Raw genomic sequence first — 113,919 nt, forward strand, 5'->3', positions numbered from 1 at the left:
AAGGTACCCCTGCCCGAACGGGCCAGTCTTGACAGACTGTGGGGTTTGTGCGCCCATCTCACATTTATTAGCCGGGGGCCAGCGCTGTCCGAGGACACTTCCGGGTCACGTGGCCAGCGTGACATTGCTGCTCTGGCGAGCCAGAGCCGCACACGGAACGCCGTTTACCTTCCCGCTGGTAAGCGGTACCTATTTATCTACTTGCACCCGGGGGTGCTTTCGAACTGCTAGGTGGGCAGGCGCTGGGACCGAACAGCGGGAGCGCACCCCGCCGCGGGGATTCGAACCGCCGACCTTTCGATCGGCAAGCCCTAGGCGCTGAGGCTTTAGCCCACAGCTCCACCCGCGTCCCATATATTCCCTGTCTTACCTTTCTTAAAAAAATAATATTTATTACTTTTCCGACAATTTAAACACTACAAAAAAACACACAATACAATACAAAAACAATACCTAACACTAACACATTAAACTAACAAAACAAAACAAAAACAATTTAAAACACATCAGTTTCAATATCTTATCTTTCATTCACTTATTTCAATGACCTCCTCACACCTCCCTTTTTGTATTCCACTTCTATTAATTGTTTCAGCAATTCCTTTCCATCTTCCTCTGCTTTCTATCCTTTAATTATCTTAACACATTCTAACCTTATTTTTCCCTTTAATACTCTTTTAGTCTATTTATACTTAATTCCTTATAACATTTCTACTAAAGCCATATAACTTCATTCCAACATTTTCCTAACATTCATTAATTTTACAGTATTTCTGTAAATAGACTTTAAACTTTTTCCAGTCTTCTTCCACCGACTCTTCTCCCTGGTCTCGGATTCTGCCAGTCATTTCCGCCAATTCCATATAGTCCATCAACTTCATCTGCCATTCTTCCCAGGTGGGTAAATCTTGTGTCTTCCAGTACTTCGCGATGAGTATTCTTGCTGCTGTTGTTGCATACATAAAAAAAATTCTATCCTTCTTTGACACCAATTGGCTGAACATGCCCAGGAGAAAGGCCTCTGGTTTCTTCAGAAAGGTATATTTGAGTACCTTTTTCATTTCGTTATAGATCATCTCCCAGAATGTCTTAATCTTTGGGCATGTCCACCAAAGGTGAAAGAATGTACCTTCAGTCTCATTACATTTCCAACATTTATTGTCGGGCAAATGATAATTTTTTGCAAGCTTGACTGGTGTCATGTACCACCTATAAATCATTTTCATTAAATTTTCTCTTAGGGCATTACATGCCGTAAATTTTATATTCCCTGTCTTACCTTAATAGCACATGTTAATTTCTCATGAATAGCCAAATCCCATACCTCTTTATACCATTCTTCCGTTTTATATTCACTTTCCACTTCCTAGCTATAATAAGTCGCGCAGCTGTCAATAAATTTGTGAGCAAGTCCTTTCTAGACTGCGAGCCTTCCCCTCTATTGTAAATTGATAATAATGCTACTTCTGGACTTTTGGTCAGCTTTAACCAAGTGCATCTGGCCCACTTTTATGTGTTTTATGAGAGCCAGTGTGGTGTAGTGGTTAAGAGCGGTAGTCTCGTAATCTGGTGAACTGGGTTCGCTTCCCTGCTCCTCCACATGCAGCTGCTGGGTGACCTTGGGCTAGTCACACTTTTCTGAAGTCTCTCAGCACCACTCACCTCACAGAGTGTTTGTTGTGGGGGAGGAAGGGAAAGGAGAATGTTAGCCGCTTTGAGACTCCTTAAAGGGAGTGAAAGGTGGGATATCAAACCCAAACTCTGTTTCAAGCGCTCTATTTCTCCAAATATCTGGCACAGTGGAACGAGGAAATTTATGCAGTACCAGACTCCGTCCATCATCAAACTCACCCTGAAATTGGGCTATTTGCAGTAAGGAACGTGGTGAGGAAATACAGCGGGAAATGTGGGGCAACCATTGCTTGGCTCAACGCTGTATTGCCTTCTCACAAAGAAGTGAACGCTCAATAAACAGGTAGTACGGAAACAGCTCTCCTCTTAAGGTGTTCAGTGACTCTTTTGTAAGGGCCTTTTCACCCTCTTCCAGGATTGACAGGTGGGGCTGTTCACTGAAGCAAGGAAGCGGAAGCATCAGAGTTTAGAAATATCTAAAAAAAAAAAATATCTGCATGGTGCCTAGGGAACAACTTGCACCTTAATATCAGCAAGACAAAGGAGATGGTGTTGGACTTTCGGAGGAAGAGAGGAGAACTAGCCCCACTGTACATCGGGGAGGGCTGTGTGGAGAGAGTCTCTTCCTTTAAATTCCTAGGAGTTTACCTCAGTGAAGACCGTACTTGGAAAATAAATACAACCCAGGTGGTTAAGAAAGCCCAACAGAGAATCCATCTCCTCAGAGTATTGTGGAAGAAGGATGTCAATCAACATCTGATGATCTCCTTCTACAGGTCAACAATAGAAAGTGTCCTTTCATACTGCATCATGGTGTGGTACGCTGGTTTGACATCATCTGATAGGAAGTGCCTACAGAGGGTGGTGAATACAGCACAAGATATTATGGGCTGTCCCGTGAATCCGCTGGATGAAATAGCGGAAGAACGTTGCTTCAAGAGAGTTAGGAAAATTCTCAGGGATTATTCACACCCTGGCCGGCACTTTCTTGATCCCATGCCCTCAGGCAGAAGATATAGAAGCATGATTAGTTGCACCTACAGGGTAAAGAACGGCAGATGCCCCACGCTCCTGAGCAGCTCTGGGGTAGCCCGCGAAGCCTCCGCAGGGCAGCGGAATGAAGGCTCTCCACTGCCCTGCGGAGGCTTTGCGGTCTACCCCAGAATCCAGAACAGCTAGAGAAAGCACTGCGCAGGGTAGACCGCGAAGCCTCCGCAGGGCAGCGGGGAGACTTTTGCGGGAGGTGGAGGAAGGGACAGAGCGCGGCTTTCTCACTCCCCCCACCTCCTGCAAAAGCCCCCAAGAGTCACACTCCCTTTAAAGAGCCGTGCGGAGTGTGTGTGTGGCCTTGGGGGCTTTTCCCCAAGGAGGGAGAAGGGCAGCTCGTCAGTGACGGGCTGCCCTTCTCCCTCCTCGAGAAAAGCCTGCAAGCGCTGCAAACACGCTCCATGCGGCTAGTGAAAGGGAGCGCTGAGCAGAGCGTGGGATGCATACAGCCTCTGTTCAGCGCTCCCTTTAAATAATATTTTTTTTCCTTGCATTCCCCCTCTAAAAACTAGGTGCGCCTTATGGTCAGGTTCGTCTTATGGAGCGAAAAATACGGCAATAAGTTGTTTATTTTAAAGTTATTGCGACTTTTTATATTGGATCAGATTGCTGCTATTAGTGTCTGATGCTTTATCATTTTTATATGTGTTGGAAGCTGCGTAGATTGGCTGGAGCAAGCCAGCCAGATGTGCAGGGTATAAACAAACAAACAAACAAACAAACAAGCAAGCAAGCAAGCCGTGGTGGCTCTCTTTGCCTGCACGGTCATAAACGCTCCTGCATACCAGTCGCCGCGTGGACCAGATCCAGCAAGGCTCTTCCTATGTATTTCCTTCTTTCACAACTCTCTTTTTTAAAATATTATTTTATTAATATTACACAATACATATTCAAACATAGAAAAACACAATAGAGTTGACTTCCCCCATTCCCTTCCCTGTTTCCATTGTTTATCATCATATCACATGTCCATTTTAAATTATAAAATTATTAAAATTACTTATTGTCCAGTCATAATATCTCTACCAGCATTTTAAAAATCCTGCTAATGTATTAACCTGTGTACATTGCGTCTGTATATATGCAATAAAGTCCTTCCAATCTTCTTTAAATTCTCTGTCGTCTCTTCCTCTTAGTTTCATTGTCATTTTTGCCATTTCAGCATATTCCATTAATTTCACTTGCCAATCTTCTCTAGATGGGACACCTTTTTCTTTCCAATATTGTGCTAATAGTATTCATGCGGCTGTCGTTGCATACTTGAAAAAGTCTTTTTGCAGTCTTGGTATATCCACTACTGTAATACCTAGTAGGAAAGCTTCTGGTTTTTTAACAAAAGTGGTTTTAAACATCTTCTTCAATTCATTATAAATCATTTCCCAGTACTTCTTAACAATTTTGCAATCCCACCACATATGAGAAAATGTCACTTCTGCTGATTTACATTTCCAACACTTCCTTTCTTTATTTTTATACATTTTTGCTAATTTTACTGGAGTTAGGTATCTGTACATCATTTTCATATAATTTCCTTTAATCGCCACACATGCAGTGAATTTTATTTCAGTCTTCCACAATTTTTCCCAATATTCCACCTGTATATTGTGTCCCACATCTTGTGTCCTTTGTTCACAATTCTCAATGATGTGCAGGTGGATTCCCACGAGGCAAGACACAGTGATAGCAGCAAGAACCTTTATTGAACTACGTAACTGGGAAACAGGGGCAAAGCAACTGCTTATACACAATCCTGAAAGCCTGGGCCACTCCCACTCCCAACATGATTGGCTGTCTAAACTTCAAAGGTGCAAATCACAACTCAGAGTTCAAGGGCCAATGGCAGAGGCCCAAATCCTGAAATGTTCTGTGATTGGACACCATGTGTCGAATCAGAACACAGGAGCTCAGATTCCTTAGTCCAGGCTTGAGCTCAGGCAAACACAGACCACTGAGTACATAACGCTCAACACCTTCCCTCTCCTTATCAAATAGAGAAAAGCCTGCAGAGATTGCCCGAGCTGCTGCGATTCCTACACTGCAGGGGGCTGGACTGGATAACCATTTAGGTCCCTTCCAGCTGAACAATTTTACGATTCCGCGGTGCCGTTTCTCAGTCAAGCAGGGCCTGCGCTTCACGCGAGGGCAGTGGCGATGGTCACAGAGGCCGGTGGGGAGCAATGCAGCGGCAAAAAGGGCTGAGTAATGTTTGCCAATGGAAGGAGGTATAATAATAATAATAATTTATTATTTATACCCCGCCCATCTGGCTGGGTTTCTCCAGCCACTCTGGGCAGCTTCCAACGGAATATTAAAATACAATAACCTACTAAACATTGAAAGCTTCTCTAAACAGGGCTGCCTTCAGATGTCTTCTAAAAATCTGGTAGTTGTTTTTCTCTTTCACATCTGGGGGGAGGGTGTTCCACAGGGCAGGTGCCACTACCGAGAAGGCCCTCTGCTTAGTTCCCTGTAACTTGGCTTCTCACAGTGAGGAAACTGCCAGAAGGCCCTTGGCGCTGGATCTCAGTGTCCGGGCAGAACGATGAGGGAAGAGACGCTCCTTCAGGTATACTGGACCGAGGCTGTTTAGGGCTTTAAAGGTCAGCACCAACACTTTGAATTGTGCTTGGAAACGTACTGGAAGCCAATGTAGGTCTTCCAGGACTGGTGTTATGTGGTCTTGGTAGCCGCTCCCAGTTACCAGTCTAGCTGCCACATTCTGGATTAGTTGTAGTTTCGGGTCACCTTCAAAGGTAGCCCCACATAGAGCGCATTGCAGTAGTCCAAGCGAGAGATAACTAGATCATGCACCAGTCTGGCGAGACAGTATATGGGCAGGTAGGGTCTCAGCCTGCGTACCAGATGAAACTGATACTGCAACAACATGTTAATGGATCATTAGTGCCTTAGCCCAAAGTTAGTAATTGCAAAAAGTCAAAAGGCAACACCCCCCCTTCTTTTTTGTTTTTGTTTCTGTTTAGATTCTGTTTGTTTCTTTCAAATGTGTTGGAAGAGATGGAACAATGAAACAAAAGGCAAGAAACGTACGATCTAGGTAAACTTTCTCCGGCATCAACATCTCTAACCCCAGTTTGAAGTGGCATGCAGTTCCGGGGGGCAAAGAGCAGGCAGGGGCGGGCTCCCAGCGCAGGGGGTGCAGCCGCGATGGCACCCTACTGGGATCATGCTGCCGGGGGCAGTGCGCTCCCCCCGCACTCCTCTTCCTCCGCCAGTGGTGGCATGGTTTTTTTATTTTAAAAAATGTATAAAACGCCCACAGATAAACATGCCCTCTGTCCAACTTCCAGGGGCTGAGGAGCAGTTGGCAAGCCTCCCTTCAAAGACAAGACAGTTGGCATAGACCATGAGTAGGCAAACTAAGGCCTGGGGGCTGGATCTGTCCCAATCGCCTTCTAAATCCGGCCCACAGACGGTCCGGGAATCAGCGTGTTTTTACATGAGTAGAATGTGTGCTTTTATTTAAAATGCACCTCTGGGTTATTTGTGGGGCGTAGGACTTTGTTCATTCCCCCCCACCTCAAATATAGTCCGGCCCCCCACAAGGTCTGAGGGAAAGTGGACCAACCCCCTGCTGAAAAGGTTTGCTGACCCCTGGCATAGACCTACCTGCTTCCACTAAAAAAGCAGGCAAATAAAAAGAATTGTTTGCGCAATTTCCTCCGGGAGGTAGCTCAGCCTTCACCCGCTGTCTGGATACATCCCAAGGAACAAAAGGGTAAGCAAATATGAATGGGGCACTTTTTGATTCGGGTTCTTGTGAGGAAAGAGTGTAATCATTTACCCAGCCTGCCTTCCCTCTCTTTGCAAGGGCTTGTAGCTTTGTGTCTCACTGTGCTCAGTCACAGTGAGAATAGGGAAGTGGACTGTATATTATCCACCCTTCACCCTATGGGTGTAGCTGGGGGGGGGCAGCTGCTCCCCCCCCAAAAAAAAATCAAGTCAATAAATAAAAATACTTAACTAAAAGTAGAAATAATCAGAATATTTGAAATTGAAATGCTCACTGAGATACCACGATCTCCCTCCCTGGTGAGAATTTCCCTAGAAAAAGGCAGTGCTTGCTTTTATTAGACATATAAAAGACGCCTGCTTCTTGGGAGAAAAGCAATGACAAACCTAGACAGCATCTAGGTTATAAAAAGTAGAGACATCACCTTGCCAACAAAGGTCCGTATAGTTAAAGCTATGGTTTTCCCAGTAGTGATGTATGGAAGTGAGAGCTGGACAATAAAGAAGGCCGATAGCTGAAGAATTGATGCTTTTGAACTATGGTGCTGGAGGAGACTCTTGAGAGTCCCATGGACTGCAAGAAGATCAAACGTATCCATTCTTAAGGAAATCAGCCCTGAGTGCTCACTGGAAGGACAGATTGTGAAGCTGAGGGTCCAGTACTTTGGCCACCTCATGAGAAGAGAAGACTCCCTGGAAAAGACCCTGATGTTGGGAAAGATGGAGAAGGGGATGACAGAGGACGAGATGGCTGGATAGTGTTCTCGAAGCCACAAACATGAGTCTGACCAAACTGCGGGAGGCAATGGAAGACAGGAGTGCCTGGCGTCCATGGGGTCACGAAGAGTCGGACATGACTAAACAACTAAACAAATAATAATATAATTTATTATTTATACCCTGCCCATCTGGCTGAGTTTCCCCAGCCACTTTGGGCGGCTCCCAATCGAGTGTTAAAAACAATACAGCATTAAAGATTTAAAGCTTCCCTAAACAGGGAATGCAAGTAGCATATCATCCTTCGTTGAAATGTGTGGGGCGTTCTCTGCAGAACGCCAGAATTTAGGATACTACAGCAGTGGGTCTAACTGGCCATGTGCCAATTGTACCGCAGAGCAGTCATTCAGGACCTAGCAGAGTGTAAAGACCCGGCTAAGGTCAATGATGACATGGGCTTTGCTTACTGAGCATGCACAGAAAAACTGCATTGGAAATTGAGAAGGAAGTGTTGAAAAAGTTTCTCTCTTTTAAATTTAACTTCTTAGGTTTCAAATGACTGAAAATTTTGACAGGATTTTTTGTCTGAGCACTTGGGGTCAAAAGAAAGTACCGCATTTTTCCATGTATAAGACGCCCCCTATTTTGGGGGGACTCCAAATTAAGAAAGGATGCTGGTGGCGCTGTGGTCTAAACCACTGAGCCTCTTGGGCTTGCCAATCAGGAGGTCGGTGGTTCAAATCCCCACGATGGAGTGAGCTCCTGTTGCTCAGTCCCTACTCCTGCCAACCTAGCAGTTCGAAAGCACCGCAAAAAGTGCAAGTAGATAAATAGGTCCCGCTCCGGTGGGAAGGTAAACAGCGTTTCCGTGCGCTGCTCTGGTTCGCCAGAAGTGGCTTAGTCCTGCTGGCCACATGACCCAGAAGCTGTACTTCGGCTCCCTCGGCCAATAAAACGAGATGAGCGCCGCAACCCCAGAGTCGGTCATGACCGGACCTAATGGTCAGGGGTCCCTTTACCTTTATCTAAATTAAGAAAACACCCCTCAGCACTACCTGTGTATAAGACGAGCTGTAGCACCCTGCTTGTGGTTAACGCTTAGCTGGAATGAAATATTCAACGCAGCAAGAGAGAAATTAAAATAATAATTTATTTGTCAGACAAATAAATGAGAGACACAGTGGTATATGGTTACCAATGCTCTGGCCTTCCAGCCCTGATGGCCAGTGCTTATATTCCCTCAGCCCAGACCCCTTGCTCCTCCTTTGGCTGCCTCTGTCCAATCAGCCTGGTTGAAATTCTTATTGGCTGTTTGCTAGAACCAATCATAAAAGATACACCCATTTTCTATTGCCTTTTATGGGAGACAGAGAGCTATATTTTCTTCTATTTATAAATGGCAAACAAGTAGCCATTAACCTCGACAACGCACCTTAATTACCAGATAACCTTTGCCCTCTTGCCCTATTCACTGCAAAGCAGATGGCTAATGGTTCTAATTTTATCTGAACAGATCTTTTGTTCACCTTTTCACACACCATCTATGAAAGAGCTCCTTCTTTGGAGGTATTTAAACAGAGGCTTGACAACCATATGTCAGGAGTGCTCTGATGGTGTTTCCTGCCTGCAGGGGGCTGGACTCAATGGCCCTTGTGGTCTCTTCCAACTCTATGATTCTATGATTCTATGATTCTATGAAATAAGAATCTAACATGAATCTAACATTTCTAATTTCTAATTTCTAAATCATTTGCATAATTACATTTAAGCCAATATATTTATACATTAATATATATAGATTTTTAGAAGAAAGGGAACTTAGTAAAAAAACAGTTTCCAAAAGCAACTTCAGAGAGAAGCCTCTTAGTTTACAGCCCCCCTTTTCCTGCTGAAACAGCTGCTGTTCTAAAAGCAACTTCTTCAATTTACCCTTTGGCTTAAGTCTCTAATGGGAGGCATAATAATTGTGTTTTTATAGCTTAATTGTATTCTGTAATTTTGTATGGTCAGTGTGACCTTTTGCTCTCAGGCTTTTTATGACCGCAATAAACCAGAGGGGCCCTCTGCCTAAGAGCTTGCCAGCTGCCTGCTGGTTTCTGCCTGGCATGAGAGAATGAGAGATACAAACATTTACAAATATATTTTTAAGCTCATTTTAAAAATGCTGATCTTCATCAGATGCCTCATTAGTATGTACTAGAAAATGTTTATTCCTGATGGTTACATGGTCCCAAAGTACAGTGGACATATTCAGTAGGAATGGATCTAGTAACAAATAGTGTCAAGCGTTTTAATATAAATAGTACAGGACCAGCTTCCAGCAGATTGTGAAAATCTTCTAGTTTATAACCTGACCTAAAATTTCCAGGGACCACAGGGCTGTAGCTGGCAACACAGTGTGCCACATGCAAGAGGGAGTCTTGTCACTGGGCCCAAACCAGCTGACCATTCTTAACTGAGAACCATGAAACTATAGACAAAGTCTCTAAATATGTGACACATGACACACTTAATGTAGCTTTGAGGTCCTGTGACAGAAAAGAGGAAATTGAAATATAGGTAACTCACAATGCTTATTTTACCTACGTGGTTGCTGATTTGGGCTGGGGGGGTGGGGATGGAGCAGAACAAACAAACAAACAAACAATCCTGGCAACTTCTGTTTCAGTGTATCTGAAGAAGTGTGCATGCACACGAAAGCTCATACCAAGAACTAACTTAGTTGGTCTTTAAGGTGCTACTGGAAGGAATTTTTTTATTTTGACTATGGCAGACCAACACGGCTACCTATCTGTAACTGAAACAAATGGAGAGTGGAGGAAACACTGCCGAGAACCAGGTAAGCGAGACACCTGCTTCTGAGGGTTCCTGGCTTTATGTGATTTTGCTTTTATGTGCAATGGCCAGGAATGTAACCACTGCATAAGATGCGAGTTAGCTGTAATTATATCTTCTGTTAGTACAGGCATAGGCAAACTCGGCCCTCCAGATGTTTTGGGATGACAGCTCCTATCATTCCTAGCTAACAGGACCAGTGGTCAGGGATGATGGGAGTTGTAGTCCCAAAACATCTGGAGAGCTGAGTTTGCCTATGCCTGTGTTAGTATGTCTGTGAATATTCACTTGGATGAGAAAACAAACTTTTTCTAGACCAACATACTGGTAGCATGCCGGCTACCAGTTTCTTATCACAGATCTGTTCCAGGAGTGACGTCCTTAGCATTTTAGAAATCTTTGCATGATGGTTCCAAAGTAACTATTTCTGAGAATCATGTGGTAATATAGATAAATTATTTCATAACAGCATGTTCTCCTTTTAAAATAGGCTATTTCTTCTCTTCTCTTCTCTTCTCTTCTCTTCAACTTCCCCTTTACTTTTACTTTTCTTTTCTTTTTTGAAAATGGCCTTTGCTGGCTAAATGCCACTAATATCAGTCTACAGACCTACCTGGCATTTTGCTTACATGGAGAACCTGACTCTGTTTAGCTTGAACTAAAAATTAACTATTTTATACGTAACACACCCTGAGACCTTATGGGGAAAGGGTGGGTAGGAAATATTTAAGCCCCTGATGCTGAACTTTTGCTGTTCTTTATTTATACAGATGGTACAATCTTCACTTCAAACCAGGAAAGAAGGAAAAAAAGAGAGGTGAGATTGAGGTGGATATCCAATTCATGAGGAGCAACATGACAGCCAGCATGTTTGATCTGTCCATGAAAGATAAGTCATGGACCCCATTTGGCAAGCCGAAAGACAAGCTAAAGGGGAAATGAGGCAATGGATTGCCAGACACAGCTTCAGCTATTGTTCCTGGCATTAGTCACTCTCCGGCTGACAGTGAGGAAGAGTCAAATGAGAAAGAAAAGAAAAAAAATCAAAGTTTAAGACCTTATTCTCCAAACCTGGGTTACAGAAAAGCAACCTCTCTCAGTCCGTGTCTGTGTTACCTTCTCTCCAACCGGTTACAGAGAGAGTTTGACTTAATCCCAGTGACCTTTCATCGCGATGGAGTGATAGTGATGATGACACTTTAACTCCTGTTTCAGAGAGTAAGTATTGTCTATTGAAAAGAGAACAAATTTCTCAAATGTTTAAACAGTTCTGTGATTTACAAAGTGTGCTAAGTAGTAAAATGTGCCATTTCTTTGTAATGGTTAAAGCTGGACTTCTTGTATTATTTAAAGGCAGTGCTTGGAAGCTGTGAAGATATAGAAGTGTCTTCATGACTGTGTCTCTAATAGCTGAAAATGAGTGGGATGCAGGTGGGTCTCAGTGGTCCCCAACCTCAGTGTACTGCTGTTGTTAAGAGCCATCAGTTGATCTAGGGCTGGATTAGGTATTAGTATTTTCAGTAGTATTGGGACTTGTGCTTTCACTATTCTGATGCTGATTTCTTTCTTTTCAGAACCCTCCACAAATAGAACTGAAGATAACCTGTTTTATCCACCTTCCACCAAGTCTCATAAGAGAACAGGTAGTGCAGATAACAAGCAACTAAGCCAAATCTCCTCCAGTAACACCAAGAAGGATGTACATTCTTTATTTGGTGGACTGAAGTCCAAAAGTGACCCCACTTCCCGGTCCAATGTGTGTATCAATGGCAGTCATGTTTACATGGAGGAGCGTGGACCCAAAAGTGATACTCTTCCAAAAGACAGCACTCTATCTTCCCCTCAGATATCCCAGCGAAAACGGCTCTTTTTGTCCCAGGAGAACTTGTCTTCTGAACCCAGTAAGAAACCTGAAATGACAGGAAGACTACCATCTGACAAAGGACCACCAAGGTCTTCTTCACTGGAGTCCTTTAAAGCCATGACTCTACCATCATACAAGTTGCTGAGTGCTGGGGATATGCCAGAAAGCAACACTCCAGTTATTTCAGACACTCCAAAAGAAACCAAAGAGAACAAAAAGCAGGAGAACAAGAAATCTGGCTTGCTGTCTCTTATGGCAGGAAAAGAAGAAGCTAAAGTTAGTGAGGAAGTAGAGAGCAATGCAGACACCACCCCGAAGGTGAAGGAAGTAAAACGTAACGAAACAGAGTTGGCCAAGAAAGAAGCAAATCCTTTTGAAGTCCCTGTGGATAACAGAAGAGGTCATAGCTCAGGTAAGAGCAGCACTGCGGATCTCTGAATCACAAAGGCATCCTTGAACCCTTTTGATGAAAACATCTCAGCCGAAGAGAAGCCAGAAAAGAACTCAGCTTCTGTGAAACCATCTCAGACCGAACCCGTCAAGCCCAGATTAGTCTTGAGAAATGATCTTCTCAGTGGAATTTTGAGATCTTGAGATGCTTGAAGGCTATTGCCACCCAGTGGTTTTCATTGTATGTCATAGAAAATATCTACTTTACAGGGCGAGTAAGAATTTTCCTCCTGATAAGGCAGGCATGCCCTGTGTAGGTTTCAGTTGACTAGTAACTCTGCAGGTAATTTGTAGGGTTTTTGTCTCTAGCCTTCTTGAAAGAAGAGAAATGACAATGCATGCTGCCTCCAGAACAAAGGTGATCCACTTTCTTGCAAGGGGAGAGCAAAGAGAGCGAGCCAGTCCCTCTTCTGCCTCCAGGACGGAATGCTGTCTAGCAGAGAATGTATTGCAGCTGGCTGAACTCGATCCTTTCTATCTCTCCTCCCCACTGCCCAACTTACAGGGAGAGGAATCCCAGACTTAAAGTATTAGTTCTAAATCAGGAAGGAGAAAGAGAACAGCTGTCTTTCATGAAGAAACAGCCAGTGCTACTGGCAGTTGTCCTTCGTGGTTCCTTCTTGCTTGAGTTGGGGAGGGGTGTGATATTATCTCTCTTCTGTCGTCTGAAAGTAGAGGTGGGAGGAATACTGAGATGGAGCAGGAAAGACTCAGAAAAGTGAATCAAAATGGGTTACCTCCTAAGCCCCTGAATATTTAAGGCTGCCACATATTAGCTGATTACGTGATCTTGTGGTGCATTTGTTCATTAGTTGATATTTAAATATTCAGACATGTATATAAGTGCTGTGAACACCATTAGTGACTTGGCTTTGTTTTTATGTTATTGACACTGGTGCATGTGGGAGAATTGCTCCCTATAGCTCTAACTTTAAACTTATATCTCTTTCTTTACAGCTGTAACTAGTGAAACAACATTCTTTTAACATTGTTGGGTGACCTTGTTTCTGTTCAGCTCCTGCAAAATGATTAAAATTTGCACCTTTCAGCAATCTAAAATGCAATTTTTATGGCTTGGTGGAATGCAAGCTTTGGATAAAACGTTGCTTTTGCATGGAAGCTGTGTGTCACAGAGGCCCCACTCTTTTTTCCTGCCTGACTCCCGTATGCTTGGTGCTTTGTATATTTCACTGTACTACTAATACTATGATAATACTATAATGTAATTGGGATTAAAAAGGTGTTCCATTGAAAAGAGATGTTACTGATAGATTTTTTTAAATGTACAAAATACTTTCATTCAGGCAACGTGTTGTTTTCTTTTATAAGCATTTGCTGCTGTTAAAAGGTAAATTATAATATGAAGGGGGTGGTTTGCTGTTACGGAAAAATCTAGGAGTGAGGCTCCTCAGTCACCCAGCTCGTCGGGCAGAGCCCGTGGGTCCCTGCAGAATAAAGGAAGGAGTCCAGCCAACCAGAGCAAATAGCTGTAGACCAAAGTTTATTGCACAATAGGTTCAAAGAGCAAATTTGAACCCCGAGGATGGGGTGACAAAGACTTTTAAAACTTTCCCACCACATCCCAGAATACAGTTTGTACAGCATCATTGCTACATCACTGACATGTCACAAAAGGGGAGGGGTAGACAGGGGTTACACTAGTTCAACCTTGGCAAACATGTCCAGACAAGTCCTTGGTACAAGATTAGCATAAGCAGACATGGCAGGGCAAGACTTAAGATTAGCATAGACAAATATGTCTTAAGTACCCACCACCCAAAAGTAGAATAGAAGTTCCTTTGCATGTCTGGAGCCTGAGGCGAGTCAGGTGATGAGATTTGGCTTCCTTTGGCTAACAATGAGCCCAGCAATTGTCACCTCTGAGAACTTCCTGGAGTCCTTTTTCAAGGGGAAAATAGCTTTGGAATGGAGGAAACTGGGAAAGGAGATGATTTTATATTATTTTTAAAGCTAGGTGACTTCCCTGAGCTGTCCAGTTGAAAGGATACATTCAGGCATAATATTTGTAATATTTAACTTTAAAGATGTGCCCCCCCCCCGTAATTTCCGTAACATTTGCTAAAACCCTACACCTTTCCTATTCACTTAACATGCAGCAGCCTTGTTAAACTTGTCTTCAAAATGTTTCTGCCTGTCTTACGTTGCATCTGCAACTGACTTTTAGGTTTTATTTTGTCCCTTTTTACAGACTGGGCGCGTCTTCAGGGGATGAAACCAAAGCCACTTCTGCTATTTCTGCACCTCCTTCTGCTTCTCTTTTCTCTACTCCCTATCACTCTAATAAAAACAACCCTTTTGTCTCTAAATTTGATCCAGAAGAGCAACCTCGGGACACTGATAGGTTTGCTAGTGACAACAATCCGTTCACTACAAAATGGGGCAGAAATCCAAGCAAGATACTGAATGCTTTATAACTGCTGCTACCTCTTCTGCTTCTGGGAATGAAAATAAAACATTTGCTCCTAAAAGGGAACAAGAATCCCAGATAGAGGATTCTTCAAACTCTGCTAAGTCTCCCCTGCCTGTTCCTGCAACGTCTATTCTTCAGTTGGAACCTTCTGCTTTTCAGCTTTCTGATATTGATAATCCTCCCGTGTCTAAAGTGGGAGAGGACTCTGAAAGTTTTAACAGTCCTCCTGTAGCACCCTGCTTGTGGTTAACGCTTAGCTGGAATGAAATATTCAACGCAGCAATAGAGAAATTAAAATAATTATTTATTTGTCAGACAAATAAATGAGAGGCACAGTGGTATATGGTTACCAAGCTCTGGCCTGGCCTCCTGCCATTATGGCCAGCACTTATATTCCCTCAATCCAGCCCCCTTTGCTCCTCCTGTGGCTGCCTCTGTCCAATCAGCCTGGTTGAATTTCCTATTGGCTGATTGCTAGAACCAATCCTAGAAGATACACCCATATCCTCCTGTCCTTATATGGAACACAAAGAGCTATATATTGTTACATCTATAAATGACAAATAAGTAGTAATATATCTTACATGTGTCTCAACAAGGCATCTTAATTACCAGCTCACCTCTTGCCCTCCTTGCCCTATTGCCTTCTAAAACAAATGGTTAATCTTAAATTTTTATCTTAAACATATGTCAAGGATCTTGAGTTTCACATCAACATTGAAAGATCTCCCTCATTTGAAGGTTTCTAAACAAATGTTTGACAACTAATAAATCAGGACTGCTCGGATGGCGTCTTCTTGTCTGGCAGGGCTAGGCTGGTGGCTGACTTAATTTAACTCTTACAACTATATGAAATCTAGCATTTCTCAAATCCTTTGCATAATTACATTTAAGACAATATATTTAATACATAACATAGGTAGCCTTTTAAAAGGAATAAGGCCTTTTGTAAAGTAGAAAAGGAACTCAGTAAAAAGGAACACAGTAAAAAACCGCTTTAAAAGAAGCCTCTTCCCCTGTTTACAATTCCCCCCCCTTCTCCAGCCAGCTGCTTTTTCCATTAGCTCTTCCCAACATTTATTGCCCTTTAACTCTCTTCAGTTTAAGAAAGAAACAGTTTTAAAAAAAGACTTGCCAGCTAGATGCTTCTCCATTTGGTCTTTAACCTTGGAAAGAAGATCTGGCTCATTTTACTGGGAGGCACATTGGCATTATTTTACTATTTACTCATTCCTAATTATTTATTTCTGCCTTTTTTATCTTCTGTAACATATAGGGTCAGTGTCCTCACTCAGTCTGTAATTCCAGCTTTTACGACTTTGAGAATTGTTTTCTGCTATCAATCAAAGGGGCCCTTGTCTAGAAGAATAAACATTACCAAGGTTGTAAACTGCTGGTCTTCTGGCTTGAAACTTTTGAAAATTTAAGCTCTCTCTTTAATATACAAGTCCTGATCAAACATTAATAAAATGCAGGCTTATGCCTGATGCCTCATTCCCCCCTTTCAAGCTCAAGGACCTTCATCCCAAGTGTCCTTGATAGCTTGACCTTCATCATGTTCCTGAGGTAAAGCTCTGTATAGGGCCATGATATGAGGTAGAGTTTCATTTGAAACCATCTTGCTAATTGTACTTCTAAAACATGAAATGATACATGGCATCATACATAAAACCATTACCACTACTGTCAAGAAAAACAAGCAAGACAATAGTATCCCTTTGAGTCCTGTGACATTAGGTAACCAATTGGTGAGCCATCCCATATCCCATCCTTCCCATGTTTGTACTGGGACATGTGCTATATTCTCCATCTTTGTGGCCAACACACGGATTGCCTCACCATTATCTGAAATGTTAAAGCAACAGGCATTCCCTGTCAAGTTCAAGACTCCACATAGGCCTCCCTGCTTGGCAAGTACATAATCCATTCCCATTTTCAGCTGCAAAATGGCGGCTCTACTTTCATCCAACTGTTGTGCAATAAGTCTCAAACTCTGGGCCGTTGCATTGGTTACAAGTTCCACTACTGCTTGCAATCGAATTATTCTGTTTAGATTATAAATAGGATCCCGTGCCCCTTGTATGAGCTCACCAGGATTCCAGGAGGCAGGATCATAATAGGCTATAATGCGCTCTGGTGGCCAATCATCAGTACCGCTCCAACTTTGGGTACTTCCTCCTGCTATATGAGAAATATCAGCGTTTCTTCGTGTACGCTTGGCCAAATTAGTGGGCATAATCCACATTGGTGGTAATACCCATCCCAGGAAACAAGTCCCACTCCATTTGGAGGGGAGTTTCTTGTATGCCCATTCTCCACATATCCACCACAACCATCGGGTCTGAGGTTTTTGGTACGTGGAGTACAGAAGGCGAAATAGCAAAAGAGGTAGAGAGTTCACAGTGCAGTATGTTAGATTGCCTTTTTCTGTCACAGTTATGTTCCATACCACTTTCCATGCATGAATAAAAGGAGGTGCACAGGGCAAGGCATTCCGAGTTCGATAGGTAGTACCGTGTGCCCAGGTATTCTTAATATTATCCCAAGTATAGCGACAATGAGAAGAGCCTATCATGATAGAATCAGCTGCATCTGATGATTTATGTACACAGAATTCCCCTTGTACAGGTATAACTCGTATTGGTTTAGTTGAGTTCCATCCGGGGAAATTCTGTATTTCTGTTTGGTGTGGTATTTCGCTTACCATACCAATGGCATCTAATGGTATCGGTAATAAGGGCATACCTCCCTCTGAATCATCTGGCCCAAGAGAGCAAACAAGGCAATTGGTCCTATTTGTAACATTGGCTACCATCTCAGCTAAACCTACCCACATATTGTGGTCATGGCGGAATCCATATTTAGTCAATTTGGTCAGATTCAAGGACCCTTCCCCTTTCCAAGGGATCAGGATTAATAATAAAATCATGTTGATGTCTAGCATATGCATTCCTTCCACAAAAGATTACCTTATTGTGATAGCAGATAAATATTAGTCCCAATATAATTCCCCCAGTGACAGAAATGGGGAACCACCAAGACCAAAACATATATCCCGAGGATCCCCAATGAGTAATATCTCTGATAATTGTTCCACAAGGGGGGGGGCAGTCAATTAATTGTATAAGAGAATCTTTCCTTTCACAATCGCTGGTTCAGATGCTCCTCAAGCTTCAGGCGTGCGCAGGTCAGCCAGCTTCCAGGTTGTGGCTGCAGCAGGCCGGTCGTCTAATGTTGCCCGTGACCTAGCCCGTTCCCGGTAGGGCTAGATACAGGGGTTTTTGGAGAGAGTCAGTTTAAGAGGATTAGAGGGGTCACCTTTGCACGTCCAACTGCCTTCGGACTTCTTCAAACGGGAGTGATGAATCCAGGGGGTCACCTCAGCTACCTTCACCGCTGTTGGAGTAGAGAGCAAGACGGTGTAAGGTCCACGCCACTTAGGTGCAAGTGGATCACGTTTCCACTCTTTCACCCATACGCTATCGCCAGCCTGGAACTGATGAATCGGCTCGGCAATGCTGCACGGCGTGCGCTCGAGGGCCCACCTGTTAAGAGAAACAAAAACACGGGAGAGAGATTGCACTTGTCCCTGTGTCACATGGTCTCCTATTTGTTTAAGGTCAACTGAAATATCCTGAACAAAGGAGGGCGGTCTCCCATACAGGAGCTCAAAAGGTGACAACTTAAGTCTTTTTGTGGGTGCACACCAAACACGAAACAGTGTTATGGGTAACACATCTACCCATCCCAATCCCGTTTCCTGGGTTAATTTTGCCAATTGGGTTTTCAGAGTCCGATTCATTCTTTCAGTTTTCCCTGAACTCTGAGGCCTATAGGCTGCATGCAGTCTCCATTTCACTTGTAGGACTCGACATACTTCTTGTACTACTTGATCAATGAACGCCGGCCCATTGTCACTTCCAATGCATCTAGGTAACCCAAATCTCGGGATCAATTCAGTGAGGAGTCTCTTAGTTACCTCTCGTGCCTTTTCAGTTCGGGTGGGAAAAGCTTCAACCCATCCGGTAAGAGTATCCACAAACACAAGGAGATACTTGAATCCCTTAGAAGGGACCAGCTCTGTGAAGTCCACAATTAGGCTTTCCATGGGGACATATCCCACATGTTGGATTCCAGGAGGTTGTACCGGTCCCTGCCTGGGATTGTTTTTAGCACAAAGAACACATTTCTGTGAAATGCAAGTTGCTAATTGTGATAGATTAATAATATACAACTTCCGACTGAGACTCTCTCTGGTTGCAGTACCGCCAAGGTGAGTAGATTCATGATAATTTCTTACAATTGTGCCTGCTAGATGATGAGGTACATAAATCCTATTGTCTGGCAGGATCATCCAACCGTCCTTCACAACCGCTCCTTCCTGTTCAGCCCACTTCCTCTCTTCTGGGGTATAGTGAGGTTTAACTTCTTCTGGAACTACCTCTGGTATGAGGGCTGCTATAAATCCTCCCACAGGCTTTTGGGCTGCCTCTCGGGCTGCTTTGTCAGCAGCATGATTTCCTCTGGTTATTGGATCCCTTCCTCGTCCATGACCTTTGCAGTGCATTACAGCAATCTGTTCTGGAGCCCATACTGCTTCTAACAGGATTTCTACTTCAGGTCCATATTTCAAGGCCTTCCCGTGGGCTCCTATTAGACCTCTTTCTTTCCATAGAGCACCATGTGCATGCAGGGTTAAGAAGGCATATTTAGAATCAGTATAGATGTTTGCCTTACATCCGGCTGCCAATTGCAGAGCTCTAGTTAAACCTATAAGTTCAGCTTTTTGTGCTGAGGTGCCAGCAGGCAAAGCTTCAGCTTCCACAACTTCCTCATTGGTGACCACAGCATATCCTGCTCGTCTGGCACCTTCATGCAGGTAACTGCTACCATCAGTATAATATACAACATCTGGATTTTTCAATGGTTCATCTTTCAGATCAGGTCTACTGGAATAAACTTCATCCATTATTTGGAGACAATCATGTGATTCTTCATCATCTACCTCTGGTAGGGGCAGCAAAGTCGCTGGATTGAGCATATTCACTACTCGTAGATGAATCCTGGGATTTTCACACAATAGGCCTTGGTACCTAGCCATCCTTGGGTTCGTTAGCCAATAACTACCCTTATATTCCATGAGTGTCAGAACAGCATGAGGTACATTCACGTACATCGTCTGGCCGAAGGTAAATTTATCAGCTTCTTTGACAAGGCTTGCAGTGGCCGCTACTGCCCTTAGGCATGGAGGCCATCCTTTTGCCACTGGGTCCAATTGTTTTGACAAATAAGCTACTGGACGGTTCCAACTTCCTAATCTCTGGGTCAGGACTGCCGCTGCAATCCCATTCTGTTCATGTACATACAGCTGAAAGGGTTTTTCTGAATTAGGCAGTCCAAGGGCTGGGGCCTCCATAAGTCGTTGTTTGATAACTAAAAAGGCTTGTTGCTGCTCAGGTCCCCATACGAATGGGTCCTTTTCTGCACCTCGAGTGCTTTCATGTAAGGGCTTGGCCAGACTGCTGAAATCAGGTATCCATAGTCTACAAAACCCTGCTGTTCCCAAGAATCCTCTGAGTTGTTTCCTTGTGGTAGGTTCCTTGATAAGGCAAATAGCTTCTTTCCTCTCTGGTCTCAATGCTCGTTGTTGGTGTGAGATGTCAAAGCCCAAATATTTGACCTTTTCTAAACATAACTGTGCCTTTTTCTGGGAAACTCGATAGCCAGCTTGCCAGAGCAAGTGGAGCAGTTCCTCTGTACCTTCTTTACAGGTATCAAAATCCTTTGCTGCTAGTATAAGGTCATCTACATATTGCAGAACCACCTTTTCTCCAGGTATTGAGGGGTAACTTGTTAGATCCTTCGCCAAGGCAGTGCCAAATAAAGTTTGGGAATTTTTGAATCCCTGGGGCAATCTTGTCCAGGTTAGCTGGCCTTTTGTTCCTGTCAAAGGGTCTTCCCACTGGAAGGCAAATATAGGTTGGCTCTGTGGTGCCAGCCGGCAACAGAAGAATGCATCTTTCAAGTCCAATACAGTAAAAAATGTTGCTTCTGGTGGGATCAAACTCAGCAAGGTATATGGGTTTGGTACATTTGGGTGCAAGGTCTCGATAGCCTGGTTTACGAGCCTCAAGTCCTGCACTGGCCTGTATTCATCTGTCCCAGGTTTTCGAACAGGCAAAAGGGGTGTGTTCCATTCTGATTGGCAGGGTTTAAGCAGACCATATTTTAATAGGCGGTCCAAATGTTTCTGGATGCCCTCTGCTGCTCGCCGGGGAAAGGATATTGCTTTACAGATACAGGGGTAGCCATAGGTTTTAAGGTTACTACAATTGGAGCTATATTCTTGGCCATTCCTGGTGGGCTATTTTCGGCCCATACTCCTGGTGGCACCTGTAGGGTTCGGAGGAGCTTGTTTAACTCTGTATCCAATGTGGGTTGGACTTGCAGGGCTGACATTAGGCGCCATGATTGTTCCTTAGGTACTGAGAGGGAAATTATTCCTGCTGCCTTTGATGGCAGTTTCATTTCTGGACCTCGAGGAGTGAAGGTGATTTGGGCCTGCAATTTGGACAGCATATCTCTACCTAAGAGAGGTATTGGACACTCAGGTATATACAAAAACTGATGGGTTAAACGATGTCCCCCAATCTGGCATTCCAAAGGTTGGAGGAAAGACCTCTTAGCTGACTGACCAGTGGCACTTTTAATGACTACACTTTTGGATGCCTTTTTCTGCAATAGTTCTGGGAGTACTGAGTATTCAGCCCCAGTATCAATCATAAAGTCTATTAAATGGCTTCCTAATTGAATCGTGACCGTGGGCTCCTGGAAGCCTAACTTTATGGAGTCCGGTCTTTCCTAGTCTTGGGTAAAATCCTCCTCTGCCAGTCCAATGAAATTGTCTCTACTCTGTCCTTGTCCAGGTCTCTGATATCTTCCATTTCGGATCATTCCCCGTCCCCGTCCCTGGTTTCTTGGGCCTGGGCCTGGGCCTGGGCGTACTTCTTCCAACCTCAGAGGTTCAGGACATTCCCGCTTCCAATGACCCTCCTTCTTGCAATTCGCACATTGATTCCTTCCCAGTGGTGGATTCCTTCCCCGCCCTCTTCCTCCATTTAAGGGGCGGTAGTCTTGCTTCACTGCTGTGGCCAGCATTACCATCTTTTCCTTCTGCCACTTCTTCTTCTCTTGCTTCTCAGCCTCATCCCTATTCCGATAAACTCGGCGTGCAATGGCCATAATTTGGCTCATCAGCATCCCTTCCCATCCTTCTGATTTCTGAATTTTCTTACGAATGTCGGAAGCACACTGGGCCACAAATGTAGCAGTAATCATTCTACTGTTTTCAGGGGCTTCAGGGTCAAAAGGAGTCCATATACGATAGGCTTCTTGCAGCCTCTCTAAAAAGTCTCCTGGACTCTCATTTGATTTCTGTTCTACTTCTGAGACTTTAGACATATTAGTGGGCTTCTGGCATGCCCTGCGGATACCTTGCACAAGCGTCTGGCGATAGGTGGTAAGTCTGGCCAGGTGAATTACATTGTTTGGATCCCAATTAGGATCTTCCAAGGGAAAGTGGTCTTGGAGATGACGGTCAATATTATAAATATTTCCCACTCTGGCCTGCTCATGCAAATATATCTGTGCCTTTTCAATTATGTCTCTCCTTTCCTCAGTGGTGAACAGAGTATTCAGGAGCTGGCGGCAATCTGTCCAAGTAGGACTATGAGTGTTTATTATTGAAGTCACCAAGTCCATCATAGCCTGAGGTTTTTCTGCAAAAGATGGGGTGTGTGTTTTCCAGTTCATCAGATCCGTAGTTGTGAATGGAATGTACTGGAGGGTCGAAGTTCGAGGTGGCCGTGGTCCGGGTTGCCCGTTAACCAGCACAGGCTCCTCAAGTGCATCAAATACTCTTCTGAGAGGGGCTAGTACGTGATCTTTCTCTTCGCTTTGCTCTAGGGGCCTCAAATCATAGGGGATGGTATTTGTCCCAAGGCGTTCTTTTAGCAGCCTTATACGCCTGGCTGTATTGCTTGCTGACCGATTAAGGTCTCCCTGTAACTTCTGTAATAATTCTCTAGGACTTGGATGTACAGGAGTTTGGGGTAGGCAATCAGTTATTCCACTAAAAGAGACTGTAGATGGAGTTCTACTGGGACTCACAGGTGGAATAACCACTTCTGCTTGGGCTTTATTATAGGCCTCCAATGCCTCCTGAAGATATTTATCATAATCTATCAAGGAATCAAGTTCTGTGACTCCAGCCCCATTATTCATTCCACTTTCTTGCCTTGGGGTTACAACTGGTGGAGTGTTTGGATTAGGCTCCCTTCGATGTGGAGCATAGGGTGGAGGTGGAAGCAGCTCTTCCTCTGGTCCCTCAAAAATGGGTTTGAGTTTATTTGGCAAGATTCCTTTCCTAGCTTCGGCTTTTACAGCCAATAATTTGCATCGTTGGACTTTGCATTCCCTTATCCATGGAGGATTTTTATTTAATGTGCTCAGCCAATAATCTATATATGAAAATTGTTCTGGGCACCCTCCAGTTTCTTTGGCGATGTTAGACCAAAGTTTGCTTACTAAATTTATATCAAAGGTTCCTTGAGATGGCCATTCAGTATTTTGCTTCGGCCACTCTAATTCACATAACGTTCTCAGGCGCTCTGGCGTCATTTTGACTCCATACGCCCCTGAGAAGGCTTTCTTAAAATTATTTAACATACATTCAAGAGGTGTATTTCCCCCCTTTGAACCCCCAACTCCCATTGTATGGCCCTGTGAAGTATCCACTCAGTCACTCACACACACGCTTCGTGGGTTTCCTTGCCTGGTGAAGTCGCCTTACCAGGAACCGAAGTACTGCCCACTCCACACTCAGGTCAGCTACAGATTGCTCTGTACTTTCTCACACATACAATGCGCTAGATACTTCACCACACACTACCTCCCATTCTTCCCTTTTCCCCCACCAGACCACCATCTGATATACCCAACCACCTAGCGTACTCAGTTCCCACTTACTGAGACGCAGAAGTTTGATCAAGACTTCTCTTCCTCCCAGTTAATTGGAGGGCCAAAAATCCCTTTGTGCACTTACCCTTGGTTGGTTCCGTTTCCCCCCGGTCCGTCGCCGCCAGTGAGCAGGGTATCAGACAGATGAGACTTCTGCGTTCCCCTGGAAAAAAACTTTCCAGTGCACGCTGGGTAGGCAGTGAGTGGTCCTCTCTCTTGTACCCTGCCCAGTAGGGCGAAGGGGCTGCGTTCCAGCAGACCACTTATCCGAGTCGCAGGCACCATAAAATGTAGCACCCTGCTTGTGGTTAACGCTTAGCTGGAATGAAATATTCAACGCAGCAATAGAGAAATTAAAATAATTATTTATTTGTCAGACAAATAAATGAGAGGCACAGTGGTATATGGTTACCAAGCTCTGGCCTGGCCTCCTGCCATTATGGCCAGCACTTATATTCCCTCAATCCAGCCCCCTTTGCTCCTCCTGTGGCTACCTCTGTCCAATCAGCCTGGTTGAATTTCCTATTGGCTGATTGCTAGAACCAATCCTAGAAGATACACCCATATCCTCCTGTCTTTATATGGAACACAAAGAGCTATATATTGTTACATCTATAAATGACAAATAAGTAGTAATATATCTTACATGTGTCTCAACAAGGCATCTTAATTACCAGCTCACCTCTTGCCCTCCTTGCCCTATTGCCTTCTAAAACAAATGGTTAATCTTAAATTTTTATCTTAAACATATGTCAAGGATCTTGAGTTTCACATCAACATTGAAAGATCTCCCTCATTTGAAGGTTTCTAAACAAATGTTTGACAACTAATAAATCAGGACTGCTCGGATGGCGTCTTCTTGTCTGGCAGGGCTAGGCTGGTGGCTGACTTAATTTAACTCTTACAACTATATGAAATCTAGCATTTCTCAAATCCTTTGCATAATTACATTTAAGACAATATATTTAATACATAACATAGGTAGCCTTTTAAAAGGAATAAGGCCTTTTGTAAAGTAGAAAAGGAACTCAGTAAAAAGGAACACAGTAAAAAACCGCTTTAAAAGAAGCCTCTTCCCCTGTTTACAATTCCCCCCCCTTCTCCAGCCAGCTGCTTTTTCCATTAGCTCTTCCCAACATTTATTGCCCTTTAACTCTCTTCAGTTTAAGAAAGAAACAGTTTTAAAAAAAGACTTGCCAGCTAGATGCTTCTCCATTTGGTCTTTAACCTTGGAAAGAAGATCTGGCTCATTTTACTGGGAGGCACATTGGCATTATTTTACTATTTACTCATTCCTAATTATTAATTTCTGCCTTTTTTATCTTCTGTAACATATAGGGTCAGTGTCCTCACTCAGTCTGTAATTCCAGCTTTTACGACTTTGAGAATTGTTTTCTGCTATCAATCAAAGGGGCCCTTGTCTAGAAGAATAAACATTACCAAGGTTGTAAACTGCTGGTCTTCTGGCTTGAAACTTTTGAAAATTTAAGCTCTCTCTTTAATATACAAGTCCTGATCAAACATTAATAAAATGCAGGCTTATGCCTGATGCCTCACTCCAGCATCTTTCTCTACTTCCTCCTTAGCAGGGAACCGTGATGATTCCAAGCACGTTCATGTTGTGCCTTCAGAGAAGCCCCAAAAGGAAGGTTTAACTAATCAGATAGATCCTGGCAATTTGTGTTTTTTTTAATAAAATATTTATTAAAGGTTTTAAACAATACAACAAACTTCACATTCACAACCAAAAAAAGAAAAACACCATCACAATCAATCAAAAAACACCAAAAAAGAGAAGAAAAACATACGAAGCATACAAAACAAGGTTCGATTTCTTAAATATTATTTCCATAACCCTCTTTCTTGACTCCCTCACATCTCCCTTTTCTGTGTTCCCATTTACGAAATCTTATTCAGCAATACTTCACCTTCTTTCAAATCTTATTTTATATTATACATTTCAACTATTATGTCTCCAATTTTCCCCCCCTTTATTATCAGTTATTTGAGCTTGACATAATATTGTTCAAATTTCACCTTTGTTCTTACAAACCAATTTTGCATACTCCTTTCAAATATGTCACTAATGCCACATTATCTTTATATCCTGCATCATTCTAACATTCATACAGTTTACAATACTTTTGTAATAGATCCTGGCAATTTGACCCCTGGAGATCTGAATGTAAAAACCCACCACCCTTTCTGTTATTCCAGAAGTGGGATTGGATGATGAGCAGCTGAGTGATTATCCCCAGGGTACTGAAAAGAAGCTACAAACATGAGTTTGACCAAACTGCGGGAGGCAGTGGAAGACAGGAGTGCCTGGCGTTCTCTGGTCCATGGGGTCACGAAGAGTCGGACACGACTAAATGACTAAACAACAACAACAACAAACAACAACAACCGAAAAGATTGCAGTATCTGGAGATTTGTCCAGGAGTGGAGATGGTTCCTCAGAGTTACGGTCCTCAATTGAGGGGGGGAGAGCTGACAGCAAATAAAAAGGCGACTGGTGGGAGGCAGACTGTATCGCTTCTCATGAAGACAAGGGCTCCTGCTGATGGATTTGAACTAAACAAACCATTGGTTGCACCTTCAGCACTAGCCCTTGAAAATGCAAGCCATGAGGTAAAGGGATTGAAGCAGAAGAACGCTGACAGCTTAAAAGAAAATAGACAGGGTGATAGTCCTGAGTTCTCTGTTAAGCCTGTTCATCTTTCCCCTCTGCCCAGTTCTTCTCACTCTATTAGTTCTTTCCAATCTGATGCTTCTGGCTGTAATAGAGCAGAGCCTACGAAAAAAGCTACAGCAGAGGGCTTGGGTACCAAAGTGGATCCCTCTGGCAAGAAGAGGCTGCTCCAGGCATGGGTTTCACCCTCTGAAACACATCCCAATCAGAATCTGCAGAGTGACGGAACTTATCCTGCTAAGCTCAGTGAGAGGAATTGCGGGGGTGGGGTGGGGATTAAAGATAAAGGCTCAAGTGCTATACTGTGCATGGCTTTGATTCTTCCCTCCCCTTTTTAACGCAGTAAGGGATTTTGTGTCCTATGGACAGGTGAAAATCTTTCCCTGTAGATCTGTATCTATTTCTTGTAGCAATGTCAATGAAGGAATAAAATTGAGCAAAGGTTTGTTTTGCTTAGGCAGTAATCAGACTCTATTTTCACATTGTTGTGACATGACAATAAAGGTATCATAAACTGGAACCAGCACTTCATATTTTACCTCTAATTTTACTTTATTTTTTAAACCCACTGTCCTGTTAAAATACTAAATATATTTTTCATGTTCTGCCAAAATAAGTGAAAGCAGCAGTTGGATAAATGCTTAACTTTTTAAAAAAGCGGTGTTAGTTGTGATCATAAGTGCAGTGCAGTTTACTGCAGCACAGGTTTTGTGTTACCTAGATTTCTGAACTGTTCCACGGGTGTAATTTAACTAAAAAAGAAATCAAGGCAAACTTTTGCAATAAACTTTGTTGAAAACTCTATTTTTTACACTTGCTAAACATCTGGGTAACTACACAAATATCCAAGCAACCAACCCTATTTTATGGTGGGGGGAGGAACAGATGTTTTGAACCATCAAGAGTGTCACACTAGGATTCCACTCAGTGATGGGCCAGTCTCTTATCTCTATGTCTAACCTACTTCACAGGGTGGGAGTGAGGAAAATGGGGGGGGGGTGTATTCAGGGTCCTTGAAGGGATATAAATAAATAGGTAAGTAAAACTTTTCATTTGAGAGCTTCTAAATCAGTCTTGAAGTGTAGAGAGGAGGGCAGAATAAATCTTCTGTTTTAACAGTAAATATAAAATCTAAACTTGCACTAGTAGAGGTACATAGAAGCGGAAAATGTACTTTATTCTTTTTAGAAGCCAAAGCAGAAACGTGTGCATGCGGTGCTTCATGCAAGACCAAAAGTAAAGCTAAAGGTAAAGGGACCCCGGCTGTTAGGTCCAGTAGTGGCCGACTCTAGGGTTGCTGCGCTCATCTCACTTTATTGGCCAAGGGAGCTGGCGTACAGCTTCCAGGTCATGTGGCCAGCATGACTTAAGCCACTTCTGGCGAAACCAGAGATGCACACGGAAATGCCGTTTACTTTCCCGCTGGAGTGGTACCTATTTATCTACTTACACTGTGTGCTTTCAAACTGCTAGGTTGGCAGGAGCAGGGACTGAGCAATGGGAGCTCACCCCGTCGCGGGGATTCGAATTGCCGACCTTCTGATCGGCAAGTCCTAGGTTCTGTGGTTTAACCCACAGCGCCACCCACGTCCCTTCAGACCAAAAAGAGAACTGCACAAAATTGTTCAGGTACAAAGTACTATAGGATTGCCTGAACTAATTGTGTGTGCTTCTTTCAGACTTCATCCTGTGAAACCAATGCATACTACAACAAGCAAATTATCTGCAAAAAACCAGAGCATAACATCAAAGATCTTGGATAACCAAAATGAAGCCGACATAAAGGTAATTTAAGACATACTATGTTTTAAAACCTAATTGGGTGGTCTGTGCCTTGAGTTAGGAAGCTTGTAAATTTATTGGCGGGATTAGACAAACTGCAAAGGGGTATAGTCGTTTGGAGACAGAAATGTGTTCAAGTTTTCTAGGTGTACGATTCCCCCTGCCCCTGCTATCCTACCCATCTGGGCAATTTTCTGAGCCTTTTACTGACACAAGTTTAGATCTGTGAGAGGGTATGAATTCCCCAGGCTCAAAATTTGCTATCTTCACCAAAGGACTTTGGCCTGAAAGGGATTTTTGTTTTCAGATAAGCAAGGTTTAGTGATTTAATGCCTCCAACTAATATTGCAAATGATCTGTTTGGTCAAAATAAAAAAAATCCTTCCAGTAGCACCTTAGAGACCAACTAAGTTAGTTCTTGGTATGAGCTTTCGTGTGCATGCACACTTCTTCAGATCTGAAGTATCTGAAGAAGTGTGCAGTATTCTTCAGTATCTGAAGAAGTGTGCATGCACATGAAAGCTCATACCAAGAACTAACTTAGTTGGTCTCTAAGGTGCTACTGGAAGGAATTTTTTTATTTTGACTATGGCAGACCAACACGGCTACCTATCTGGATCTGTTTGGTGTTTGAGCACAGAACCTGAATTATTATCACTTAACTGAAACAACCACTACTGCTGCTGCTTTGTATTTATTTAGTCCTTTTCGCATGTTATGAGGAGGGTCTTATCTTCACTTTTCCATGTTTATTACTGGGAAGAAATAGTTGAAGGCAGGTGTACAGAAACCTTGTGTGCACATTTGTCTGCATGCCATAAAAGTACTTACTGGCAAGTCCTGAAATTCTAGTTTTTTGTGAATCTTCAGTAGCTTTTAAGATGCTTTGCTCTGACATCATTCCTGGGATTCCCCAGTAATCCCTGAAACCAAAGGTTTCTATGTCTCCATTATCTGATAATAATGAAGCCAGTCTCTCACTTTGTTTTTTAATTTCTCAAAACTCTGCAATTGCAATCTATCTCCGTCTTGTTCCAAAATTTCCAAATATGTCGGCCATTTAGCCTCCATATTGAGCTTTTTCAAAGCTTTTGCTTCCATTGGTGACAGCCACCTTGGGGTTTTATATTCTAACAAATCCTTATATCTTATCCAAACATTAAACAAAGCTTTCCTGACAATATGATTTTTAAATGCTTTATGAGCTTTGACCTTATCATACCATAAATATGCATGCCAACCAAATACATTGTTAAAAATATAATTTGGATAAGAAAATTAGCTTCCAGGTGGAAAAGTCAAAATTAGAAACAGAACTGTTAGAACACAAAACTAAGAATTTGTCAAGAATGTATAATTTGCTGTTGAAATGGAATACTCAGTATGAAACAGTGAAATCTGTTATGATTAAATGGGCACAGGATGTTGGACATAATATTATGTTTGCTGACTGGGAACAGTTATGGACCACAGGTATGAAGTTTAGTAATGCCTTAAGAGAGAATATTATGAAAATGATATACAGGTGGTACATGACCCCAGTCAAGCTCGCAAAAATCTATCATTTGCCCGATAACAAATGTTGGAAATGTAAAGAAACGGAAGGTACATTCTTTCACCTTTGGTGGACGTGCCCAAAGATTAAGGCTTTCTGGGAAATGATATATAATGAACTGAAAAAGGTATTTAAATATACCTTCCTGAAGAAACCAGAGGCCTTTCTCCTGGGCATTGTCGGCCAATTGGTGCCAAAGAAGGATAGAACTTTTTTTATGTATGCAACAACAGCAGCAAGAATACTTATTGCAAAGTATTGGAAGACACAAGATCTACCCACCCTGGAAGAATGGCAGATGAAGGTGACTGACTACATGGAATTGGCAGAAATGACTGGCAGAATTCGAGATCAGGGAGAAGAGTCGGTGAAAGAAGACTGGAAGAAATTCAAAGACTACTTACAGAAACATTGTAAAATTAATGAATGTTAGAAGGATGTTGGATAGAAACTAAGCGGTTTCCAGCTGTAATGCTTTAAGAGATGTGGAGAGAGAGAGAAAGAGGTTTTACAAATGGGTAAAAGTTTAATGGTAAGGATTTGCTGAACTAACAAATTGAACTGGAATACAAAGAAGGGAGGTATGAGGAGGTCCGAGGAAATAAGTGTATGGAAGTTATGTTATTGAAAATTAATGTGTGTTTTTAACTGTTTTTTATTTTGTATGTTTATTTTTCTTTTTTCTTGTCATATCTTAAAAACTTTTAATAAATATCTTTTTAAAAAAAAGAAACCAAAGGTTTCTATACCTTCCTTCTGATCCTTGCATCAGTGCTTGATATCAAAATGACTTTAACCTGTTCATTCTTCCTTCCTAAAGAAATATGATCCTTCAGATCCCGCCTATGCTTATGGTCAGCTGACACACAGCGAGCTGATCCAGCTGGTCTTGAAGCAGAAAGATGTGATTGCAAAGCGAGATCAGCAGGTGCGCGAGATGGAAGACTACATTGATAACTTGCTTGTCAGAGTTATGGAGGAAACCCCTAACATTCTTCGAGCTCAAGCTCATGTGAATAAGAAAGCTGGAAAGATGTGAAGGAACCAATTTAACCTAATCAGTGGCTTCCTTACTCAAACTTTGGAAGTAGTGAATGTGGAAAAGCTGCTTGTACCGAAAGAGATTTTTACTTGTCTTAGGATAGAGCATGGAAGCGAGAGCTGGACCATAAAGAAGGCTGATCGCCAAAGAATTGATGCTTTTGAATTATGGTGCTGGAGGAGACTCTTGAGAGTCCCATGGACTGCAAGAAGATCAAACACATCCATTCTTAAGGAAATTAGCCCTGAATGCTCACTGGAAGGACAGATCCTGAAGCTGAGGCTCCAATACTTTGGCCACCTCATGAGAAGAGAAGACGCCCTGGAAAAGACCCTGATGTTGGGAAAGATGGAGGGCACAAGGAGAAGGGGACGGCAGAGAACGAGGTGGTGGGACAGTGTTCTCAAAGCTACTAACGTGAGTTTGACCAAACTGTGGGAGGCAGTGGAAGACAGGAGTGCCTGGCCTGCTCTGGTCCATGGGGTCACGAAGAGTCGGACTAAACGACTAAACAACAACAAAGGATAGAGTTGACTTACCTTGGAGACTGCCTTATATAATCTACAAAGTCAATAGTGTTAAAAAACACACCTTTTACCTTTTAGTACATTATACATGTTTTGCTGCTCCGCGGGTGAAAAGCCTGAAATTATGGGACTGTGGTAGGAGTGAACCAGATATTATTTGTGAATAAGCTCCAAGGGGCACATTTTTAAGGGTTTAGTCAAAAAATGAACACTTCTCTGTAGTTTTTCAACTCCTGATTTCTTTACTCTTTTAGGATATTAAGTTTTAGTGCAATATAAGCAATCATATTTACATTAGCTATACTGGATGAATACATATTTATGAAGTACCTTGTTTGGATTTGAGTTCCTGGGAAATAAGCACTTCCACCTGAAAGCTGGTTGCTTACAAGCAGCCCAGTCCATTAGGAATTTCTGTTGTTCTAGCTCCACTGAATCAGTAATTATTAAGAAAACAGCTCATTCACTTGGGTGGGGCTTAAGCTGTGCAGGTTTCCTGCCAATTGTGCAAAATTGCCTGCATTTGCCCTTGGGAAGTGAGGAAGATCCATAGTTAAGAAAGTGATGGTGGTTGTTCGAGCAAACCCTGCTGGAGTTCCGTGATAGCACTATCAAAATGAAATGTCATTTGAGAAAGAGGAGGTTAGCTTCTAAGCACTAAACTGACTTCTGTGTCTTATGGTGGTCAGTACAGGACGTATTAAACTTTTGAAATCAATACTGATTTAAACTAACTCTCCCGTCACCTCCTATCCTCTCTTGACTCATATGTTGGGCATCATCACTCCACAGCTTTTTGACATTTGAATATTTCATTTTATACCTGCAAGTAGCTGCGTTTTATTATTGCCATTCTGCTCAGATCCCTACAATGGAAAAGAATGTACAAAGATTCAGATGGCATCTTTGCTTTTTGTCGTCAGATGCTCCTTTGTATTCAGACCAGGCCTGAGTAAAATAATGTAGCACTTGGGAAGGAAGATGCAGCCCAGAAGCCCAGCACTGGAGGCCAACATAGAGAAGATCTGCACGGCTACCATGTATTTCCCCTTGGTGCTCTGGTAGGTGGGCACAAAGGACACCCAAACACTGCAGAAGACCAGCATGCTGAAGGTGATCAGCTTGGCTTCATTGAAGGCCCCAGGCAGCTTTCTGGCTAGGAAAGCCACCATGAAGCAGGTGGCAGCCAGGAAGCCCATGTAGCCAAGGACAGTGTAAAACATGGCAACAGATCCTTCGTTACATTGCAGGATGATCTCCCCAGGCTGGGAGTGCTTATCAGAATCAGGGAAAGGAGGAGAGATCCCTCGCCAGGTGATACAGATTTGGACCCTTGGACAGTGGAACATGAAAGGACAACAGTGTTGGCCAGACTCTTCCCCAGCCATTTCTTCACCCTGTTCCCTGGCTTTGTGGCCAGAAAAGCCAGCACAACAGTAATGGTTTTGGCCAACAAAGAAGAGACAACAACTGAGAAGATGAGGACAAATGCAATTTGTTGGAGAAGACAGGTGGCTTTTCTTGGCTGGCCAATGAAGAGCAAGGAGGACAAAAAGGAGAGCAAGAGGGATACAAGGAGGGTGTAGGAAAGGTCCCTGTTGTTGGCTTTGACTACGGGAGTTTCTGAGTATTTAATGAAAATTCCTAACACCAAGCATGTGATTAAGGAGAATAACAAGGTAAAGAAAGACAAGAGAATCCCCAAATAGTCTTCATAGGACAGGAAAGTGATAATCTTGGGAACACATTGATCTCGGTCCTTGTTTGAGTGCTGATCTTCTGGACATTCGGTGCAATGGTTTGCATCTGAAAGTAAGATGAGTGATTTCAGTACCCAGGGTCTCAAGCAAGGGACATTCCCAGCCCTGACCCGCAGCTACTATGACTTGAATTGGCAATCTTTTGCTTGCAAATCAAATTCTGTGCTACTGAATTACAGCCTTTCAACCAGCAGACACATCTGAAGTTTTCCAGGAAAGCCTCTGGCAAGGCTGGTGGAACGGGGTGGGCACCAAGACATACTGTTTCCTAGGAGGAAAGCATGGGTCCCACATGGGGCGCCAGAAGAGAACTTTCAGAGAAACCAGATGTCCTAATGTCCTATTTCTAATGATTCTAAGAGAAAACCCAATTCAAAATCAAACCACAGGGAGTCTGTCATCACTACACATGATGATGATGATGATGATGATGATTTATTTATACCCTACCCATCAGATATGCCAACCTTGGGTAGAGGTCATTTTTTATGGGGGGGGCAGGGATAAAATGAAGAAATAGCATTGTGTTGGACAGGATCACAAAAGTTGTCCCTCGCTTCCTGTTTCCGGCGGTGAGACATGGCTGACTCCCTAGGGTGGGGGAGGACTGTCTTGTAGACCCGCAGATTGTCCGAGATTGTCAGTTTGCATCCAGGTGCAAGCGGCAGGACACTGGGTCCCAGAGCACGACACGGCTGGAATTCTCCGATGTCACTCTCATAGCCGGAAATATCTGTTTGATAAAATAATTGGATTTGGACAATAAACAGACATAGTCTGGACCGAAGAAGATTAAGAAAAAACCTGCAGAACTGTACAGTCCCTGGTGTTTAAGCTCGGGCTTCAAAGAGATTCTCATCATGGCGTTTGGATTACAGAGGTATTTGGTATGTCTTTTTTCTCTTCTTAACATCTACAATTGGTTTTCTATGCCTCATTAAGAAACCTATTTTTTAAAAAAAAGAGTACAGATGGGCTTCTATTTATAATTAAGTATTCAACTGTGCAGCTTTACTCAGACATGAAAGACTTGATAAACATAAAAGAAGAAACAAGATGGCGTTTGTTAATAGGATGCAGCACGGAAAGATGAGAATTCCCCCCTTTTTCGAGGGGAGTAGGAAATATTTGCTGGCTGACTGTAATATCTTGAAATAACCATTTGGGATAACATATAGTGCAGCTGTTTGCAGAAGTTTTTCACTCTGAGAGAGAGAGAAGGCTGAATGGATGTCTAGCAGCCCTCCCCTCTAGGGCCCAGAGTGGGGAGATTGTGTGGTCTCTGAGAAGGCTGATCGATCACCAAATGACTTATATCTGTGGAACACAATTCATTTACATTGCAATATTGCAAACAGTCTCCCCAACAATCTATAGTAACAACTCAACAACGTGGAAGACACTGCGTCACTAAATCTCAAAAGAAAGGTTTGGACAACAGCCTGGATTGGAAGATTGGAATGAAGTCAGGAAAAGCTGCGCTGGTAAATAGACAGTTGGAAAAAATATATTTTTACAAATAAAGCTGTATTTGATGAATGAAAGGACATATGACTTCTGATATGACTGAGAATCGCATAGCCAGGGGCGGAGAACTTTAAAGTGTTAAAAGCAGAAGGCAGAAATATGAAAACAATGAGAAGAGGCAGGACTGAAGATTTGGAGATATGCTTCAGAGGTCCAGACTATGGGGAACCTGGTAAAATTAATAATTACAATTTGGACTATAATTTGGTCTTTTTTATTTTTGTTTCTTGTTTTTAATTGGATTATGATGCGGATATGTTGATTGGCTGCTTTTATTGGAAAATAAATAAAAATGATTTTTAGAACACACCCACTGAAGTTTCCCTATTCCTTCAAAGCCGTACTTCTCTCACTTGCCTTCCACAGTGGAGACTGTCCCATTTACACAGGGAGCACAATCATAGCAGCAAAGTGGCTCTACTTCCCGGATGACCTTGACATCCCCAACATGACAGCTCTCAGAACATCTGGAATGAGGAACGGTCTGCCCATAAAGAAAGATGGTCAGGAGTTAACGGTCTTTCTATCCATGCAATAATAGTGGAGCCAATAGTCCCAGCTCCTGCCAACCTTGCAGGTCTAAAGCTTACTTGTGCAAGTAGATAAATAGGTGTAGGAAGGTAAACAGCTTTTCCATGCATTCTGGCACTCGTCACAGTGTCCACTTGCACCAGAAGCAGTTTGGTCATTCTGGCCACATGACCCGAAAAAAGCTGTCTACAGACAAATACGGGCTCCCTCAGCTTGAAAGCAGAGATGATCACCACACCCCATAGTTGGATTTGACTGGATTAAACTGGCTTTAACCTTACCTTTACTAAATTGTTCAGGGAATTTTAAACAAAAATAGATTGTGAAGACCTCCAGCAGAACCTCTCCAAACCTCAATGACTGAGCAGTAAATTGGGAAATGTAATTCAATAGAAACAAGAATGAAGTGATGCAAGTTGAGGCAAAAAATATTACCTTCATAAATATGCTCATGGGAGTTGAAGTAGGGATGACTCTTCCTACAAAACTAAAAGCCCCTTTCAATCCAATATCCTCTGTTTTCTTTTTCTTTTTGCATCATAGTCATCCGAATGATTTAACCCACCTTATTAAACCAAAGGGGCCACACGATGGCATCCTGATCAATGGTGACTTTTACGTCTGCGGATCCCTCTCTCTCCATACTCCCAACTTTCCCTACGTGAAGGGAGTCATTGGCAAGCATCACAATGTTCACCACATCAAATTCAGCTATCAGGTCCCCATTCTCATCTAAATATGCTCCACCCATAGAAGCATTGTAGAACTGAAAATCACTCAGGAAACGGTGAGACTAGAATGACAGAGATGATTGCAGCATTTAAGAAAGGTGGCTATTTCCGCCCAGTTGGTTCACATATAATCTAGGCACCTAGTGGCCATGGAGTATTTTTCTATTTAATGTTCTCCATATACTTGAGGTCTTTCAAAATGAGCTCTTCCTTCAGCTGAGTAGCCTAAGAAATAGGTTCCATCCAAGATCCTGTGAGTTGGGGTTGGAGAGAGTATGGCAGCTCCTCTCAGAGTCCTGCTCCAAGCGGTGGCTGCAGCTGTGGGTCTGGCTGCAGTTGTGGCAGCTACCAGTCAGGCTTTAGACTCGCAGACCAGGCATTTCAAGAGGCAGGCTTGTGACCCTTAACCAGAGTGAGAGGCTGGTTGAAAGGGAACTTGGTTTGGTGGAGTTCCCTCTCTGAATGAGAGGCAGTGGGGGGAAAGTAGCTAGGTGGGTAGGGGAGAGCATGGTTGGAGTGGAGGGTGGGCTGGCCACCATCGGGAGTGGAGACCTAGGTGTTTGGTTCCTGTTCCTTGTTCCAGCCCTCTCACACCACCAGAGGTACTAGTAGCAGATCTACTGAGCCCCCTGGTCTGGCGCTGCTACTACTGAATGTCAGATCAGTCCATATTAAAAACATGCTGTTCCATGATTTGATTGCCTATGAGTGGGCTGATTTGGCTTGCGTTACCAAGAGTTTTTTGAAGCTAATAGTTGCTTGACGGTGGATCTGCAGAACAGTCTCCCTCGGTAGGTTGTGAACGCTCCTTCATTGGAGGTTTTCCAAGAGAGGTTGGATGGACATCTGCAAAGGATGATTTACTTGAGATTCCTGCATTGCAGTATGTGGGACTAGATGACTTTCAGGGTCCCTTCCAACTCTCCAGTTCCATGATTCTATGATTTGGGTGAGGGAGCTGGGTGGGCCTGACCTTACTTACCTCTGCCCACCTGAATTTTTGATACTGCCCGAGACTAGACTAGGGGGTCAAGGCAGGGGAGTTGCTGTTAGGATATTTCCGTTCCACCTTAAAAGGGAGCGGGCTTTGTGAGTCAGAGTCTGCGCATGTCCTGTTCACAGGATGTTTATGTTTGCTATTGTTTTCGTTTCTCTCTGTGCTGGAGACACTGACACAGGCAGTCATGTCTTTCTTTGTTCTGATCAACGCAGAATAAAATTTGTAAATAATGCTCTCCTGAGTGCAACTTTCGGCTGTGCATTATCTGCTGATAAAGAGTGTGCATCGGCTCTAGAATGTTCTGGAGCTCATGTCGCTAATTGCTGATACTGCGTGTCTACAGGAGGTCGATGGATCGTCCGGCAGCCGGCTTGAGGGCCTTGATGGACTTTATCTCCCTGGCAGTATCCCAACAGTTGCTATTGTCTACAGGGACACCATCTCCTTGACCAGGGAGCCGCTTGACCTTGGAAAGGGTTTGTGGAGAAACTTTGGAAATAAAAGTCATTGAACTTCTTACATGCAGTAGAATTCTATCTTGCTTTAACTTTGGAATGCTTTGTTTGTCTTTGATAATTAGGAAAGAGTGAGATGATTATTTTGATGAAAATAATTATGATGGTATACCTAGGAAAGTATATGAATGGAGATTTAAAATGAATGTGATACAGAAGGGTCCATCAGTTCTATATGAATCAATTTTCACCTACAGTATTTTATAACCTTATTTATCTCCTTTTTAAATTCTTGCTTTGTTGTTGTTTAGTCATTTAGTCATTTAGAACTCTTCGAGACCCCATGGACCAGAGCACACCAGGCACTCCTGTCTTCCACTGCCTCCTGCAGTTTGGTCAGACTCATGTTTGTAGCTTCAAGAACACTGTCCAACCATCTCGTCCTCTGTCATCCCCTTCTCCTTGTGCCCTCCATCTTTCCCAACATCAGGGTCTTTTCCAGGGAGTCTTCTCTTCTCATGAGGTGGCCAAAGTATTGGAGCCTCAGCTTCATGATCTGTCCTTCCAGTGAGCACTCAGGGCTGATTTCCTTCAGAATGGATAGGTTTGGTCTTCTTGCAGTCCATGGGACTCTCAAGAGTCTCCTCCAGCACCAGAATTCAAAAGCATCAATTCTTCGACGATCAGCCTCCTTTATGGTCCAGCTTAATTCTTGCTTAATTTCTGTTAATTAAAGGAAATGGACCTACAAATCTGTCATTGAACAAATCTTTATTTAAAATGGAACAATATCCATCCAGAGCATTATAGAAGAAACATGAATACCTGTGGTGCTTGGACTTTTTCATCTGTTCTGACCCATCATCACCACCCTCTTGGATCTAGAGGAGTACGCAGTATTTAAGGCATGGGCCAGAGCTCAGACCATGTTGTAAATGCTGTAGGTGTCCTGAAACAGGCTCCTTTCAAGGACTTCTTGAGGGAAACCTGAAAGGTTCTCCTTCCCTCTGCATCGCCTCTGGCCTTTCACAGAAAACACATGCTTTGAATATGAGCAATTATAGCCTTCAGGCCAACATGGATGGAAATTACTATATGGGAAAGAAACTGGCAGATTACCATCATGTTTTGATCTTTTTTTGGTCTGGAAAAATAAAGATAAATATCCATGAATGTGTTTGTTCTCAAGTATTTCCGGAGACATGCAGCAGCTGACATATGAGAAAGCTATTGTTATCCAAACTTTCCCAGTAATGGGTTTCAGGGTTTCACCCACTATTTCTAGCGTACGTGCGGTTTCTGAGGGGGACTGAAAGTCCCCATAGTAGAGAAACACATTGATTCGCCTGTCCATGGAAAGTGAAATCTTCTGCCGGAGCTTTTTGTATGCATCGCCTATAAAAAAGAAGCCTCGTAAAATGGTTTGTGAGAATACAACACAGACACCGCCCTTAGCAAGCACAGGTGCGAAGGTGCTCAGAAACCTTTTTCCATTGTCAGAGTCAGGAGCTATGAGCCCGATCCAAGTCCACCTGAAATGCAGGAGTAGTCTGATAATCCCTAAGCTTGGGGGTGCTTCATCTGGGGTCATTCGGTAGAGCAAAGGAGATTGTGTTTTGTCAAGCGCATGATGAACAGAAGCATAACTGACCTAGGAAGAAAAGGGAGATATAGACAGTTTTATTGGTCAACTGGAAATTGTGGTCAGGGAGAGCAATATTCTCCAGTGCTACTCTGGAAAGGAGATGTAGGACACTTATAGGAAACAATACACTCTGGTCAGTGACTGAAATAAATCAATTCATTCATTATAGGCAACAATATAACATGTCTTCAACATCATTTCAACCCAGAATGCCCCCCCACGATGTTTGAAGCTATGTAGAGTTAAGATGTGTTGCATTTTCTACTTTTAACATTTGGTTCAGAGGAAGAGGTCAATTTTTAGCTCAATTGAGTGTTAGTTTCACATGAGTTTCGTTCCTTAGATTTGTTTTTCTGCCCAGTATTTATTATTCCTCCATCTTAAAGTCCCAGGGCAACTTACCAAAATAGGCTTGTGTGAAGCCATCCCTGAGGTGTCTTCTGGAGGCTGCATTTCTGTCCCTCCAAAGTATGATTCATGCCCTGTGTAAATTGCTATTTTCCTAGAAAAAGAGGTGCCAAAACTCACCATGAACCCTTGTCCTCTTATAAAGTGCCGGCGGAAAAAAAGAGTCTGTTTCCCCCTTGTAAGTATAAAGTGCTTAGCAGCTCACAGTACACATTTTGTGAGCTTCATATTGTAGCTTCTGAGAGGCATCTCTCTTTCCAAAAGGCATGTTCCCCCCCCCCTTAGTCAGCTCTGATGGTGATTCTCTTTCGAAAGCATTCTTCACCCAGCAGGACAAATCCTTCAACATAAGGAGAGCCTCCTGGATCAGGCCAATGGCCCATCTAGTCCTGTTCTCACAGTGGCCAACAAGATGCTTGTAAGAAACCAGCAACCGGCACCCAGAAGCAGTGGTGCCTCCAACTAGGGAGGTAGATCACAGTCCTCATGCCTAGCAGCCATTGATAGCCCTTGCCTTCATGAGTTGGTTTAATCCTCTCTTAGAAGCTTCACTGCCTCCTCTGGGAGTGAGTTTCATAATTTGCTTCCTATTCAAAGAAATGGCTGTTCTCTGCATGTAGCCCATGCTAGTGTATTCATACCTGGGGGATTTTGTAGGTTCCTAGCATAGTTGAAATCTGGAGTGAGGTGTCATAGTTCAGTGTTTCCCAACCGGTGTTCCGCGGCACACTAGCGTTGCCTGGTGTGCCGTGGGAGGGAGGCGGGCGAGTCGGGCGGCGAGAGGCGGGGCGGCGGCGGCGAGGAGAAGCCGCCCAGCGCGGGGCTCTCGCCGTCTGCCTGCCTGGCTGCCTGCGTGGCGCTGACGTCACGGGGCTGTAACGTGCCCCACATAGGCACATGCGGGGCGGCGAGCGAGCTCCCTCCCACATCCCATCGCCGCTCGCTTCGGCCGGCCTACTGGGCTGTCGCAGGCGGAAGGCCTGCGCATGCACGAGGTTTTCGCGCCTTCGGGATTCCCTTCACGCCTTCCTCCTCCCGGGTCCTTGAGAGCGCGGGAAGCGGCAGCGAGAGACCGGCGTTGAGCCTGGTAGGTATTGCGCTTGCCAAGGCAGTCATTTGGGAAATGAAAACTTGCAAAGCAAGCAACCAGTTCAATCTGAAGTACGTGTATGCTTAATATCCTGTATCTGAAACCTGTTCTGCCCCCTCCCCCACACTTGGTGCCATTTTCATCTACACATGCAGCAGAGTAAGTTGACCCAGAATAGTACCAATTCAGATGGCAGATGGGAGAATGACAGTGCTGAATGCTTTCCCATGTAGAACAGTCCCTGCAAATAAAAACCTAGCATTTTTGGAAGAGGGATGCTAGCCTAACCATTACCTTCTATGCTGTTACTATTTTTTTTTTTTTTTTAACATAAGTAAAAAGTGACCTTTCCCCATCTGGCATGGTGGTGTGCCTCGAGATTTTTTTCATGAAACAAGTGTGTCTTTGCCCAAAAAAGGTTGGGAAACACTGTCATAGTTGACCCCTTCAATGAAAACCAAGGGCTTCTTCTGTTTTCCGCAGTGGTAGTTTGGGACATTGGCCCTCCCAGGAGAGAGCAGATCTAGTGTGGCATCATAGGTCATCCTTGCATTGAAATGATTCTCATGGATGTCATAGCCCAGGGTGATGTTGGGTAAAATCCCGGGGTCCTGATTAATCTCATGGATGGCAATCATGAAGGACAGGAGATTCCACTATGCTCTTGTCCCTCTTTCCCTGTAATAAACATGAAGCCTAATGTCAGTCTCCGTTCAGTGAAAAGTGTCAAGTCCCTGCTTTCTAAGTCCTGGAAGAAATTGCAGCCACAAAAATGAAGCAAAACAGAACATCCACATCACATAATCAGCCATCTGTGAGTTTGTTGGAAGGAGAACGGCTGCTTGCCAGTTAAGGAGAGATAGAAGCATATTTGAACACTTAAGTGCTGGAAGCAGGGAGTGAATACCACCCTCAAATATACTGAGCAAAAGTTTGTAAAAGGACAGGGCACTAGTTCAAGGGGAGTGGTAGGTTCTAAGAGTTTGCTTCCTTATTTTTAAAAAAGGTAGAGGAGATGTAAAATAGACACCTTTACAAGTCATATAATTCCTGCTTCTGATTGTTATTGCTGTTCCTATCCTATTTAGTACCAAACTTTCACCCTAAGGTCCCAGGGCAGGTGAACTGTACTGGCTGCCAGTTGATATCTAGACTCAATTCAACGTGATTATATGTTAACTTTATAAATACATTGTGACAGTTTAATAGCTATAGCCCTGCTCCTTTCATAGGAGTGCACATAAGGCCATCTTCACATTTCCCAAGTGAAGAACTTGGGATGCAGATGATCTCTGGCTCTTCATGATTCACCATCAATTTGGTTTTTTCCCAGTGGAAAAAAAGTAAGGAGCGAAGCAATGCCTATGCATTTTGTGTCTTCAATGGGCAAACTCTAGAAAGCAGGACTTGTCCCTGGCATATAAGCATTAGAGGCTTGGGCAGTCACAGCTAAGCACAACAGTATCAAAGAATATGCTATGTATATATGCCTACCCATCGCAATTTTGTCTGCTGTGCAGAAATTGCATGGGGGAAATGCAGCGTACCTTATACTGTAAATGAAAGGGGTGGCGAGGAAATGGTGTCCAATATGAACAATTTGTAATGTAGATATGACCCCGCTTATGAGGTGGTCTCCTGAATCGTAATAATTCATTGCATCTGGATGGTCCCTTCTCAAGTTCAATGGGCAAATTTTGCTTTCGCCATCCTAGAAGCTGCACAGGGAAGCAGCAGCAACAACAACAACAGCATGAATAAGAGCCTCACTCTGGGTCTGACTCCTGTCATTACATCTGTTGTCCCTGCTCTCAACTTAGCAAGAAGCAAATTAGATGAAGCCCAAAGTCTCCAACAAGACCGAAGCCCCAGAGAAAATGTGAGGAAAGGGAGGATACGAAGCTTTCACACTGGCAGAATCCCTGCCTGCCTGGAAGATAAGTCAAAGCCCTCGATGGCACATGAGGCCTTTAAATATGCAGCAAGCATTTCAAGGTCTCATTTCTGAAATATCTGTTCTTTGTGTCAAAAGTGGGTACATTGCTTGAGTTGTGCCAAGGAATAAATCACTATGATTATGATAGGTATTTGGGGAATAACCCTCTCTGGAATCACTGTGGAGCTTGAGGAGCAGCTGCAGAGCTGGAAGAAAATATCACAATCTGATTTCTCTTTGCTCTAGAGGGTAGGACTCGAACCAATGGCTTCAAGTTAAAGTAATGAAGACTGCAACTAAAAATCAGGAAAACCTTCTGACAGTAAGAGCTGTTTGAAAGTGGAATGGTCCCCCTTGGGAGGTTGTGGGCTTTCCTTCCTTGGAGGTTTTTAAGCAGAGTTTGTATGGCCATCTGTCATGAATGCGTTAGTTGATATTCCTGCATTGCACGGGGTTGGACTGGATGCCCCTTGGGGTCCCTGCCAACTCTGTGCTTCCATAATGCTATGATTATGTGTTCAAAATATCTAACTGATGTGGTGAAATGTGATCCTAGAATGACAATCATTTAAAATACATCACCAGATAAGCCGGGCTGAAACTATTCTTTCAGGACATGTTGGGGAACTTCTGTTGCCTGGTTGACAACATATGAAAAAACAACCATAGAAGCCCCCTGTGCCAGTCAAATATTTTATTTCAAAGTATTTGTAACTCTCCCCATCACCTCAAATCCTCTCCTGACGCATATGTTGGGCCTAGTCAATCCACAGCTTTTTGACATTTGAATATTTCATTTTATATCTGCAAGTTGCTGGGGGGTTTTTTTATTGCCTTTCTGTTCACAGATCCCTACAATGGAAAAGAATGTACAAAGAATCAAATGCCATCTTTACTTTTTGTCGTCAGGTGCTCCTTTGTGTTCAGATCAGGCCTCAGTAGAATAATGTAGCACTTGGGAATGAAGATGCAGCCCAGAAGCCCAGCACTGGAGGCCAACATAGAGAAGACCTGCACGGCTACCATGTATTTCCCCTTGGTGCTTAGGTAGGTGGGCACAAAGGACACCCAAACACTGCAGAAGACCAGCATGCTGAAGGTGATGAGCTTAGCTTCATTGAAGGCCCCAGGCAGATTCCTGGCTAGGAAAGCCACCGTGAAGCAGATGGCAGCCAGGAAGCCCATGTAGCCAAGGGCACCATAAAACATGGCAGCAGACCCTACATTACATTGCAGGATAATCTCTGCAGGTTGGGAGTGCATGTCGGAGTCTGGGAATGGGGGAGAGATACTCAGCCAGGTGGTGCAGATGAGAACTTGGACACTGGAACAGGAAAGGACAACAGCATTGGCCAGAGTATTGCCCAGCCATTTCTTCACCCTGTTCCCTGGCTTTGTGGCCAGGAAAGCCAGCACAACGGTAATGGTTTTGGCCAACAAAGAAGAGATAGCAACTGAGAAGATGAGGACAAATGCAATTTGTTGGAGAAGACAGGTGGCTTTTCTTGGCTGGCCAATGAAGAGCAAGGAGGACAAAAAGGAGAGCAAGAGGGAGACAAGGAGGGTGTAGGAAAGGTCCCTGTTGTTGGCTTTGACTATGGGAGTTCTTGAGTATTTGATGAAAATTCCTAACACCAAGCATGTGATTAAGGAGAATAATAAGGTAAAGGAAGACAAGAGAATCCCCAAATAGTCTTCATAGGACAGGAAAGTGATAATCTTGGGAACACATTGATCTCGGTCCTTGTTTGAGTACTGATCTGCTGGACATTTGGTGCAGTGGTCTGCATCTGAAAGTAAGATGAGTGACTTCAGTACCCAGGGTCTCAACCAAGGGACATTCCCAGCCCCAGCGGGAGATACTATGACTTGAATTGGCAATCTGTTCCATGCAAAGCAGATATCCCAACCTTGGGTAAAGGTTTTATTGGGGCTGGGGAGAAATAAAATGATACTGTTTTGGACAAGATTACAAAAGTTGCCCTATTCCTTCTCTCACTTGCCTTCCACAGTGGAGATGGTCCCTTTTACACAGGGAGCACAATGAAAGCAGCAAAGTAGCTCTCTTTCCCGGATGACCTTGACATCCCCAATATGACAGCTCTCAGCACATCTGGATTGAGGGACAGTCTGCCCATAAAGAAAGATGGTCAGGAGTTAGTAGTATCGTGGGATGTAATGGTGCAGTCAAGTGCAACATTCCGACAGAGGACTAACGGCCTCCAGGTTCTCACCGGTTGCTGTGACAACCAGTTTGTCGGTTGCTGGTAGTTTTGCAAATAATTTTTATTAAGTTTCCATTTACCAAGCCAATCATACAAGATGTGATTGCGCTAAGATATGCGCTAAGATACAAGATGTAACTGAACGACTGCAAGGAATCATAAAACCCACTGACAAATACCCCTTCCTCTTGGTTCATGTGGGAACCAATGACACTGCAAGCAATAGCCTCCAGAAGATCAAAAGAGACTACGAGGCTCTCGGCAGGAAATTGAAGCAACTAAATGCACAAATTGTCATCTCGTCTGTCCTCCCAGTTGAACGACGTGGCCCAGGGAGAGAGGGGGAAATAGTGGAAGTGAACAGCTGGCTTCGCAAATGGTGTAAACAGGAACGGTTTGGATTCTTAGATCACGGACTGCAGTTTCTTGAAGATGGACTTCTGGCAAGTGATGGGCTGCACCTCACAACGGTTGGGAGAAATGTTTTTGCCAAAAATCTCAGAAACCTCATCAGGAGGGCTTTAAACTGACTAATGTGGGGGAGGGAGACAGTGCTCCTGAAGGTAGGAGTCTATCAATTGATGAAGATGATCATCCAAATGTCATAGACCAAATGGAGCAAACAGCACGCGGACCTAGTGCTGGGAGGAAAAAATCCTTAAATAAGAGACACGGGGGAATGGTTAATGGACTTCAATGTCTGTACACTAATGCGCAAAGCATGGGAAATAAACAAGATGAGCTTGAGCTCTTAGTACAGCAAACTAAATATGACATAATAGGCATCACTGAAACCTGGTGGGATAAGTCCCACGATTGGAATGTAATAATGGGGGGATACAATCTATTTCAGAGAAACAGACCAGACAAGAAAGGAGGAGGAGTGGCGTTATATGTCAAGGATGTGTATACCTGCGAAGAGATCCAAGATTTAGATCCTCAAAGCCAAAGTGAGAGCATTTGGGTCAAAATTAAGGGAGAGAAGAATAACAGAGACCTCATTGTGGGAGTTTACTATAGATCCCCAAGCCAAACGGAGGACATAGATGATGCCTTCCTGGAACAGATGGCCAAGCATGCAAAAGGAAGGGAGATAGTAGTAATGGGGGACTTCAATTACCCGGATATTTGTTGGACGTCAAACTCAGCCAAGAGCTTAAAGTCAAACAGATTCCTCACTGGCCTTGCAGACAACTTCATTGTCCAGAAAGTGGGAGAAGCAACAAGAGGAACAGCCATTTTAGATCTGGTCCTAACCAATGTTGATGACCTGGTTAGTGGGGTAGAAGTGGAAGGATCATTAGGCGCGAGTGATCATGCTCTTCTGAAGTTTACTATACAGCGGAAAGGAGCAGCCAAGCATACTAGGACTCAATTTCTTGACTTTAAGAAAGCCGACTTCATAAAACTTAGGGAAGTGCTGGGTGAGATCCCATGGACAACAATACTAAAAGGAAAGGGAGTTCATGATGGCTGGGAGTTTGTTAAGAGGGAGATAGTAAAAGCACAACGTCAGGCAATACCAATGAGACGGAAACATGGAAGGTGCCTAAAGAAGCCAGGGTGGCTATCTAAAGAACTTTTAACTGAATTAAGATTAAAAAAGGATGTGTACAAAAAATGGAAAAGGGGGGAAACCACCAAAGATGAATTCAAACAAATAGCCAGCACGTGTAGACACAAAGTCAGAAAAGCTAAAGCACAGAATGAGCTCAGGCTTGCTAGAGAGGTTAAAAGCAACAAAAAAGGCTTTTATGGGTATGTTCGTAGCAAAAGGAAGAACAAAGAAACAGTGGGGTCACTCAGAGGAGAAGATGGTGAAATGCAAACAGGGGACACAGAAAGGGCTGAACTCCTCAATGCCTTCTTTGCCTCAGTCTTCTCCGATAAAGAAAACAATGCCCGACCTGAAGAATTTGGAGCAAATGATTCAGCAAAGGAAACACAGCCCAGAATAACTAAGGAGATAGTACAAGAATATTTGGCTAGTTTAGATGTATTCAAGTCTCCAGGGCCAGATGAACTGCATCCAAGAGTATTAAAAGAACTGGCAGATGTGATCTCAGAACCACTGGCAGTCATCTTTGAGAATTCCTGGAGAACAGGCGAAGTCCCGGCAGACTGGAGAAGGGCAAATGTTGTCCCCATTTTCAAAAAGGGGGAAAGAGAGGACCCAAATAATTACCGCCCAGTCAGTCTGACATCAATACCAGGGAAGATTCTGGAGCAGATCATTAAGCAAACAGTCTGTGAGCACCTAGAAAGGAATGCTGTGATCACCAATAGTCAGCATGGATTTCTGAAAAATAAGTCATGTCAGACTAACCTGATCTCGTTTTTTGACAGAATTACAAGCCTGGTAGATGAAGGGAACGCAGTGGATGTAGCCTACCTTGATTTCAGCAAGGCATTTGACAAGGTGCCCCATGATATTCTTGTAAAGAAGCTGGTAAAATGTGGTCTTGACTATGCTACCACTCAGTGGATTTGTAACTGGCTGACTGACCGAACCCAAAGGGTGCTCATCAATGGTTCCTCTTCATCCTGGAGAAGAGTGACTAGTGGGGTGCCACAGGGTTCTGTCTTGGGCCCGGTCTTATTCAACATCTTTATCAACGACTTGGATGATGGACTCAAGGGCATCCTGATCAAATTTGCAGATGACACCAAACTGGGAGGGGTGGCTAACACCCCAGAGGACAGGATCACACTTCAAAACGACCTTGACAGATTAGAGAACTGGGCAAAAACAAACAAGATGAATTTTAACAGGGAGAAATGTAAAGTATTGCACTTGGGCAAAAAAAATGAGAGGCACAAATACAAGATGGGTGACACCTGGCTTGAGAGCAGTACATGTGAAAAGGATCTAGGAGTGTTGGTTGACCACAAACTTGACATGAGCCAAGAGTGTGACGCGGCAGCTAAAAAAGCCAATGCAATTCTGGGCTGCATCAATAGGAGTATAGCATCTAGATCAAGGGAAGTAATAGTGCCACTGTATTCTGCTCTGGTCAGACCACACCTGGAGTACTGTGTCCAGTTCTGGGCACCACAATTCAAGAAGGACACTGACAAACTGGAACGTGTCCAGAGGAGGGCAACCAAAATGGTCAAAGGCCTGGAAACGATGCCTTATGAGGAACGGTTAAGGGAGCTGGGCATGTTTAGCCTGGAGAAGAGGAGGTTAAGGGGTGATATGATAGCCATGTTCAAATATATAAAAGGATGTCACACAGAGGAGGGAGAAAGGTTGTTTTCTGCTGCTCCGGAGAAGCGGACACGGAGCAATGGATCCAAACTACAAGAAAGAAGATTCCACCTAAACATTAGGAAGAACTTCCTGACAGTAAGAGCTGTTTGACAGTGGAATTTGCTGCCAAGGAGTGTGGTGGAGTCTCCTACTTTGGAGGTCTTTAAGCAGAGGCTTGACAACCATATGTCAGGAGTGCTCTGATGGTGTTTCCTGCTTGGCAGGGGGTTGGACTCGATGGCCCTTGTGGTCTCTTCCAACTCTATGATTCTATGATTCTATGATTCATATCATATCATATTAATTATTCCAAATTATATCAATACATATCACAAAGTCCAAATATTAAACCAAATTTAAAATTTTTGTGAGGGGTACCCATGCTTTGAGTTCGGTAGGAGTCCAATCATCTTTGTATTTCTGCTACTTTGGTGTTCACATTCCTATCTTCTCATCTCCTTGTCATTATCCTTTTTCTTCTTAATAACCTCCGAGTTGTCTCCACAAGTGAGTTGAAAGAAACAGCCATGTTTATATTCCTGTGTGAACTTTGTAATGCTCTCCCGTAATTCATCTCACATAGATCCAAGATTCCAAGAGTCCTGTTCAAGCGGCAGTCGCCATTTTAGCCAGTTCCGATGAAATACAGTCTCGGCGTCCTCTCTTTAATTTTCCCAGACCCTTTGCACCTTATATCAGTCTTTCCAGAAGGGTTATTGCCCTTTCAGATTTACGATCCAAATCTAAGAGCAGAACAGTGGCTCACCCCCCCCCCCCAAAACTGAAAGTCTTGCAACTGGGTCTGCCTCTTAATGGCGGATCGCATTTATAACTATGCAACAAGGAAGCCTCCCTTCTTTCCAGATCTTTCACAGAGTAACACTTTTTATTAACATTTTTTTGTTTACACACAGTTTGTTTTTCAATCTCACTTGCTATCAGACATTGTGACGGTTCTTCAGGGGGGGGGCGTTGTTAGGTAAATCATATTGAAAAAGAAGAAAGTTCCGCTCCATTCAACATACCGTCATGGCTGTGCTTCCTTGATGTAATCCTTTGTTCATTCCATCCCATCGCTCAATCTTCTCAGTGGTAGATTTATTTAGCAGATAATACACTCCTGACCTTGCTCGAAGCATGTGCATTTACTTCAACAATTTTTCTCTATCTTAAACAACGCAACTAGTTTCGCTCCTGAAAGTAGCGTCCGGGAGTTCCAGAGCTTGCACAAGGGCTTTCCGCCCAGTGTCCCCACCCCCTCCATCTTTCGAACTCGGGGGTGATTTATGGACAACCGCGGGCGAGTACAGCATCTTCCCACCCCCTGGGAAGACGAGGGAGACTGATATACTCCCCATAATCAGCCTCTAATTACCTCGTGCGAACCAGATAGATGGTATTCTCAGCCATCTTCCAAGGCGCCCCTAGTGCCCCCCCGGTTGCTGGTAGTTTTCAAAGATAACTGCTGAGTTGCAGTCACCTTAGGACCAACTTCCCTCTGGTATAGTTCATTTGCCTGTTATGTAACCTAAACCTGCCTTCAGGTACGCTTCTGTAAACCTGAATGAATCTGAGAGTAAAATAGTTTTATATTACATGAATCAGATTTGTGTGTGTGTTCCTATAGAGGGATTCTAAGGGATTTTTAACTCTGCTAAAGTAAACCTTCCCACAGGTATGTCTATCTATGCAATAATACTGGAGCCAATACTCCCAGCTCCTGCCACCTAGCAGTTTGAAAGCATACTAGTTCAAGTAGATAAATAGATACTGCTGCTGTGGGAAAGTAAACGGCATTTCCGTACGCTCTGGTGTCCTGTTGCGCCAGAAGCGGTTTAGTCAGTCTGCCCAAATGAGCCAGAAAATCTGTCTACAGACAAATGCCAGCTCCCTTGGCCTGAAAGCAGAGATGAGTGCCACATCCCATAGTTGGATTTGACTGGATTGCACTGGATTGAACTTTACATTTACTAAATTGTTCAGGGAATTTTAAACAAAAATAGATTGTGAAGACCTCCAACAGAACCTCTCCAAACTTGAGTGATTAATAATAATAATAATAATAATAATAATAATAATAATAATAATTCATTATTTATACCCCACCCATCTGGCTGTGTTTCCCCAGCCACACTGGGTGGCTGCCAATAAAATATTAAATAACAATAGTCAATCTGTAGATGGATTAAGCAATAAATTGGGAAATGTAATTCAAAGCAAACAAGTGTGAAGTGATGCAGGTTGAGGCAAAAAATATTAATTTCATAAATATGCTCCTGGGAGTTGAAGTGGGAGTGACTCTTCCTACAAAACTAAAAGCCCCTTTCAATCCAATATACTCTGTTTCCTTTTTCTTTTTGCATCATAGTCAAATGTATCTGAATGATTTAACCCACCTTATTAAACCAAAGGGGCCACACAATGGTATCCTGATCAATGGTGAATTTTACGTCTGCGGATCCCTCTCTCTCCACACTCCCAACTTTCCCTACGTGAAGGGAGTCATTGGCAAGCATCACAATGTTCACCACGTCAAATTCAGCTGTCAGGTCCCCATTCTCATCTAAATATGCTCCACCCATAGAAGCATTGTAGAACTGAAAATCACTCAGGAAACGGTGGAACTGGAATGACAGAGAAGATCACAGCATTTAAGAAAGTTGGCTGTTTCAGCCCAGGTGGTTCACATATTATCTAGGCACCTAGTGGCCATGGAGGGTTTTTCTATTTAATGTTCCCAATATACCGTATTTTTTGCCCCATAGGACGCACTTTTTCCCCTCCAAAAATGAAGGGGAAAGGTGGACTTCCGGGTTAGCGCCAGCGATGAATAGTGGAGTTCCTCTGACCGGAGGAACGGGCTCCGCGGAAACTGGGTCTCCTGCCACGGCGAAGGCAGGGACCCGATAGAAATTCCAGGCGGTGGAAGCCTGGGAACGTGGGGGTTCGGCAGGGCACCAGGAGCGCCTCCCCTGCTTGCGGGGAACCCCTCTGGGGGCTCCGGAGTAAAGCGGGGTGAGCGGCGCGGTGCTGCGAACTGACTGCTACTTTCGTGGAGTGAAGCCACATAGCCATCGTCGGAGAGCGCTGACTTTTTCCTGCTGACAATTGGACTTCTAAAATAAGGACCCGTGAGTAAAGAGAAGAAATTAGACCTTTAAAAACCGAATTGGATTACAAACAGGGAAGGTGCCAAACAGGAATTCAGCCTTCCTTTCTTTGTAAATAGTTGGAAGCAATTGGGCTTAATCTAAAGCCTGAAGGACTGTTTTTTAACACTTTAAACTTTAAGTTGAAATAGTGAACCCCCTTTCGGAGGGAGAAGAAAAAGGGGGAGGACTTTTGGTTGTTATTCATCTGTGAAAAAAGAGTTGAGACGTTAATTTTCCACCACTCGGATCCTGGGGACTAGCAGCCATTAAAATAGATGTACTTTGGACTGCTGTTTACAAGTGGAAAAGTGAAACTAGAGTGACACACTGTCTCAACTACTTTTCCTTCTGGTTTAAAAATTACAACTACCTTTATTTGAACTAAAGCTAAGCCTGGATACAAATAATATTGGTGTACTTTGCAATTACATTTGGCAACTGTATTTGGCAATTGCAATGTGGAAAAATAAAAGAAGATAAAGAGTAGCCATCTCCCCTAGAGGAGGACTTTGAAATTGCTATAAGGGGTGGAATTTTCCAACTTTGAAAAATAAAGCCAGGGGATTGAATTTGACCTTGGGGCTTTGAGTGTTATGGCTGATGAGAAAGAGAAACAGGGAATAACAAGGTCTGGGAAAGTTCTTCGGAGAACATCTGTTTCTGGCCGTCCAGCCTCCTCTGCCTCCTCTGCAACTGCCTCAATGCACACTAAACCAAAGGGAGGAATGACTTCGGAAGATGCTTTGGCACTTGCCTTGACTAAAATAAATGACTCCTTGGAACAAATGAACAAAAAATTGGACCAGAACACACAATCGATAAAAAGTTCAGAACAAACTATAAAAAGTTTGGAGCAAAAAGTTAATTCTAATAAAAAAGCTATTGAGACACTAGTCAAGGAATCTAATTTAACTAGACAGACTGCAGAGGAGGTTAAGGAAAAGATCGTCACTGTTGAAGCCAAGGTGGCACAACTAGAAACAGAGGTCCCTGAGGTGTGAAAACAAGTAGAAGATCACAAGGTGTTGTTATCTATGATTGAGCTTAAAGAGAAACAGACAAACCTGAGGATTCGAGCAATACCTGAACTAGAAAAGGACTCTTTGACTGACTATCTAACGAATGAATTTGTAGCTCACTGGGACCTAGATTTGCAAGAAGACTAGTTTAAAATTGTGAGAGCCTTCAGCCTTGGAAGAGGAGGGGAAAAGGAGAAGAACAGAATAAGGGACTGCCTGATCACAAGAAGAAAGGGATAAAATCCTAAATTGGCACTACGAGAACGCCTTGGTAATTCACCAATCAAAGGTGGAAATTTTTTAAGATATCCCAAAACATCTTTTGGACCTGAGATTTGATTATAAGGACCTGGTTGATCTCCTGAGAAGGAACCAAGTTAATTTCAGGTGGGAGTTCCTTCGAGGCCTTTCCTTCAACTTCAAGGGAAGGAAAATAAAAATAAGATCTCTGGAAGATAAAATAAAGTTTTTGTACAAATACGAAGAAGACCTACAGAAGGGAACTGGAATAGATTCAACTACATTGGAAAGGAGATAATCAGACAGAGGGTTGGAGCAAATAACACGGAAAAGAACGTCACCAGGTAAAGGCCTCCTGGACATTTCGGCATTGTCTTTTGGATTGGATTCTCCTGTTAAAGAACCAACGGTACCACCCTCAGAAGAGGAGCAAACTCTGGGAGCGGTTGGGGGAATATCAAAGTAACCACAGGATGGCGTTGCAGGTTCTGAGCTGGAATTGTAATGGTCTAAATATTCCGGAGAAAAGGCGTAGAGTGTTTCATTTATTGAAAAAAGAGCAATTGGACTTGATTTGTCTACAAGAAACTCATGTGACAAGGTTACACAGGAAGCTATTGGGCAATAAAAAACTAGGCCAAGAATTTATTTCATCGGACAAAGTTTAAAAAAGAGGTGTAGTCATCTATGCAAAGGAGAGCCTTCAACCTAAATTTATCTTTAAAGATGAACAAGGAAGATTTATAGCAATCGAAATTCAAACACAAGGAGAAATTTTTTTTGATAATAGGCATTTATGCACCTAATGAAGGGAAATCGGAATTCTTCAAGAAGCTGCATGAAATTTTGATGGACTATATGGACTATAACATGATTTTGATGGGGGACATGAATGGTGTAGTATCTACAAATATGGATAAGGCGCAAAGACAAACAATTACCAAAGATGGAAGACTACCAAAAACCTTTTTCGACATGACTGAAAACATGGACTTAATCGATATCTGGAGGGTGAAGAACCCTCTGGGAAGAGAGGGAACCTTCTTTTCTGAGGCTAAAATGACATGGACAAGAATTGATCAAATCTGGGTAACTAGAGGGTTGGCCCCAAAGACTAGCAAAGTGGAAATATGCCCCAAGACCTGTTCTGACCATAATGCGATAAAGATGGAAATGAAATTGATGCCAACTGGTTCCTTTAGATGTAGGATGAATGATTATTTGTTTAGGAATGATGAATTTACTAAAAAGGCTCAGAAAACTTTGAAAGACTATTTTGAGATAAATATGAATATGACCGTGGAAAAAAGAGTAATTTGGGATGCAAGTAAAGTCGTTATGAGAGGATTCCTGATACAACAGAATGCAATTAGGAAGAGAATGCAAAATGAGAAAAAAGAAAGAATTTGGGGGAAAATAAAGGAAGGAGAGAAGAAACTGAGGGAAAAACCAAAGTCTCAGGAGATCTTGAAAGAAATAAAGCTTTATCAAGTACAATATATGAAATTGATGAACCAGGAAATTGAATGGAAGATTAAACAGATGAGACAAAAGACATTTGATTCAGCAAATAAGTGTGGGAAATTGCTGGCCTGGCAGCTGAAAAAAAGACAAAAATTAAATACTATTACGAATTTGGAAGTGGAAGGAAAGAATGTACAGAATCCTGTGGAAATCAGAAAATGCTTTCAGAGGTATTTTAAACAACTATACACACAAGAAAAGCAGAATGAAGTGGACATTGATAAATTCCTGAAAATAAATGGACTACAGAAAATTTCCCAAGAAAATAAATTAATGCTGGACCATAAAATAACAGACCAGGAAGTAGAAGGGGCTATCCAGAGTATGCAGCTGGGCAAATCTCCAGGGCCAGATGGACTGACTTCAAGATACTATAGATCTTTGAAAGAATGGTTAATACAACCTCTAAAGGAAGTCTGTAACGAAATTTTGGAAGGGAAAAGGGCGCCAGAGTCATGGAAGGAAGCCTACATTACACTAATACCAAAAATAGAGGCCAAAAAGACACAGCTTAAGAATTACCGCCCCATATCACTGCTTAATGTGGATTACAAAATTTTTGCAGATATTTTGGCTAAAAGATTAAAAAGGGTGTTAGCAGAAGTAATTCATAAAGACCAAGCGGGCTTTCTCCCGGGCAGACACCTGTCTGATAATACGAGGAACATAATTAATATTTTAGAAAAGTTACAAGTGAAGACTAACACTAAAGCTGTACTGATCGAGACTTCTGGGTTAGCGCCATCGATTAATGGCGGATTCCCTCCGAGCTCCGGAGGGAATCGGCTCTGCAGGATCGGGTCTTGCCGCTGCGGTGAGGCGGGGACCCTTAAAAATCACAGGCGGGGAAGCCTGTGAGCGTGGTGACTCGGCGGGCACCATTTGCGCCCCCCCAATCTGCGAAGGAGCCTTTTTAAAGGCTTCGGAACGGGGACGGGGTGCGGCGCGGTGCTGAGAGTACTGCTTCTTCTGCGGAGTGAAGCCGCAAGCCATTGTCGGAGAGCGCTGACTTTTTCCTTTGAACAATTGGACTCTAAAGCAACAACCCGTGAGTAGTACGGAAATTTGGACTTTAAAAGAAAAATTTGTTGAATTAGGAACGAGCGGGGAAGGGTTAAAAAGGAAGTCCGCCTCCCCCCCTCTTTGTAAACAACTTAAAGCAAAGGACCTGCTAGCTAAGGTCGAGAGAATTTTTTTCTTTTTTTCTTTTTTTGTAAAAGACCTTAACTTCACGGTTTGACATTACAAGAATTCTTACTGGAGGATAAAAGACTAATTTTGGGAGCTGAGGTTTCACCCCCCCCCCGGACCCGGGAGCGTCCCGTGAGAGAGCCTGTTGATGAAATACTGAAGAGTTTGACAGCTGTCAAGTAAGCTGTCAAGACAGAAAAAGAGAACCCTGCTTTTGTTACTTCTGCTGGTTACATTTGCTACAATTTGTTGAAAATAAGGAAGGGCTGATACAAAATAACGTGATTTTTGGACTTGAGCTGAAAGGAATATTAAGGAACTAAAATCCCCCTAGAGGGGCTTAGTGACATTACAGGAATGGCTGGAAGAGGGAAAATCCAGGCTGAATTGGACAGAGCATTTGTTCTCTTGGGAAAGTTACAAGGCCAAACTGATGTTTTGGCTACAAATGTTACAACTCTGGACATAGCAGTAAAGAACATTGGTGAAACTGATAAGGATGCGAAACAGGAAGCCTATTCAACTGGACAAATAGAGAAACTTGAGAGTTTTGAGAATATGGAGAAGGAGACATACATTGCCCCTGAAGAAAAGGAAGGAGGAGCTGCAATTTTGCAGATGTTAAAGGAGAATTGTACTTTGAGGCCTGACATGATGGCAACAGAGGAAAATAAAAGTCTGATGTGGAAAGTCTGGCCTGAATTGGAGAGTGGAGAACTGAGAGATCTCCGTATGTGGAGATCTGAAGACCGAAGGATTATAAATTTGATTAAGGTGGAAGTTGGAGCTTTGGGGACATTTGGACTTGAAAGGAGTATGAAACAAGATTTGGAGTACCCCATAGGCTTTATTCTAAAATATGGAGGTCTGGCTGGAAGAAACATGGATCCTGTTGGGCCGGAGCCTCTCCGAGATTTGGGATTTAACACTAAGGACAATCAAAAAGACTGGCAGAGAGGAATTGAGAGAGAATTAAGAGTCTCGGACGTGAGATCTCCAGGCTAAACAGAATATTGAGACTGATGGTTATTTGCTGGGGACTGAAACCGGGGTAAGGGTGGGTGGAGTCTGGGAATCCAAAGGGTATATAATTATAATTTGTTCTGTTTTTTATTTGGTTTTGCTATCTGTATGGAAATTGGGAAAGTCTGTTAGGATATTTCCGTTCCACCTTAAAAGAGAGCAGGTTTTGTGAGTCACAGAGTCTGCGTATTTCCTGTTGCACAGGATGTTTATGTTTTCAGTTGCTTTCGTTTCTCTCTTCGTGCCTGAACGCTGTAGCAGGCGGTCATGTCTTTTCTTTGTTCTGACCAACGTTGAATAAACTGTAAATATGCTCTCCTGCTGTGCATCTTTTGCTGTGTGAATTCTGCTGAAAGAGTGTGCACCAGCCTAAGAATGTGGCAATCTATTTCTAAGGCTTCGTGTCGCTAATTGCTGATACTGCGTGTTTACGGGAGGTCGATGGATCGTCCGGCAGCCGGCTTGGGGGATCAGATGGACGTTATCTCCCTGGCAGTATCCCAACAAAGTCGTGGAAGGGAAATTTTGGTTGACTTTAGGAAAAATATTTAAGAATGAATAATGAGGTGTAAGTATTGATGTTGAAGTTTGGATAAGTTAAAACTGTTTTTTAAAATGGGCTAAATTAAATGAAAATAAGGCTTGTAAAATAAATGGAGGAAATGGAAGAAAGAAGAAAAGTAAAATAACAATTTGTTAGAATAAATTATTAAGTTAAAGTGGAGAAATAAGTTAAGGATTTGCTGAATTGACAATTTAAATTGGAATACAAGAAGGGGAGGTGTGAGGAGGTCTGAGAAACAAGTTATAAGAAAATAAGTAATTGAAATTTTATGTGTGTTTAATTGTTTTTAAGTTTTGGATTTTTGGATTTTTGTTATTTTTTGTCTATTTTTGTTTTGTGTGGTTTATGAAAATGCCAATAAATATTCATTAAAAAAATAAAATAAAGCTGTACTGATCTTTGTGGACGTGGAGAAGGCCTTTGACAATATTTCTTGGAAGTTTATGAAAAAGAATTTACTGGGGATGGGGGTTGGTCAAAGTTTTGGAAATGGTATAGGTGCAATTTACTCGGAGCAAAAGGCTAAACTAATTGTGAACAACGTAGTGACGGAAGAGTTTAAGATTGAGAAAGGAACACGACAAGGTTGCCCAATCTCTTCATTGCTTTTTATATCGGTCCTGGAGGTTTTGCTAAACATGATTAGAAAGGACCAACTGGTAGAAGGTATCCAAGTGGGAACTAAACAGTACAAGTTAAAAGCTTTTGCAGATGACTTGGTATTGACTTTACAGGAGCCAGAATCAAGCACTAAAAGAGTATTAGAACTGATCCAAGAATTTGGCAATATAGCAGGGTTTAAGTTGAATAAAATGAAAACTAAAGTTTTAGAGAAAAATTTAAATGAGGATGAGAGGGAAAGGTTTCAGAAGGAGACAGGTTTAACATTGGTTTAAAAAGTGAAATATCTTGGGGTTAATATGACAGCTAAGAATGTGAATCTATTTAAAGACAACTATGAAAAATGCTGGATGGAAGTGAAAAAGGACTTAGAAATATGGTCAAATTTGAAGCTTTCCTTGTTGGGTCGAATTGCAGCTATAAAGATGAATGTATTGCCAAGAATGTTATTCTTGTTTCAATCATTGCAAATTTTGGACAAAATGGACTGTTTCAAGAAGTGGCAGAGAGATATTTCTAGATTCGTCTGGCAGGGCAAGAAGCCCAGAATAAAATTTAAAATATTAACTGACGCAAAGGAAAGAGGCGGATTTGCCCTGCCAGACCTTAAACTTTATTATGAATCAGCAGCATTCTGCTGGTTGAAAGATTGGCTGCTTCTTGAGAACACAGACATTTTGGATTTAGAAGGTTTTAATAATGTTTTTGGGTGGCATGCATACTTGTGGTACGACAAGGTTAAAGCACATAAAGCATTTAAAAACCATATTGTCAGGAAAGCATTGTTTAATGTCTGGATAAGATATAAAGATTTACTGGAAAATAAAACCCCAAGGTGGTTGTCACCGATGGAAGCGAAGGCCCTGAAAAAGCTCAATATGGAGGCCAAATGGCCGGAATATTGGGAAATTCTGGAACAAGAAGGAGATAAATTGAAATTGCAGTGTTTTGAGAAATTAAAAGATAAAGTGCGAGACTGGCTTCATTACTATCAAATAAGAGAAGCCTACAATTTGGACCAAAAAATTGGCTTCCAGGTGGAAAAATCAAAATTGGAAACAGAGCTGTTAGATCCTAAAACTAAGATACTTTCAAGAATGTATAACTTGCTGTTAAAATGGAATACTCAGGATGAAACGGTTAAATCTGCTATGATTAAATGGGCACAAGATGTTGGACATAACTGTCAGGGAACTGACATCAGAGGAAAGGGAGGTGGTAGGGCTCCCAGAGACTGGGAGAGAGTCAGCAGCTAAAGCAGGGACAAGGAGGGGGAGCGAGGGGTCTCTGGAGGAGGATCTCAGTAATGCTGAGAGCGACGCAGCAGCCCAGGCAGGAAACAGCAGGGGAGAGAAAGGGGTGAGAGACACTTCCAGCGAAAATAGCGGGGAGGTGTCAGAAGCAACTGCAGGGAGACCCATGCTTCGCCGGAAGCTGCCACGTCGTGAGTCCAGGAGACGCGTTTCCGTTAAGGAACTTCTTTGCTGGAAGCGCTTCCGCAGGCAGCCACTGTCAGACTCTACTAGTGACTAGAGCAGACATGTCTGAGGAGCTCTGTCACACACAGAGGTTTGTGGGGCCGCACAAACTCTGAAGGGGCACAATTTTAAGCACAAGCAGCTAATCATCCCCTGATAGCAGTCTGACAGTCTTTGTACGCTGCCTGTGCAGGAGAAAGCATCATGAGCAACCCAGCCGGAACCGGAGAGGCAGGGGTTGGAGCTGGTCCAAGCTTGGAAGAAAGGTATCAAGCTCTGGAGGTCCAACTTGCGCTGCAGACGGCGAGGCTCGAGGAGAGAAGGGCTCAGGATGCTGACAAAAAGGGGAGAACCACTCAGTTCCCCAGAAAGGTACCAGGATTGGTGCAGAAGTTTGGGGGGGACCCCAAGGATTACCATGCCTTTAGGACCGAGATGCAATATGCCCTGAATGTGCAGTTTGATGAGTTCCCTGATGAGGAATCGCGAGTTGCTTTCGTAATTGGGCATCTTGAGAAGGGGGCGCGGGACTGGGTTCGACCCCTGATGGCAACGCACAACGATATCCTAAAGGACACTATGAAATTCTTTCGTGCAATGGATATCATGTTTTCCAGCGATATTGAGGAAGGGGTGGTGCGCAGACAGCTAATGGCTTGCAAGCAGGGAAGCAGATCTGTCCGTGAGTACTGGACTGAATTTACCATGCTGATTCACAGATTGGGGTGGGATTTATCGGCAGCACCCATTCAGATGCTATTTGAAGAAGGTCTTTCTTCAGCTGTGAAAGACGAGCTGGCCAGGCGCCCCAAGGCGGTGTCTATGGATCAGCTGACCAAATCTGCGCTGACCATTGGAGCGCGCCAGGAGGCAAGAGCCTTGGAGAGGCGGGAAGGGAGAGGGGAACGTTGGAAGGAGTTACGCATTCCAGACATTCCTGAGCCAGCTTTCCCGCCGGCAGAGCCGATGGAAATCGGAACAGCCCGCGCGCGCGCAGTTTCAAAGCCCAGTGAGGGGGCGAAGAAGGAGGGAAAGGGAGCCCGGAAATGCTATCTCTGCCAACAGCCAGGCCACTTTGCCAGAGTCTGCCCCCAGAGGAAGGAATGGCAAGGGATGGTGGGAGCAGTTGAGGGGGAAGAGCAGGGAGAAACGGAGCAGGTAAAAGCCAACGCCTGGTTGCCAACGTCAGGGCACTGCAGCCAGGCCAAAGAGCAGTGAAAGTGCCCGTGCCAGAAGCTCCTCGACCTGCTCTAGTGATTGAAGTGTCGCTAGAGCTGCAAAATGGACACCCCCTAAAAATAAAGGCGCTGTTGGACTCAGGCAGCTCCTGCAATTTTATGAGCAAGGAGTTTGCTGCTGAACATCAGATACAGACTATCCCTTTAAGCAACCCCCTGCAGGTGACCACGATCGATGGCAGGGAACTGTTGGGAGGAGGAGTTAGCTTGCAGACCGTCCCAATGATAATGAGGGTGGCAAGGCACACAGAACTGATAGCGTTTAATGTGGCCACCTTGGGAGGCGCTCCCATTATTTTGGGAATGAGCTGGCTAGCCTTACATGATCCGCTGGTGGGCTGGCATCAAAGAGTGGTTTCCTTCGGTTCAGCACATTGCTTAGAACACTGCAGGGGGGAAAAGGGGTCAGCAGGGGCCCAAGCCACCCTAGCAGGGACTGAAGTAATGGGGAAAGGGAAGGTGCCACCACAGTATGCTGATCTCAGCGACGTGTTCAGCGAGAAGGAAGCTGACCAACTACCCCCGCATAGGCCCTTTGATTGCCAGATCAATTTACTCCCTGGAGCACAGCTTCCTGTAGGCAAGTTGTATGCCATGTCAGACAGGGAAATGCAGGAGTTGCGAGCGTTCATTGACAAGAACCTGAAGAGAGGCTTCATCAGAGAGTCCAAGGCAGCGGGGGGTAGCCCAGTGTTTTTTGTGGATAAAAAAAACACGGACAAGCCGAGGCTGGTATGTGACTTTCGGCGCCTAAATGCAGTGACAGAGCCGGCGGCTTTTCCTATGCCCAGGATTGATGATATTTTGACCAGGGTGCGAAAAGGAAAGATTTTTACAAAGCTGGACCTAAGGGGGGCGTACAACCTGATACGTATAAGGAAAGGGGATGAATGGAAGACCACCATGTTCACCCCTTTGGGGGCATTTGAATACCTCGTTATGCCTTTTGGATTACAAACAGGCTCCGCGTGTTTTCAAGCCTTCATGAACCACGTACTGGGGCCTTTGCTCTACAAGAATTGCGTGGCCTTCTTAGATGACGTGTTGGTGTATTCGGAGAATGAGGAGCAACATGTGAGAGACGTCAGAGAAGTGTTGAGCAGGCTGCAAGCCAACAGACTGTGGGTGAAACTGGAGAAGTGTCAGTTTCATACCAAGGAGGTGGAATTCCTGGGGTACCGCTTGTCAGACAAGGGGTTGGCCATGGACCCCGGCAAGGTTCAAGCGGTGCTGGAATGGAAAACACCCAAGACCAAGAAGGATGTGCAGAGGTTCCTAGGGTTTGGAAACTTTTATCGTAAGTTCATCCGAAACTTCGCCCACCTGACGGCGCCCATCACGGACTGTCTCAGCAGTAAAAAGAAGTTTGTTTGGACGGGGGAGGCGGAGCGAGCGTTTGAGGAACTGAAAAGGGCCTTCGCCTCTGATGAACAACTTCTACATGTGGATTTACAAAAAAAGCTGAGGGTCGAAACAGACGCTTCTGACAGAGCCATAGGGGCGGTGCTTCTTCTGCAGCCGGGGAAGGAGGGGTCAGAGTGGCGACCGTGTGCCTTCTTTTCGCGAAAGCTGAACAAATCTGAGAGGAACTACACGGTGTACGACCGGGAACTTCTTGCGATTCATGAGGCCTTCCGGAGATGGAGGCACCTGCTAATTGGTGCACAACAGAAGGTGCAAGTGTGCATGGACCATAAGAATCTAGAGTATTGGAGAACTGCGCGAGTGCTCAACCAACGGCAGTTGAGATGGGCCCAGGAGTTCTCCAAATTTAACTTTGAGATTTGTTACGTACCAGGCCCGGAGAACGTTAGGGCGGACGCTCTCTCACGCAAACCTGAATATTTGGAGGGAGAGGGTGCACCCGAAGAGACCCATGTCATTCCCGAGGACCGCTGGGTGTGTGGGGCGGCATTGGTGGGGCAAAGGGAACTGGTAGAGGGAACGGGGCAGGATGAATACGCCCAGGACAAACTCAGGGGTCTCAGGAGGGAGGGAGACAAACCCGGGGGTTTTGAGGAGAGAGATGGGGCGTTGTACTACAAGGGAGCGTTATACATACCTGAAGGGGAATTGAGGGAAAAGGTACTCAAGCAACTGCACGATAGCCCCACAGCAGGGCATTTTGGGCAACACAAAACCATGTGGCTGGTTACCAGGGAATTCTGGTGGCCCAAGGTCAGGGAAGATGTGCGGGAATATGTGAGAGGGTGTGACCGATGCCAACGAGCCAAGGGGGAGAGGCGGGCACCGGCAGGTTTATTAGAACCACTACCCACGCCGGAAAGGCCATGGGAGGCAGTGGCAATAGATTTCATGACTGATCTGCCCAGGTCCAAAGGGAAAACAGCCATCATGGTTGTGGTAGACCTGTTAACCAAGATGGCCCACTTTATAGCCTGCTCACATGCGGTCACAGCGGAAGAAACCGCTAAATTGTTTGTGGAAAATGTGTTTAGGCTGCATGGCGCCCCCTTGAGGGTGGTTTCTGACCGAGGGAAACAATTTACTTCCAGGTTCTGGAGGAAGCTCATGAGCTTATTGCATGTAGAGGTGAATTTCTCTACTGCCCGTCATCCAGAAACCAACGGGCAGGCGGAAAGAGCTAATGGTGTCCTCCAGCAATATTTGAGGTGTTATGTGAATGACAGAGAGAATGATTGGGTGGAGAAGCTGGCGTTGGCAGAATTTGCCTACAACAATGCAGAGAACGTGTCCACGGGGATGAGCCCTTTTTTGGCTAATCACGGGTGTCATCCCCGAGCCTTCCCAGGGGGGGAAGGGGAGAACTGGAGCGTTCCAGCCGCAGAACAGTTCGTTGAAGAAATGGAAGCGATCCATCGCCAGCTCCAACTTAATTTAAACAGGGCGAAGGAGGAATATAAGAGGCAGGCAGACAAAACCAGAAGGGAAGGGGAAAGCATTAGGGTGGGGGACCAGGTGTGGCTGTCCACCCAAGGGTTACCATTTAAAGGAGGTTGTAAGAAGTTAAGACCCAAAAGACTGGGCCCATTTGAAGTCACGCAACAGGTCAACCCAGTGGCTTTCAGACTCCGGTTACCGAACCACATGAAGTTGCACCCAGTGTTCCACAGGTCGTTGCTGTCACCGTATATAGGGGACAGAGAGGGGAGGGTCAATAGGGGACCAGCTATGGAGGAAAAAGAACACAGCTACCATGTAGCGGAGATCCTCGATTCCAGGTGGAAGGGAGAGCAAGTAGAGTATTTGGTAATGTGGGAAGGGGAGCCGGAGTCGGAAAACACCTGGGTCAGGGCAGAGGATGTAGATGACGAGGTTTTGATTGAAACTTTTCATCAGAGATTCCCTCGTAAACCCCAGCCAGTGGCGAGGTTCCGGAGGGAATACTTCGCCACCACCGACGAAGAAGAAGAGTTGGAGGGGTTCTCTGATTCCGAGGTGGAGGAGGATTCAGCGAGTCGGAACGAAGACCGATGGAGGGAAATGTTCGAGACGTCTGAAGATGAAGAGGATTCTTTTCGGGGTTTCAGCTCCTCACCGCCCAGAGGAGAGAGTAGGGGCGGGGGAGAAGGGGGCCCTGGAGGGGAGGTGGATGTCAGGGAACTGACATCAGAGGAAAGGGAGGTGGTAGGGCTCCCAGAGACTGGGAGAGAGTCAGCAGCTAAAGCAGGGACAAGGAGGGGGAGCGAGGGGTCTCTGGAGGAGGATCTCAGTAATGCTGAGAGAGACGCAGCAGCCCAGGCAGGAAACAGCAGGGGAGAGAAAGGGGTGAGAGACACTTCCAGCGAAAATAGCGGGGAGGTGTCAGAAGCAACTGCAGGGAGACCCATGCTTCGCCGGAAGCTGCCACGTCGTGAGTCCAGGAGACGCGTTTCCGTTAAGGAACTTCTTTGCTGGAAGCGCTTCCGCAGGCAGCCACTGTCAGACTCTACTAGTGACTAGAGCAGACATGTCTGAGGAGCTCTGTCACACACAGAGGTTTGTGGGGCCGCACAAACTCTGAAGGGGCACAATTTTAAGCACAAGCAGCTAATCATCCCCTGATAATAACATTATGTTTGCTGACTGGGAACAGATGTGGACCACTGGTATGAAATTTACGGCATGTAATGCCTTAAGAGAGAATATTATGAAAATGATATACAGATGGTACATGACACCAGTCAAGCTTGCAAAGATTTATCATTTGCCCGATAATAAGTGTTGGAAATGTAAAGAAACTGAAGGTACATTCTTTCATCTTTGGTGGACGTGCCCAAGGATTAAGGCTTTTTGGGAGATGATATATAATGAAATGAAAAAGGTATTTAAATATACCTTTCTGAAGAAACCAGAGGCCTTTCTCCTGGGCATGGTCGGCCAATTGGTGTTAAAGAAGGACAGAACTTTTTTTATGTATGCTACAACAGCAGCGAGAATACTTATTGCAAAGTACTGGAAGACACAAGATCTACCTACCCGGGAAGAATGGCAGATGAAGTTGATAGACTATATGGAGTTGGCGGAAATGACCGGCAGAATTCGAGACCAGGGAGAAGAGTCGGTGGAAGAAGATTGGAAAAAAATTTAAAGTATATTTACAGAAATATTGTAAAATTAATGAATGTTAGGAGGTTGTTGGAAAGAAGGTATTGGGCTTTAGTAGAAATGTTATTAAGAATTAAGTAAGAATAGATTGACAATGGTTAAAGTGTAAAATTTAAGGCTAAATTGTGTTAAAGAAAGTTTGGATTTAAATTGAAGAAAAAGGGAAAGGACTTGCTGAAATAATTAATTGAACTGGAATGAAAGAGGGAGGTTTGAGGAAGTCAAGGAAATAAGCAAATGTAAAATAAGGATATGAAAATATGGATTTTTTTCTTTTTCTTTTTTAAATGTTTGTGTTTTTAAAATGCCTTTGGTTTTTTTGCTGTTTTTGCTTTTCTTTTTCTATATTTTTTCTTTCTTTTTTATTGTCATTTTTATTGTTTGTTTTTTGTATCTGTTAAATTTTAATAAATATTTTTAAAAGGGGGGGGGACAAAAAACAAAAATGAAGGGGAAAGGTATGTGCGTCCTATGGGGCGAATGCAAACTTTTGCTGAAGCCTGGAGAGTGAGAGTCGTCGGTGTGCACCGACCCCTCTGCTCTCCAGGTTTCGCGCAGCTCTCCGCAAGGCGCGGGAGGCCGGCGCCGGGTTCCCACGGCTTGCGGAGAGTTGCCTGTTCTGGGGGCTGGGGTCAGGGGAAGCTCGGTGGGGAAATAATTTTTTTTCTTTTATTCCCCCCCCCAAAAAAAAAACTAGGTGTGCCTTATGGGACGGTGCGTCCTATAGGGCGGAAAATACGGTACTTCTTTTTTTAAAAAAAAAAGTTACAACAAAAATTACAAACATAAATTCCAAAAAAAAGAACAAACCAACAAAAACAAATCAAAACAAACAGAAACCAAAAAGGGAAAAAATCACACCTACCAAAAAAATCCCCTGCCATCATACTAAGCTTTACATACATATACTCATATTGACTTCCTTCCTCTGTTTTGAGACCTCAAACATTTTAATCTTTCTGAATTGTTGTGTCTAATGTAAATTACCCCCATCTTTACACCTTTCGCACCGCTTTTAACCCTGCAAAGCTTCATTCGTTACATACCGATATACTTACTCCAGAACAATGTTTTTTTCATATCTTCTTTAACACAATCCCATTCCTTTGCTAATTTTTGGTCCCATTGTCCCCTTAGGAATGCTGTGAATCTTGCCAAATTCATATAAGCACAATGTTTAATTTGCTATTCTTTTATTGATGGGATTCCACCCCCCTTTCCAGTTTTTTGCTATGACCATCCTGGGAGCTGTTGCTGCATAAAGGAATACTTCCCTTGGATTGCCAGGAATATCTTTTGTAATTATACCTAAAAGGAATGCCTCCCGTTTTTTACTAAAAGATATTCTAAACATCTTTTTGATTTCTTCATATATTTCATTCCAAAATTGTTGAATAGGTCGGCATTCCCACCACATGTGAAACATTTTGCCTGTTTCTTTCTTGCATCTCCAACAGGTATTTGATTTTGATTTGTAAATTTTTGCCAATTTTACTGGAGTTAATTACCATTGGTATATCATTTCCCCAATATACTTGAGGTCTTTCAGAATGGGCTCTTCCATCAGCTGAGCAGACTAAGAAATAGGTTCCGTCCAAGAGCCTCTGTGTTGGGGTTGGGGAGGGAATGGCACCTCCTCTCTGAGTCTTGCTCCAAGCTATGGCTGTGGCTGCGGTTGTGGCAGCTACCAGACAGGCTGCAGACTTGCAGGCCTGGAACTGCATGAGGCAGGCTTGTGACCCTCAACCAGGGTGAGAGGCTGGTTGAAAGGGAAATTAGGTTTGGTGGACTTCCCCGTTTGAGTGAGAGGCAGTGGTAGGAAAGTAGCTGGGGATCTAACATTTTCTTCTGACAGTGTGGGGCATGTCTAATAATGTGCCTTAGCTTAGTTTTCTGTGGCCTAATCCCCCAACTGTAAACGGGGTGAATGGAAATGCTTTAATGATTCTAGGTGGGCAGGTAGCAGGGTGTGGTCAAGATGCTGCCCCTATTCTTGTGGTGATAGGCAGGGGAAAGCATCACTGGAGAGGGGAGGGGGCTGGCCACCATCAGGGGTGGAGACCTAGGTGTTTGGTCTCTGTTCCTTGTTCCAGCCCTCTCACACCACCAGAGGTTACTAGTAGCAGATCTACTGAGCCCTCTGGTCTGGTGCTGCTACTGCTGAATGTCAGATCAGTCCATATTAAAACCATGCTCTTTCAAGATTTGATCGTACATGAGATGACTGATCTGACTTGCGCTACTAAGAACTTTCTGGCCCTAAGAGCTGTTCAACAGTGGAACAGTCTCCACCATCTCCTTGACCAGGGAGCCTCTTCGCCTTGTAATGGATTTGTGAAGAAAGTTTGGAACTTCTTACATGCAGTAGAATTCTATCTTGCTTTAACTTTGGAATGCTTTGCTTGTCTTTGATATTAGGAAAGTGAGATATGATGATTATGATTGAAATAATCATGATGGTATACGTAGGAATAGGAATGTATATGAATGGAGACTTAATATGAATGTCATTTCTTTTTGAGGAATCTTTAGTCTTCTCTTTGAAAGGGTGACATGAATATTGCTAACAGTCCATAGCCCTGCAGATCAAGTTAACTATTGAAGGGCCTATCAATTCTGTATCAATCATTTTGACCTACAGTATTTTATAACGTTATTTATCTCCTCTTTTTTAATGCTTGGTAAATTTCTGTTAATTAAAGGAAATGGATCTATGAATCCGTCATTAAATCAATTTTCATTTAAAATGGAACAATATCTATCCAGATCATTAGAGAATAAAAATGAATACCTGTGATGCTTGGACTTTTCCATCTTCCAACCTTTTTTGACGCATCATCACCACCCTCTTGGATCTAGAGGAGTACGCAGCATTTAAGGCATGGGCCAGAGCTCGGACAGTGTTGTAAATGCTGTAGGTGTCCTGAAACAGGCTCCTTTCAAGGACATCTTGAGAGAACCCCCAAAGGGTCTCCTTCACTCTGCATCGCCTCTGGCCTTTCACAGACAACACATGCTTTGAATATAAGCAATGATAGCCTTCAGGCAAACATGGATGGAAATTCTTATAGTGCAAAGTAACTGGCAGATTACCATCGTGTTTTGCTCTTTCTTTGGTCTGGATAAACAAAGATAAATATCCATGAATGTGCTTGTTCTCAAGTAATTCCGGAGACATGTTGGAGCCGACATATGAGAGAGTTATTGTGATCCAAACTTTCCCAGTAATCGGTTTCAGGGTTCCACCCACGATTGGAAGTAAAACTGCAGTTTCAATGAGGGACTGAGATTCCCCATAGTAAAGAAACACGTTGATTCGCCTGTCCATGGAAAGTGAAATCTTCTGCTGGAGCTTTATCACCCATTGTGATGTAAAGAGATTGCATCGTGAAAAGGTTTGTGAGAAAGCAAGGCAGACACCACCCTTAGCAAGCGCAGGTGCCAGGGTGCTTAGAAACCTTTCTCCATCGTCAGAGTCAGTAGCTATGAGCCCGATCCAAGTCCACCTGAAATGCAGGAGTAGCCTGACAATCCCTGAGATTGGGGGTTCTTCATTTGGGGTCATTCGGTAGAGCAAAGGAGATTGCGTTTTGTCAAGGGCATGATGAACAGAAGCATAACTGACCTAGGAAGAAAAGGAAGATATAGAGGGTTTTCTTGGTCAACTGGAAATTGTGGTCAGGGAGAGCCATATTTTCCAGTGCTTCTCTGGAAAGGAGATGTAGGACACCTTTGGCAACAATACACTCTGGTCAGTGAACGAAATAAATCAATTCATTCATTATAGGCAACAATTTAATATGTCTTCCACATTATTCTCTCCCTGAATGCCCCAACCCCCCCCCCGATATTTAACACTATGTTGAGTTAAGATATGTTGTTGTTGAGTGTAGTGGTGGAGGAAGCGGGCGGGGGGTGTCCTTCCCTGGGGGCCATCATTGAGGGAAGATTACAAGAAGACACCCCGTGGGAGGGCAATTCGCATCCCCACCCCCAAGAGTGGCGTCACAAGCCTCCGCCATTGCAGCCGCGTGTGGAGGATCCTTCCCTCAGGGTTGCACCCTCCGCCCCTGTCTGCACGGCGCTGTTTCACACACCTGCCAATATAAGGATGTGCTCAGCTGTGATTCCTGCATTGCAGTGGGTTTTGATGGATTGGTTATTTAATTTTTATACTGCATAATATATTTAAAATATCTGTAAGCATTGCACAGAAAAGTGAAGCAACAACAGACACCTTAAATAAAATAATCCAAAGATGCACCGTTACTTTAAAAAATATTACACGCACCCAACACATTTAGAGCATGTCAAAGGCTCTTGGTCTCCCACAAAGAATCCTGACAGCTGTAGTTTGTTGGGAATTATAGCTCTTTGAAGGGTAAACTACAGTTGCCAGTATGCTTGTATTGAGTGCTTTACATTTATGGTGTACACAACAGCATCAGCAAAGGCACAATATGGAAATGAAAAGGCCCTAGACCTACTCAAGAAGCTCAGCTTTTTGAGGAAATGGGACTTGGACAATAATTCATGCATAACCACACAATTGTTTGCTAGAACATTGCTAGATTTAGACCCTAGATCTTATCTGCTGTCCTTTTAAAGTTGCACAGATAGAACAGCAACAACCCACATTCATAAGGACAAGTAATGAAAAACAGCAGAATTTGTTTTAAGAGAGATGGCTTCTGTTGGGGATGTTCTGGGATTAAGAGGTTTTAGGGCAGTACTCAACCAGTGACTAGTGGTGTGGGAATCTGTCCCATTTTTCCTAGACTGTTTTCCAGATGGAGAATTCCCATCCATTTCACAAAGCTGTTTGCTCTTTGAGAGGAAACATTCATTTACCATATAGGCCAGGTTCCCAAAGTGATGCCCTCCAGATGATAGCCAACTCCAACTCCCCTGAGCCAATGTTCACCCCTTAGACTGCTCTGATGGTGACCCTTTTTGTGAAACCCTTCTGCACCCAGCAGGACAAATCCTTCAACATAAGGAGAACCTCCTGGATCAGGCCAACGACTCATCTAGCCCAGCATCCTGTTCACTCAGTGGCCAGCCAGGTGATTGTAGGAAACCAGCAAGCACAGCATGAGCACAAATGCACTCTGCCCTCATGTGACTCCCAGCAACTCAGCACCCAGAAGCATTGGTGCCTCCAACTAGGGAGGTAGATCACAGTCCTCATGCCTAGCAGCCATTGATAGCCCTTGCCTTCATGAGTTGGTTTAATCCTCTCTTAAAACCTTCACTGCCTCCTCTGGGAGTGAGTTTCCTAGTTTGCTTCCTATTCAGAGAGGTTGCTGTACTCTATATGTTGTCTAGGCTAGTGTATTCATACCTGGGGGATTTTGTAGGTTCCCAGCATAGTTGAAATCTGGAGTGAGGTGTCAGAGTTGACCCCTTCAATGAAAACCAAGGGCTTCTTCTCTCTTCCACAGTGGTAGTTTGGGACATTGGCCCTCCCAGGAGAGAGCAGATCTAGCGTGGCGTCATAGGTCATCCTTGCATCAAAATAATTGTCATAGATGTCATAGCCCAGGGTGATGTTGGGTAAGATCCTGGGATCCTGATTAATCTCATGGATGGCAATCATGAAGGACAGGCGATACCAGTATGGTACCATATCTCCTACCCTGCAACAAAGCATGAAGCCTAATGTCAGTCTCCGTTCCATGAAAAGTGTCAAGTCCCTGCTTTCTTAACCCTATAAGAAATTGCAGCCACAAGAATGAAGCAAAATAGAACTTCCACATCACATAATCAGTCATCTGTGAGTTTGCTGGAAGGTGAACGGCTGCTTGCCAGTTAAAGGGAGATAGAGGCATATTTGAGCACTTGAGTGCTGGAAGCAGGGAGTGAATACAACCCTCAAATATATTAAGCAAAAGTTTGTAAAAGGACAGGGCACTAGTTCAAGGGGAGTGGTAGGTTTTAAAGAGTTTGTTTCTTTATTTTTTAAAAAAGAAGAGGAGATGTAAAATAGAGATCTTTACCAGTCATATAATTCCTGCATCTAATTGTTATTGCTGTTCTTATCCTATTTAGTACCTACCTTGCACCCTAATGTCCCAGGGCAGGTGAACTGTACTGGCTGCCAGTTGATTTCTAGACTCAATTCAACGTGGTTGTATGTTAACTTGATAGATAGATTGTGACAATAGTCCTGCTCCTTTCAGAGGAGTACAGATCAGGCCATCTTCACATTTCCCAAGTCAAGAAGTTGGGACACAGATGATCTCTGGATCTTCATGATTCACCATCAATTTGGTTTTTTTTCCAGTGGAAAAAAGTAAGGAGGGAAGCAATGCACATGCATTTTGTGTCTTCACTGGAAAAGTTCTAGAAAGCAGGACCTGTCCCCGGCATATAAGCATTACAGGCTTGGGCAGTCACAGCTAAGCACAACCATATTAAAGAATATGCTATGTATATATGCCTACCCATCAATCACAGTTTTGTCTGCTGTGCAGAAATTGCATGGGGAAATGCAGCGTACCTTATATTGTAAATGTAAGGTGGGGCAAGGAAATGGTGTCCAACATGCAGAATTCGTAATGTAGATATGACCCCGCTTATGAGGTGGTCTCCTGGCTCGTAATAATTCATTGCATCTGGATGGTCCCTTCTCAGGTTCAATGGGCATTTTGCTTTCCGCATCCTAGAAGCTGCACAGGGAAGCGGCAGCAGCAGCAGCAGCAGCAACAACATCAATAAGAGCCACACTCTGTGTCTGCCTCCTGTCATTACGTCTGTTGTCACTGCTCTCAACTTAGCAAGAAGCGAATTAGATGAAGCCCAAAGTCTCCAACAAGACCGAAGCCCCAGAGAAAATGTGAGGAAAGGGAGGATACGAAGCTTTCACACTGGCAGAATCCCTGCCTGCCTGGAAGATAAGTCAAAGCCCTCGATGGCACAAGACGTCTTTAAAAATGCAGCAGGCATTTCAAGCTTTCATTTCTGAAATATCTGTTCTTTGTGTCAAAAGTGGGTACATTTGTGAGTTTTGCCAAGGAATAAATCACTATGATTATGATAATTATGCAGGGAATATACATCTCTGGAATCACTGTGGAGCTTGAGCAGCAGCTGCAGAGCTAGAAGAAAACATCACAATCTGTTTTCTGATGCTCTAGAGGGTAGGACTTGAATCAATGGCTTCAAGTTAAAAGAAAGGAGACTAAACTTCAGGAAAAGGTTTCTGACAACAAGAGCTGTTTGAATAGCCCCCCCTTGGGAGATTGTGGGCTTTCCTTCCTTGGAGGTTTTTAATCAGAGTTGGGATGACCATCTGTCATGAATGCTTGGTTGAGATTCCTGCATTGCAGAGGGTTGAAATATATGCCCCTTGGGATCCCTCTTCAAACTCTACACTTCCATAATTCTATGATTCTATGTTCACCAGATAAGCCAGAATCAAACTATTTTTTCAGGACATTTAGGGGCCTGATATGATGGATCTCTGCTGCCTGATGGACTCTTTTTATGCACTTGAAGCCTCCTGTGCCAGTCGAATATTTTATTTCAGAGTATTTGTATCTCTCCCCATCACCTCATACCCTCTCCTGACAAAGTTTTTTGACATTTGAATATTTCATTTTAGAACAGCAAGTGGCTGGATTTTGTTATTGCCTTTCTGTTCACAGATCCCTACAATGGAAAAGAATGCACAAAGAATCAGATGGCATCTTTACTTTTTGTTGTCAGATGCTCCTTTGTATTCAGTTCAGGCCTGAGTAAAATAATGTAGCACTTGGGCATGAAGATGCAGCCCAGAAGCCCAGCACTGGAGGCCAAGATAGAGAAGATCTGCACAGCCACCATGTATTTCCCCTTGGTGCTCAGGTAGGTGGGAACAAAGGACACCCAAACACTGCAGAAGACCAGCATGCTGAAGGTGATCAGCTTGGCTTCATTGAAGGCCCCAGGCAGATTCCTGGCTAGGAAAGCCACCACGAAGCAGATGGCAGCCAGGAAACCCATGTAGCCAAGGGCACCATAAAACATGGCAGCAGACCCTACATTACATTGCAGGATAATCTCTGCAGGTTGGGAGTGCATGTCGGAGTCTGGGAATGGGGGAGAAGTCCCCAGCCAGGTGGTGCAGATGACAACTTGGACACTGGAACAGGAAAGGACAACAGCATTGGCCAGAGTCTTCCCCAGCCATTTCTTCACCCTGTTCCCTGGCTTTGTGGCCAGGAAAGCCAGCACAACGGTAATGGTTTTGGCCAACAAAGAAGAGATAGCAACTGAGAAGATGAAGACAAATGCAATTTGTTGGAGAAGACAGGTGGCTTTTCTTGGCTGGCCAATGAAGAGCAAGGAGGACAAAAAGGAGAGCAAGAGGGAGACAAGGAGGGTGTAGGAAAGGTCCCTGTTGTTGGCTTTGACTATGGGAGTTCTTGAGTATTTGATGAATATTCCTAACACCAAGCATGTGATTAAGGAGAATAATAAGGTAAAGGAAGACAAGAGAATCCCCAAATAGTCTTCATAGGACAGGAAAGTGATAATCTTGGGAACACATTGATCTTGGTCCTTGTTTGAGTACTGATCTGCTGGACATTTGGTGCAGTGGTCTGCATCTGAAAGTAAGATGAGTGACTTCAGTACCCAGGGTCTCAACCAAGGGACATTCCCAGCCCCAGCAGGAGATACTATGACTTGAATCGGCAATCTGTTGCATGCAAAGCCGATATCCCAACCTTGGGTAAAGGTTTTATTGGGGGGGGGGGATAAAATGATACTGTTTTGGACAAGATTACAAAAGTTGCCCTATTCCTTCTCTCACTTGCCTTCCACAGTGGAGATGGTCCCTTTTTCACAGGGAGCACAATCATAGCAGCAAAGTGGCTCTCCTTCCCAGATGACCTTGACATCCCCAATATGACAGCTCTCAGCACATCTGGATTGAGGGATAGTCTGCCCATAATGAAAGATGGTCAGGAGTTAGTGGTTTTGTGGGATGTAAAGGTGCAGTCAAGTGCAACCTTCCGACAGAGGACTAACGGCCTCCAGGTTCTAACCGGTTGCTTTGACAACCAGTTTGTCGGTTGCTGGTAGTTTTGAAAGATGACTGTTGAGTTGCAGTCACCTTAGGACCAACTTCCCTCTCATGTAGTTCATTTGCTTGTTATGTAACCTAAGCCTGCCTTCAGGTACACTTCTGTAAACCTGAATGAATCTGAGAGTAAAATGGTTTTATATTACATGAATCAGATTCGTGTGTGTATTCCTTTATTAGTAGAACTCAGACAAGTCAGCAACAAGCTGATCGCTGCATAAACTTATAATGGGCATTGTTTAACTCTGCTAAAGTAATCCTTCCCACAGGTATGTCTATCTCTGCAATAATACTGGAGCCAATACTCCCAGCTCCTGTCACCTAACAGTTTGAAAGCATACTAGTTCAAGTAGATAAATAGATACTGCTGCTGTGCGAAGGTAAACGGCATTTCCGTATGCTCTGGTGTCCTATTGCGCCAGAAGTGGTTTAGTCAGTCTGGCCAAATGAGCCAGAAAATCTGTCTACAGACAAATGCCAGCTCCCTTGGCCTGAAAGCAGAGATGAGTGCCACATCCCATAGTTGGATTTGACTGGATTGCACTGGATTGAACTTTACATTTACTAAATTGTTCAGGGAATTATAAACAAAAATAGATTGTGAATACCTCCAACAGAACCTCTCCAAACTTGAGTGATTAGTAGTAGTAGTAGTAGTAGTAGTAGTAGTAGTAGTATTTTTTTATTTATACCCTGCCCACCCCAGCCAAGGCCGGGCTCAGAGCAGCTTACAAGCAATAATAAAAACAAGTTGAATGATTACAACTTAAAAACAAAATTAAAATACAACATTAAAATATTACAACATTAAAATAAAATGTAGCCTTAATGCAGGAGGAGAAGGAAAGAAAAAAAGAAAGAGAGGGAGGGAATCAAATTGGCTCCAAGCCAAAGGCCAGGCAGAACAACTCTGCCTTACAGGCCCTGCGGAAAGAAATCAGGGCCCTGGTCTCATGAGGCAGAGCGTTCCACCAAGTTGGGGCCAGAGTTGAAAAGGCCCTGGCTCTGGTTGAAGCCAATCTAACTTCCTTAGGGCCCAGGACCACTAGGGTGTTGCTATTTATGGACCTTGAGGCTCTCCGTGGGGCATACCGGGAGAGGCGGTCCCGTAGGTACGAGGGTCCTAGGCCGTGAAGGGCTTTAAAGGTCAAAAGCAGCAACTTAAATCTGACCCTGTACTCTACCGGGAGCCAGTGCAGTGAATTATAAATAATTCATTATTTATACCCCACCCATCTGGCTGTGTTTCCCCAGCCACGCTGGGTGGCTGCCAATAAAATATTAAAAAACAATAGTCAAACTGTAGATGGATTAAGCAATAAACTGGGAAATGTAATTCAAAGCAAACAAGTGTGAAGTGATGCAGGTTGAGGCAAAAAATATTACTTTCATAAATATGCTCCTGGGAGTAAAGCCCCTTTCAATCCAATATCCTCTGTTTTCTTTTTCTTTTTTGGATCATACTCAAATGTATCTGAATGATTTAACCCACCTCATTAAACCAAAGGGGCCACACGATGGCATCCTGATCAATGGTGACTTTTACGCCTGCGGATCCCTCTCTCTCCACACTCCCAACTTTCCCCACGTGAAGGGAGTCATTGGCAAGCATCACAATGTTCACCACGTCAAATTCAGCTGTCAGGTCCCCATTGTCATCTAAATATATTCCACCCATAGAAGCATTGTAGAACTGAAAATCACTCAGGAAACGGTGGAACTGGAATGACAGAGAAGATTTAAGAAAGTTGGCTGTTTCCACCCAGGTTGTTCACATATTATCTAGGCACGTAGTGGCCCTGGAGGGTTTTTCTATTTAATGTTCCCAATATAGTTCTTTTTAAAAAAAAATATTTTCAATGCAAAGTTACAAAAAAAATTTACAAAGATAAAATCCTAAAAAAGAACAAACCAACAAAAACGAATCAAAGCAAACAGAAACCAAAAAAGAAAAAACCCACACCTAAAAAAACCATACCCTGCCATCATACTAATCTTTACGTACATATACACATATTGACTTCCTTCCTCTGTTTTGAGACCTCAAAATTTTTAATCTTTTTGAATTGTTGTGTCTAATGTAAATTACCTCTGTCTTTACACATTTCGCACTGCTTTTCGATTTCTTTAACCCTGCAATGCTTCATTCGCTACATACCGATATACTTACTCCAGAACAATATTTTTTCATATATACTTTAACACAATCCCATTCCTTTGCTAATTTTTGGTCCGATTGTCCCCTTAAGAATGCTGTGAATCTTGCCAAATTTATAAAATCACAAAGTTTAATTTCCCATTGTTTTATTGATGGGATTTTTTCCCCTTTCCAGTTTTTTGCTATGATAATCCTGGCAGCTGTTGCTGCATAAAGGAATACTTTCCTTTGATTGCCAGGAATGTCTTTGGTAATTATACCTAAAAGGAATGCCTCCCGTTTATTACCAAAAGATATTTTAAACATCTTTTTGATTTCTTCATATATTTCATTCCAAAATTGTTGAATAGGTCGGCATTCCCACCACATGTGAAACATTGTTCCTATTTCTTTCTTGCATCTCCAACAGGTATTTGATTTTGATTTATAAATTTTTGTCAATTTTAATGTAGTTAAGTACCATTGGTATATCATTTTCCCAATAAACTTGAGATCTTTCAGGATGGGTTCTTCCATCAGTTGAGCAGCCTAAGAAATAGGTTCCTTTCAAGATTTGACTGAACATGAGTGGACTGATTTGGCTTGCATTACCAAGAACTTTCTGATGCTAAGAGCTGTTTACAGAGGAACAGTCTCCCTCAGGAGGTTGTGGACTCTCCTTCATTGGAGGTTTGTCAACAGAGGTTGGATGGCCATCTGTCAAGAATGATTTACTCAAGATTCCTGCATTGCAGTATGTGGGACTAGATGACTTTCAGGGTTCCTTCCAATTCTACAATTCCTTGATTCCATAATTTGGGTGAACAAACTGGGTGTGTCTGACCTTACCTAGCTCTGCCCACCTGAGTTTATGATACTGCTCCAGGCTAGACTAGGGGGTCAAGGCAGGTGTGTTGCTCCTGTCTTTAGAGACACCATCTCCTAGACCAGGGAACCATTTGGCCTTGGAATGGGTTTGTGGAGAAACTTTGGAAATACACTTTATTGAACTTCTTACATGCAGTAGAACGCTATCTTGCTGTTATGATGACATACCTAGGAATGTATATGAATGGAGATGTAATATGAATGTCATTTCCTTTTAAGGAATCTTTGGTCTTCTCTTTGAAAGGGACACATGATCATTGCTAGCAGTCCATAGTCTTGCAGATCAAGGTAACTATTGAAGGGTCTATTAATTCTGTATCAATCATTTTTACTCAGGTAGGTTGCTGTGTTGGTCTGGCGTAGTAGATACACACACACACACACACACACACACACACACACACACAATTTTTAATATTCTCTAGTAGCACCTTAGAGACCAACTAAGTTTGTTCTTGGTAGGTATGAGCTTTGTGTGCATGCACACTTCTTCAGATACTATGTGCATGCACACAAAGCTCATACCAAGAACAAACCTAGTTGGTCTCTAAGGTGCTACTGGAAAATTCTTTTATTTTTTTAATCATTTTGATGTACAGTATTTTATAACCTCATTTATCTCCTTTTTAAAATGCTTGGTTAATTTCTGTCAATTAAAGGTAATGGACCTACAAATCTGTCATTGAACCGGCCGTTATTTAAAATGGAACAAAATCCATCCAGATCATTAGAGAAGGAAAATGAATACCTGTGATGCTTGGACTTTTTCATCTTCCAACCTGTTCTGACCCATCATCACCACCCTCTTGGGTCTAGAAGAGTACGCAGCATTTAAGGCATGGGCCAGAGCTCGGACCGTGTTGTAAATGCTGTAGGTGTCCTGAAACAGGCTCCTTTCAAGGACATCCTGAGGGAACCCTGAAAGGTTCTCCTTTACTTTGCATCGCTTCTGGCCTTTCACAGAAAACACATGCTTTGCATATGAGCAATTATAGCCCCGAGGCCAAAATGGATGGTAATTAACGTAGGCGGAGGAAACTGGCAGATTACCATCATGTTTTGATCTTTTTTGGGTCTGGATAAATAAAGATAGATATCCATGAATGTGCTTGTTCTCAAGTCTTTTGGGAGACATGTTGGAGCTGACATATGAGAAAGCTATTGTGATCCAAACTTTCCCAGTAATGGGTTCCAGGGTTTCACTCACTATTTCTATTGTATTTGCAGCTTCTGAGGGGGACTGAGAGTCCCCATAGTAAAGAAACACACTGATTCTCCTGTCCATGGAAAGTGAAATCTTCTTCATCAGCTTTGTGTACTCATCTCCTTTATACAGAATGTCTCGAGGAATGGTTTGTGAGAAAGCAAGGCAGACACCGCCCTTAGCAAGCACAGGTGCCAGGGTGCTCAGAAACCGTTCTCCATTGTCAGAGTCAGGACCTATGAGCCCAATCCAAGTCCACCTGAAATGCAGGAGTAGCCTGACAATCCCTGAGGCTGGGGGTTCTTCATTTGGGGTCATTCGGTGGAGCAAAGGAGATTGTGTTTTGTCAAGGGCATGATGAACAGGAGCATAACTGACCTAGGAAGAAAAGGAACATATAGAGGGTTTTCTTGGTCAACTGGAAATTGTGGTGTGATGTCCTGCTTCCTCCACAACTCTTTAAGAAAACATGGAGCAACATTGCTAGATTTAGACCCTAGATCTTATCTGCTGTCCTTTTAAAGTTGCACAATTAGAACAGCAACAACCCACATTCATAAGAACAAGTAATGAAAAACAGCAGAATCTGTTTTAAGAGAGATGGCTTCTGTTGGTGTCAGGGAAGTGCCATCGGAAGAGGGGTGGGAAACAGAGGGGCAGTTGTGTTACAGGGAGCCTCTGAAAATATTGCGAAGCAGTTCCTCTTCCGGTGATGAGGAAAACCCCACCTCCCGTGGGGAAGAGGTGAAAGGACCAGAGGGTGCTGGTGGGAGCCTCAGCACCACTCCTGGCAAAGCCAGCCAGGAGGGAAGCACGCACCCTCTGTTGCCCACCCTGCGCAGAAGTCTAAGGCGCAAAGAGGGGAGGAAGAGGCTGGGCGTAATGAGGCTTTTATGCTGGAGAAGGTCCAGGAAACAGGCACTCCCGGATTCTGCTAGCGATTGAAGCAGACATGAACTTTGGGGTTCTGCACTGTAAAAAGTTTGCATCTAAAGAAAACCTGTAAAAGACAGGTCTGAGTCCTGCCTGGTTACTCGTGAGCAGTCACCCTTGCCATCTGACAGTTGGGGCTGTTCTGGGATTAAGAAGTTTTAGGGCAATACTCAACCAGTGACTAGTAGTGTGGGAAGCTGTCCCATTTTTCCTAGACTGTTTTCCAGATTTAAAATCCCCACCCATCTCACAAAGCTGTTTGCTCTTTGAGAGGAAACATTCCTTTACCATATAGGCCAGGGGTTCCCAAAGGGATGCCTTCCAGATGATATTCAACTCCAACTCCCATGAGCCAATGGGAGCACATGGGTCAGGGAGTTGTAGGGCACCACATGGGCTACTGCTGATATAGGTAGGGAAGCTACTTAAACCAGTGGTTTTCAGAGAATGAGTCAGAGATTTGGGTGATTGGGTCAGAGCAGAGGGACCTCATATGTCCAGAAAGTTGTTCAACAGTGGAACAGACATCTTTGGGAGGTGATGGACTCTCTTTCCTTGGATGTTTTTAAGCAGGGGTTGGATGGTCATCTGTCATGGATGCTTTAGTTGAGATTCCTGCATTGCGGGGGGTTGGACTAGATGACCCCCTGGGTCCCTTCCACACTGGCAGAGAAAGGGGGGCAGTGGGGGTGGACTGCCTCCCCCACCCGGGAGCGTGGGGCAACGGGACTACCAAAGTTCACCCAACCATATTTACAGCACCTAAGAGACTCTGCTGCTGCCGCCGCCGCTGCTCTTGCAGCGACCAGCAATTCCTGGGGGGAGAAGGCGGCTCTCCAAGCCAGATGTTTCCTAGCTTATGCTTGCCCACCCACTGCCACCCACACACCTTCAAGGACCAATGAGGAGTCCGACGCTGCCCTACCTGGACGCCCCTGGATGCAAATATGGCATCCACTGAGCAAGGGGAGGGACAGAAGGTGCCTAGATAGAGGCCCCTAGGAAAGTTAGGAAAATAAAGATTTAAGTACTTATGCTCACAAGGTAAATAAACCAGAAAACAACATTTGCAAGTGTATCTTATTTTTGCTTCTTTTAATAATTTCAATGGGGGGGGACAAAAACATGTCCGCACCGGGTACCATCTGACCTTGCTACGCCACTGATTGAGTGTTAGCTCACTTGAGTGTTAGTTTCACATGAGTTTTGTTTTCCTGCCCAATATTTATTTATCCTCCATCTTAAAAGTCCCAGAGCAGGTTACAAAAATAGGCTCGTGTAAAGCCACCCCTGAGATGGCTTCTAGAGGCTGCATTTCCGAACCACCAAGATACGATTCCTGCCCCGTGTAAATTGCTGTTTTCCTATTCATTTATTTTTTAAAAAAAAGAGGTGCTGGAACTCAGCATGAACACCTTTCTTTTCCTCTTAGAAGGTGCCGGCTGGAAAAAAAGCCTGTTTCCCCTTTGTAAGTGTAAAGTACTTAGCAGCTCCTGTGAACCTCCTGTTGTAGCTTCTGAGATGCGTTTGTATTTCCGAAAGGTTTGTTCCCCCCTTAGACTGCTCTAATGGTGACTCTCTTTCTGGAATAAATCTTCACCCAGCAGGACAAATCCTTCAACCTAAGAGGCGGCTCCTGGATCAGGCCAACGCCTCATCTAGCCCAGCATCCCGTTCACACAGTGGCCGGCCAGATGATTGTAGGAAACCAGCAAGCACAGCATGAGCACGAAAGCACTCCTGCCCCATCATAGCTGTCAACTTTACCCTTTTATTGTGAGGAATCCTGTTCGGAATAAGGGAATTTCCCTTAAAAAGGGGGGAAAGTTGACAGCTATGTGCCTCATATGATTCCCAGCAAGTGTATTCACACCTGGGGGATTTTGTAGCTTTCCAGCATATTTGAAATCTGGAGTGAGGTGTCAGAGTTGACCCCTTCAATGAAAACCAAGGGCTTCTCTCTTCCGCAGTGGTAGTTTGGGACATTGGCCCTCCCAGGAGAGAGCAGATCTAGAGTGGCGTCATAGGTCATCCTTGCATTGAAATAATTCTCATAGATGTCATAGCCCAGGGTGATGTTGGGTAAGATCCCGGGGTCCTGATTAATCTCATGGATGGCGATCATGAAGGACAGGAGATACCAGTATGCTACCATATCTGCTGCCCTGCGACAAAGCATGAAGCCTAATGTCAGTCTCCGTTCAGTGAAAAGTGTCAAGTCCCTGCTTTCTTAACCCTATAAGAAATTGCAGCCACAAGAATGAAGCAAAATAGAACATCCACATCACATAATCAGTCATTTGTGAGTTTGTTGGAAGGTGAACCGCTGCTTGCCAGTTAAAGGGAGATAGAGGCATATTTGAGCACTTGCGTGCTGGAAGCAGAGAGTGAATACAACTCTCAAATATATTGAGCAAAAGTTTGTAAAAGGACGGAGCACTAGTTCAAGGGGAGTGGTAGGTTATAAGAGTTTGTTTCCTTATTTTTAAAAAAGGAAGAGGAGATGTAAAATAGAGATCTTTATAAGTCATATGATTCCTGCTTCTAATTGTTATTGCTGTTCTTATCCTATTTAGTACCCACCTTTCACGCTAAGGTCCCAGGGCAGGTGAACTGTACTGGCTGCCAGTTGATTTCTAGACTCAATTCAATGTGATTATATGTTAACTTTATAAATACATTGCGACAATTTAATAGTTTTACTCCTGTTCCTTTCAGAGGAGTGCAGATCAGGCCATCTTTACATGTCCCAAGTTAAGAAGTTGGGATGCAGATGATCTCTGGCTCTTCATGATTCACCATCAATTTGTTTCTTTCCGATGGAAAAAGCAGGAAGGGAATCAATGCACATGCATTTTGTGTCTTCAATGGGCAAGATCTAGAAAGCACAACTTATCCCTGGCATAAAAGCATTACAGGCTTGGACAATCACAGCTGAGCATCATAGTATTAAACAAGGTTCAATGTAGATGCCTACCCATTAATCACAATTTTGTCTGCTGTGCAGAAATTGCATGGGGGAAATGCAGCGTACCTTATAATGTAAATGTAAGGTGGGGCAAGGAAATGGTGTCCAATATGAACAATTTGTAATGTAGATATGACCCCGCTTATGAGGTGGTCTCCTGGTTCATAATAATTCATTGCATCTGGATGGTCCCTTCTCAAGTTCAATGGGCATTTTGCTTTCCGCATCCTAGAAGCTGCACAGGGAAGCAGCAGCAACAACAACAACAGCATGAATAAGAGCCTCACTCTGGGTCTGCCTCCTGTCATTACATCTGTTGTCACTACTCTCAACTTAGCAAGAAACTGAGAGTCTCCAGCAAGACTGAAGCCCCAGTGACATTGAGAGGAAAGGGACGATACGAAGCTTTCATACTGGCAAAAACCCTGCCTGCCTGGAAGATAAGTCAAAGCCCTCGATGGCACATGAGGCCTTTAAATATGCAGCAAGCATTTCAAGGTCTCATTTCTGAAATATCTGTTCTTTGTGTCAAAAGTGGGTACATTGCTTGAGTTTTGCCAAGGAATAAATCACTATGGTTATGATAGGTATGTGGGGAATAATCCTCTCTGGAATCACTGTGGAGCTTGAGGAGCAGCTGCAGAGCTGGAAGAAAACATTCCAATCTGTTTTCTGATGCTCTGGAGGGTAGGACTCGAACCAGTGGCTTCAAGTTAAAGGAAAGGAGACTCCAACTAAAAATCAGGAAAAACTTTCTGACAGTAAGAGCTGTTTGAGAGTGGAATGGTCCCCCTTTGGAGGTTGTGGACTTTCCTTCCTTGGAGGTTCTTAAGCAGAGTTTGGATGGGCATCTGTCTTGGGTGCGTTAGTTGAAATTTCTGCATTGCAAGGGGTTGGACTAGATGACCCTTGGAGTCCCTTCCAACTCTGCACTTCCATAATGCTATGATTCTATGTTCACAATATCTCACTGCTGTGGCAAAATGTGATCCTAGAATGACAATTATTTAAGATACATCACCACATAAGCCAGGATGGATCCAAACTTGAAGCTTTCACTGCTAGGCCGCATTGCTGCGATAAAAATGAATGTATTGCCTAGAATGTTGTTTTTGTTTCAAATACTGCAAATTTTTGGATAAAATGGATTGTTTCAAGAAGTGGCAGAGAGACATTTCTAGATTTGTCTGGCAGGGCAAGAAGCCTAGAATAAAATTCAAAATACTAACGGACGCAGAGGAAAGAGGTGGATTTGCCCTGCCAGACCTTAAACTTTATTATGAATCAGCAGCTTTTTGCTGGCTAAAAGAATGGCTGCTTCTTGGAAACACAGACATTTTGTACTTAGAAGGTTTTAATAATGTATTTGGATGGCATGCATACTTGTGGTATGATAAGGTCAAAGCATATAAAGCATTTAAAAATGATATTGTCAGGAAAGCATTGTTTAATGTCTGGATGAGATATAAGGACCTACTTGAAAATAAAACCCCAAGGTGGCTGTCACCGATGGAAGCAAAGGCTCAGAAAAAGCTCAATATGGAGGCCAAATGGCCGAAATATTGGGAAATTCTGGAACAAGAGGGAGATAGATTGAAACTGCAAAGTTTTGAAAAAATAAAAAAATAAAGTGCAAGATTGGCTTCATTACTATCAGATAATGGAGGCATACAATTTGGACAAGAAAATTGGCTTCCAGGTGGAAAAATCAAAATTAGAAACAGAACTGTTAGAACCCAAAACCAAGATTTTGTCAAAGATGTATAACTTGCTGTTGAAATGGAATACTCAGGATGAAACGGTGAAATCTGCTATGATTAAATGGGCACAAGATGTTGGACATAACATAATGATGGCTGACTTGGAACTGTTATGGACCACAGGTATAAAGTTTATGACATGTAATGCCTTAAGAGAGAATATTATGAAAATGATATACAGGTGGTAGATGACACCAGTCAAGCTTGCAAAAATCTATCAGGCTTTCTGGGAGATGATCTATAACGAAATGAAAAAGGTATATAAATATACCTTCCTGAAGAAACCAGAGGCCTTTCTCCTGGGCATGGTCGGCCAATTGGTGCCAAAGAAGGACAGAACTTTCTTTATGAGCAAGAATACTTATTGCAAAGTATTGGAAGACACAAGATCTACCCACTCTGGAAGAATGGCAGATGAAGGTGATGGACTACATGGAACTGGCGGAAATGACTGGCAGAATCCGAGACCAGGGAGAAGAGTCGGTGGTAGAAGATTGGAAGAAATTTAAAGACTATTTACAGAAATACTGCAAAATTAATGAATGTTAGAATAATGTCAGAATGAAGTTAAGTGGTTTTAGCAGCAATGTTATAAAGGTGTATGTAAAAATGGATTGTTAACAGGTGAGAATCCAAAGTTATAATATATTAAGTTAAAGGATTAAGATAAAAACAAAGAGGGAAAGAAATTGCTGAATTAACTAACTGAACTGGAATATAAAAAAGGGAGGTGGGAGGAGGTCAGGGAAACAAGGAAATGAAATGTAAGGCATGGAAAGATTGATTTGTTTTTAAATGTCCCTTTTTGTATTTTGTATTTTTTATTTTCTCTAATATATTTTTTTCTTGTTTATGTAACCTTTTTTTTTGAAACCTTAATAAATATCATTTTTTTAAAAAAGCCAGGATGGATCACCACATAAGCCAAGTGGCTGGATTTTGTAATTGCCTTTCTGTTCACAGATCCCTACAATGGAAAAGAATGTACAAAGAATCAGATGGCATCTTTGCTTTTTGTCGTCAGATGCTCCTTTGTATTCAGACCAGGCCTGAGTAATATAATGTAGCACTTGGGCATGAAGATGCAGCCCAGAAGCCCAGCACTGGAGGCCAACATAGAGAAGACCTGCACGGCTACCATGTATTTCCCCTTGGTGCTCAGGTAGGTGGGCACAAAGGACACCCAAACACTGCAGAAGACCAGCATGCTGAAGGTGATCAGCTTGGCTTCATTGAAGGCCCCAGGCAGATTCCTGGCTAGGAAAGCCACCGTGAAGCAGATGGCAGCCAGGAAGCCCATGTAGCCAAGGGCACCATAAAACATGGCCACAGACCCTACATTACATTGCAGGATAATCTCTGTAGGCTGGGAGTGCATGTCTGAGTCTGGGAATGGGGGAGAGGTACTCAGCCAGGTGGTGCAGATGAGAACTTGGACACTGGAACATGAAAGGACAACAGCATTGGCCAGAGTCTTCCCCAGCCATTTCTTCACCCGGTTCCCTGGCTTTGTGGCCAGGAAAGCCAGCACAACGGTAATGGTTTTGGCCAACAAAGAAGAGACAGCAACTGAGAAGATGAAGACAAATGCAATTTGTTGGAGAAGACAGGTGGCTTTTCTTGGCTGGCCAATGAAGAGCAAGGAGGACAAAAAGGAGAGCAAGAGAGATACAAGGAGGGTGTAGGAAAGGTCCCTGTTGTTGGCTTTGACTATGGGAGTTTCTGAGTATTTAATGAAAATTCCTAACACCAAGCATGTGATTAAGGAGAATAAAAAGGTAACGAAAGATAAGAGAATCCCCAAATAGTCTTCATAGGACAGGAAAATGACAATCTTGGGAACACATTGCTCTCGGTCCTTGTTTGAGTGCTGATCTTCTGGACATTTGGTGCAGAGTCTTGCATCTGAAATGAAGATGAGTGATTTCAGTACCCAGGGTCTCAAGCAGGGGATATTCCCAGCACGACCTTGGCATATTATGGCTTAAATCAGCAAACTTTTGCAAGCAAAGCAGATCCTGTACCACTGAACTACAGCCTTTCAACCAGCAGAAGAAGACACACCTGGAGTTTTCCAGGAAATCCTCTGGTAAGGCTGGTCGAAAGGGGTGGGCATCCAGCTGGTGAAAACATACAGTATTCTGTTTCCTAGGTGGAAACCCTATACATGATGGGTTACAGAATCCCCAACCTTGGGTAAAGGTTTGGGGGGGGCGAAGGGGGAATAATATTAAGAAATAATATTGTGTTGGACAAGATTACAAAAGTTGCCCTATTCCTTCTCTCACTTGCCTTCCACAGCAGAGATTGTCCCTTTCACACAGGGAGCACAATCATAGCAGCAAAGTGGCTCTCCTTCCCGGATGACCTTGACATCCCCAATATGACAGCTCTCAGCACATCTGGATTGAGGGACGGTCTGCCCATAAAGAAAGATGGCCAGGAATTAGTGGCATGCCTATCTATGCAATAACACTGGAGCCAATAGGAATCTTTTTCCCGTGGCAAGCAGTAGGTCTGGTGGAGTGGTTTTTGGTGGAGTGGACAGTTCTCCAAAGGCAGGGAAGTAGAAAGTGGATTTCCATGCCAATACAAGTAGAGAATAGGTACTGCTGTGGTGGGATGGTAAACAGCATTTCTGTGTTCTCTAGCACTCTTCACGGTGTCCTGTTGCTCCAGAAGCATTTTAGTCATGCTGGCCAAATGACCCGGAAAAGCTGTCTACAGACAAATGCCGGCTCCCTCAGCCTGAAAGCAGAGATAAGCGCCACACCCCATAGTTGGAATTGACTGGATTGAACTGGAGTTACCTTTACATTTACTAAATTGTTCATTTACTAAATTTACTAAATTCTAAACAAATATAGATTTGGAAAACCTCCAACAGAACCTCTCCTATCCTGAGTGACTGAGCAGTAAATTGGCAAATGTAATTCTAAGCAAACTAGTGTGAAGTGATGCAAGTTGAGGCAAAAAATCGTATTTTCATAAATATGCTCATGGGAATTGAAGTGGGGGTGGCTACAAAACTAAAATCCCTTTCAATCCAATATCCTCTTTTTTCCTCTTTTCTTTTGGGCTGGTAGGCAAATTAACCTGGATGGTTTAACCCACCTTATTAAACCAAAGGGGCCACACAATGGCATCCTGATCAATGGTGACTTTTACGCCTGCGGATCCCTCTCTCTCCATACTCCCAACTTTCCCTACGTGAAGGGAGCCATTGGCAAGCATCACAATGTTCACCACCTCAAATTCAGCTGTCAGGTCCCCATTCTCATCTAAATATATTCCACCCATAGAAGCATTGTAGAACTGAAAATCACCCAGGAAACGGTGAAACTGGAATGACAGAGAAAATTTCAGCATTTATATATATGATTTTTATTAAATGTTCTGTTTTACCATTTAAAATACCCATTTAAACATCTTTTTTTAAAACATCAACTACTTTTTCTTCTTCTTTATTTTATTTTTATTTAATTTTTTTCATTTTTCCATAAATTGTAGTGTCATGTGTATTGTGAGGTATACAAAGTATCTTTGCTTGAGTTGCCATCATTTTCTTTTTTGTTACAAACGAAAACAGAGAGTGTTGTATAAATGTATGTTTTTTAAAAGAATAATAAAGATTGAATTTGGGGGAAAGCATCCTTAAGATATCAATGACTTCCCTTCTTCCCTTTCCATGGTTCATTTTGCATATCATAAATCCCTGTATATATTACAGAAACAGTGGTGCCTAGCAAGATGAAATTAATTCGTTCTGCGAGTTTTTTCGTCTAGCGAATTTTTCGTCTTGCGAAGCACGGTGTCGGAAAAGTTTTGGAAAAGCTTCAAAAATCACCCAAAACCTCAAAAAAGGCTACCACACCGTGTTCTATGCGTTGCTCCTCGAAGTCAAGTTGCAACTGTATTAACGGTGTTAAGAAAAAGAAAACAAACTTGCAAAAAAAGCAAGACGTTTTCGTCTTGCAAAGCAAGCCCATAGGGAAATTTGTCTTGCGAAGCAGCTCAAAAACCGCAAAACCCTTACGTCTAAGCGAGTTTTTCGTCTTGCAAGGCATTCATCTTGCGGGGCACTACTGAACTAAATCATTCAGTATTCCATTAAAAGCTGTTTGACAGTGGAACAGTCTCCCTCGGGAGATTGTGGACGCTCCTTCCTTGGAGGTTTTTTAGCAGAAGTTGGATGGCCATCCCACCGGTTTGAAATTTACGGCATGTAATGCCTTAAAGGAAAATATTATGAAAATGATTTATAGGTGGTACATGACCCCAGTCAAGCTAGCAAAAATTTATCATTTGCTTGATAATAAGTGTTGGAAATGTAAAGAAACTGAAGGTACCTTTTACCACCTCTGGTGGACGTGCCCGAAGATTAAGGCTTTCTGGGAAATGATATATAATGAAATGAAAAAGGTTCTTAAATGTACTTTCCCTAAGAAACCAGAGGCCCTTCTCTTGGGTATAGTCTGCCAATTGGTGCCAAAGAAGGACAGAATTTTTTTTATGTATGCCACCACAGCAGCAAGAGTACTCATCGCAAAGCTCTGGAAGACTCAAGATCTACCCACTCTGGAAGAATGGCAGATGAAGGTGATAGACTATATGGGACTGGCTGAAATGACTGGCAGAATCCGTGATCAGGGGAAAGAGACGGCGGACGAAGATTGGAAGAAATTCAAAATTTATCTTAAGAAACATTGTAAAATTAATGAATGTTAAAATGTCAAGGTTCTAGGAAAAATGGGGGTTACAGCTGTAAAAGATTAAGTGAAAGAAAACAATAAGGGAAAAATTTGATAAAATTATGTTTTGTTAGGATTTGCTGAAACAATTTTTGAAATTGGGATGTAGAAAGGGGAGGTATGGGGAAGTCGATGGAGTACGGTTTAAGGGAAAAAAAGAATATGAAATTATACATGTTTTTTATGTGTTTGTTTGTTTGCTTATGTCTATAAAAAACTTTGTAAAACCAATAAAAATTTCATTAAAAAAAGAAGTTGGATGGCCATCTGTCATGGATGATTTACTTGAGATTCCTGCATTGCAGTATGTGGGATTGGATGACATTTTGAGTCCCTTTCAACTCTACAATTTCATGATTCTATGAATCGGGTGAGGGAAACTGACCTTACCTAGTTGTGCCCTCCTGAGATTTTGATACTGCACCAGGCTAGACTAGGGGGTCAAGGGAGGGGTGTTGCTACTGTCTATAGAGACACCATCTCCTAGACCAGGGAGCCTCTTTGAAGTGAAGGACATGAGACAGGAGTTGATAATGCAGGTGAGCTGTGCATAAGCAAGCTGCCAGCTAGCTCTGCAGAGGCTCTTTTTATTAACACAATATGCAAAACCAGTCAGATACATTTTGGACTGTGCCCTTTATACATCTTCCAGTCAATAGATCATGGGGTGGTACAAAGTTATTTTGGCACCTGTTTCCACTGCGTCACTTTCCCCTTGAACAATGTATAATGAAGGAGACAAAGGTCATAGACAGGGCATGGCAGACCACTAAGAGAGCAAAAGGTTAGATAGAGGGCATGATGTTGAGACAGCTGTGGCCCATCTGTGGGCGGAATCATGCTCCACACCCGGCGATCATTCCTTCACACTTGACCTTAGAAAGGGTTTGTGGAGAAACTTTGGAAATAAAAATTTTTTGAACTTATTACATGCAGTGGAAGGCTATCTTGAAATAACTTTGGATTGCTTTCTTTGTCTTCGATAATTAGGAAGGTGAAGTAGGATGATTGTGCTGAAAATAATTATGATGGAATACCTAGGGATGTATATGAATGGAGATTTAATATGAATGTGATATTGAAGGGTCTATCAGTTTTGTATGAATCATTTTCACCTACAGTATTTTATAACCTTATCTATCTCTTGCTTAATTTCTGTTACTTAAAGGAAATGGATCTACAAATCTGTCATTGAACAAATCATTATTTAAAATGGAACAATATCCATCCAGATCATTAGAGAAGGAAAATGAATACCTGTGATGCTTGGACTTTTTCATCTTCCAACCTGTTCTGACCCATCATCACCACCCTCTTGGGTCTAGAAGAGTACGCAGCATTTAAGACATGGGCCAGAGCTCGGACCGTGTTGTAAATGCTGTAGGTGTCCTGAAACAGGCTCCTTTCAAGGACGTCCTGAGGGAAACCTGAAAGGTTCTTCTTCCCTCTGCATCGCTTCTGGCCTTTCACAGAAAACACATGCTTTGAATATAAGCAATTAAAGCCTTCAGGCAAAAATGGATGGACATTACTATAGGAGTAGAAAACTGGCAGATTTCCATCCTGATTTGCTCTTTTTTGGGTCTGGATAAATAAAGATAGATATCCATGAATGTGCTTGTTCTCAAGTAGTTTGGGAGACATGTTGGAGCTGACATATGAGAGAGCTATTGTGATCCAAACTTTCCCAGTAATGGGCTTCAGGGTTTCACCCACTATTTGTAGAGTAAGTGCGGCATCGAAGGTGGACTGAGAGTCCCCATAGTAAAGAAACACATTGATTCTCCTGTCCATGGAAAGTGAAATCTTATTCTTGAGTTTTGTGTACTCATCTACTTTAAACAGAATCTTTCGTGGAATAGTTTGTGAAAAGCCAACACAAACACTGCTCTTAGCGAGTGAGAGCTTTAAGGTGTTCAGAAACCTTTCTCCATTGTCAGAGTCAGGAGCTATGAGCCCAGTCCAAGTCCATTTGAAATGCAGGAGTAGTCTGGTAATCCCTGAGCCTGGGGGTTCATCATTTGGGGTCAATCTGTAGAGCAGAGGAGATCGTGTTTTGTCAATGGAATGATGATCAGAAGCATAACTGACCTAGGAAGAAAAGGCAGATATAGAGGGTTTTATTGGTCAACTGGAAATTGTGGTCAGGGAGAGCCATATTCTGCATTGCTTCTCTGGAATGGAGATGTAGGACACTTATAGGCAACAATACACTCTGGTCAGTGACCGAAATAAATCAATTCATTCGTTATAGGCAACAATTTAATATTTCTTCAACATCTCTCCCCCCCCCCGAATGTTGTCCCATTTCCACCTCCCCCATATTTCAGACTATGTAGAGTAAAGATGTTGCATTTTCTACTTTTACCATTTGGTTCAGGGGAGGGGTCAATTTTTAGCTCACTTGAGTGTTAGTTTCACATGAGTTTTGTTCCTTAGATTTTTCTCCTTGCCCAATATTTATTTATCCCCCATGTTAAAGTCCCAGGGCAAGTTACCAAAATAGGCTTGTGTGAAGCTATCCCTGAGGTGTCTTCTGGAGGCTGCATTTCTGTCCCACCAAAGTATGATTCATGCTCCATGTAAATTGCTATTTTCCTAGAAAAAGAGGTGCCATAACTCACCATGAACCCTTGTCCTCTTATTAGGTGCCGGCTGAACAAAGAGTCTGTTTCCCCCTTGTAAGTATAAAGTGCTTAGCAGCTCACAGTACACATCTTGTGAACTTCATGTTGTAGCTTCTGAGAGGCATCTCTCCTTCCAAAAGGCTCCTCCCCCCCCCAGTCGGCTCTGATGGTGATTCTCTTTTGAAACCCTTTTTCACCCAGCAGGACAAATCCTTCAACATAAGGAGAAACTCCTGGATCAGGCCAACGACTCATCTAGCCCAGCATCCTGTTCACTCAGTGGCCAGCCAGGTGATTGTAGGAAACCAGCAAGCACAGCATGAGCACAAATGCACTCTGCCCTCATGTGATTCCCAGCAACCAGCACCCAGAAGCATTGGTGCCTCCAACTAGGGAGGTAGATCACAGTCCTCATGCCTAGCAGCCATTGATAGCCCTTGCCTTCATGAGTTGGTTTAATCCTCTCTTAAAACCTTCACTGCCTCCTCTGGGAGTGAGTTTCCTAGTTTGCTTCCTATTCAGAGAGGTTGCTGTACTCTATATGTTGTCTAGGCTAGTGTATTCATACCTGGGGGATTTTGTAGGTTCCCAGCATAGTTGAAATCTGGAGTGAGGTGTCAGAGTTGACCCCTTCAATGAAAACAAAGGGCTTCTTCTCTCTTCCGCAGTGGTAGTTTGGGACATTGGCCCTTCCAGGAGAGAGCAGATCTAGCATGGCGTCATAGGTAATCCTTGCATTGAAATAATTCTCGTAGATGTCATAGCCCAGGGTGATGTTGGGTAAGATCCTGGGATCCTGATTAATCTCATGGATGGCGATCATGAAGGACAAGAGATTCCAGTATGATATCAGCCATACTACCCTGCAACAAAGCATGAAGCCTAATGTCAGTCTCCATTCAGTGAAAAGTCCCTGCTTTCTAAGTCCTGGAAGAAATTGCAGCCACAAGAATGAAGCAAAATAGAACTTCCACATCACATAATCAGCCATCTGTGAGTTTGTTGGAAGGTGAACAGCTGCTTGCCAGTTAAAGGGAGAGAGAAGCATATTTGAGCACTTGAGTGCTGGAAGCAGGGAGTGAATACAACCCTCAAATATATTGAGCAAAAGTTGGTAAAAGGACAGGGCACTAGTTCAAGGGGAGTGGTAGGTTTTAAAGAGTTTGTTTCCTTATTTTTAAAAAAAGGAAGAGGAGATGTAAAATAGAGATCTTTACCAGTCATATTGTAGCACCCTGCTTGTGGTTAATGCTTAGCTGGAAGGAATTATTCAACGCAGCAATAGAGAAATTAAAATAATAATTTATTTGTCAGACAAATAAATGAGAGACACAGTGGTATATGGTTACCAAAGCTCTGCCCACTCTAGCCCTGATGGCCAGCACCTTTGCTTCTCCTTTGGCTGCCTCTGTCCAATCAGCCTGGTTGAGATTCCTATTGGCTGTTTGCTAGAACCAATCATAAAAGATACACCCATTTCCTATTACCTTTTATGGGGGACAAAGAGCTATATTTCCTTCTATCCATAAATGGCAGACAAGTAGCCATATATCTTACATTTGCCTCGACAAGGCACCTTAATTATCAGATCATCTTTGCCCTATTGCCCTATTGCCCTATTCACTCCAAAACAGATGGCTAAAACAGATGGCTCATGGTTTTAAATTTTATCTTAAACAGAGATCTTGGGTTCATATTCTCACACACCATCAATGAAATAAGAATCTAACATTTCTTACTTTCTAAATCCTTTGCATAATTACATTTAAGCCAATATATTTCATACATTAACATAGATAGATTTTTAGACGGAAAGGCCTTTTCAAAGTAAAAAAGGAAACAGCTTCAGAGAGAAGCCTCTTCAGTTTACAACCCCCCTTTCCCCAGCCAGCTGTTGCCCTTTAACCTTATGAAAATATGGCTCGAGTCTTCTGTTAAACAATAAATCTTACTATTTACCAACTCTTAATTAGTGTTTTTGCAGCTTGATTGTATTCTGTAATTTGTATGGTCAATATGACCTCTGCTCCCAGCCTGTAATTTCCTTTTACAACTTTGAGGTACTGCTATAAATCAAGAAGATAAACAACTGCCAGAGTACTTAGCCAGCTGCTTTATGTCTGGCATGAAACATACAAACATTTGCAAATATATTTTTAAAGCTCATTTTAAAATACAGGCCTTGATCAGATGCCTCAATATAATTCCTGCTTCTCATTGTTATTGATATCCTATTTAGTACCTACCATTCACCCTAAGGTCCCAGGGCAGGAGAGTTGTGCTGGCTGCCAGTTGATTTCTAGACTCAATTCAACATGATTGTATGTTGTGGTTCGAGGACCCGACCCCCGTGTAGAGAAATAAAGACACTAAGACACGCGATATATGGTTAATGGGCAAGAAAAGGCCACAACTTTTATTGGTTACAGCAATGGAAAAAGGTATTGGCTTAGGCATTGGATGTGGGTTATTCACCAGTAGATGGAGCCTGTCGATGCTAATCCGACTATAGGCTCACCCCTGTTGTCACCGAGGGTCGTGCCAAGGCCTCCCGCCAAGCAGGCATCAGACGGAATACACGACCCCCAGATTCCTTTAACGGAATACCCCTAAAAAATTGAAGGCATAGGCGATGGCCACACCTAGCACTTCGACACACCACAACACATTATTCCAATGCCTAACCTACCCACCAATACCACAAAAGTTGTGACGATTGCTACGAGGTAGGCGAAAAAACCAAATAGCCTAGTGCCAAGTGGAAAAACTCCTACCAGGCCCCCCAGGCAACCGGGGCGACCAACCTAAGGTCCATAGCAAGGCCAAGAACCTAAGCCCTAACTAAAAGGGAGTGGAGGGTGGGTGACTTCCCAAAGAGGCGACGACGAAGGAATGAGGCTGGGGAAAGGCTGGCGCTGCAGCAAAAGGCTGCTGAACACGCCCCCTCAGCGGCACCTGGTTGGGTGGCCACCGAGGGGGCGTGAGCGCCAGCCAGGTGAGCTGGAGGCAGGGGGCTACGCCCCCTGCCAGGCGGAGCTCGGGCTCCCGACCACAACCCCTCCCCTCTCTTTCAGGGAGGAGAGTCTTTAACTTGATAGATTGTGACAGTTTAATAGCTATAGTCCTGCTCCTTTCAGAGGAGTGCAGATCAGGCCATCTTCACATTTCCCAAGTCAAGAGGTTGGGATGCAGATGATCTCTGGCTTTTCATGATTCACCATCAATTTGGTTTATTTCCAGTGGAAAAAAGTAAGGAGGGAAGCAATGCACATATATTTTGTGTCTTCAATGGGCAAATTCTAGAAAGCAGGAATTGTCCCTGGCAGATAAGCATTAGAGACCTGGGCAATCACAGCTAAGCACAACAGTATTAAAGACAATGCTATGTATATGCCTACCCATTAATCACAATCTTATCTGCTATGCTGAAATTGCAAAGAGAAAGTACAGCTTACCCTTTAATGTAATTGCAAGGGGGGATAAGGAAATCGTGTTCAGGATGAACTGTCTGTAATGTAGATATGACCCCACTTATGAGGTGGTCTCCTGGCTCATAATAATTCATTGCATCTGGACGATCCCTTTCCAAGTTCAGTGGGCATTTTGCTTTCCGCATCCTAGAAGCTGCACAGGGAAGCGGCAGCAGCAACAACAACATCAATAAGAGCATCCCTCTGGGTCTGCCTCCTGTCATTTTGCCTGTTGTCACTGCTCTCAACTTAGCAAGAAACTAACTAGATGAAGCTCAGAGTCTCCAGCAAGACTGAAGCCCCAGTGACATTGAGAGGAGAGGAAAGGGATGATATGACGCTTTCACACTGGCAGAATCCCTACCTGCCTGGAAGGTAAGTCAAAGCCCTCGATGGCACATGAGGTCTTTAAATGCGCAGCAGGCATTTCAAGCTTTCATTTCTGAAATATCTGTTCTGTGTGTCAAAAGTGGGTACATTGCTTCAGTTTTGCCAAGAAGAAAAGGAATCAATCACTATGTTTATGATAATTATGCAGGGAATAATTGTCTCTGGAATCACTGTGGAGCTTCAGGAGCAGCTGCAGAGCTGGAAGAAAACATCACAATTTGTTTTCTGATGCTCTGGAGGGTAGGACTCAAACCAGTGGCTTCAGGTTAAGGGAAAGGAGACTACAACTAAAAATCAGGAAAAACTTTCTGACAGGAAGACTGTTTGAGAGTGGAATGGTCCCCCTTTGGAGGTTGTGGACTTTCCTTCCTTGGAGGTTCTTAAGCAGAGTTTGGATGGGCATCTCTCTTGGGTGCATTAGCTGAGATTCCTGCATTGCAGGCAGTTGAACTAGATGACCCTTAGGGTCCCTTCCAACTCTATGATTCACAAGCTGTCACTGATGAGGCAATACGTTGTGAAAAAGGTCATAGAGGGAAAAGGTGACCCTAGAATGACCTTTATTTAAGATACATCACCAGATAAGCCAGGATCAAGCTATTTTTTTCAGGACATTTTTGCGCCTATGTGCACATTTGAAAACCCAAGAGGCAGTCCCATTGCTCACAGCTATTCTACTAGCTACAACATAATGCTTCTTTCACAAATAATGTCAAGGATGGGAGAACGGATCCCTGTTGGCATCAGGGATGTGGTTTGGGGGCACATGGGCCTATGAACTGCTTTGATGGGATGATAATGGACTTCTGTTGTTTTCTGGTAGCTAACATGTGAGTGTTTAACCTTAGATTCAGTGACAAAGGTATTGAAATGCAAATCACCATTTTGAAAGAGAGTTGCCTTTGGTCTTTTTTCCCAAGCTGTGAGAATATGGATGTAAATGAAGTTCTCCAGGTGAGCAACCTCAGGCTAATTGGAGGCTGTAAGAAAAGGAGATATTTTCTTATAGGTCTGTTTGGAATTTTCTTTCCTTTCTAAGAAAATGGACTTGCACAATATACCGTATTGCAGGGAATTATTTGGATGTATCTTTGATGTTTTTGTTCTGTTTTGAAGAAAGTTCTGCAAGTAAAGTTTTGAACAATGGGTCTAGACAATGCCTTATTTCAACAGGAGTCAGTTTTTTATGCAACCAGTCACTGCAGCTGGCCCCTGCCCACCGGGCTATGCCCATGATGGGGGGATTAGTTCAGTGGAGTGGTAGCTTTGCTGGAGTTTCCTTCTTTAAAAGCAAATAAGGTGGAGGAAGAGATGTGATTCCACACAAAAGAGTGAATCTGATCTTTGGATGTATATGATTTTTGTTAGAAAACCCTCTTCCAGGCTGGCACCCCCCCCAAAAAAAAATTGCTGGAAGCCGATTGAAGTCTGCACACTGTCCTTTCAGACAATGAAGGAAAGAACGGCTTGAAAGCTACAACTAGTGTTTATTGTAGTAACAGTAATAAACACATAGATTACTATATACAGATACAGAGCGTTAACAGCATATACACTCTCTCAGCAAACTGCCATTGACCAATCCCTCATACTATAACCACCACAGGCAGACAGACTCACAGAACGCAGACATATCGATATAGCTGCTCTGTTACGGTATAACACTGATTGGCTGAGCTCAACCAATCCTTATCTTACACCTACTGTTAACCAATCAACAGGCTGTCTCTGGGCAGACTACTGTCTCTGAGGCAGACTTACGTTTCTGGGCAGGCTGCCAAGAATATCTCACAGTTACATCATGAACTCATCTACTACAATATAGTTCTTCTGGTCTTAGAAGTAATCCTTGTAAAGATAGAAGTATGCAGAGGGTGGCTGGGGCAACCCAACCAGATGGGTGGGCTATAAATAATAAAATTATTAAAATTACTATTATTATTATCCACTAGCACTTCCCCATGCTAGTTCACTATGCTGCACTGAAACACACAGTAAATAACCTTCAGCTTCTCTGCTGACACCTTGCACTCCTGCCAATAATAATAATAATAATAATAATAATAATAATAATTTATTTGTACCCCACCCATCTGGCTGGATTTCCCCAGCCACTCTGGGCGGCTTCCAACAAAGATGAAAAATACATTAAAATGCCACATATTAAAAGCTTCCCTGAACAGGGCTGCCTTCAGATGTCTTCTAAATGTTAGGTCGTTGTTTATCTCTTTGACATCTGGTGGGAGGGCGCTCCAAAGGGCGGGTGCCACTACCGAGAAGGCCCTCTGCCTGCTTCCCTGTAGCTGTGGAATTGCTGTGGAATCCAACCTTGGCTTTATACCTGTCACTGCACATGCACACATTCCCTAGAGAAAGGGGGGGGCAAATGAGTCAAGCTCCAGGCATCCAGCTAACTCTAATCATCATCCAGATGTGGATGGAGGGCTGCTCAAGACATGGACCAAGAACTTTGTGCCATTTCACCCATTTCTCCAAATCACAACAATCGTAACACTCAGGAGTATCTGTAGGGATGAAGATGACCTATCAAGATATTGGGGGGGGGGCAAGTTATTTAAGGGTTTTAAGCACTAACGTGGGCAGTGAAATCTGAGCTTCCAGTGACAATGTTGCTGGACCCCAAAGCTGTGGACCTTGTCCACCCAGAGGAGTGCAGCCCCTTTTAGCTCAGGCCATCTTCCCACTCAAGAACATGGAAGATAGAACAACTCTAAGTTTTCAGAATTCGTCTTCAATTTCCTTTAGGAGCAGATTATTTTGCCGACCTACAAGAAATGGTTGGAAGCAATACACTGGGCATTTGTGTCAAGTTTAAGGTTTAAAATGGTGAATTGCAAAACCTTCTGTGCAACTTCCCTATATATCAGGAGTCCGGGTTCTCACCTTGATAACGCAGTACGTGAAGATAATTAAAAAGAGGATTTATTGCAAAAACAACAACAGATAACGCCGGTGGCTATAACGAACGTCCGTCATTAATCATGATAACCCTTCCTGAACTCTCCTTTCTTTTTCTACAGAATATACTGAACTGGCACTGTCTGCGCCCTTTGTTTTTCTTCCTGTCTAACAGACCTCCCATACAGTGATGGCGCAAACTAATTAGCTCAGCTTCGACTTCCTCTTTTCCTGTCTATTTCCCCGCCTCTTCACTCTTTCGAAGAGTGTTGGCTCTGTTCCCCCTCTCTCGCGCTATCAGTCGTCCCCTTGGCAACCTGCATTCCTAGGGCTGGAGGAGATGAAGCAAGCTGATGGTCTGCCTGATTAACCCCTAAGCTTCTCTGCTCCTGGCTGCTTTGTGCAGCCTGTGGCTGATCTTCACTGAGAGCTGTCTCATTCCTGACATTATATATCAGGGAAGAGAATCCCTATGTTTCACACAGAGGCAGAAGTAAGTGGTCACAAAAACAAAGTGAAATACTTTGAAACATATCCAGCTTTCCACTGGATATTCCAGTTGTGCAGCCTTGTGCCAAATCTACTTCCTTCTGCACAAAAGGAATAGAATGTCAGACTCTGTGTGTGGCACATAAGTTACATATACAAATTTATTTGTGGAAAATAAGATCATGCAACACCGGTCAGGGTGACACAGATATAAAGATCACTCGGCCATATTAAGAGGATTTATTTGAATCAGGTTCTGAAAAGGGTTCCCTTTTAGTGAGACATTAAATCAAAAGAGCCTCGGATCATCCTGGGATGACTGTGCATTCACTTTGGAAATGACATGTTAGGTTTTGGATATATTAAAAAATAGTTACAAGAGCAGCTCATAATAAACACCTGAGAGGGAAATAGCTTCTTTTCATAAATATTGTGCTGCATGCAGATTCCCTTGGTGGGAAAAGTGCATTAAGAATCAAATTCCATCTTTTGCTTTTGTTGTCAGATGCTCCTTTGTGTTCAAATCAGGCCTCAGTACAATAATGTAGCACTTGGGAAGGAAGATGCAGCCCAAAAGCCCAGCACTGGAGGCCAAGATAGAGAAGACCTGCACGGCTACCATGTACTTCCCCTTGGTGCTCAGGTAGGTGGGAACAAAGGACACCCAAACACTGCAGAAGACCAGCATGCTGAAGGTGATCAGCTTGGCTTCATTGAAGGACCCAGGCAGCTTCCTGGCTAGGAAAGCCACAGTGAAGCAGATGGCAGCCAGGAAGCCCATGTAGCTGAGGGCAACATAAAACATGGCAGCAGACCCTACATTACATTGCAGGATAATCTCTGTAGGCTGCGAGTGCATGTTGGTTTCTGGGAATGGGGGAGAAGTCCCCAGCCAGGTGGTGCAGATTACAACTTGGACACTGGAACAGGAAAGGACAACAGCATTGGCCAGAGTCCTCCCCAGCCATTTCTTCACCCTGTTCCCTGGCTTTGTGGCCAGGAAAGCCAGCACAACGGTAATGGTTTTGGCCAACAAAGAAGAGACAGCAACTGAGAAGATGAGGACAAATGCAATTTGTTGGAGAAGACAGGTGGCTTTTCTTGGCTGGTCAATGAAGAGCAAGGAGGACAAAAAGGAGAGCAAGAGGGATACAAGGAGGATGTAGGAAAGGTCTCTGTTGTTGGCTTTGACTATGGGAGTTCCTGAGTATTTAATGAAAATTCCTAACACCAAGCATGTGATTAAGGAGAATAACAAGGTAAAGGAAGACAAGAGAATTCCCAAATAGTCTTCATAGGACAGGAAAGTGATAATCTTGGGAACACATTGATCTCGGTCCTTGTTTGAGTGCTGATCTTCTAGACATTTGGTGCAATGGTTTGCATCTGAAAGGAAGATGAGTCATTTCAGTACCCAGGGTTTCAAGCAAGGGACATTCCCAGCCCCAGCGGGAGATACTATGACTTGAATCGGCAATCTGTTGCATGCAAAGCCGATGCCACAACCTGTGGTAAAGGTTTTATGGGGGGGGGGATAAATGATACTGTTTTGGACAAGATTACAAAAGTTGCCCTACTCCTTCTCTCACTTGCCTTCCACAGCGGAGACTGTCCCTTTTACACAGGGAGCACAATCATAGCAGCAAAGTGGCTCTCCTTCCCGGATGACCTTGACATCCCCAATATGACAGGTCTCAGAACACCTGGAATGAGGGATGGTCTGCCCGTAAAGAAAGATGGTCAGGAATTAGTGGTATGTCTATCTATACAAAAATACTGGAGCCAATAGGAATTTTTCGCCCGTGGCAAGCAGTAGGTCTGGTGGAGTGGTTTTTGGTGGAGTGGACAGTTCTCCAAATGCAGAGAAGTAGAAAATGGATTCCCATTACCCAAGGATTGGTCCTTGGACCTGTGGTTTTTACCTTCTTCATAGTTGTCTACAGATAGGGGTGAGCATTCAGGCAGCCATATTTGATGACGATTATAAACTGTAGGTGGCACTGTGGTCTAAACCACTGAGCCTCTTGGGATTGCCAATGGGAAGGTGAGCAGTCTGAATCCACACCATGGGGTGAGCTCTAGCTGCTCTGTCCCAGTTCCTGCCAACCTAGCAGTTCAAAAGCACACCTCTGCAGTAGATAAATAGGTACCGTTGCTATGGGAAGGTAAATAGCATTTTTCTGCGCTCTGGCACGTGTCTCTCCAGGAGAATGAGGAGGAGAAAAGAGAGGGCCAGATGGATCCAAGTTCTGGAAAATGATCTTCTGTGGGTATGAGCCAGCAGCGCGTGCATGGAGGTTTGCGTTCCCATCAGGTGATCAGAGTAAGGTGCTGATCAGCAAACACGCTGAGTTCCACGAACAGGATGAAAGGTCAAAGACTCCTGTCAAGCGTGATGTTCTATCAGAATGTCTTTCTGATTCAGAGCAGGAAGGTTCTGAGGAGGAGGAAGGAGAGGCTGAGTCTGCTGATGACGATCAGGTCACTGACCAAGGTCTGGAGCAGGGTGGGGCATCTCCACAAGTTGTTAAAAGAGAGGCCAAGAGTGAGCCTAGTTCTCCAGTGAGTGTGATGGAGAGGATTCGAAGTCGTTTTAAGTCAGAGGGGGAATCCCGCGATGCTGAGGACACACCTGCTGGTGATGGTGTGTCAGGGGAAACATCTGAGTTTGTGCTCAGACGGTCAAGTCGCACAACGAAGGGTATTCCACCTGAAAGGTATCAGGCCACAGGTGCGTGGGTAAGTTTCGCACAGTGTGAACCTGAGAGTTATGTGGATGTTCCACAGGTCTTGTCAGAATGTGATGCAAGAGGGGGTGTGGGAGTCGGAACTTAAGAGGTTAAGTTGTTCCCATGATACCTCAACATTCTGACGTCAGCTTTGGAAGCTGGGAGGAGTTTTCTGTTCTGTTCCTCTCGGTTCTTTGAGGGAGAAGGACGCAGTTTGTCATGGCTGCGAGAAGTCCAGGAGTAAACTGAGCACCTCTGTCACTGGTGACTGCTTGCACTTTGGTGGAGAACCTTAGTTCCACCTCCTCAATCCAACTTTTGATCAGCTGTGCTGCATCTTCCTTGGATTTGCGACCATGAGTCCAGGTGTTCTGCGTAAAGCTATCCTGCATCGTCAGCAGAAACCTGGCCCCTCCCAGACTTGGTTCCTTTACGGGACCCAATAGATCTATGTGAACCAGTTCAAAGGGTTTGGTGTGTACCCTCTCCACCTTTGGGTAACTGCACCCTTTTACCTTTGCCTGTCTGCATGCTTCACAATTTATGACACATCCACATTCTACAATGTTACAACCCTTGGCGACCTCAGGCAGCGTTTGTAGTTCTTCTAAAGAACCATGAGCTGTCCTAGTATGCCAAACATGGGCACATGACACATGAGTGGGAACTGTAGCACGCAGGGCTTGTGCTTTTCCAACTTTCCCCTCACCCTCCAGAGGCATTTTAAGAATGAAGAGATCATTCTGCCCCTTTTTAATCTTGGCAAGTATCCTCCCTCCTTTGGAGATTGTGCAGCCATCATTGTCGAAGCAAGCCTTAAACCCCTTCTTTAACAAATAAGGCACAGACAAAAGACAGTGGTGTATCCCTGGGACGGTACAACACTCCAACTGCTCCTGCAAAACAGAAACATATACATTTGCAACATTAGTTACATTTTGCTTCTGTCCATTTGCGAAAAACACAGTTTTTCTGGCCGGAACTGCCCTGCAATTCCACATCTCGACAGCAGGGGTCTCTGGAATCAAATTGCAATTAGCTGCAGAGTCTATTACAAAACAAAACTCAGAGCCTTTCTCACAGCTGTCCTCAAACAATGCCAGACTGGCTGTTATTTGATAAGTCTCCTCCTGGTGTTTGTCACGTCCACCTGACTCAGTCCCACGCCTGGCTGCTCTCCCAGGCTGGTTGCCATGGAAACCCGATTGGTTCCCATGGGAGTTGACCTTGACAACATCCTGCCTAGCCTCCTTCCTCCGGTGGGGGCAATTGCAACGCAGATGTTCCGTCGAGTTGCAAATGTAGCACCGACGAACGGAAAAAGCCTGGACCGTGCATTCCGCTGGCTTGGCTCCGCCCTTACACCCAGAGCTCCCGGTGCCAGCTCTGCCCTCTTTCTGGCATTTTTCTTCTTCGTCCTGCAAGCGTCCCACTACGTAATTCAGCGTCAGCTGTTGCGGATCCATAGACTCCAGAGTTAGACACAGATTGTCATAACTCTTGTCCAGAGAGCTGAGCAAAATGTACACTTTCTGCTCCTCTGGAAAGTTGATTTGTAACAGTCGCAGCTGGTTAAACACGGCCAGCATATCCGTTACATGCTTCCTGATGCTATCCCCAGGACGTAACTTCATCTCAAACAAGCGTCTGGTGGTGTGGATCTTTGCCCCAGCCGTGGTTCTGTGGTGCACCCGTTCCAACGCTTGATAGGCCTCACATGCATTCTCCAGCCCCTCAACCAAAGGCAGCTGCGAGCCATCCAGGCTAAGTATGATTGCTCCCAGGGCCCTTTGATTTCTCCTCTGGGAATTACGGGCATCTGCTATCTCAGCTGCTGTAGCTCCAGCCCCTGGTGTGGGAAGTGGGGGTCCCTGGACAGCCTCCCACAGACCCTTCGCCACCAGCCATGCCTTCAGCCTCCTGCTGTATTCTTGCCAATTCTTGCCGTCCAATTTTTCGAAAGGGACGGAATATGAATCGTGGCCTTCTGCCATGGTCTCCCGTTCTCCCCAGGCGCCCCAAGCTGTACTCACTGATCACCAGCTCTTCCGGCTCCTGTCCGTGGAGAAACGATTCCCTGCTGCTCTCAGCACTGCAGCATTCAGCACAGCATCTTTCAGCCTGCTTGCTTGCCTCAGATACAGGCCTCCGCTTCCGTCAGCGCCACTGCTTCAGAACGCAGACTTCAAAGCATTCCGGCAGCCTCCAGCGACAGCTTTACAAGCGGTAATTAAGGCCCCATAACCTGTGGAATTTATTGATTGGTGCGTGACCTGCTAATTGGTTTACGACCCAACTTAGCTCTTTTCAGCGGTCCGGCGCGCTTCCCAGCAGCTGCGCATTCTGCTCCGTTCAGTCACGCCTAGCAGAGTAAAACACAGCGGCAAAGCTGTCACTTAGCTTCAGACAGATACACAGAGTACCAGATTGTCCATTTACAGTTGTTTATTGCGCCATTTCTCAGAAAACTCCTGGACTTCTCGCAGCCATGACAAACTGCGTCCTTCTCCCTCAAAGAACCGAGAGGAACAGAACAGAAAACTCCCAGCTTCCAAAGCTGACGTCAGAATGTTGAGGCATCATGGGAACAACTTAACCTCTTAAGTTCCGACTCCCACACCCCCTCTTGCATCACATTCTGACAAGACCTGTGGAACATCCACATAACTCTCAGGTTCACACTGGGCGAAACTTACCCACGCACCTGTGGCCTGATACCTTTCAGGTGGAATACCCTTCGTTGTGCGACTTGACCGTCTGAACACAAACTCAGATGTTTCCCCTGACACACCATCACCAGCAGGTGTGTCCTCAGCATCGCGGGATTCCCTCTCTGACTTAAAACAACTTCGAATCCTCTCCATCACACTCACTGGAGAACTAGGCTCACTCTTGGCCTCTCTTTTAACAACTTGTGGAGATGCCCCACCCTGCTCCAGACCTTGGTCAGTGACCTGATCGTCATCAGCAGACTCAGCCTCTCCTTCCTCCTCCTCAGAACCTTCCTGCTCTGAATCAGAAAGACATTCTGATAGAACATCACGCTTGACAGGAGTCTTTGACCTTTCATCCTGTTCGTGGAACTCAGTGTGTTTGCTGATCAGCACCTTACTCTGATCACCTGATGGGAACGCAAACCTCCATGCACGCGCTGCTGGCTCATACCCACAGAAGATCATTTTCCGGAACTTGGATCCATCTGGCCCTTGCAGAGCCTTAGGCACCGGCACAGATGCGTTCGAACCAAACGTACGCAAAAAATGAATCTGGGGTTTCCTGCCATGCAGCAAACCAAAGGGTGTGTCACCTATCATTGAATTGTAGGTACGATTCCAGAGACCCCTGCTGTCGAGATGTGGAATTGCAGGGCAGTTCCGGCCGGAAAAACTGTGTTTTTCGCAAATGGACAGAAGCGAAATGTAACTAATGTTGCAAATGTATATGTTTCTGTTTTGCAGGAGCAGTTGGAGTGTTTGAATTGTTTTTCAAAGTTGCCATGGCAGCAACAAACGTCCCGCTGCCTCTGCTGTCCTTGGCAGCCTCTGAAACCGCAACTTCTCCCGTTGCTCCGAAGACTGGACTTATCTCAGAGTTCCCAGACAACTCTGCAGGCCTTATCTCCCTCTGCAGCAGATGGCTGACCTTGAAGCATTTAGCTCTGTCTTGTTTCCCAGGCTTCGACTTACGACGCAAACAACTCTTGGCAGCCTTTGAAAAAGAGGTTTCAGGTCACCAGTGCGTGGGTTGGTTTCGCACAGTGTGATTCTGAGAGTTATGTGGATGTTCCACAGGTCTTGTCAGAATGTGATGCAAGAGGGGGTGTGGGAGTCGGAACTTAAGAGGTTAAGTTGTTCCCATGATGCCTCAACATTCTGACGTCAGCTGACGGAAGCGGAGGCCTGTATCTGAGGCAAGCAAGCGGGCTGAAAGACGCTGTGCTGAATGCTGCAGTGCTGAGAGCAGCAGGGAATCGTTTCTCCACGGACAGGAGCCGAAAGAGCTGGTGATCAGTGAGTACAGCTTGGGGCGCCTGGGGAGAACGGGAGACCATGGCAGAAGGCCACGATTCATATTCCGTCCCTTTCGAAAAATTGGACGGCAAGAATTGGCAAGAATACAGCAGGAGGCTGAAGGCATGGCTGGTGGCGAAGGGTCTGTGGGAGGCTGTCCAGGGACCCCCACTTCCCACACCAGGGGCTGGAGCTACAGCAGCTGAGATAGCAGATGCCCGTAATTCCCAGAGGAGAAACCAAAGGGCCCTGGGAGCAATCATCTTAGCCTGGATGGCTCGCAGCTACCTTTGGTTGAGGGGCTAGAGAATGCATGTGAGGCCTATCAAGCGTTGGAACGGGTGCACCACAGAACCACGGCTGGGGCAAAGATCCACACCACCAGACGCTTGTTTGAGATGAAGTTACGTCCTGGGGATAGCATCAGGAAGCATGTAACGGATATGCTGGCCGTGTTTAACCAGCTGCGACTGTTACAAATCAACTTTCCAGAGGAGCAGAAAGTGTACATTTTGCTCAGCTCTCTGGACAAGAGTTATGACAATCTGTGTCTAACTCTGGAGTCTATGGATCCGCAACAGCTGACGCTGAATTACGTAGTGGGACGCTTGCAGGACGAAGAAGAAAAATGCCAGAAAGAGGGCAGAGCTGGCACCGGGAGCTCTGGGTGTAAGGGCGGAGCCAAGCCAGCGGAATGCACGGTCCAGGCTTTTTCCGTTCGTCGGTGCTACATTTGCAACTCGACGGAACATCTGCGTTGCAATTGCCCCCACCGGAGCAAGGAGGCAAGGCAGGATGTTGTCAAGGTCAACTCCCATGGGAACCAGTCGGGTTTCCATGGCAACCAGCCTGGGAGAGCAGCCAGGCGTGGGACTGAGTCAGGTGGACGTGACAAACACCAGGAGGAGACTTATCAAATAACAGCCAGTCTGGCATTGTTTGAGGACAGCTGTGAGAAAGGCTCTGAGTTTTGTTTTGTAATAGACTCTGCAGCTAATTGCAATTTGATTCCAGAGACCCCTGCTGTCGAGATGTGGAATTGCAGGGCAGTTCCGGCCAGAAAAACTGTGTTTTTCGCAAATGGACAGAAGCAAAATGTAACTAATGTTGCAAATGTATATGTTTCTGTTTTGCAGGAGCAGTTGGAGTGTTGTACCGTCCCAGGGATACACCACTGTCTTTTGTCTGTGCCTTATTTGTTAAAGAAGGGGTTTAAGGCTTGCTTCGAGAATGATGGCTGCACAATCTCCAAAGGAGGGAGGATACTTGCCAAGGTTAAAAAGGGGCAGAATGATCTCTTCATTCTTAAAACGCCTCTGGAGGGTGAGGGGAAGGTTGAGAAAGCACAAGCCCTGCGTGCTACAGTTCCCACTCATGTGTCATGTGCCCATGTTTGGCATACTAGGACAGCTCATGGTTCTTTAGAAGAACTACAAACGCTGCCTGAGGTCGCCAAAGGTTGTAACATTGTAGAATGTGGATGTGTCATAAATTGTGAAGCATGCAGACAGGCAAAGGTAAAAGGGTGCAGTTACCCAAAGGTGGAGAGGGTACACACCAAACCCTTTGAACTGGTTCACATAGATCTATTGGGTCCCGTAAAGGAACCAAGTCTGGGAGGGGCCAGGTTTCTGCTGACGATGCAGGATAGCTTTACGCAGAACACCTGGACTCATGGTCTCAAATCCAAGGAAGATGCAGCACAGCTGATCAAAAGTTGGATTGAGGAGGTGGAACTAAGGTTCTCCACCAAAGTGCAAGCAGTCACCAGTGACAGAGGTGCTCAGTTTACAGGATCTGCTTTGCAGAAGTTCTTTCGCAAGAAAGAGATACGTCACACAGTGACTTCACCCAATCAGAGGGGGGTGGCAGAGCTTAGATGTGAGGCTCTGGTCAAGGCTGCAAAGGTGTTGCTGGCAGATTCTCGGTTGCCACCAAAGTTTTGGCTGGAGGCAATCAGGTATGTGGGCTTCACCTGGAATCGTACCTACAATTCAATGATAGGTGACACACCCTTTGGTTTGCTGCATGGCAGGAAACCCCAGATTCATTTTTTGCGTACGTTTGGTTCGAACGCATCTGTGCCGGTGCCTAAGGCTTTGCAAGGGCCAGATGGATCCAAGTTCCGGAAAATGATCTTCTGTGGGTATATGAGCCAGCAGCGCGTGCATGGAGGTTTGCGTTCCCATCAGGTGATCAGAGTAAGGTGCTGATCAGCAAACACGCTGAGTTCCACGAACAGGATGAAAGGTCAAAGACTCCTGTCAAGCGTGATGTTCTATCAGAATGTCTTTCTGATTCAGAGCAGGAAGGTTCTGAGGAGGAAGAAGGAGAGGCTGAGTCTGCTGATGACGATCAGGTCACTGACCAAGGTCTGGAGCAGGGTGGGGCATCTTCACAAGTTGTTAAAAGAGAGGCCAAGAGTGAGCCTAGTTCTCCAGTGAGTGTGATGGAGAGGATTCGAAGTCGTTTTAAGTCAGAGGGGGAATCCCGCGATGCTGAGGACACACCTGCTGGTGATGGTGTGTCAGGGGAAACATCTGAGTTTGTGCTCAGACGGTCAAGTCGCACAACGAAGGGTATTCCACCTGAAAGGTATCAGGCCACAGGTGCGTGGGTAAGTTTCACCCAGTGTGAACCTGAGAGTTATGTGGATGTTCCACAGGTCTTGTCAGAATGTGATGCAAGAGGGGGTGTGGGAGTCGGAACTTAAGAGGTTAAGTTGTTCCCATGATGCCTCAACATTCTGACGTCAGCTTTGGAAGCTGGGAGGAGTTTTCTGTTCTGTTCCTCTCGGTTCTTTGAGGGAGAAGGATGCAGTTTGTCATGGCTGCGAGAAGTCCAGGAGTTTTCTGAGAAATGGCGCAATAAACAACTGTAAATGGACAATCTGGTACTCTGTGTATCTGTCTGAAGCTAAGTGACAGCTTTGCCGCTGTGTTTTACTCTGCTAGGCGTGACTGAACGGAGCAGAATGCGCAGCTGCTGGGAAGCGCGCCGGACCGCTGAAAAGAGCTAAGTTGGGTCGTAAACCAATTAGCAGGTCACACACCAATCAATAAATTCCACACCGGTGTCCCGTTGCACCAAAGCGGTTTAGTCATTCTGGCCACATGACCTGGAAAAGCTGTCTACAGACAAATGCCGGCTTCCTCAGCCTGAAAGCAGAGATGATCACCACAACCCATAGTTGGATTCGACTGAATTAAACCTTACCTTTACTAAAATTTTAATGGAATTTTAAACAAAAATAGATTGAGAAGACCTCCAAAAGAACCTCTCCAAATTCGAGTGGTTGAGCAATAATTTGGCAAATGTAATTCAAAGCAAACAAGTGTGAAGTGATGGAAGTTGAGGCAAAAAATATTACTTTCATAAATATGCTCCTGGGACTTTAAGTAGGGATGACTCTTCCTACAAAACTAAAATCCCTTTCAACCCAATATCCTCTGTTTTCCTTTTCTTTTTTGGATCATAGTCAAATGTATCTGAATGATTTAACCCACCTTATTAAACCAAAGGGGCCACACGATGGCATCCTGATCAATGGTGACTTTTACGCCTGCGGATCCCTCTCTCTCCACACTCCCAACTTTCCCTACGTGAAGGGAGTCATTGGCAAGCATCACAATGTTCACCACATCAAATTCAGCTATCAGGTCCCCATTCTCATCTAAATATGCTCCACCCATAGAAGCATTGTAGAACTGAAAATCATTCAGGAAACGGTGAGACTAGAATGACAGAGATGATTGCAGCATTTAAGAAAGGTGGCTATTTCCACCCAGGTGATTCACATATTATCTAGGCACATAGTAGCCATGGAGCGCTTTTCTATTTCCAGTACAGTGGTACCTCAGGTTACATATGCTTCGGGTTACATTCGCTTCAGGGTACAGACTCAGCTAATCCTGAAATAGTGCTTCTGGTTAAGAACTTTGCTTCAGGATGAGAACAGAAATCGTGCTCCGGTGGCGCGGCAGCAGCAGGAGGCCCCATCAGCTTAAGTGGTGCTTCAGGTTAAGAACAGTTTCAGGTTAAGAATGAACCTCCAGAACGAATTATGTACTTAACCCGAGGTACCACTGTATCTCCACCCCCATCGTTCTGCCCGGACACTGAGGTCTAGTGCCAAGGGCCTTCTGGCGGTTCCCTCACTGCGAGAAGATAGATAATTTATTGTCATTGTCCGTATATACACAGTATGCACAGCAACGAAAATCAAACACCCACCCAAAGACCGGATACACATATACATTTGCACGTATCTCTGAGCTCTCATCCTATTTGGTCATAATCTATAAATCTATAAAACATACACAGTCTAGAATATAGCATGACCTATTAAAAGCATAACATAACCTAAGCCAAGTTACTGGGAACTAGGCAGAGGGCCTTCTCGGTAGTGGCACTTGCCCTGTGCAAGGCCCTCCCACCAGATGTCAAAGAGAAGAAAAACTACCAGAATTTTAGAAGACATCTGAAGGCAGCCCTCTTTAGGGAAGTTTTTAATGTTTAACAGACTACTGTATTTTAATACTTTGTTGGAAGCCGCCCAGAGTGGCTGGAGAAACCCCGCCAGATGGGTGGGGTATAAATACTAGTAGTAGTAGTAGTAGTAGTAGTAGTAGTAGTAATAATAATAATAATAATAATAATAATAATAATAATAGTTCCCAATATACCTGAGGTCTTTCAGAACAGGTTTTTCCTTCAGCTGAGCAGCCTGAGAAATAGGTTGCGTCCAAGAGCCTCTGTGTTGGGGTTGGGGAGGGAATGGCAGCTCCTATCAGAGTCCTGCTCTAAGCTATGGCTGTGGTTGTGGCAGCTACCAGACAGGCTGCAGACTTGCAGGCCAGGCACTGCATGAGGCAGGCTTGTGACCCTCAACCAGGGTGAGAGCCTAATTGAAAGGGAAGTTTGGTTTGGTGGAGTTCCCCCTCTGAAGGAGAGGCAGTGGGAGGAAAGTAGCTAGGGGATCTAACATCTTCTTCTGACAGTGTGGGGCATGTCTAATAATGTGCCTTAGCTTAGTATTCTGTGGCCCAATCCCCCAAGTGTAAACGGGGTGAATGGAAACGATTTAAAACTTTCAGGTGGGCAGGTAGCAGGGCGTGGTGAATATGCTGCCCCAATTCTCGTGGTGGTGGGCAGGGGAAAGCATGGCTGGAGTGGGGAGGGGGCTGGCCACCATCAGGGGTGGATGCCTTGGTGTTTGGTCTCTGTTCCTTGTTCCACCCCTCTCACACCACCAGAGGTTACTAGTAGCAGATCTACTGAGCCCTCTGGTCTGGTGCTGCTACTGCTGAATGTGAGATCAGTCCATGTTGAAACCATGCTCTTTCAAGATTTGACCGTACATGAGAGGACTCATCTGACTTGCATTACTAAGACCTTTCTGGCGCTAAGAGCTGTTCAACAGTGGAACAGTCTCCACCATCTCCTTGACCAGGGAGCCTCTTCACCTTGTAATGGATTTGTGAAGAAACTTTGGAACTTCTTACATGCAGTAGAATTCTATCTTGCTTTAACTTTGGAATGCTTTGCTTGTCATTGATATTAGGAAAGTGAGATATGATGATTATGATGGAAATAATTATGATTAAAATAAAAAAAAAATCCTTCCAGTAGCACCTTAAAGCCCAACTAAGTTAGTTCTTGGTATGAGCTTTCGTGTGCATGCACACTTCTTCAGATACCTATAATTATGATTGTATACCTAGGAAAGTATATGAATGGAGATTTAATATGAATGTCATTTCGTTTTGAGGAATCTTTAGTCTTCTCTTTGAAAGGATCACAGGATTAGTGCTAGTCCAGCAGATCAAGGTAACTATTGAAGGGCCTATCAATTTTGTATCATTCATTTTGACCTACAGTATTTTATAACCTTATTTATCTCCTCTTTTTTAATGCTTGGTAAATTTCTGTTAATTAAAGGAAATGGATCTATGAATCTGTCATTGAACTGATCTTCATTTAAAATGGAACAATGTCTATCCAGATCATTAGAGAATAAATATGAATACCTGTGATGGTTTGACTTTTTCATCTTCCAACCTGTTCTGTCCCACCATCGCCACCCTCTTGGGTCTAGAGGAGTACGCAGCATTTAAGGTATGGGCCAGAGCTCGGACCGTGTTGTAAATGGTGTAGGTGTCCTGAAACAGGCTCCTTTCAAGGACGTCCTGAGGGAAACCTGAAAAGTTCTCCTTCACCCTGCATCGCTTCTGGCCTTTCACAGAAAACACATGCTTTGAATATAAGCAATGATAGCGTTGAAACCAAAATTTATCGTAATCACTAATGATGCCGTAAACCGGCAGATTACCCTCGTGTGTTGATCTCTTTTTGGTCTGGATAAACAAAGAAAAATATCCATTAATGTGTTTGTACTGAAGGAATTTGGGAAGCATGTTGGAGCTGGCATATGAGAAAGCTATTGTGATCCAAACTTTCCCAGTAATGGGTTCCAGGGTTTCACCCACTATGTGAAGTACAAGTGCAGCTTCAGTGCTGGACTGAGAGTCCCCATAGTAAAGAAACACATTGATTCTCCTGTCCATGGAAAGTGAAATCTTCTTCATGAGCTTTGTGTACTCATCTGGTTTAAACAGATTGTCTCGTGAAATGGTTTGTGAGAAAGCAAGGCAGACAACATCCTTAGCAAGCGCAGATGCCAGGGTGCTCAGAAACCGTTCTCCATTGTCAGAGTCAGGAGCTATGAGCCCGATCCAAGTCCACCTGAAATGCAGGAGTAGTCTGACAATCCCTGAGATTGGGGGTTCTTCATTTGGGGTCATTCGGTAGAGCAAAGGAGATTGCCTTTTGTCAAGGGCATGATGAACAGAAGCATAACTGACCTAGGAAGTACAGGAAGATATAGAGGGTTTTCTACTGTTATTATTTTGTTTGGGGGAGGGTTCAATTTTTAGATCACCTGCATGATAGCTTCACATGAGTTTCATTCCTTAGATTTGTTTTTCTGCCAAATATTTATTTATTCTCCATCACAGCAGGCTACCAAAATAGGCTTGTGTGAAGCCACCCCTGAGGTGTCTTCTGGAGGCTGCATTTCTTTTCCCACCAAAGTATGATTCATGCCCCATGTAAACTGCTATTTTCCTATAAAAAGAGGTGCCGGAACTCACCACAAACAGCTCTCTTGTCCACTTATAAAGTGCCGGATGGAGAGAGAAAAAAGCCCCTTCTCCCTTAGTAAGTCTAAAGCAGCTCACAGTACTGAACTTCTTATTGCAGCTTCTGAGAGGCATCTGTCCTTGCAAAAGGCTTAATCCCACCTTAGACTGCTCTGATGGTGATTCTCTTTTGAAACCCTTTTTCACCCAGCAGGACAAATCCTTCAACATGAGAACCTCCTGGATCAGGCCAACGCCTCATCTAGCCCAGCATCCTGTTCACTCAGTGGCCAGCCAGGTGATTGTAGGAAACCAGCAAGCACAGCATGAGCACAAATGCACTCTGCCCTCATGTGATTCCCAGAAACTCAGCACCCAGAAGCATTGGTGCCTCCAACTAGGGAGGTAGATCACAGTCCTCATGCCTAGCAGCCATTGATAGCCCTTGCCTTCATGAGTTGGTTTAATCCTCTCTTAGAACCGTCACTGCCTCCACTGGGCGTGAGTTTCCTAGTTTGCTTCCTATTCAGAGAGGTTGCTGTTCTCTCCATGTTGCCCATGCTAGTGTATTCATACCTGGGGGATTTTGTAGGTTTCCAGCATAGTTGAAATCTGGAGTGAGGTGTCATAGTTGACCCCTTCAATGAAAACCAAGGGCTTCTTCTGTCTTCCGCAGTGGTAGTTTGGGACATTGGCCCTCCCAGGAGAGAGCAGATCTAGCGTGGCGTCATAGGTCATCCTTGCATTGAAATAATTCTCGTAGATGTCATAGCCCAGGGTGATGTTGGGTAAGATCCTGGGATCCTGATTAATCTCATGGATGGTGATCATGAAGGACAGGAGATTCCAGTATGCTAACATACCTGCTATCCCTGCAACAAAGTATAAAGCCTCCAGTCAGTCTCCATTCAGTGAAAAGTGTCAAGTCCCTGCTTTCTTAATCCTGTAAGAAATTTCAGCCACTAGAATGAAGCAAAATAGAGCGTCCTCATCACATAATCAGTCATCTGTGAGTTTGTTGGAAGGTGAACGGCTGCTTGCCAGTTAAAGGGAGAGAGAAGAAGAGAAGAAGAAGAACAGTTTGGATTTGATATCCTGCCTTTCACTCCCTTTAAGGAGTCTCAAAGCGGCTAACATTCTCCTTTCCCTTCCTCCCCCACAACGAACACTCTGTGAGGTGAGTGGGGCTGAGAGACTTCGAAGAAGTGTGACTGGCCCAAGGTCACCCAGCAGCTGCAGGTGGAGGAGCGGAGACACGAACCCGGTTCCCCAGATTACGAGACTACCGCTCTTAACCACTACACCATACTGGCTCTCGCAGGGTAGGTGTACTGTACTGGCTGCCAGTTGATTTCTAGACCCAATTCTACATGATTACATGTTAACTTAATAAATAGATTTCTACAAGTTAATAGCTATAGTCCTGATCCTTTCAAGGGAGTAGAGATGAAGCCATTTTCACATCTCCAGTGTCAAGAATTTGGGACACAGATAATCTCTGACTTTTCATGATTCACCATCAAGTTGTTTTTTCCAGTGGGAAAAGAAAGGAGGGAATCAATGCACATGCATTTGTCCCTGGCATATAAAGCATTACAGGCTTAGACAATCACAGGTGAGCATCATAGTATTAAACAAGGTGCTACACATATGCCTATCCATTAATCACATTTTTTGTCTGCTATGCAGAAATTGCACAGGGAAAGTACAGCTTACACAAGAAAGAAAATGTAGGGGCTGTGAGGAAATTGTATTCAGGATGAACTATTTGTAATGTAGATATGACCCCACTTATCAGGTGGTCTCCTGGCTCGTAATAATTTGTTGCATCTGGACTATCCCTTTCCAAGTTCAATGGGCATTTTTCTTTCTGTATTCCAGAGGTAGCACAGGGTAGCAGCAGAAGCAGCAA

At 44.0% G+C, this 113,919-nt stretch overlaps 3 protein-coding genes, 1 long non-coding RNA gene and 2 pseudogenes across 6 annotated transcripts; 1 reads left to right on the forward strand and 5 right to left on the reverse strand.

Moving 5' to 3' along the window:
• Positions 1-10,387: 10,387 nt before the first annotated feature.
• On the forward strand, positions 10,388-31,182 carry LOC309526237 (rab11 family-interacting protein 1-like; annotated as a pseudogene). The gene is made up of 5 exons (XR_014224679.1): positions 10,388-10,398; positions 10,752-11,199; positions 11,556-12,390; positions 28,113-28,221; positions 30,594-31,182. The product of XR_014224679.1 is annotated as a rab11 family-interacting protein 1-like (transcript).
• Positions 31,183-31,342: 160 nt separating this feature from the next.
• On the reverse strand, positions 31,343-94,360 carry LOC309527287 (vomeronasal type-2 receptor 26-like; annotated as a pseudogene). The gene is made up of 6 exons (XR_014224680.1): positions 94,317-94,360; positions 80,629-80,920; positions 77,367-78,200; positions 50,300-50,527; positions 34,987-35,113; positions 31,343-33,148 (listed from the first exon to the last, which is right to left on the reverse strand). The product of XR_014224680.1 is annotated as a vomeronasal type-2 receptor 26-like (transcript).
• On the reverse strand, positions 72,027-75,271 carry LOC309527559 (vomeronasal type-2 receptor 26-like; the record flags this gene model as incomplete). The annotated part of the gene is made up of 2 exons (XM_082214386.1): positions 72,027-73,304; positions 75,086-75,271. 2 exons carry the CDS (start codon positions 75,269-75,271, stop codon positions 72,204-72,206), a joined length of 1,287 nt encoding a protein of 428 aa, XP_082070512.1. The 3' UTR covers positions 72,027-72,203.
• On the reverse strand, positions 85,764-90,015 carry LOC309527459. The gene is made up of 3 exons (XR_014217240.1): positions 89,492-90,015; positions 86,598-86,825; positions 85,764-85,902 (listed from the first exon to the last, which is right to left on the reverse strand). It is a non-coding gene; the product is annotated as an uncharacterized lncRNA (long non-coding RNA).
• Positions 94,361-98,410: 4,050 nt separating the features above from the next.
• LOC309526239 (vomeronasal type-2 receptor 26-like) lies at positions 98,411-99,531 on the reverse strand (the record flags this gene model as incomplete). Its single annotated transcript, XM_082212152.1, has 1 exon — positions 98,411-99,531. A coding segment is annotated over one exon (927 nt), but the record flags the coding sequence as incomplete, so codon positions are not given.
• An 11,345-nt stretch (positions 99,532-110,876) lies between these two features.
• On the reverse strand, positions 110,877-113,162 carry LOC309526240 (vomeronasal type-2 receptor 26-like; the record flags this gene model as incomplete). Its single annotated transcript, XM_082212153.1, has 2 exons — positions 112,584-113,162; positions 110,877-111,731 (listed from the first exon to the last, which is right to left on the reverse strand). The coding sequence occupies exons 1-2, from the start codon at positions 112,866-112,868 to the stop codon at positions 110,877-110,879; spliced, it is 1,140 nt and encodes a 379-aa protein (XP_082068279.1). The 5' UTR covers positions 112,869-113,162.
• Between the last annotated feature and the right edge of the window lie 757 nt (positions 113,163-113,919).

This window comes from Podarcis vaucheri, assembly GCF_965113315.1.
Source record: "Podarcis vaucheri genome assembly, chromosome: 2".
NCBI classification, from domain to species: domain Eukaryota; kingdom Metazoa; phylum Chordata; class Lepidosauria; order Squamata; family Lacertidae; genus Podarcis; species Podarcis vaucheri.